Consider the following 121,896-nt stretch of genomic DNA (forward strand, 5'->3'; position numbering starts at 1 on the left):
CAGTGACGCCGGGCGCTGGGCGTCGCTGTGCTGATCGCTGGTGAAGCTGTCTGCTTGACAGCTCACCAGCGATCACATAGCGATTCACCAGCAATCCTGACAAGTTGATATCATTGTCAGGATCGCTGGTGAGTCGCTATGTGTGACACCAGCCTTAGGCCTCTTTCACACATCAGGTTTTCGGCGTCAGGCGCGATCCGGCGCTTTTGACTAAAACCGGATCCGGCGAAATGCAATGCCGGATCCGGTTTCCTCCCCATTGACTTGCATTAGAGCCGGATCGAGCCGGATGGCCATGCGTTTCATCCGATTTTCGCCGGATCCGGCATTGTGACGCGATCCGGCGTCTGGAAAAAACGGCTACTGTAACGTTTTTTGTCTCCGGCGAAAAAGCCGGACACGCCGGATTCGGCGTGTCCGGCTTTTTCATACAATGAAAGCCTATGAGCGCCGCAATGCGCCTGATCCGGCGGCCGGATCCGGTTTCTTTGGTCTGAGCATGCTCAGTAGCTCTGCCCACAGGACATATATAAAAGCAAGACAATGGGACCCTCAGCCACACCCAACATGCCACCCAAGCCAAGAACCAGGAGCAGGAGAAGGCAGCAGACATCTGCAGCAGCAGCACCATCAGCACCACCCCAAATGGAGCAGCATGCTGAACAACGGGAGGGGAGTCCAGCAGCAGATGAGAGACGGTAATTATCAAATCCCCCATTCCTCCAAACTAGGGCTATGGAATATCAAGATATTCATTGGCCCTTTGTTTCTCTTTATTCAACAGCCGCCCAATGGCAATGGCAGCAGCAGAAACACCACCCACAGCCATGGAGTCTGGCCATGAGGAAGACAGCACATCTTCTGGGAGCCCTCCCTCGCATCGTCAGCGTTTGACGTTAAGTTTTTATTTCCAAAATCCATCATCTCTGTAATATATGTGTATTCATTGCCTTTTATTTCAAAACAGGAATCACAAGATGAAGAGGAGCTCCCAGAAGAAGAAGGAAGGGGTGGACAGACACTTGGAGTGGGCTCACAATTGGTAAGTTTTTTGCATCAAACGCAGAAACACAACATCACACTACACACAACACATAGAAAACAATGTTCTGCAGACCACACACAGCAAACAAATGCCTACATCCAAAGACATAACATTTTTTGTTTTCTTCTCTAGTCTTCCCAATCTGGTGCTCGGCCAAGAGGTCCTCGCAGTGCCTCCCAGGGTCGTCAGCGACAGCAACGCGGCGGTCACCAGCGTTTAAGTATAAATATTTTTGCTTTGTTTTTTTTGCACTTTTTATTTCATTTCTTTTGTGGAGGCTAAATATGTTATTTTTGTCTTTTTCTTTAACAGCCTTCACAGCGTGCTCCCGACTCTGACGGTGAGGATGGAGGGATTGATGTGGACTGCCTCATCGATCTCGTCAGAGAAAGGGAGCCGCTCTGGAATATGGCTGACCGCCGCCACGCTGACCTGATCGTTACCCGACGACTCTGGGAGGAAATCTGTTCGCTCCTTGTGGACCGCTGGGAGGACCTCGAAGCTCGGGCCCAGATTAAAGAGCGTAAGTATATACAGTACCGGTTGCTTGATTTAAACCAGTGTTTCCCGAACTCCAGTCCTCGTGGTCCCCACGGATCATGTGTTCAGGATTTCTATTTACTTTGGAAATCCTGAAAACATGACCCCTGGGGACCATGAGGACTGGAGTTTGGGAAACACTGATGTTGTATACTAACCACTTTGTCCTTTCTCGTTTCAGGGGACAGAATTGTGAAGCGGTGGCGGTCTGTGAGGGATCATTTCAAGAAGGAGTTCAATAAAGAGATGCGGGCCCCGAGTGGATCTGGAGGACGCAGGAGCAAGTACAAGTACGCACGAGCCCTGTCGTTCCTCCGGGAGACAATGCTCACCAGAAGGTAAATATTACACACCACATGTGACAAAAAAATGTTTAGATGTAACTTTTTTTTTCAGCCAGGGCCATACCATGTCACTATTTTAATTGTTTTTTTTTCTCTTTATTCCACAGCACAGTGAGCAGCACTCGGGAGCCTGCACGATTGGACCCTTCTGAGGCGATCCCTGAGGAGACCGGCACTGAGGGACACTTCGACCGCCCCGGTACATCTGCACCTTCCCAGCCTTCCCACACATTCGACCCATCTGTCCCATCCACCAGCACAGGAGCATCGTGGCCGCCTACATTACATGAAGCTGCTGGTGAGGAGATCGCTTTCCCTTTACCCCACCCTTCTGCCCCTGCCACCTCTAGTACACCTGCGGGTACTGGGCGGCAGCGGCAGAGGGGTCAGGAAAAGACTTATGCGCCAGAGTTCTTGCATCTGAATGCATCTTTCCAGAACTGTCTAAAAGTCTTGTCAGAGCAAATCTCCGCAGGCTATCAGCAGATCAACTCCAGCATTCTGGAGGTGAAGACACTTCTGCAAACCATGCATTCAGAAGCAAGATCTTCGCCAAACCACACCTTTTTCAGGTCTGTTGTGGAGCGCATGGAAACGCTCTCTCCTGCCCAGCAGATGCATGTAATGCATTCATGCCACGCTGCTCTCCAGCAAGTTACCTCCCAACCTCCTCCTCCCACCACAGTAGTTCCTCCACCTGCACCCCCTCCAGCCACTTTCCATTCTCCCCCTCCTATTACATCTACACCCCCTCCAGCCACTTTCCATCCTCCCCCTCCTATTACATCTACACCCCCTCCAGCCACTTTCCATCCTCCCCCTCCTATTACATACCATCCACCTCCCCAGCACCAGCAACCTCCCCAGTACCAGCAACCTCCCCAGCACCAGCAACCTCCCCAGTACCAGCAACCTCCCCAGTACCAGCAACCTCCCCAGTACCAGCAACCTCCCCAGTACCTGCAAACTCCCCAGTACCAGCAACCTCCCCAGTACCAGACATCTCCCCACTTCCAGCAACCTGCCCCGTACCAGACATCTCCCCACTTCCAGCAACCTGCCCCGTACCAGACATCTCCCCACTTCCAGCAACCTGCCCCGTACCAAACTCCTTCCCCATACAACTTGCCATCAACATCATCTGCTCCTACAGTCCCTGCCCAACCCTCCACTCCACCACCCACCACCTCTTCTGCTTCCCACATGTCCACCCATTCTGTAGTTTTTTCCACACCTTCACCTCTAACTGTTCCTTCCCCACCACGATCCCAGTCCTCTCTCCACACTCCCAGTGTCGAAGTGTCCCGCAGCCCCTCCAGCAGTATTTCCACCACACACTACACAGATTTATAATGTGTGTATTTAAATAAAAATGACCAGTTTTATGGTTTCAAAGCTTTATTAAACAAGTTTATTAAAATTTTAAAAAAGTTTACTAAAAAAAAAACATTTTTTAATAAAAGTTAAATTATTTTACACTGGTTGTCTGTCATTTCTTTCTGCGGCGAAAAAGGTTAAATACAGGGTATTTAAAAGGTGAAATGGTATTCAAAACTAGGTATATAACTGTGGGTAAATTTTAGCTTTTTGCCACAGTTGTGTTCCTGGTTGTGTTTGAAGCAAAGTATTTCACCTAAAAAGTTGTGTTTATTGTTGGTGATTTCCTAACAATGTACACAACTTTTGTTAAAAGGTGAAATACTTTGCATGAAACACAACCAGGTACACACCTGTGGCCTAAAGCTAAAAATAGAGACCATGACAAGATAGCCAACTTTGGTTGGCAAAGGTATATACTGTTGGTACAGAAGGTACACAAGTTTGGTTAGGGCACAAATCTTTCACACTCTGTCATCCTGCCAGTGTACTCTGCCTTGAGGTGACATAAAGTATAGTGCAAAATTGTCCCTCATTACTGAAACCGTCACAGAACTTCTAGTGGTAATGTCATGGTAATCTTGCAAGGTGGTTTCTTCAGAGGTGTCCTCAATGGAAATGGGTTCCTTGCAGATAACAAAATTGTGGAGTACCACGCACGCTTTGATCACCTCGTCCACAGTTTCTGTCTTGAGGTTGATCGCAGTCAATAGGACCCGCCATTTGGCTGTCAGAATACCAAAGGTACATTCAACCATTCTTCTTGCTCTTGTGAGGCGGTAATTAAAAATGCGTTTTGGTCTTGTCAATCCTCTGCTAGAGTACGGTTTCAAAAGGTGTTCTGACAGCTGGAAGGCTTCATCCCCTACACAGACAAATGGCATAGGTGGACCAGATGTTTGCGGCAGCGGTCTAGGTGGTGGGAACTGGAAGGTGTTTCCATACAGTTTACGCCCCATGGCAGACAGTTTGAAAACTTGAGAGTCATTGGAGCGGCCATAGGCCCCAATATCAACCACAATAAATTTGTATTCCGCGTCAGCGATGGCCATGAGGACAATTGAAAAATATTTCTTGTAATTGAAATATTCCGATCCCGATCCAGCTGGCTTTACAATGTGGATATGTTTCCCGTCCACAGCGCCCAAGCAGTTGGGAAACTGACATATCTGTTGAAACTTGTCAGCAATTTCAATCCACCTCTCTGTTGTGGGCTCTGGTAAAAACTCTTCAGCTAAGGAGTCCCACAGTGCACGGCATGTGTACTTCACAATTTCAGATATGGTGGAAATCCCGAGTCTGTACTGGAAATGCAGTGACGAAAGGGATTCTCCAGTTGAAAGAAATCTGTGGGGAATTAAAAAACAATAAATTAGTTTTAAATCACAGCATTACATACCAAAACTGAGCTATAACACTTGGAGATACAAACTACCACCAACAAGATTGCAGTGAAAGTGTGCTCTGATGCGATCACATCCAATAAATGTGGCTTACCTTAAAGTCACCATCAGACGCTCTGCGGGTGAAACAGAGAAGTGGCAATAGGTGTCCGCTTTTCTTATGAGGTGTGCAATGCGCTCCACCAAGTAATCAAAATTCTCCATTTTCATCCTAACATATCCAAAAAATTTATCCGGGTTTCGTCGAAGGTCCATGCAGAGTGTAGAATAGACCCCACGCGTCATTCTCTTGGCTGTGATGGGGTGGATCCACAAAAGTCGTCTACGATGCCTGATGCTCTGCTGTCTTGCTCTCTCCTTCTCCAGAACAATCACCCTCAAACGATTCGCCTCCGCTATAAAATCCGCCAAATTCTTCAAAATATTTCCAATGACAACATCCATCTTCGCCAGTAACTTTCTCTTCTCTCCAACCTGCACTTTCTCCTCGACAACCTGTCAAAGAAGGGCTGTAGGAACACTCTATATATAGTTTTCCTGTAGCCAATCCCGTTCGGAAGGCCACAAGGGTCAATTTTAAAAACCGGATCCGGCGTAATCCGTCGAAAAACGGATAGAAAAACGGATGAACCGGATGAGACGGATCCGGTTTTGTCTGTCAAGAAAAAGACGGATCCGGCAGAAAACCGGATCCGTCACATCCGGTTTTACTAAACATTTGCCGGATCCGGCGTTCCGGCACGACGCCGGATCGCGCCTGACGCCGAAAACCTAATGTGTGAAAGTAGCCTTAAACACATGCTAAAAAGGAAGAAAGAAATGTTTATCAAATGGAAAAAGGGAGGCATATCTAAAGAAGATTATAATGCAGTCTGCAGAACCTGCAGGGCACAAATTAGATTACTAAAGCTGACAATGAATTAAGGCTTGCAAGAGATGTCAAAAGCAATAAAAAAGGATTTTGGGGATATGTCAAAAGTAAAAGAAAAGTCAAAGATGCTATAGGATTTTTAAAGGATGAAAATTATGAAATGGTAAGAAAGGATGTTGAGAAGTCCGAACTTTTAAATTCCTATTTTGCATCTGTTTCTCTCAGAAAGGAACTGTAATATCAACTGATATTCACTGTCCTATTAAAGGAACAGAAGAATCCAAGATATCGATAAACAGAAAGATAGTGAGGGAATACTTAGCTAACAAAAATAAATTCAAGTCTCCAGGTCCAGATGAATTACACCCCAGAGTACTGAAGGAGATACCAGAAGAAATTATTGAACCTCTAATCTTTGAAAATTCTTGGAGAACAGGAGAAGTCTCAGAAGGCTGGAGAAGAGTAAATGTTTTTCCTATCTTCAAAAAGGGGAAGAAGGTGGACCCAGGGAACTATAGGCCCGTGAGTCTGACTTCTATACCAGGAAAGATCTTTGAACAAATTATTAAACAACATGTATGTAAGTACCTGGATAAGAATTAAGTGATTAACAAGAGTCAGCATGGGTTTATAACAAATAAGTCATGTCAGACTAACTTAATTTCCTTCTTTGACAGAATCACTGACTGGGTGGATCAGGGAAATACTGTAGATATAGTATATCTTGACTTCAGCAAAGCACTTGACAAAGTATCTCACAATCCAAATTGAAAAAAATGAGTAAGTATGGAATGGACAAGGCAACTATTAGATGGATTCATAACTGGCTTAGTGATCGGACCCAAAGAGTGGTCATAAATGGCTGCACATCCAGTTGGAAGAATGTCTAAGGGCTTTGTCCTGGGCCCTGTATTGGTCAACATCTTTATCAATGATTTAGATGAAGGAATTGAGGGTAAACTGATTAAATTTGCTGATGACACAATGCTAGGAGGGATAGCTAATACTAGACAAGAGAGAGAGGATTCAAAAAGATATAAATAAACTGGAGCAGTGGGCAGCAACTAACAGGATGGTTTTTAACACAGACAAATGCAAAGTACTACATCTGGACAACAGCACATGTGAAAAAGACTTGGGTATACTAATAGATCACAGACTGAACATGAGTCAATAGTGTGATGCAGCAGCATAAAAGGCAAATAGAATTCTGGGATGTACAGTATTAACAGGAACATACTGTACAGTCTAGATCACGTAAAGTCATTATTGCCCTCTGCTCCTCTTTGGTCAGGCCTCATCTGGAATACTGTGTCCAGTTTTGGGCACCACATTTTAAAAAAAGACATCATCAAACTGGAGCAAGTTCAGAGAAGAGCAACCAGATTGGTGACCGGTCTGCAAACCATGTCTTATGAGGAACGGTTACAGGATTTGGGAATGTTTAGCTTGTAAAAAAGAAGACTGAGAGGAGAATTAATAGCTGTCTACAAATATCTAAAGGGCTGTCACATTGTAGAAGGATCATCTTTATTCTCATTTGCACAAGGAAAGACTAGAAGCAATGGGATGAAGCTGAGTGGGAGGAGATACAGATTAGATATTATAAAAAACTTTTTGATAGGGTGATCAATTAGTGGAACAGACTGCCACGAGAGGTGGTGAGTTCTTCAATGGAAGTCTTCAAACAGAGGCTGGACAGACATCTGTCTGGGATGATATAGTGTATCCTGCTTTGAGCAGGGAGTTGGACCAGATGACCCAGGAGGTCCCTTCCAAGTCTACCATTCTATGATTCAATGATTCTATGAAAGTAAGCAGAGGGAGAAGGGGATGATAAAATCTGCTTCATCTCTGTGTTTAATCACGAGTGGGACAATACGAGAGAAATCTTTATCCTTAGAGCTGTTCACATTTGTGACCCGAGGGGATTTATGGTCAGGGGCATCGATACTGTTCACACTGGGATAAGGGATGGCAATATCAAGCAGCTCCTGGCCCAGTGTGCGTTTATTTGGATTGTCACTTTGGGAACCATGAAACCGGATGCTTTGAACAAGTCCTTAAACTTTGCCCCTTTTTATAACAGGACTCATCCAGATATACCAAAAAATATATTGTCTTCCCCCTGCTTTAGTTTTTGGCACTTGACTGGGAGCTATGACTTCTGATTGTGTGCACTTGGGCGCTCCTGCCGAGTCACATGTGAGTGGTGCGGTGGTTGGGAGCGCATGCGCTGACACACTAAAGCCAGAGAGTATCCCAGTCACGAGATTCCCATGTGCCAGTTACCTGGGGTACAAAAGGTTCTGTGTGAGAGCACTATAGCACCTCCGCTTGAGAAAGCATGGCGTACTGAACAATCGAAACATACGTCGGGGTTGTTAAATGTCTGTGTGATTTGCCCAAACGTCTGTTCATTTAGGTAAGGTGATCCATCTTATATTGCCTTATATTATGTAATAACTTAGGCTACAATACATGTTTAACCTTTTCAGCGATTGATTATGTGAATATGCCTTTAAATACCATTGATCCACATATACTGAGACCCTTTATTAGTGTGGGGTATAACATTTAATTAGAGGCACTTTTTCACAATGGTTTATATCCATATGGCACATCTTACCTTTTTACTTAATGATGTATTCTAACAGATGTTAACTACAAGTACAGTATATACACTGCTGGGTATCTCTACTGCGTGTCCTTATTTTCACTTTCTACATGTTATGTTATTGTTTGTCCAATTGTGTCAATAAAATTTTGTATGTAATTTTTAAAAAACAAACATTCCTTCTCTTTTTTTGCAGTGCACATCTGTGTAACACCCAATCCAGTCCGCACCTGCCATTCCCATCATTGTAACACCCGATCCACTCCACACCTGCCAGTGCCCATCTATGTAACACCCGGTCCAGCCCTCACCTGCAAGGGCCCATCTGTCTAACAGCCGGTCCAATCCGCACCTGCCAGTGCTTTTCTGTTCCTCAGCCAGTCCCATCTGCACCCGTGGTTCCAGTGTCCCAACAGTGCCTGCCTGCATTATTCATCCCTCCTTTGGGCCATACCAACCTACCTGCTCAAGGGGGTCAGCTGTCACCCTCTCTAGGTCAGCCCTGGAGTAGCACCTGGTGCCACCTTCATGTCCCTTCTTGGGTCACGGTTTTCACCTGCTGTGGCTTACCCGAGGTCAGATTTGGTAGGACACCTAGTTACGCTCCTCCAGGCTTTCCAAGGGCTACTGCACAGTGGTTCCACAACCTTGTCCGTTACAGTCTCCATCTGCTGGGTCTCTTCTGTAGTGGAAGAGATAGGTGTCGGTCCCCATTATATTAGTTCTATTCTGGTGAAATTGATGCCACTTTGTCTGCCACTAATTTTTGGAAATGTGTAGACTCTTGGTTGGGTCTCCTTCATGTGTGTTGCCTGTAGCAGTAAGCTTCCGAGACCGACAGTCCTCCACCGCCTTTGAGTCAACTACCCGTGTTACTATCCTTAGATTTTTCTGTCAATAGTAAGCTACAAAACTGATATTTGTACCACCTGAGTGTGGCTGAGCATCAAAGTAGGTTGAGCTGTTGCATGTGATATCAGGGCTTCCAGCACAGAAGGCCCACACCAATTCCTCACCCACCTTGTCTTAATTTAAAGCTCAATTCAAAGCTGTAAATGGTGTACCAGACCCTGATACCTCATGCATGGCTGATTGCTGCCGTGTCATTCTAAATTTTGTACTGTGGGTGTATTGAGGCCACTTTCCTTGTGTCTTCCACTAATTTGATGTGTTTTGGCAGCTATTTGAAGGTGTTGTGTATGCGTTTGTTTTTGCCTCACATTTGTCAGGAACATTGCACTGTACTTGCTCACTGAGCCAGTGCGCATGTCCTGAGTATCAGGATCCTGTCAGCGCCGGCGTGCAGCCTCCGCTGAGCAGGGACTCACCCGCACTGTAGGGGTACCTGGGTCAGGTACAGCCAGAAAGTACCGATGCACAGGACCTGTGGATGCTGAAGTTTAGCAAGCAGACACGGGACCTACGGTCATGTGACTGCAAGGGGGCGGGGCTTAGCGTTCTGCTTAGTGAGATGGAAAGACATTATACAGAATTACTCAGAGTCAGGCAAAACGGGGTTCATGCACAGAGATAGCCGTAACGTACCAAGGATGAGACAGAGCGGATAGTCAGGGCCAAGCAGCAGTCAAAACCAAACAGACATAGAAGGTACCAAGCAGAATCCAAAGCAATATCCAGAGAACAGACCGAGTCATACACAGATTATCAAGCAACCAGAACACAGCAAAAACACACTCAGAGGTCACCACACTATGCTAAGGGCAAGAGTATAACTGACAGGGATGGGAGCGTCCTGAGGCTATAAGAAGCCTCTCCCAGAACCAGGGAGAGGACACAATCATAGCCCCAGGTGTGCAGGTAAGCCTGCACTGGGATCACAACCTTTAACCCTAGAAATGCCAGTCATCAGCACTGGTTCCAGACATTAACCCCACGTGTGCGAGTCAAACCCGCACTGAGATCATGACAGTACCCCCCTCTCAATGGGTGGGCCTCTGGACCCCCAGGCTTGCCCGGGTACTTAGCATGGAAAGCCCACACCAGGTGATCAGCATGCATCAACCGGGCCAGTACCCAGGACCTGTCTTCCGATCCATACCCCTTCCAATGAACCAGGTAATGTACTGACCGCCGTACTAACCTGGAATCTACGATATGACCAACCTCGTACTCCACCTGCCCCTCGACCAAAACAGGAGAAGCAGCAGACTCAGAGTCTCCCTGGACTGCTTCGAAAGGTTTCAGTAGAGATTTGTGGAAGACGTTAGGGATCTTGAAAGAGGGTGGAAGGCACAGCCTATACGCCACTGGATTGATTTTTTCCACAATCTTGTATGGGCCAATGAATTTGGGCCCCAACTTGGCTGAAGGAACCTTCAACTTAATGCTTCGAGTGGAGAGCCAAACCTTGTCTCCAACCTGAAACGTGGGCCCTAGTGTTCGTTTCCTGTCCGCGAAAAACTTATACCTGCCCTGAGACCTAGATATACTCCGCTGAACTTCTGCCCATGTATTCTGTAAACGCTGAACAGAGCCCTCAGCCCCGGGACACCCCGAGTCCAGATGAGAAAACTCACCAAAATGAGGGCTGAACCCATAATTGATCAAAAAATGAGTCATACGCGTGGATTGACTCACCCGACTATTGAAGGCAAATTCAGCCAATGGCAGGGCATCGCACCAGTCATTCTGTCTAGCAGAGGTTATACACCTGAGGATCTGTTCCAGGGACTGGTTAGTGCGCTCCGTCTGACCATTGCTCTCAGGATGGTATGCAGACGAAAAGGACAGAGACATCCCTAATTTTTTGCAGAAAGCACGCCAAAACTTAGCCACAAACTGCACACCACAATCAGACACCACATTCAGGGATACCCCATGCAACCGGATCACATGCTGCACAAGCAACCTGGACAACGTCTCAGCTGACGGTAGTGCGGACAGGGGTACAAAATGAGCCTGCTTAGAAAGCCAGTCCACCCCTACCCATACCACTGTATTACCCTTAGATGGAGGGAGATTGGTATCAAAATCCATAGATAAGTGAGTCCATGGTCTTTCAGGCACTGCCAAGGGCATCTGTTCCCCTGCCGGACGGCTATGAGAGCTTTTAGAACAAGCGCAGACCCCACAACCAGCAATGAATTTTTTTATGTCCGAACCAAGGGTACAGTAGGCCACCAAAAGATCCTAGCCACCACCAGACGTGTGGCTGAAATACCAGGGTGAGCACTCAGCTTGGATTCATGTAACTCCTGCAAGAGTTTCAGGCGAAGTTGCTCTGGGACAAACAACTTCCCCTCCGGCTTGGCCGCCGGGGCCCGCGACTGGGCCCCCTGAATCTCCCGTTCCAATTCAGATGAGACCTCTGCTATCACAACCCCAGAGTGAAGAATGGAGGACGGTGGCTCAGGGGGCGACACCGGCTGAAAACTGCGCGATAAGGCATCAGCCTTGACATTCTTAGACCCTGGACGAAATGTAATCGTAAACTGAAAATGGGAAAAAAAAGTGACCAATGGGCCTGTCTGGGCGTTAGTCTTTTAGCAGACTCAATGTATGACAAATTTTTGTGATCCGTGATCACCGTAACCGGGTGACTGGCCCTCTCCAAAAAGTGCCTCCATTCTTCAAACGCCAATTTGACCGCAAGAAGCTCTCTATTGCCTACGTTGTAATTTCTTTCCGCAGCAGAGAACTTCTTGGAAAAGAAAGCACATGGCCTGAGGTTGGTTAGAGTGGCAGGCCCTTGGGACAACACCGCCCCCACCCCCACCTCAGAGGCATCCACTTCCACGACGAATGGTTTGGACGGATCTGGCTGTACTAACACAGGAGCAGACATAAAGCTTCTTTTCAGGGTCGCAAAGGCCTCTTTTGCAAGCGAGGACCAGTTTCTCACATCCGCACCTTTACAAGTAAGATCTGTGAGTGGTTTGACCACCTGTGAAAACCCCCGAATAAATTTGCGGTAATAATTGGCGAACCCCAAGAAGCGCTGAAGACCCTTAAGGTCTCGGGGTTGCACCCAATCCGCAATGGCCTGCACCTTCTTGGGGTCCATGCGAAAACCCTCACAGGACACAATTAATCCCAAAAAAGACAATTCTTGAACAAAAAACACATATTTCTCCAATTTGGCATACAGATGATTTTCCCTCAGTCTTTGGAGAACGGTTCGTACATGATTCAGATGAGATAGACTGTCGTGTGAGTATATCAGAATATCGTCTAAGTAAATGACAACAACACGACCAATGAGATCCGAGAATACCACATTGATGAAATTCTGAAATATGGCTGGGGCATTGGTAAGACCAAACGGCATGACTAAATTTTCAAACAGTCCCTCGGTCGTGAGGAACGCGGTTTTCCATTCATCCCCCTCCCGGACCCTTATCAACTTATATGCCCCCCCGAAGATCCAGTTTGAAGAACAATTTTGCCCCTGAAAGTTGGTTGCACAAATTGGGAATTAACGGAAGGGGGTACGTATTTCGTACAGTAATCTTGTTCAGCTCAAGAAAATCGAGGCAGGGACATAAACCACCATCTTTTTTCTTAACAAAAAAAAGCCCTACCGCCAAAGGTGAGACTGAGGGACATATGTGTCCTTTGCAAAGACTCTCAGCAATGTAATCTTTCATGGCCAAGCGCTCAGGGCCAGATAAATTAAACAGACAGGCTTTAGGCAATGTAGCCCCTGGGACTAACTCGATAGCGCAGTCAAAGGATCTATGTGGCGGCAACGTCTCGGCCTCGCTTTCAGAGAACACATCTTCGAATTCTTTCAGGTACTCCGGAATACCATCCAGCTCGACAGATGACACAGATACAGATTTAACAGGTTCAACCAATAGTGCAGACTTATCACATAACATCGAATCATTAAACCCCCACTGAACAATCTCCCCCATTTTCCAGTTAATGACTGGGTTATGGCGTAACCAAGGCATGCCCAACACCAATCCTGCTGGTAGATTGTCCAGAACCAAACAACTTAATTTTTCCACATGGGTAGCGCCCACTTTGAGTGAAAACAAGTCAGACATAAAGAGAATTCCCTCTTTAGTGAGGGGGAGGAGTCAATGGCCACCACTTTGATCGGAACCTTAAGTCTAACTGTCCCTATCTTACAGCGTGTGACCAATTGGGAGTCAATGAGATTGATGGATTATCCGCAGTCCACGAAAGCTGTAGAGGGAAAACAACAATCATCCACTAACAGTTCCACATGAAGCAACACCTTAGAAAACGAGGAAAAGGGTACCTGAGGGTCTGAGTAGTCTCCCCGCTGACTACCCAGACCTAGTCGCTTCCCGTCGACTGGGTTGATGATGGACAATCAGGACACTCCCTTTTCCAATGTCCCGTTTTACCACAGTAGAAGCATAACTGCTTTTCTCTCCGGTGTTGTCTCTCCTTTTCCTTCAGGGAGAGAGCCCCTACGTCCATGGGTACAGAAACAGTCTCTTTTCCACTAGGGAACAATGGAGTCTCCGCCTGCATCACCCCCCTGGCCCGCAGCCTGCGGTCCATCCAGACGGCCTGGGTCATTGCGTCTGCTAGAGAGTTAGGTGGGGGATGTAATGCCAAGGCATCCTGTAACTGCTCGGACAAGCCTCTACGAAAGAGTCCTCGGAGTGCGGCATCGTCCCAAGAGACCTCTGCGGCCCAGCGGCGGAATTCTGTGCAAAACCACTCAGCCGAGTGTTTCCCCTGACAGACACTCATCACCATGTCCTCTGCCAATCGCACTCAGTCCGGCTCATCATATATGTGCCCGAGGGCCTCAAAAAACGCATTCACAGACACTCTCTCAGGGGCAGTGGGAGGAAGGGAGAAAGCCCAAGCTTGTTGGGACCCTCTTAACAGAGACATAATGACCCCTACCTTCTGACTTTCGTCCCCAGAGGAACGTGGCCTCAAACTAAAGAAGAGTTTGCACCCCTCCATGAAGACCCTGAACTCCTTTTTGTTCCAAGAAAAAAAATCAGGCAGTTTAACAGGTGGTTCTGGGGACACCAAAACAACATCACTCGCCTCAGCCCCCAGAGACCCAGCAGCTAGAGCTCCCCGCACTGTCTCAGAAACCTGCTGCTGAGAACGAGCCAGAGCTTGCTGCTTCAGAGATAAACCCTGAACATCTGACTCAGATTTTTCATTTGCTCAGCAAGAGATTGTGTGGGATCCATATTTCTCAGCAGAGAAAAAAAAAAAAAAACCCAAAAAACTTAATGGTCAGTTATAATGTCAGGAACACCGCACTGTACTTGCTCACTGAACCAGTGCACGTGTCCTGAGTGTCAGGATCCTGTCAGCGCCGGCGTGCAGCCTCTGCTGAGCAGGGACTCACCCGCACTGTAGGGGTACCGGGGTCAGGTACAGCCAGAAAGTACCGATGCACAGGACCTGTGGATGCTGAAGTTTAGCAAGCAGACACGGGACCTACGGTCATGTGACTGCAAGGGGGTGGGGCTTAGCGTCCTGCTAGTGAGATGAAAAGACACTATACAGAATTACTCAGAGTCAGGTAAAACGGGGTTCATACACAGAGATAGCTGTAACGTACCAAGGATGAGACAGAGCGGATAGTCAAGGCCAAGCAGCAGTCAAAACCAAACAGACATAGAAGGTACCAAGCAGAATCCAAAGCAATATCCAGAGAACAGATCGAGTCATACACAGATTATCAAGCAACCAGAACACAGCAAAAACACACTCAGGGGTCACCACACTATGCCAAGGGCAAGAGTATAACTGACAGGGATGGGAGCATCCTGAGGCTATAAGAAGCCTCTACCAGAACCAGGGAGAGGCCACAATCATAGCCCCAGGTGTGCAGGTAAGCCTGCACCGGGATCACAACCTTTAACCCCAGAAATGCCAGTCATCAGCACTGGTTCCAGACATTAACCTCACGTGTGCGAGTCAAACCCGCACTGAGATCATGACAACATTGTTCAATAGCATTCGGCTATGTTAGGCGAATATTCAACAAATAAATCGTCAAATATTGCAAAATCTGTGATCGTAATACGAACAAAACATTGAAATATTTGCTCATCTCTAATCAATAGTATTGTCACAAACATCGGAAAATACTAGTAAAATATATTGTGTAGTGGTAGTATTTATTTTCATAGTACTGGTACTAATATTGCACAACTTTACATACTATGGACTCTTTGACGTGATCTTTAAGGACTTTACAGTCCTCTCACAGTTTAGTTAGTTTATTTAGTTAAACCTATATTGCAGTTTGCATTGTGTGGATTGTGTAACATTTGTCATCAGAGTTCATTGACTATTCTCTGAACAGTCAGCGTTTTGTTTGCCTTCTGTCCCATTGATGATTGCCTAGAATTCACATGTCCAAAACCTCCTAAGCAGTATCCATTAGTGAAGGGAATCAGTGGCTGAAATGAGGCTCCTGGCCATTGTGCTCCTCTTTTCTTATTGTCTCCTTGCTTCTAGTAACCAGTCGAGTACTGATGAAGCAAATTGCGATGACCAAAACGTTTTTCAGGCAGCAGATGAAGTGCTGAAATCCTTCAATGATGCAAAAAAAGATGGGAACCAGTTTGTCCTGTACAGGATCACAGAGGCCAGGATGAAGGTAGGAGATGACATTGTTAGAAATGTATGAGCATCAATTCTAGAAAGGTGGAGCTGAGGCTGAATATATCATGTGTTTAATCCAAACTGGTAGAATCTGTATGAAGTATGTATTTATTCTTACATTTGCAAAGTTTCTCAGCAAATACTTAGTTTAATTCATTATCCATTACAGTATATGTAAAGCTCCCTTTTTAAAAATATGTAAAAATACAAGGGGATGCAGAAGTAGGTCTACGGTTTAATAATAGTTGAATTATAATTATGATATCAAGTGTTCATGGTTTCCTTTAACATACCCGACCAAGTCCATCTAGGTAAGGCCATTCAGCCGGGTCTCGTCTATGCATCCACTAAAATAAAAAATAATTTTCTAAAAAATAATATTCATAGACACAGCATGTTAATGCCTACATTTGCACCCCATGTAAATCACTGATAAATGATACAGCTGCGCTCCTGTGGACCATCAGCTTTTTGGGTTTTGAGATTGTGAGACATGAACATCTCTTTGTCCCTAAGAGACCAGACTCTTGCTTCATGGCTTACACATTTGAAAGAGATTCTTCTGGTAATGATTAGAAACCTGCAATGTCCTGCAACTTTTTAGAGCTACTGAGCTATTAGACATAACCCATACTATTTTCACTGGGATCACCCATTACACTGTTGAAACAGCTCTGAAATCTTTTCCAAAATCTGTTTGGGTTACATGTGTGTGTGTTATTGTAGATTTTGGTACAGATTTAACTTTGTTAGTTCAAATTCCAACGTCCCTGACCCTCTGTCCATGTACAGACGGTGAGATAAGGACCATGTGTGGGTCTTCTGGCCCAAACTGAACAACCTTATAGACTTATGAGGCTGTTGAGTTCAGATTGGGAGATCTGTGGCCCATCTATACATCATGGTCCATACAGAAAATTTGTCCGTGACCTACAGTTAGGCCGGGGTCACACTAACTGGCGAGAAATACGGTCCGTAGTTTACGGACGAACTACGGAGAAATGTTCCCTAAGCAGTGATCTGTATGTCATCCGATATCAATGTGGAGCTGCGTATTTTGCACATAAAACCATCCGTATGTAATCCATATGTAATCTGTATGGCGAGATTTTCGTGGCTCATACCCCCAAAATAGCCATGTCGTCCCCAACCTGGTTGGGACCAGCCTACAACACTGGGTGGGAACAAGTGGCCATATTGGTGAGGTTTGTTAGAGCCAGACATATGTGGCTGCTGTGGTCAAGGTTGGGTAGGGGGAGGAAGGGGGTGAGGTGTAGGCCCACGTGTAAAAGGATCCTCAGAGCCTGATTGCGCAAGCATGTGTGGGTGTGGTCTAAGGCGCATCAGATTCCTTGGGGAAAGCTGCCACCTCTCCAGAAATTCAAATACCTCATATGGGGTATTGGGGTATGTGCTTGCGTCAATCAGGATCTGAATAGATCCTCGAATACGTAGCCTCACTTCATGGGGAAGGGACCAAAGATAACGGGCCAGGCTGCGTGAGTACGCCTCCTCCCCATCATCATTATTCACTCGAGCAAGATAGTTGAGGACCCCTGTGTCCACATTTGTACGGTTATCTTGGGCAGGGATCTGGCGCCTTCTTCTACCTCGCCTGGATGGTACAGCAGGCTGAGGGGAGCCCTCAAGGTGGACAGTTGGGCTGCTGCTGATGTGGCCCTAATCATCCTGTATGGCGGGTGGTGCTGCAGCTGACAGTCCTGCTTGTGGCTGTGGTCCTGGTGGTGGGGTTTGTGGTGCAGGTCCAGGTCAAAGGGCAGGCGCAGGGCGAGCAGGAGATGAAACTTGGCCCATGATTCTTGGAGGGTGAGAAGATGGGCCAGCCACCTCTTCTCCTCCACCCACAGGATCTATGATGGGCTCTGTATCTGTCCCAGTTTCCCTTTCAGTAAGGTTAGACTGAAAAATTGGCTTGGGCCCTGTAAAGGATATGTGTAATGTGGTGTGAGTTTTCTACTTACGGTCTCAGATCCAGAATTGGAGCAAGGAAGTAGAGGCAATCATAGTATACATATTTTCGCTTGGTTTGGCCCACTTCTTGAACGCTGCTGGCGCTCCCGGCAATACTGGTCACGGATGCTGCACCAGCGTCTCATCAGATCTTTAACTGCAATGTGACAGAAAATATTCTACATTTCACATATTTGCAAAACAACATTTACAAAAAGTAGCATAGTCATGTGGTCTAGTAGGGTGTGATTTCTACCCAGGGTGGCATATATAATTGGAGCAACCAGGCCAAATACACAGGGTCACAATAGCTCAGGGGGCAAGTAACAACTCTAAAATTGGTTGCCTAGGCATTATGAGGAGCTTGTGGACAGGGACCAATTATGTCAGGGTAAAACAGTGGGTCAAATCCAAAACTACAGGCCTCAAGAGGCAAAAAGCCCAAGCACAGGAGGGGGGGCTACTTCCAAAATCCTTTTTTGATGTGAGGTAATTTTCAACCCTTTTTTTTGTTGAACTTACTCATTTGCTGCTGCTTCTCACGTGGCCGATCACCAAAATTGTGGAGCATCTGGCGACATATGCGCCTCCATGCCACCTCATTTCTTGACCGGTCGGCATAACGGGCATCACGTTGGTCCCATAATTCTGGGCGCTCCTGCACAAGAACAATCAGCATCTCCACATTCAGGTAAGGTGCCATGATGCTGTACTCCATGGAGGCGTTCTTCCGGGATGTCTGGAGCGCTTTTTGAGCTAATTAGCATGTCTAAGCTTCCTGATAATTGGTTGGTCCATTTTCTGTCACCTGCCAAAGTCGTGCGTATTTCTCGCAAGTCACTCGTGTGGTCCGTGTGTAATGCGTTGTTTTTGCGCATCCATAGACTTGCATTGGCGTATTGCGGGCGGAATACGCTGACAATCGCAGCATGCTGCGATTGGCACTGACCGTAAAATACGCTTGAGAACTATACGGCTGATGGGAGCTACCCCATAGAGAATCATTGGTCCGTGTGCAGTGCATGGTTTTTACGCCTCTCACTCGTCCGTATTTGTCTCTAGTGTGACCCCGGCCTTAAACTCTGTAGCACTTCCTCAATGGCTAGAGCAAAACCTACATCATGTGTATATTCCTCTGCAGATCTTGTGTTGTAATTCCACTTTGTGTGGAATTTGCGACCAAAATTTCACAACAAATATGCTTGAATCCAGCTGCAGAAGAATCATTATCCTGTGAACATAAAAGTTTACTTGCCTTTAGAAATATTTACATGTTGCACTCACTGGTTTAGGCAGGCAATATTTGCATTGGTTTAGGAAATCTGTGTAAAAGATAAGGGTCATGTATTCCATTCAATAACAGCAATATGTACATTACTTTTCTCATTTCCGGAGGTGTAACTTGAATTAACTAGAACTACTTAAAAATATGTAACCATCTATCCCATTAATGAGACTGGTGCCTTCTTATATTTTGGAGAGGTCTTTAGTTCCAGTTGGGCACCAGGCCTTGTGTGCAGACACAGAGCAGATAAAGATAAGATAATGGCAATTTTCATGGTTTTATGCATTATCGTGCTAAAAAGAAAGAAATCACTGTGTCAGTCTTATAGAACTTTGCCTTTCTTTTTGCATTATTTATTCTCTTTGTTTTGAATGAGGTAGGTGACATTGATAATGCAGAGGTTTATAACTACATACATAGTTAACATAGTTATTAAGGTTGAAGGAAGACTTTAAGGCTGGTTTCACACTTGCGTTTTTTTGCGCTTTTTTTAGCTCAAAAAACGCATGCGTTTTTTCCCCTATCTTTTACATGGGTGTGCATAGGTGCGCATACACATGCGTTTGAACGCATTTGTATGCGCATGCGTTTTTTGTAGTGTGCGCTCGGGCGCACAAAATGCATCCTGTTGCATTTTTTGTGAGTCCGACTTGCCCCAAAAAAATGCATGCACACGCAAAGCGTTTTTTACAGCAAAACACCCATTACAGTCTATGGGTGCGCATACGCGCACATTGTAATGTGCACGTATGCGCATAAAAAGCATGCTTTTTTTAAAAAAACGCACCAAAACCCGCAAAAAAACACACACAAACGCATGATGCGTCTTTTTCATGCGTTTGTGTGCGCAAAAAACGCACCGCAAAAAAACGCAAGTGTGAAAGTAGCCTAAGTCCATCTAGTTCAACCCATATCCTATCCTAACTTGCCCTAACATGTTGATCCAGAGGAAGGCAAAAAAAAACCCCATGTGACAAACAGTAAGCTTCACATTGGGGAAAAAAATTCCTTCCCGACTCCACATACGAAATTCTACTCTCTATGCCCCCTACAAGGTCATTAATAAATATGTTAAAAAGAAGCTGGCCCAATACTGACCCCTGTGGTACCCCACTGCTAACCGTGACCCAGTCCGAGTGTGCTCCATTAATAACCACCCTTTGTTTCCTATCCCTGAGCTAGAAGAGGTAATTTACATCTTACCGGTCCAATAGGTCATATTAGAGAAGTACAGCTAATATATGATTTAGGGAAATATCTAAAAGTTTATTTTACACTATGCCACTAAAATTAGAAAATTAAAAGGAGAATGGTTAGGCCAGGTTCATACTGCATTAATGCAGTCTGTTCAATGCATAGCGTTGATGGACTGTGTTAACGCTATAGCATAACGCGATTGCGTTATGCTATACCACTAACATAGATGCTCCATCTGCGCTAGCAGTGACGAACCCTCGGACGCCGCAGCACGCGTCCGAAGATCGGTCACAGAATGACGGCACATCGCTAGCGCATGCTGTTTATGGCATGCTAGTTAGCGATGCACTCGGTAATGGGAGTGAATGGCAGCGTTAATGGATTGCGTTACATCGCGTTATGCCGCTGTGTAACGCAATCCGTTAAACAGACTGCATAATGCAGTATGAACCCAGCCTAACAGTCTAATCTGGGTGCAAAACATTTGATCTGTTTTTTTTATTTTCTCAAAGTGTAATATACAGGAATATTTCATGATGTGCTTGCTGAAATATCATTTTTTTTTGCAATCTAGGAAGAAACTGGCAAATTGAATATTTTTATCAATTTCAAGATACAGGAAAGTGTGTGTCCAATAAAAAATGGCATATTTTGGCAAAGATGTGCTTTCAAAGTCATTGACACTGTAAGTTCAAATAAATCCAGTTTAAAAGCTTTAATATATTTATTATTTTGCAAAATATATGAGACTGTTTTAAATTAAAATAATGTATTAGATGCTGATTTAGCAGAAACAGATTTGGTATATGTCTGGTAGTGGATCCCGTCCCATTCATGTCAGTAATGCTGAGCTGAAATACTAGGCTAGGTCTATGGATAAAAGTGAAAAAGCTGGCTCTATTCTCTAGCCTTTTCTCTAAAATCTAATTTTTGGGGAAAAAAATGAGTTACTGCATCATTTCTCTCTTTCTAGGACTATGGTGAATGCTCAGCACATGTGTTAGTTAACACTGAATCAAAAGGTTGGGATATTATCAACCAAAATTGTTCTACTACAAAAGGTATGTATAATACAGTATGGATAATTGTGCATGATACAAAGACACTCATTTTTTAAAAGTAAGGTAATATTTGTTTTAGAGGATATTATCAATGAACTTGAGAGCTACAGTGGTGTACACTGATCAAATTACATAATGGTGTGCTGTAGTTAGTCTCTTTTCATGTTGGAGGTGTCACCAAGAACTATTGGGTCCATCATAAGCTGCAGTAGCAAGGGCAGACACAAATTAAATGTTCATAAAACATTACACAAAAAGGCTTTACATTTTTAAAGGGAATCTGTCAGTAGGATCAACCCTCCTAATTCGTTTATGTGGGCATGCAGGTGATAGGAAGCTGAATAAAGTGATACCTTAATATCTTCTGCGATCTTATTCCAGAGAAATCCACTTTTTAACTATATGTGAAAAAGATGTTAAAGACTAAAGGCCAGACACTGATCTGCTTGAAAATCTGCCTCCACAACTTATTTTAAATTAAAGGAGGAATTCCCCGTGTGAGACATATAACTAAAAGAGCAATAGAACTGAACCTTGTCTCATATTAAACACTTTAACCCCTTCTGACCCCCGATGTATCCATATGTTCAGGTCGCTAGGTACTTACCGACCTTGCATGTATGGATACGTCATGGCGAGTTTTCGCGCACTCCTCCTTTTATGTGAAACCATAAAACCATTTTGAAAAAAGGGCAATTTTATCAAATTATTTAGTGGAAAAAGATTTTCATGTGTGAAAAAATAGCGACCATTTTGGACAAAAAAGTTCATATGAGTTCATGAAAAAATATACAATTACAAATGTAACAGCGGTGAATTGGTCGGGAATAGTTTACCTAAGACATTGGCAGTGCATTGAGTTTGTAGGACATTGTTTGCTTTCCCACGTTAGTCAGTTCTTGAGTTGGCCACACATTGTGCAATTTCACAGCTTGGTCAGCCAATGTTTAATTTACACATTTTCACTAATTTACTTATACTGTACTAATCCGATCTGCCATTCTCAGGTGAAGAGACAAAGACATTATGGTTTAAATTTTGGGAAAAATCACAAAAATAAATGGGTTTCACATACTGTTGTACATGCTTTTTTCATTAAAAATGCAGCAAAGCCTGATACCTGTGTTTATTGCTGCATTTTTGCACTTACTCATTGTTTTGTATGGGTGAAAAAATGCTGGAAAAACATTGAAAGAAGTTACATGCTGCAGTTCTCAAAAACACAGCAGTTTTTGCAATTCAGCCAGGAAAAAAACAATATGTGTGCATGAGATATCTGAAATCTCATAGGTTTTGCTGGTACTGTAAATCTCAGCTTAAAATTAGCATAAACAAATCAACAAAAACACAATGTGTGAACACAGCCTAAGAAAGCATTTTCCTTCTAGTTTCACACTACTAGAATGAGAAATTTGACTTTTGACAATTTTGGCGTTAATAAAGGAACACAATTGACTACATATCAAGATTATATAAAGCTGGTACTATTTTCACTGGAATGATCCGAAACACAAATTAAATTAATTTTCATTCTATCTATTTAATGCTATAATTTAATCTCTCTTTTAATATACTTTATTTAAAAAGTCCCTTCCATTCCCTAAGTACATCATCTAACTGCTTTATTTTTTTTACTACTTCCTTTTTGAAGACACTTTGTTTAAGATGCAAGTGCATGCTGGGATACTCAACAAAGCATCATCAGGGGGCAGAAGTTGCGATCACAGCTGCAGTCTTTGCCCCTTCCCTGAAAGGAAGCATTTTCATTTATCTCCTGAAGGGGCTGAGCTAGTCCCTACTCTACTGAGCATGCATCAATAGTCAATTCTAACAGATGATTAGTAGATTCTTTCACTGTGCAATATGGACAGTGACAGTGCAGTTTCTCGCTGGTTCGGATCAGAAGTAAGGAGCCATTATAATAATAATAATAATAATCTTTATTTATATAGCGCCAACATATTCCGCAGCGCTTTACAGTTTAACAGTTTCAAAACACAAGTCATAAGTAACAACGTTAACAATACAATAATTGAAGCAAAATAAGACGAAATGAGACGACCCTGCTCGTGAGAGCTTACAATCTACAATGAGGTGGGGGAGATACAAAGTACAGGTGTGTATTTACAATTGTGTGTTTACAATGAAGGTCCAGCCATCTTGAGGGAGTGAAGGATGGATGGAGATAGTGAATGGGCTACACAAGCACACTTACACAGAGAATTACTTTGATCAGTGAACGTGATAGGCCGCTCTGAACAAGTGTGTTTTGAGGGAGCGCCTAAAACTATGCAAATTGTGGATAGTCCTGATTTCTTGGGGTAGAGCATTCCAGAGGATAGGAGAAGCACGGGAGAAGTCTTGGAGTCGGGAGTGGGAGGTACAGATTAGTGCAGAGGTTAGTCGAAAGTCGTTTGCAGAGCGCAGCGATCGGCTAGGACGATAGACAGAAATGAGGGAAGAAATGTAAGGGGGTGCCGCACTGTGGAGAGCTTTGTGGGTGAGAACAAGTACTTTGAATTGGATCTTATAATGAATGGGCAGCCAATGTAAGGACGGGCGAAGAGCGGACGCGTCCGAGTACCGATTAGCCAGATGGACGATCCTGGCCGCTGCATTAAGTAGAGCATTGCAGTAATCCAGGCGGGAGTGGATCAATGCAACAGTGAGGGTTTTTGTTGTTTCCATAGTGAGAAAAGGGCGGAGAAGAAGAATACCATGCGAGCAGAGACCAGCGTGACCCCACAAGTGATGCAATATATCACAAAATAGATTAGATTCTGGCATTAAATAGATAGGCATTTAGGCTGTCAATTAATTTGTGTTTCGGTTCACCCCTTTAACTTTGGGAGCCCACCCTTCAGCTACAAGCATATATTACATTACCCTCATTTCCAAAATGATCTATGATTCTACATAATAATAAACTGAGTAGTGTATTAAATAATTGAGATGCTACTTTTGTTTCTACATTATGAAAGAAATATATTGTGCCAGTCACTACTCACATATGTGTGGTGGTGGGCCCACTCCTGTCCACCAGGTGATTCACATGTTCCCTAGTGGGTGTTAGGCGTCAGGTTCCTGCAACTGCACAGCAGGAATCCAGAGCCTTGCATTCAGCGGTCTCCCATTCTCCACCAACTGCTCAGGAGACTGCACAGCAATCCCGGGCATGCCAGACGCCCTGCTCAGACCAGCTCTGTGGGTCTGGCTGTTGCTGCCACCTCTGGGCCAGCAATAGCAGCACAGGCTGCTCAGCAGCAAGCTACTTCAGAGGCTAAGTCCTCAACTCACGGTTCTGGGCATGCTCACGAGACGATCTCCCATTGGAGATCGGGAGTCACATGCTCAGGTCCTTCTCGTGATCTGACTGGTCCATCTCAGGGATCTGGAAGCTTCCGGAAGGTCCCGGCTATAAAAGGTTCGCATGGCCGCTCGGCCATGCTCTAGTATAGACTCTACTTGCTACATGTGTGAATGATGATGGATGCATGAACCTGTGAATGACTCATTAAGACTCCCCTCCCTCTGATATTACGTGTGTGAATAGGGACTTAGTCATAGAGTCAGCACCAATCAGTGGCACGCTACAGGCCACAGGGCATATCATCACCTAACTAGCGTCCGACAGTGCGCCCCTCCTGGGTACTGTCGCATAGCGGCTGTGTCAGTAGCTACGCTGCAGTCTGCAGCACCTGTGGGCGTCCGCGGTAGCGATGCCGCACGCACGGTAGGTCTAGACGGACTCTGTCCCTCTGCCTTGGGCCCAGCTCCTGTGACCATATACCGTGCGTGCATTTCTCTGAGACCTATGAGTCCAACAGGCTCAGTACTTATGTTTATGTCTAAGGCATCTCTGTGAAGCTAACAGAATACACACAGTGCACACTGGGTGACGTTCAACCCGTGTGCGATATACCGCCATATTGTGCGTCTGCCATTATATAGCAGCAGTTTAACACCTCTGCACAGTGGACCCCGGGCGGCAAACACACTTTCTATTATTTTATATTTAGTGCGTTCTGCCGTCCCTAACAGTGGGCCATTACAAGCCTGACTAAATAACTAAATGACACAATACACTAAAAATGTTGAGAAGTCTATACTTACCCAAATTATAGTGATAATGCAGCAAATGGCACAAATTCACAGCATATTTTGCATCTTCTTTGACTAACGTGGAAAAATGAGTTTTAGTGAGTAAGCAAAGGATTGCTAAATCTTAACACAAAGTGTATTGAAAAAAATTAAATATCAACACTAAAAAAAGACAACCAACTCTTCACTCCTTTCCAAATTAAAATCTTTGAAGAAATAAAAAACAACAATGAATCATTTGTATAACCGCAATCATAAATATCCATGCAATAAAATCAGCTTATTACATAAATGTAAGTGAACGACCTAAAGATAAATAATGTAACTAAGAACTGCTGTTTCTCATGTCCCTTCAAAGATAATGTCCCTCGCTCCCTCGCTGCTGGGCTATATATACCATGTGGGGCTGCTGTGCTGTATATGCCATGTGGGGCTGGGCTCTATTATATATACCATGTGGGGCTGGGCTGTATACTATGCGGCTGTGTTATATACCATGAGGGGTACATTTTACATTATATTCTATGGGGGAGGCTGTGTTATATAGTATGGGGAGCTGCATTATATTCTATGGGGAGGTGGGCTGTATTATATTCTATTTGGGGCTACATTATATTCTATGGGGGGCTGTATTATATTTATTATATTCTATGGGTGGGGTGATTGCATCATACTCTGAGGGGGCTACATTATACTATAGGAGGAGGCTACATTGTATTCTATGGGGGGCTGCATTATATTCTGTGGGGGGTGATTATATTGTATGGGGGCTTCATTATACTTTATGAGGGGGCTACATTATATTCTATGAGGGCTGCATTATACTATAAGAGGAGGGCTACATTGTATTCTATGGAGGAGGGGCTACATTATATTCTGTGGGGGGCTGCAATATGCTCTATGAGGGGGCTGCCATATATTCTATGGAGGGGCTGCATTATACTATATGAGGGGGGTTGCATTATATTCTATGGGGGGTTACATTATATTGGGGGTTACATATATAAATAATGTAAGAACTGCTGTTTCTCATGTCCCTTCAAAGATAATGACATCCTTGCCCTTCAAAAATGATGACCTCAAAAAAATGAAAAGGTATACATTTCCGTGCTCAATGGGAAATCTGATGATCATAGAAACCAACTGTCTTACATCCAGGGCCAGCATTAGGGGCAGGCAGACCAGGCAGCTGCTTACGGCCCCCGCTCCCCCAGGGGCCCCCAGCTAGTGTCATATCCTGCTGCCACTATGGGGCCCCTGTGAGGCAGGGGGGCCTGCCTTCCCCCGCCGATGACTCCCCCCGCCGCCACCGCAGCAATGATGGAGGAGAGAGGAGCTGACGCTCCCTCGCCCATCATTCCCTGCTCTGCTTCTGACACACAGTGGGTGCGCGATGACGTCATCGCTCACTCACTATGTATCAGGCATAGCAGGAGACAGGAGCCGGGAGCAGCTCTGGCACGAGGAGAAGGTGAGAAGTGTTTTTTTTTAACTATATCGTGTGTGCTGGACTGTGGGGCCTCTCTCGGGGGTGGTATGCTATGTGCGCTGGGCTATATATACCATGTGGGGCTGCTGGGCTGTATATACCATGTGGGGCTGCTGGGCTGCATATACCATGTGTGGCTGCTGGGCTGCATATACCATGTGGGGATGCTGGGCTGTATATACCATGTGGGGCTGCTGGGCCGTATATACCATGTGGGGCTGCTGGGCTATATATACCATGTGGGGCTGCTGGGCTGTATATACCATGTGGGGCTGCTGGGCTGTATATACCATGTGGGGCTGCTGGGCTGTATATACCATGTGGGGCTGCTGGGCTGTATATACCATGTGGGGCTGCTGGGCTGTATATACCATGTGGGGCTGCTGGGCTGTATATACCATGTGGGGCTGCTGGGCTATATATACCATGTGGGGCTGCTGGGCTATATATACCATGTGGGGCTGCTGTGCTGTATATGCCATGTGGGGCTGGGCTATATTATATATACCATGTGGGGCTGGGCTGTATACTATGCGGCTGTGTTATATACCATGAGGGGTACATTTTACATTATATTCTATGGGGGAGGCTGTGTTATATAGTATGGGGAGCTGCATTATATTCTATGGGGAGGTGGGCTGTATTATATTCTATTTGGGGCTACATTATATTCTATGGGGGGCTGTATTATATTTATTATATTCTATGGGTGGGGTGATTGCATCATACTCTGAGGGGGCTACATTATACTATAGGAGGAGGCTACATTGTATTCTATGGGGGGCTGCATTATATTCTGTGGGGGGTGATTATATTGTATGGGGGCTTCATTATACTTTATGAGGGGGCTACATTATATTCTATGAGGGCTGCATTATGCTATAAGAGGAGGGCTACATTGTATTCTATGGAGGAGGGGCTACATTATATTCTGTGGGGGGCTGCAATATGCTCTATGAGGGGGCTGCCATATATTCTATGGAGGGGCTGCATTATACTATATGAGGGGGGTTGCATTATATTCGATGGGGGGTTACATTATATTCTTTGGAGTGGCTGCATTATACTCTGTGGGGTAGTTGCATTATGCTCTAAGGGGTGGCTGCATTATACTATAAGAGGGGGGCTGCATTATATTCTATGGGGGGTTACATTATATTGTATGGCGAGGCTGCTTTATACTCTATGGGGTGGCTGCATTATACTGTATGTGGGCTGCATTATACTGTATCGAGGACTATGGGGAATACATTATATGAAGAACTATGGGGTGCATTATACTATGGGAAGTGAATTGTATTACATGGATGACTATGGCGGTGCATTATACTATATGGAGCACTATGAGGTGTGTATTATACTATATGGAGGACTGGGAAGTGTATTTTAATATATGGAGGACTATGGGGAGTGTATTATACTATATGGAGGACTATGGGGCACATTATATTATATGGAGGACTATAGGGAGTGTATTATACAATATGGAGGACTTTGGGGTGTAAACTGTAGATGTGGTGCTGATAACATGATACTGTATAGGGACAGATTGATCCATTAGTGATTGTTCTGTCCCCATCATTCTTTCTCAGACGGTGGAAAGAGGCCGGGAAACAGGTGTTGAGCGACTTCAATATTGTCTCACACTCATTTAGCGACCTGAACTCAGCGCATGTAAATACAACCAAAATGCTTCTGTGTGATGTGCAATATGTCAGCATTTGGGGTCCCATTTTAAACTTTGCCTAGGGCCCCACTTTGCCTAAAAACGGCCCTGCTTACCTCTGACCACTTCTTCCTCCAACAGAAGAAAATGGAAATGTACAGTAGTAATGCAAAACATATTGAACGCAGTTGTGGAGCGCCCACCAGGGCCATGGGGGTAAACGGTACCGGGCCGATTCTTAAGGGGATGTGTTACGGCAGCAGTGACCCGGTCCGTAGCCCTGGGCATTCAATGAAAATATTGAAAAAAAGGGGAAATAATAGTTTATAAGGGATAATTCGTGACGCCACCTGTGGTACTCAGCAAATAAGGTGTTAACTGACGCTGCAACTTCAGTCCGCTGGGGCCGTTGTTGATGCGGCAAAGTTGGTTCAGCTCTCCACAGGCAGAGCTGGGCCCCAGGGCAGGTGTAGTGATATGATTTAAGATGGTGGTAGTGATGGTAGTGCAGTGACTTCCTCTTCCTTGCTTCTGTCGTTCTGTCGCGGCTCCGGTGCAGGCGTAATTCTCTGCCCTGTTGAGGGCAGAGCAAAGTACTGAAGTGCGCAGGCATCAGAAAGGTCAGCGAGGCCCAGCGTCTGCGCACTGCAGTACTTTACTCTGCCCTCAACAGGGCAAATCACTATTTGAGGTATTATAAGGGTTAATACACATTCTGGTGTTTCATATGTATTTCTTTTCTCTTTTTTTCATATACAGTTGGGAAAAAAGTATTTAGTCAGCCACCAATTGTGAAAGTTCTCCCACTTAAAAAGATGAGAGAGGCCTGTAATTGACATCATAGGTAGACCGCAACTATGAGAGTTAACATGAGAACTCAAATCCAGAAAATCACCTTCTCTGATTTGGCAAGATTTATTTTGCAAATTATGGTGGAAAATAAGTATTTGGTCACCTAAAAAGATGCAAGATTTCTGGCTCTCACAGACCTGTAACTTCTTTAACCCTAGAACACATACCTGGGGCCACGCAGGCCTGCCAGGTTACTTGTTTTCTATTTTCTGTAAAAGTACTTTAGTTAGAATTTTGAAAATCTAGGTAATCCTCAGGTATATAGTTGTTAGTAATTTCCAGTTATTCATATATTTTTATGTTACAGACATTTCGGTATAACAACCTTTTTTTGGGACTACCCCATATTCACGCACCTGGGGCCTTTTAGGCCTGCACTAGGTTTACATGTGATACTCAGTCTTTTTGTCTAGAAAAAAGAGGGGGAGAAGCCAGCGCTGCTTGTGGTCAGAACGTAATACATAAAGTGTGAAAACACACATAGGTTTCTATCTGTATTCAAAAATGAGACATTTAGCAAAAAATTGATCAATTGTTTGAGCTACCCCGCCACGTCAAGGCAGTCTCGTATGGGGAGTCCTACTCTACGTTTTTTATGTTCGCTGTGCCATTACGGCCTCCTAAATGTATAAAAGCAAGACCTCATTACATGCACACTGTACCTCAAGCATTTCAGAATCGCTCCTATGGCACCAGAGAGGACAAGCGCAGGTAAAGATTAGCCAGGTCCATGCAGACATTTCAGGTCCAACCTCCACACCGCCTGACCAGCACCACAGATAAAGGACGATCCAGGCCCAGATACAGGTGCGTAATCAAATAAAGCCTAGGGCAGGGCAGGGCTGCCGTTTAATGTGAACAGCAGCCTAGATCAATCACTAAGAAAACAGAAAGAATGGCGTACCTGACCCAGCGCGCACGGCTACAGTGGTGGTCAGCCACAAAACCAATATCAAGAAAAAAGAGGGGGAGAAGCCAGCGCTGATTGTGGTCAGAACGTAATACATAAAGTGTGAAAACACACATAGGTTTCTATCTGTATTCAAAAATGAGACATTTAGCAAAAAATTGATCAATTGTTTGAGCTACCCCGCCACGTCAAGGCAGTCTCATATGGGGAGTCCTACTCTATGTTTTTTATGTTCGCTGTGCCATTACGGCCTCCTAAATGTATAAAAGCAAGACCTGTGTTTGCTGGTCAGGCAGTGTGTGGAGGTCAAACCTGAGATGTCTGTGTTCAGACCTGGTTGGCCTTCATCTGCACCTGCTCCATCTGGCTGCACGGGAGTGATGCAGATATGCATCAGGTATGGATTGCATTTGATATGGTCTTGCTTTTAAAACATTTAGGAGGCCGCAATGGCACAGTGAATTAATAAAAATGTAGAGTAGGACCCCCCATATGAGATTGCCTTGGCGTGGCGGGGTGGCTCAATATATTGATCAATATTTTGCTAAATGTCTCATTTTGAATGCAGTAAGATATGTGCATATGCACCTCATGTTATGCGTTCTGACCACTGGCAGTGCTGGCTCTTCTCTCTTTTTATTGCAAATTGGTTTTGTGGCTGACCACCACTGTTGCCGTGCACGCTGGGTCATGTTCGCCATCTTTTCTGTGTTTATTGTGATTGATCTAGGCTGCTGTGCACACTCACGGCAGCCCCGCCCTGCCCCAGGCTTTATTTATTTTTGCATCCATGTCTGAGCCTGCATTGCCCTTCATCTGTGTTTGCTGGTCAGGCAGTGTGTGGAGGTCAAACCTGAGATGTCTGTGTTCAGACCTGGTTGGCCTTCATCTGCAACTGCTCCATCTGGCTGCACGGGAGTGATGCAGATATGCATCAGGTATGGATTGCATTTGATATGGTCTTGCTTTTAAAACATTTAGGAGGCCGCAATGGCACAGTGAATAAATAAAAATGTAGAGTAGGACCCCCCATGTGAGATTGCCTTGGCGTGGCGGGGTGGCTCAATATATTGATCAATATTTTGCTAAATGTCTCATTTTGAATGCAGTAAGATATGTGCATATGCACCTCATGTTATGCGTTCTGACCACTGGCAGTGCTGGCTCTTCTCTCTTTTTATTGCAAATTGGTTTTGTGGCTGACCACCACTGTTGCCGTGCACGCTGGGTCATGTTCGCCATCTTTTCTGTGTTTATTGTGATTGATCTAGGCTGCTGTGCACACTCACGGCAGCCCCGCCCTGCCCCAGGCTTTATTTATTTTTGAATCCATGTCTGAGCCTGCATTGCCCTTCATCTGTGTTTGCTGTTCAGGCAGTGTGTGGAGGTCAAACCTGAGATGTCTGTGTTCAGACCTGGTTGGCCTTCATCTGCACCTGCTCCATCTGGCTGCACGAGAGTGATGCAGATATGCATCAGGTATGGATTGCATTTGATATGGTCTTGCTTTTAAAACATTTAGGAGGCCGCAATGGCACAGTGAATAAATAAAAATGTAGAGTAGGACCCCCCATATGAGATTGCCTTGGCGTAGCGGGGTGGCTCAATATATTGATCAATATTTTGCTAAATGTCTCATTTTGAATGCAGTAAGATATGTGCATATGCACCTCATGTTATGCGTTCTGACCACTGGCAGTGCTGGCTCTTCTCTCTTTTTATCGCAAATCAGTCTTTTTGTCTGTATTGTTGCTGGGGAAGAACTTTTATGACTCTGCTATTGCTGGGAAGAGTGTGGGTTCTGCATGACAACATGGTCATGTGATCTTGGAAGGGAGGCTCCCTCACAAAGTCATGTGTCTCTGACCTCATCGCAGGTCTTTTTGTCCTAATTGCTGGAGAGACTTTGGAGGAAGAAGTCAGCTTTCTTTTGTCTGGAAATAGAAACTTTCTGAGCTCCAAAACCAGAGGCTTCTACTGCACTACAAGAAAGTGATCTGTTGGAGGTAAGAGGAGGGGGGCTGCACTTTACCTGCTTTATATCGCTTGGTGTGCTGGGACCCTAACAAAGAGTCTTATCACATACTGTTTACAGTGCACAAGCCTGATTGTAATCTTTTTTTTAATTCTTTTTAGTTTACTGACATCTAAAATTACAATGGCACAGTCTACTTCCAGGGGATTGACTGACCATGAAATCGAGGTGATTGTTTTCAATAGTGATGAAGAAAGTGAAATTTCTTTGTCTGATGAAGAGTACATGCCACCAGCTAATGTATCAACTTCATCGTCCAGCGATTCTTCAGATGATGAAGAAGTAGTGGATCCAGCAGAACGTTCAAATAGAACATCTAAAACGAATGTTTTTTGGAACAGTACTGCTGCGGCTCCTGCACGCACCCCATCACATAACATTATTAAAGTTGCTCAAGGAGCTGTCGGAATTCCCCAATTCATGTCCAAAAGAGATGTTTTCTGTAAATTTGTTTTGGATGATATTGCAGATGAGGTAGTTTTGTGTACTAACGTAGAAGGAAAACGTATCGCGTCAGGAAGAAAAAAAACATGGAAAAATATAAAGAGGAACTATATGCTTATATTGGCCTTACTCTTCTGGCAGGGTCGACAAAATCATACGATGTTCCAATCAGAGAGTTATTTCAGAACCCATTTGCAGATCCACACTACAAAGCTACTATGTCCATTCATAGTTATGAACTTTTGATGCCTACTATGATGGAGAGAAGCAGCATGATATGCTTATCAAGGCAAACTACAGAGGCAATGATCCGATGTGGAATACGCTTTCTGGAACATCCAGAGCAAAGAGAAAAAAAAAGAAAGCGCTGCTATATTTGTCCAGCAAAGAAGGAAAGAAAATCGGAGCGTTTCTGTTCTACTTGCGGACAAAATGTATGCAAGGAACATTCAGCCAAAAAAATAATATGCGAGAATTGTCGGGGGAATATGTAAAGTTACAAATAAATATTCCTGCACCAAGTTTGCTACAACCAAAAAATGTTTTCATAAAAAAATTGTATATAGAATGCCTATATTGGCGTGCCCGTTTACTTACTTTTTTGTTGTTTTATGCACATAATTCTGTTTTGAAATATACACATCTTAGGCTGTGTTCCCAGTAGCGCTGGGGTTCGCCAGAAGGGGATCCATAATGGATCTGACCTCCTGGTAACTCCAGCTAAGGCTGCCGGAATGGCGGGATTCCGCCAGCCTTAGCTGGGGTCACCAGGAGGTCAGATCCATTACGGATCACCTCCTGGCGGACCCCAGCGCTAGTGGGAATGCATCCTTACTTTGCAATTGTAAATTAAATTTTGAAAAGTATTTTTATTTGAGTTATTCCGTGTTATTTGCACACAGGCCTAAAAGGCCCCAGGTGCGTGAATATGGGGTAGTCCCAAAAAAAGGTTGTTATACCGAAATGCCTATAACATAAAAATATATGAACAACTGGAAATTACTAACAACTATATACCTGAGGAATACCTAGAGTTTCAAAATTCTAACTAAAGTAATTTTACAGAAAATAGAAAACAAGTAACCTGGCAGGCCTGCGAGGCCCCAGGTATGCATCCGCCAGCCTTAGCTGGGGTCACCAGGAGGTCAGATCCATTACGGAATCCCGTCCTGGCGGACCCCAGGGCTAGTGGGAATGCATCCTTACTTTGCAATAAACTTTGTTTATAATTGTAAACAGGCCTAAAAGGCCCCAGGTGCGTGAATGTGTAGATTTCTATGGGTATGCGTTCTAGGGTTAAGAGGCTCCTCTGTCCTCCACTTATTACCTGTAATAATGGCACCTGTTTGAACTTGTTATCAGTATAAAAGATACCTGTCCGCAACCTCAAACAGTCACACTGCAAACTCCACTATGGGGAAGACCAAAGAGCTGTCAAAGGACACCAGAAACAATATTGTAACCCTGCACCAGGCTGGGAAGACTGAAACTGCAATAGGCAAGCAGCTTGGTGTGAGGAAATCAACTGTGGGTGCAATAATGATCGCATAATAGATATAATCAAAAGACAAATTAGTACTTTCATCTGCCAGACATTTTTCCAAGGGTCAGTGGTTCCTACAAATGTTTGTACACATGATCATTGTCTTATCAGCTGGTGTAAAATAACTCTAAGGGTACGTTACACTACACAACGCACCAGCGATCCCGACAACGATACGACCTGGTAAGGATCGCTGGTGCGTCGCTAAATGTCGCTAGTAAGCTGTCAAACAGACAGATCTATTCAACGACGCAGCAACAATCCGGCGATCCATATAACAACCTCGGCCTTTGTTGGGACCTTGTCACACAGCAGCTACTCTGACGACTCCCGCCTGCGTCCCTGAGTTCTGAGTCGCCAACTAGGTCGCTCGTCGGCGTCAAACACAAAAATGCATGCTGGCCAGTGGGACACCAGCAATCAAAAATGGCCCAGTTCATTCGAGCACGATCAGCGATATCACAGCGGGGGCCCGGTGGCCGCAATGTGTCACATGTAGCGAGATCACTGGCGAGGTCACTGTTGCATCACAAAACCTGTGACGTATCAGCGATCTCGCTAACGATCTCGCTATGTGAGACGGTGCCTTTAGACAAGACATTATTTTTACAGGCTTGGTTATTTAGGATATGGAAAGCAGCAATATTTCATCATTGAGTTTTGCAGGATTTCATACCAACATAAATTGCAATTATTGCCACGTGTTCAATATACTGTATTCTGACTGTATTTGCTTTTTTTTCAGAGGAAAGCACACAAGCCCCAGTCCAACCAGGTGAATATGCTTTTCATCCTCTATAACTATTTTGTTTGCAAAATATATTTCTAAGCTTGGTTTTAAGATATACAATATATTATACAGTGCATCACTGTGGGAAGTAAAGCATATCAGTTTCAAGATTATAAATCAATAAGGGGTGTCTAAATTAATAGAGCTTGCCAACCATAAGTCATCAGTGATTCAAATATATATACTGTATATATATATATATATATATATATATATATATATATATATATATATATATATATATATATAAAAAGAAAGGCTTGCCATATCCGAAACGTCGCCACGCCACTAGGCTATTAAACAGTTCACACCACTACTATTTTGGTGCTGCTTTTTCTTTTTTTTTGCTATTATCTAAGGACATTGAGGTGGCTGGAGGAGCGTGCACTGCTCTAAGGTATTTTGTGCTGTTCCTATTTTTTATGAGTTTGAAGGGAGCATACTCAACCATTTATGAATGAAATACAACCTTTATTAGAACTTAGCTAAAAACAAGACAACCACACAGAAAACCAACAATTAACCGTGTCACCTATGTTGGCCCTACACTGGGGCCCTGATAGCAACTACCAACCAGCGGAGATTGGCACCCTACACACAGTCGAGATTGGCACCCCCGCTCCACGATGGCTGACCCTGTTGCTCCTAAATAGCCCTGGACTGGTGCAGCACACAGTCACCCATTTAACCAGGAAAGGAGTGTAAAGGTGTCGCCGATATGGGTAGGTTAGGCAACAATAGAAAAAGTGCAAACAAGGGGCTGTAAACACAAGACATACCTGACTATACTGTTCCCTGTGACTGAAAACCTTCCTGTCAGCGGAGGTTGGCACCCTACTGGTCAGCAGAATGGCGCCCCCGCTCCACGACGGCTATCCCTAAAGTCCCTAATATGACTGATAAATCAAATAAGGATAGCAAAAACTAGATAGCCAGAAGGTACATTTTAACCCATTAGTCCAATATTGGCCCATATGAGAAAAATATATATATAATTCATGTTGATAACAATAAAAGGGTACTCAAGGTTAGTAGTTGATGAAGTGAAACCTCAACGCGTTTCTCCTATTCGGATCATCAGGAGGTAGATATCAGATGCTGTGTGAAAGCTGACCAAAATACCCCATATAAATAACCTAGCAGTCAAAAAAACAACCAATAGATGTTAACCACTCCTCCATATTACAGTGGGGCTAGGCATAGGTAGAAACATACAAATGGCCGTGCCCTTATACTCTATAAACTGCAAGCGGGCTTTGTGACATAGATGGATCAGCCCCTGATGGGTGGATGCAACTGTCAGTCACAATTGTAACCGATGGGTTAACAGACTGCTGGGCGGTGGTGGTTAGTGTGCATTCCACATGGAGCGCAAATGAGCTCACAGCTGTTATCAAATGCTGCCAGGAAGCAATGAGACTGAATGCGCTTCCTGTTCCACACATAAGGGCACAGGTCAGCAATGTACTGCGCATGTCAGGCATAAGGCAGGCTGCCGCTATAACCGCGCATGCCCCGGGTGTCTCCCGGGCAACAAGTAGCCACACACTCCACCCACAGCTGATAACTGTGGGCGCTATTACCGCACATGCCCGGAGCGTCTCCCGGGCAACAGGAAGCCACACATTCAACCCACCGCTGATAACTGTGGGCGCTATTACCGCGCATGCCCGGAGCGTCACCTGGGCAACAGGAAGCCACATACTCCGCCCACCGCTGATGACTGTGGGCGCATGCTCAGATGACTCCTTTCTATCACACCCGCCCTAGATGTCTCAACAAACATAAATAAATACCCCCAAGGTGTCTCTAGGGTAACAGGACGCGCCACCCGCTACACCAATCAATGATGGATAGGGCGCACATCCAAGAAACTCCTAACTGTTACATCTGCCCGAAGTGTCACTACATATATTATTGCCGCCATCCGCTGCACATACTCAGGCATATTAATGATGGCAAACGCAATGCCCAGAGTATCCCTGCATGTGTTATTACCACCATCCACTTATACATTCTCAGGGAATATTCTTGATGGAAAGCGCACATTATTCTGAGGGTGGACGCTGCCATTCTCATAATATAGACACTATATAGCAACGGACATTGTCAGTATTATTATATGTTAGAAATACATATAAGGGGGACAATAAATCTAAGTAATAAAGGGGAAAGGTCAAAAAAGTACAATAAAGAGATAAATAGATAACGAAATATACAAATATATCCATGAAATTAATTCCATATTTTTGATCACTCACAATAATTTGTGAATCCCCAAAAGAAAGGGTAAAAAATGTATCGTTTGGCAAGAAACTAAGGCCCTATCAACCACTGAGACCTTATAAAAAGCACGCATAAGACAGACTTTCATTTAGGCCCTTTGGCCCTATGGATTCCAGCCTGTGGATCCACATGCATGCTCTTTGTAATAATAATCTGTCAAAATTTCCACCTCTAGGGTTCTTTTTAACCACCTCGATGACAGAGAAACAAATCTCCTCCAGATTACCTTTGTGCATCTCATTCAGATGTTTTGCCAGAGGAGTGTCACAATCGTGCCTAATATCACCAATATGCTCACCCACTCTGCGCCGGAATTCCCTTGTGGTTTTACCCACATAGTCCTTCGGGCAACTACATGTTAAAAATAAATAATCTTTATTTTTTATATAGCGCTAAGATATTCCGCAGCGCTTCACAGTTTGCACACATTTTTCATCACTGTAAATTCCCTATCCGTATGTCTTTGGAGTGTGGGAGGAAACCGGAGTGCCCGGAGGAAACCCACACAAACACAGGGAGAACATACAAACTCCTTGCAGATGTTGTCCTTGGTGGGATACGAACCCAGGACTTCAGCACTGCAAGGCTGCAGCGCTAACCACTGAGCCACCGTGCTGCCCATCTATTAGACCCGAGGCCTTACAGTTAGAGAAATCTCTCTGATGGAATGTCCTACCATTTGAAGAACTTGTGATCGATTTGCATTGTTTCATATATTTACAGTTCACACAGTTTCCACATTTAAAAAAAACACAAGTTTTACGGTCTAGCCAAGTACCTGCTGGATTGGTTCTTCTGCAAAAACTATGTACCAAGTTATCCTTGATAGAATGCCCCTTTCTAAATGTTATCATGGGGCGCGGGCCTACAATCTCACTCAAGTCGGGATCTGATGTTAGAATATCCCAATGCTTGTTTAGAATCCCCCTAACTCTTTTATTCTGGCAATCAAAAGTGCCAATAATTCTGGTCACATCCAATATTTTCTCAGAACTCTTGGGTTTAGTTTGTAACATCTTGAATTGAGGCAAAATTATATGATTGTTCAATGATAGACCTAGGGTAACCCTTTTCCAAGAATCTCCTCTTCATATCTGCTGATTGATATTTAAAAGCCTCCATGTCTGAGCAATTTCTTCTTAATCTTAAGAACTGGCCTTTTGGGATACCACGTTTAAGTGCATCTGGTTGATGGCTATCCCAGCGTAGTAAACTATTTGTGCTGGTTGGCTTACAATATATTTGAGATCTCAAAAAGCCATCCTCCTCTTTCTGAATCAGAACATCAAGAAATGGCAAGGTGGTCTTACCTAATTCCTAGGTGAATTTCATACCAATTGTATTGTCATTTAATTCCTTGATGAACTCTAAGAAACCACATTCTGTCCCCTGCCAGATAATAAAAACATCATCAATGAATCTATACCATGTCCCAATATGTTCTTGCCACCATTTGGGTCCATCAGGGAAGATCAAGGTTTCCTCCCACCAGCCCAGGAACAACCCAGCATAAGTAGGCGCACAGGGACTGCCCATAGCGGTGCCCCTGAGCTGGTGGAAGTACTTCCTGTCAAATAAAAAGAAATTCTTGGTCAGGGTAAACCGTAATAATTCCAGCACAAATTCACTATGGGCCTTACATTGTATTGCTCTTGATTTTAAAAAGTATCCAATCGCCTCGAGGCCTAATTCATGTGATATATTACTATACAATGCCTCAACATCTATTGAAGCCAACATGGAGTTCTCCATCATCTGAATTCCCTCAAGCTTCAATAGGAGATCCGAGGTACCCCTAATGTATGACGGTAAAGCCAAAACAAAGGGACGGAGTATCCGATCAATATATACCCCACAATTTTGAGTAAGGGAGTCTGACCCCGAAACGATTGGACGTCCTTTAAGGGGGTAGAGTCCCTTATGCACCTTTGGTAAGGTGTAAAAGGTAGCAATCAGGGGTTGAGACGGGTATAGAAATTCAAACTCATTTTTAAATATTAAATTAGCTGTCTTTGCTGTTTCCAATATCTCTTTCAAATCACCCTTATATTTCATAGAGGGATCAGAATATAGAATTTCATATGTTTCCACATGAGTTAAAATGGAATTACACATTTTAATGTAATCCAGTTCAGCCATGATCACAAGGTTGCCACCCTTGTCTGAGGGTTTGATGATCAGCTCATTCCGATCCGTAAGTCTACTTAGTGCCTCCTGTTCACTAGCTGTGAGATTGGAGTTAGACACATTAGATGGTATTTTCCTTAAATCTTTTCCACCAGCCTAAGAAATATCTCCAAGACTTTACACGTGCTGCGCCAATTCTTTGGAATGCACTTCCCAGGTCAATACGATTAGTCCCCAATCCCCACAATTTTAAGCGTGCCCTGAAAACGCATTTATTCAGACTGGCCTATCCCTCAACACATTAACCTAATCTATCCCTATGTGGCACAGCCAAAAGTTTTACCAGAACCAGGTTCCCTGCATCATGTTCCCACATGCTTTATGCATCCATTAGCCCTCTGTGTCTGTACTGTTACACACTTAACATTATGGCTGGTCCATACAATCAGGGCAACTGTTACCACCCACCTTTCGTGTCTACCTCTTTCCTCATAGACTGTAAGCTTGCGAACAGGGCCCTCATTCCTCTTGGTATTTGCTATAATCTATGTGATTGTTATGCTGTAATGTCTATTGTCTGTGCAAATCCCCTCTGAAATGTAAAGTGCTGCGGAATATGTCGGCGCTATCGAAATAAAATGCATTATTATTATTATTATTATATCAATACTAGAGATATCAGACTGTGGAGTCATCTTAGTGCTAATATTTCTCAGATTTGTAAAAGGGCCACAGCCTTCCCTGGTGTCATTTTCTGCCAAAAGGCCTACTAACGCTCTGTACCCTTCAAGTTCATCCTTTTGTAACCCCAGACGTTCACATTCAATTTGATCATTACGTGCAAAAAACTTTTTCCATTTCAGTTTACGACAAAAGAGATTAATATGTTTTGTCCAATTAAAACAATCAAATCTGTTGGTGGGGACATAATTTAGGCCCTTTCTCAAAACACTATAATCCTCCCCGGTGAGGATGCAGTTAGATAGATTTATAATCTGGCCCTGGTTCACATTTATTTGGGTCTCAGATAATAGCCCGTTTTGGCATTCCTCTCTAAAAAAGAGGAAGAGGCAGTTGATGGAAAATTGTTTACCACATTGGAGCAGGGGCGCCAATCTCGGCTGTGTGTAGGGTGCCAACCTCCGCTGGTAGGTAGTAGGTATATTTAACGGGTCCCGTTGAAGCGCAAGTGCGTGAAACGGCCGTCGTCCACTCTCTGTACGTTCCTCCCGTGCCAATGCCTTTTAATCAATATAGAATTTTCACGACAGAACGGTGAGTGCCATCATTTTTTTTCTCTTTTGTACATAATAATCATATATATATATATATATATCAGCAGGGGATTATCACTACCCAGACTAGCTGTCCACCCGCTAGCATTGATTAGCAGATTTCTGTCAATATACAATGTACACAGAAAGCTGCTATTCAGAGGTGTAGGTAACATTAGCTTTGTGAGCTCTGCTGCATGCTACATCTTGAAACTATTTGTATCACAACTGCTAAACCCAGTAATCTAAGTGATATATCCTTGGAATCAGGGTCTCTTTTCCTTCTTCATGCTGCTCTTAGATGAGAAGTATTTGAGAATATGCGTCGGGTGTGTTTGGTGGGTGAGCCTTCTTATCCTGGGCTGCCATTATGTATATCACTGTACTGTACCTTCGATGGTCATTATGTAGGGGGTATGATATATTACGTTTGTTTATGCCTCTGCCTTTCTCTTTCGTCCCGGTGCCGTATCTTATTAGTGTATGTACGTATATTTGTAATATATGAAGGCACTGCTACACAACTTAGTGTATTACTACTCTTGTATCATGGTACTGCTACACTGTTATGTGTATTACCATGTCCTACTGAATGTAAATATGTATAATGTTTTGCTTTTGTAATGCTGCTATGTATAGTGTACAGGGTAAGTGTAGTGTTCAGGTTTGGCCACTAGATGGGGGTATTATAGCGTACAGAGCTTTCAGCTAGTGTATAGTATAGTAGGAGTAGGAAAACCAGTTAGTTAATAGTTAATTAGGAGGGGCATGCTGCAGGGTAAGCAGGAGCTTTTCCTGATCTGTAGTCAGTTCAGGCCAGAGTGCCCTTCTGTGAGCACGGGCCTAAGGGCCCAGGGTTAATACCCAATTCGCTTGTGTGAGCTGATGTGCTCAGAAATAATGTGGCAGCTCTGTAATATTCAAGCTAGGAGCTCAGTCTTCCACAGCACCAGGGCAGCAATGGGCAGTACAACAGGAATTCTCAGTTGACTAGGAACAAAGACTTGAGACAGCAGTGACAACATGGGGACACAGGTGGCTCCAGAATGTGGCAATTTATCACTTGGGCAGATGCCCTCAGATCCGGGGCAAAACGGCTGAGGGAACTTCCAAAAACAGTGAGTTTGAACCAGGAGGATGCTCTGTCATTGCAAGGGACAGTAGAGAAGGGCAGGTCACTCGCCATGTGGCAAATGACTCCGGGAGCTGATGATCTTATGTCTGGGGTGAAACAGACAGGTGAATGTCTTCCCATGGCAGAGCTGAACAGGGAGGATGATGAGGGCTTGTCTGGGATGGTCCGACCTGGGTACATGCTGTACAATGGTGAGAGCAGTGCAGAGAAAGAAAAGGAACAATGCAGTGTGAAACCTGTTGTTAATGTTGTGAAGACTATGGATGTGTTGTGTAGAGAGCCCAGTAAAGGTGTTCTTGTTAAAGTTGAAATGGGCTGTGTCTCAGTTAATGCAAATCTGCCTGAAGAGGGTCCCCTGAGGTATAGGGAAGATCCTGAAGGAGACTGACCTGAAGACACAGCCATGCTGACTAGTGGACATTATTTTCCTGTGAGGGGAGGTCAGTACATTAATGCCCAGGTGTCCTCGTCCATGACTACGGTCCTGGCCGAAACAATTATGTTTTTCATATGTTGTACATTTTGTTGTACCATCTTGTCTGGATATATTTAACCATTCCTTACTTTTTTCTACATTGTGCCTCGGTATTATCTCTTTACCTTTTTAGGAGTGTTTTCCCTTGTTTTTTAGCTCACCCACCAACATTTGTCATTTATGTCTACTGTGTTGGAATATTCATCATTTTGTGTTTTTTTAACTAATTTTGTAGCAAAAGTTATCAATTTTACTTCTCATTATTTTTCTGTCCTGCACCTTATTATTATTATTTGTCTCTGCTCTCAGATAAGGTAGCATAGATCTGTACTCTGTATTTGGAGTACGGATTTCCCAGCTGGATTTTTCATAGTGTAAGCTCAGTCTCTTTATATACAGTATAGCAGTCACAGTGAGAGGAGCGCAGGCACTGGGACTACACAGCGCACTCACTGTGACTGCAGCATGCTCTTCTCTATAAAACACACTATATAGTATACGCTCTTGTCATTGGGTCCATAGACAGCCTGTGGGTTTACCATAAAAGTGTGGTGCCCCTGAGGCTCAGTCGCCACAGAGGTACTGCACCTTCTCTTAAGGTGTAGTGCCCTACCGCCTAGGTAAGTTGGGAACTCCTTTCCACACTCCACACCTGCATCCCACACACAGGATAGTTCAGCACTGATCACATTGCGGCTCATGCTTAGAGGGTAGCAGAGCACCTCTGGTGATTCCTTGCTTCGTAACACACGATGTGCTGGGAGGTGGGTGGAGTTGAGATCCATATAAAAGAGGGGGAAGGTTTAGAATTGCAGGTCAGTCTGACAGAAGGCCAGTCGAGTAGGAAGTCACTCAGACAGGAGTGGGGATCCCTGGAAGAGGGATGGAGGAAGGAGTGCTGCAGCTGCCTCAGTGACCTGAGCCAGCTAGCACCGGAAAGTAACAGAAGGAGAAAGACGTAGAACTGCAACCTAAGCTTCCATAAGAGAGAGAAGGAATATCGCGGAACGAAGGCGTAGGAGAACAGAGAGAAGTTCTGGGTAGGAAGAGGAACCCTGCCTGTAGGTTCTCAGCGCAAGGCCGGGGCCCGGTCCCCAAGGTTGTATGGACACTTATGGTTCTGCAGCAGACACCGGTGGAGTAGTTGGCTGTAAATGCACTACTCCCATCCAAGACTTGGGACACAACAGCAACACGGATAGAGAGCCGGGATCCAGGAGGTCCCTGATCAGGCTACAGCTGTCTGTCATACAAGTGAGGTTCTAGGAACATCTGACAGGAGGGACTTCAGAGTAAGCACGGTACTGGAGTTCTTCACACTAAAAGGCGCAATAGAGGAGTCATTCAGGAAAGGCACATGTTGGCGGAGTGTTGGAGAGGAGAACCCTGACTTGCCCGGGAGATTGATTGAGTCTCTACCCCGGAGGACATGGCACGGAGGCAGGCACCAGTGGGTACCACGAACTATGAGTAAAGCTTTGAAACTGCAAGCCCTGGTGTCCTCCATTCATTCGCCGCTAACATCTTCAGCACCGCTACATCTGGATACCAGCATCTATACCATTCTGCGCCTCTCCTCATCCATTGCACCTACACTGCCCTGGGACTACAGCTCCACCTGTGGGGAGCTACACCATCTTTGCTGCACCACACCATCAGTCTCAGTGGATCTGTATGCAGCGTTGGCTCAACATCTTACTTGCCAAACACCACGGGTGGCGTCACAAACTATCCATATAAACTTTACTACTAACATTACCGCCATTGATATTGGGCACCCAGGGCCACGGACCGGGTCACAGCTGCCGCAACACATCCCCCTGACACAGGCCCGGTACCGGGTACCCCGCTGCCCTGGGTGTGAGGGGTGACCCAATTTTGGCGTCACGCACAGGATAAAGAGACCCGATGCCATCGGGTTCTGTGCGCCTGAAATTTGTGAGACTTTGTGTGCTTTTGAAAATGTGCAGAAGACCTGATTTAATAGACTGTAAAATGGACATTAGAAATGGCTGCTGGCGCGGAGAAGAAGGGCGTGAAGAGATGGGAGGTCCTCGGAAAAGACCGTGAAGAGTATTCAGCTTTCCCTGCCTGAATTACTATGTGACAGCGACATGGCCCACCCCCCGAAGGGTTCGTATACTGGCTTGGAATGGAGGCGCTGGAAGAAGACGCTGCACCCGGAAGGAGGGGCAGAATAAGCCAGTGGCGGGAAAGGGGCCAAGGCAGGAAGAAGAACGACAGAACGCCATTTTGGAGAGTGAGGGAAGGAGGCCTGCGGAGCGCGGGGAAACGGATCTCCCTGGCGCCATGGCTGACGGCTCCAACCCAAACTCCAGAATGAACCGCCAGCAACTGGAAGCCGAAATTGCTGAATTGACAGCCAGTCTGCAGCTGAGGAAGGATGCCTTAGAGAAGCTGAAACGACAGCACGCCCCGGCGGGGCCTACACCAGCGGTACCCTCTCCATCAGTACCTGCCGCCACCACACCGGACTGTCCCCGGGCAGCGCTGATCTTTACTTCTACCCTGACTGTCCGGCTAGGTGCCGCCTGCCCAAAGGAGTTACCGGAGGACCCGGGAGTGGAAGCAGAGCTCCCGCCCGGACCTGACGTGGCTGCGCAGGTCCCCGCAGAGACCCCTGCGGATCCGGAGCCACCATCCGCTCCATCAAATCCTGCACCGGAGCAGAGGCCGCACCGCCCGGAAGCCCCAGGTTTGTCGGATGTTCCTCCACCTGGGGAGGCCCTGGGGTGTACCACAGTTGCAGCGGCTGGCCAGGACGTCCTGGATCTGGTCTGGGACCGGGATGCCAGTGCCGTGGGTGAGGGCAGGTCCCGGGAAGAGTGGGAGGAAGAAGAGAGTTGGGCAGGATGTCGGGCCACCATCCGACAGCTGGCAGCGGAATACCGGGAGAGAGAGCAGAGAAAGAAGGCTGTGCTGGGCCCGGATCTGACCCAGAAGGAGAGGGCCCGGACTGGGCTTCATGGTCCCCAGGATGCAGCTGGATGGGGGCAGGTGCTGAATGTAAACCGAGAGAAGGAGTTCGGATTTATTGCGGACCCCAAAAGAATCATCAACCTGTTCTTTAACCGGCAGGAAGTGGAGTCCCATTTGAGGAGGGGGCATCCTGATAGAGACCTGCAGCCTGGGGAGTATGTGACCTTCACCCAGCATGAGGGACTCCGAGGGTGGTACGCCCTGAATATCCACCGTATTCCGGAGGAGTTTATTGAAAGGTACAAGCCAAAGAGACCTGTTGCTGCCCCTCCACCCACCGTTGCCACTCAGACTGCTCAGGTACCCGATCCTAGGAATTAGGCTGCTCTTGCATCACCTCCAGTTCAGCAGCCCAAACCAAAGATCCCTGGCTTGACACCGTGGGAAGAGGAGTACTTAAGGATTGCCAACGACTACTTTGAATCTGGTGACAGTTCCAGTTCTTCCAGAACCCCAGGAGGGGATCAACACTAAAAATTCAAATCTCGTTACCCAGGAGGGTTTGTTTGCACCAGTTGTGCCTTGTTTTTGCTATCATGTTTTTCTGGTAGCACTTTTGTTGCCCTGTTTTTGATTGGCAGCGTTGTTTCTGATTGGAACTGAGGAGATCATGGACGCTGTATGATCCAAAACTTTTATTGTAAATAGTTTGCACCTCTTTAGGTGCCCTTTCTTGGTTTTACATATAAAGACACTTTGCGAAGATAATGTTTTTGCATGGACACTTTTCGAAGATGATGTCTACCTCAAAGGACACTGCAAGAAATCCTGGCTGGGAGCAGTGTCCAGCACCTTACAAGAATAATTGTTGAATGTTTTACTGTGAAGTATTTGATAATGTGTTTTATAAGAATAGTGATAACAGAGAAATGGCTTTTATAGGAACAATTAGGAATGTCTGATCTAGAGATAAGTGATGTGAATAAAGAATTGAAAGTAGACAGGTGACGGACCAGGTACTTGCAGTCAGCGTCTTGCGTCTAGAAGAGACAGTGAAAGTAGAGAAACAAATGTGTACTAGAGAAGAAAAATGTGTTACAGAGAATAGCACATTGACTTGAGAATTGCACTTAGAATTAAAAATTTTAGGTAGGATTTAAGATAGAATTGATTGTAACGTTCAAGATGAGTGCCTCCTATACTAGGAAGATTAGTATAAGAAAAGTTTGCTATGCATTACAAAATTTTTGTATGTTTCTTTGCTGTTTACTTTGTTATCGTGCAGCCCGCGGATGTGCTGTGTTTAACGGGGGGGTATGTGGCGCCCCTGAGGCTCAGTCGCCACAGAGGTACTGCACCTTCTCCTAAAGTGTAGTGCCCCACCGCCTAGGTAAGTTGGGAACTCCTTTCCACACTCCACACCTGCATCCCACACACAGGATAGTTCAGCACTGATCACATTGCGACTCATGCTTAGAGGGTAGCAGAGCACCTCTGGTGATTCCTTGCTTCGTAACACACGATGTGCTGGGAGGTGGGTGGAGTTGAGATCCATATAAAAGAGGGGGAAAGTTTAGAATTGCAGGTCAGTCTGACAGAAGGTCAGTCGAGTAGGAAGTCACTCAGACAGGAGTGGGGATCTCTGGAAGAGTGATGGAGGAAGGAGTGCTGCAGCTGCCTCAGTGACCTGAGCCAGCTAGCATGGGAAAGGAACAGAAGGAGAAAGATGTAGAACTGCAACCTAAGCTTCAATAAGAGAGAGAAGGAATAGCGTGGAACGAAGGAGTAGGAGAACAGAGAGGAGTTGTGGGTTGGAAGAGGAACCCTGCCTGTAGGTTCTCAGCGCAAGGCTGGGGCCCGGTCCCTGAGGTTGTATGGACACTTATTGTTCTGCAGCAGACACCGGTGGAGTAGTTGGCTGTAAATGCACTACTCCCATCCAAGACTTGGGACACAACAGTAACACGGATAGAGAGCCGGGATCCAGGAGGTCCCTGATCAGGCTACAGCTGTCTGTCATACAAGTGAGTTTCTAGGAACATCTGACAGGAGGGACTTCAGAGTAAGCACGGTACTGGAGTTCTTCACACTAAAAGGCGCAATAGAGGAGTCGTTCAGGAAAGGCACATGTTGGCGGAGTGTTGGAGAGGAGAACCCTGACTTGCCCGGGAGGTTGATTGAGTCTCTACCCCGGAGGACATGGCACGGAGGCAGGCACCAGTGGGTACCACAAACTGTGAGTAAAGCTTTGAAACTGCAAGCCCTGGTGTCCTTCACTCATTCGCCGCTAACATCTTCAGCACCGCTACATCTGGGTACCAGCATCTATACCATTCTGCGCCTCTCCTCATCCATTGCACCTACACTGCCCTGGGACTACAGCTCCACCTGTGGGGAGCTACACCATCTTTGCTGCACCACACCATCAGTCTCAGTGGATCTGTATGCAGCGTTGGCTCAACATCTTACTTGCCAAACACCACGGGTGACGTCACAAACTATCCATATAAACTTTACTACTAACATCACGGCCATTGATATTGGGCGCCCAGGGCCACGGACCGGGTCACAGCTGCCGCGACACATCCCCCTGACACCGGCCCGGTACCGGGTACCCCGCTGCCCTGGGTGTGAGGGGCGACCCAAAAGCGCTACAGGATCCTCTCTACTGCACAACTCTCTCAGTGACTGTATAGCCTACCTGAAAACAAAAAGAATCTGTTGGAGGAGAGTCAAGGGGCCCATGTGCACATCAAATTGTCAGCCGGTCGCACCGGGTGCTGCAAGTTCAGACTATTTTTATCTAGTGTGTATGTTGGATTTTACTTTTATGCAGACAGCATTCGATTTGAAATTGTAGATGAGCACATTCTTAATTAAATAGGTATTGTTAATTCTAATATAATTGTCTTATTCATAGAATAGGACATAAATATCTGATAACTAAAGGTCTCACCTCCAGGATCCACACTTGAATTAAAGTGAACCTGACAGCTGATACGTGCTGATAATCTATAGGCATCATGTGTCAGACACTGGCTGTATGATCTCAGCTAGTATGTTTGACTCTGAAGCTCCACCACATTTCAGAGAAAAATATAATTTAAAGGCAGCTCTGGCGAGTGGCGACTAGTCGGATCGGCTGGTCCTTGGTGGCTTCTCCGCACCTGCTGCCTTGGAGTGACAGGTCACTTCCTATACCGATACATAGGGAGAGAACTGTCACTCCAAGGCTGCGGGTGGATAGATGCCATCGTGGACTTGTCTCCAGTGTGGTTCAGTCCTTGACAGGTCTTAAAGTATATCTTTCTCTGAAACACCGCAGCATTTCAGAGTTAAACATACTTGGCTATGATCATGCAGATAATGCCTGATATATGCTGTACGTGGATCGGGCAGCATGTGTCAACTGTCAGGTCCACTTTAAGAGTATGACTTATATTCACTGAGCACAATCAAGGCAAAGAATGATTGGACTTACCTCTGTGTTATGCAGCATCCTTGCTTGTCTCTTTTCATAACTCCCATAAAAACAGAATAGAGAGAGACATATATTTGTGCTCCCTCCATTATTTTTTTCACTTGTGAATATGCTGTAAATGTACTTGAACAGAGTACCGTTTCAGGTTAAATTTATGTACAATACTAAACGGGGCTTTATTGTGGAATTATAAAGTGGATTTTTGGCATGTTTGTGTTACATTGGCGATAAATGTCATATAGGACATTGCATGGCATTTAGTAGGGGGTCGCCACAAAACACTAACGTGTACATAACTCTTTAACGCTGTTAATTATAGGGTAATGTCAAGAACATTGATGTGTAGAAGAGAAGGGGTAGCGCCGACGCCTAGATCTTATAATTATTTTATATATTTTCAATATTTCTAGTTGTGGAGCCGATTGTGCAGGCTGTCCAATACCACCGGCTGGGAAGCTATCGTGTCATAGACACCAACAGTGAGATACTGTTACCAATCATGCAGTCGGCAATTGAAAAAGTGAACAGAGAGGTGAACCACCAATTCCACTTTGGTCTTGAAAATCTGACAAAGGCGGAGCAACAGGTCAGAAAAAACTTTTCCACTAGGCATTGTATTTACAAGAACCAGAGGCGTAGTTAGGGGATCAGTTCAGGAGAAGTGAAACACATATCAAAGTATCTATGTTTATAATTACGGTGGCTCAACCTAATCATAATGGGGTAAAGTGGAACCTCAGCAAATAACCATGCTGCTACTGAACAACTTTTCCAAAGATCACAACTGATATTACCACCATACAGTGGGAAATATCAGTCCTGCAGAACATATTAATAAATTACCGTATATTAAATATTAAGTTAGGGGTGACATTCTTTCTAATGGAATTGTTAACTGTTCCCATCTTGCCATCTGGCTCAGAATGAGAACTTCTTCCAGACATGACTCGTCTGCAAAGTTTATAATAAAGTAATAATGCCTCCAGTATACCCCTTTGATAGTTACAATACACTGAGTGCCCCTATAATTATTTATTTATTTTACTCATTTATATAGCACCATTAATTCCACAGCGCTTTACAAACATTATTGGCACTGTCCCCATTGGGGCTCACGATCTAGAATCCCTATCAGTATGTCTTTGAAATGTGAGAGGAAACCCATGCAAACACAGGGAGAACATACAAACTCCTTGCAGATGTTGCCCTTGGTGGCTGCAGTGCTTACCACTGAGCCACCATGCTGCCCATATAATGTAATAATGCTTCTTAATTGCCCTCTTAACATTTAATAATGACTCCTGACTCCCCAACACATACAGTAATAGTGTTCCCTGATACCCACGACACAAAATAATAATGGCCTTTGAGTCCCCCCAACATAATGTCCCCTGAGTTCGATACCCCTACACACAGCATGATCTTCCACAGAAAGAATGATCCATCCCACACAGCATGATCCCTTCTCATATAGATTAATCCCCCACACATGGCACGATCCCTCACACACAGCATAATCTCCCACACACAACATGATCTCCCACACACAGCATGATACCCCACTCACGGCACAATCCCCCACATACAGCATGATACCTCACACATAACATGATCTCCCACACACAGCACGATCCCTCACATACAGCATGATACCTCACACATATCTTGATCTCCCACACACTGCATGATACCCCACTCGCGGCACAATCCCCCACATACAGCATGATACCTCACACATAACATGATCTCCCACACACAGCATGATACCCCACTCACGGCACAATCCCCCACATACAGCATGATACCTCACACATAACATGATCTCACACACACAGCATGATCCCTCACACACAGCATAATACCCCACACAGAATATGATGCCCCACTCACGACACAATCCCCCACATACAGCATGATACCTCACACATATCATGATCTCCCACACACTGCACGATCCCCCACATACAGCATGATACCTCACACATATCTTGATCTCCCACACACTGCATGATACCCCACTCGCGGCACAATCCCCCACATACAGCATGATACCTCACACATAACATGATCTCCCACACACAGCATGATACCCCACTCACGGCACAATCCCCCACATACAACATGATACCTCACACATATCATGATCTCCCACACACAGAACGATCCCCCACATACAGCATGATACCTCACACATATCATGATCTCCCACACACTGCATGATGCCCCACTCGCGGCACAATCCCCCACATACAGCATGATACCTCACACATAACATGATCTCCCACACACAGCAGCATGATACCCCACTCACGGCACAATCCCCCACATACAGCATGATACCTCACACATATCATGATCTCCCACACACAGAACGATCCCCCACATACAGCATGATACCTCACACATAGCATGATCTCCCACCCACTGCATGATACCCCACTCACGGCACAATCCCCCACATACAACATGATACCTCACACATATCATGATCTCCCACCCACTGCATGATACCCCACTCACGGCACAATCCCCCACATACAACATGATACCTCACACATATCATGATCTCCCACCCACTGCATGATACCCCACTCACGGCACAATCCCCCACATACAACATGATACCTCACACATATCATGATCTCCCACCCACTGCATGATACCCCACTCACGGCACAATCCCCCACATACAACATGATACCTCACACATAACATGATCTCTCACACACAGCATGATACCCCACTCACGGCACAATCCCCCACATACAGCATGATACCTCACACATATCATGATCTCCCACACACAGCATGATACCCCACTCACGGCACAATCCCCCACATACAGCATGATACCTCACACATAACATGATCTCCCACACACAGCACGATCCCTCACACACAGCATAATACCCCACACAGAATATGATGCCCCGCACTACCCTATTGATTGAAACAAATTTACATAATACTTCCAACATCATCAGTGCAGAATTATTCCTACACCTAATATCTACATTACTCCCATTATTGCAATCATTATGATGTAAGAGAATTATTTCAAGTGTAGTAAAGGGTTAGGGTTCATTCAGATGTTAGTGATTTTTCATCAGTATTTGTATGCCAAAGCCAGGAGTGTCTCCAAAACACAGAACAGGTGTCAGTCTTTCAATTAGCCCGGGGTCACACTCGCGAGAAACTCACACAAGTCTCATGTCTCAATTCCCGGCACTGCCGCCGGCACTCGGACCGGAGCGCTCAGCTGCATAGAAATACATGTAGCCACACACTCCGGTCCCGAGTGCCGGCGGCAGTGACTGATATTGATGCGAGACTCATGCGAGTTTCTCGCAAGTGTGACCCCAGTCTTATATTCTCTATAGATTCCACACCTGGTTTTAGCATACAAACACTGATGAAAAATTACTGACGTCTGAATGAACCCTTATTCCCATCTTCAGAAATGAGTAATGTGTTTGCAAATACCGTGTATTGACGTTCGAGATTCGTCTGAGTTACCCGCATGTGTGATCCAGGCCTAATGAAAAGGTTTTGCTCATTGCATTGAAGACTTTTACACATCACTGTAAAGTTAAAAGGATAAAATCTACACTTGTGTATCATCGATTTATACATAGAGCATTACTTTAAAGTAAATCTTTCATCAGGCTTTTGCTACCTAATCTGAACGCATCATGATGTAGAGGCAGAGACCCTGATTCCATCAATGTATCTCCTACCTGGCTGCTTTGTGGAGTTTTCATAAAATCAGTATTTTATCAGCAGGAGATTATCACTAGATAACTACTTAGCCTGCTATCTGATAGTCAAGCCACACCCCCATCACTGATTGGCAGTTTTCTGCTTATGCACAGAATTCACATAAAGCTGTCAATCAGTGGTGTGGGCGGGGTGTAATGCAGGGCTCAGTGTTCAGAGAACTGCTAGAGCTGCAGAAGATTAAATAGTTTTTAATCAAAATTGCAGCAAGCTGGCCAGTAAGTGGCACATCCCTGAATTTATGGTCTCTGCCCCTACATCATGCTGCTTTCAGATAGGGTACCAAAAACCTGGTGACAAATTCCCTTTAAAGCACTCCTACATATGAACATTGTCATCTAGCTATAGGATATGTAATAACTTACTAATTGCTGAGTGCCCAACTACAATATGTTGATTGAGGAGCAGAACCTATCATTTCAATGCTCATCCCTCCATTTAGATACAGAACTCACTGTAATATTCTGATATCCAAATGACAGTAATTTTTAATATACTTTTTTTGTACTATTTTTACGTACAATATTTTATGTGATTAGGTTGTAAGTGGATGGAACTACAAACTGGAGTATGCAATCAGGCAAACTAATTGCTCTAAAAGTTTATTTCCTAAATGGATTCCAGAAGAATGTTCCATAGACATAAATGGGGTAAGTGGTTAATTGAACTGTTCTAAATGTGTTGACGTCTACCCATCTCTGTTTTCGACCACATGCACACATTCGGTATTTAGTGGGTTTTCTTACATCAGTATTTGTAAGCCAAAACCAGGAGTGGGTGATAATACAGAAGTGGTGATGGGTTTCTATTATACTTTTCCTCTGATTGTTCCTCTCCTGGTTTTCGCTTAGTAAGGTAAAATACAATCATTGCTCTAGTATAAGGCGATATCAGAAGTAATGAACTCCAGTCCCAATTTATGATTATTAATAAGCGCGGGAGGATGATGTGAATGCGAATACATGATGTTACCGCTCATGCTATTGTAGTTTTCTTATGGCAGCACTTATCATATACCGAGGATGTCAGCACATTAGATTGTTGGCTGTACATGTCATTGAAAATAAATATATGCTTTTTCCTCATGTAAATGCCAATATTCTCCTCAATGTGGCGTTGTTTGTTTTGCCCTTGGATCTCTACGTTCCTGAGATATAGCCCCCTCCTCCCTCTATGTAAATCTAGTCTCTTTAGCTAAGTGGGTGGGCTTCTTAACTCTTCTCTATAGGTGGCTTAATGAGTAACATGCCCAGGTGACTAACAAGAGCACATTTATATACAGGAAAGAAAGGGACATATCTCAGGCATAGAGAGGCACAAAAATAAAAAAAATTAACAATGACAGTTTCAGTAGAAACCAATTTAAAAAGAAAAATTTGAGTTAAGAGACAGATCCACTTTAAGGCTATGCCTCCATGTTGAGCGTTTGGTGAGTTTTTGATGCTGTTGAATTTCTGCACCAATTATTTAAATGAGTGTGCGTTTTTTTATCATGCATTTTATCACATTTTTTAAAATAAAGCTGATTTGTTCTTGATACTTCCTGGTATTTGGCTTTGACAAAGCGTTATTGATATACTTAGGTGCAGATTGCATGCATTTCTGAAACGCACTAAAAACGCAGTTATCTGCGGATTTTCCGCATCTAATGCAACTCTAGAGGGAAAATCCGCACAGAAAACTCAGCGTACCTCCAAGACAAATTGACATGTTGCAGATTTGAAATCCGCACCGTAGATCAGTTGACGGTGAGTAAAAAAAAAAGCACCATGGGCAGGAGACTTCTATAATTCCGACACTGCATTTATGATGCAGCAACTATACACAATGTCAAAAATGCGCCAAAAGCTCATCGTGGGAACGTAGCCTTCATCATTCATTTCATTATCTCCCACAATCTATGGTCATCTTTAATCTATGTGCACACGTTGCGTTTTTTTAAGCATTTCTGCCGCTTTTTTGCAGCCACGGAAACGCTTAAAAAACGCATCCCCATGCAATCCTATGGGATTCCGCAGTTGCTGTGTCAATGCTGAGGATTTTACCGCTGCGGAATCACATAGCAGTAAAATCCGCAGCATGTCCATCATTTCTGCGGAATCGCGGCGATTCCGCCTCCATAGGATTGCATTGAAACGCTAACTATACACATGTGGCTATCCCCACCATGCGTAAAGTGAGCGCTTTATGTGCGGATGGTACCCAGGGTCTGGAGGAGAGGAGACTCACCTCCATGCCCTGGGTACCATATTCCTGTAAAAAATAGCAATAAAATAAAAAATAGGGATATACTGTACTTACCCTCTGTCGGCCCCCGGAGTCCTCCCGCCTCTCAGCCACGCTGCCAGCATCTTCCATTCCCAGGGATGCCTTGCGACAATGACCCCTGAGGTCATTCGCGTAATGCATCCCTGGGAACGGAAGATGCTGGCAGCGTGGCTGAGAGGCGGGAGGATTCCGGGGGCCGACAGAAGGTAAGTATATCCCTATTTTTTTAATTATTTTTAACATTCTATCTTTTACTATTGCTGCTGCATAGGCAGCAAGCTAAAAACGCTTGTGTTTTGCGGGAAAACGCATGCAAATTCCGCATGCGCTTTACCCGCGGCAGGGAGTTGCGGAAATGCTGCGGACATTTCCGCAGCATTTCTGAAACGTGGGCACTTAGCCTTAGGGTGCATAATTTCAGTTTTCCTTATTTTGTCATTCTATTTACAGCAAAATGGCCACTGTCTCACCAATATGTTTGTGACACCAAATGAAGAAATCAAGGATATATATTTGACTTGCCAGTCAAGCACAGGTAAGATTAGGCAGAGGACAGAGGACTATTACCCCCATATGGCTGCCTACAATTGCTGAAATATAATATCAGGATAATAAAATACATTAGGAGCGCTTGTTTTGCACATTGAAATCCTGAAGGAGAATCATCCATCCCATCTCCCAATGTCGTTCACCATTAAACTTAAATTGCATTTCTTTGTTATAGTCATGATGAGGTCTCCAGCCTAAAGTTACCCAAATCCCCTCAAAAGTCTCCTGTGCAGTAGCCTCCAGTGTACCGAAATGGACGGACCAAATCTTATATCCCATCTTTTTCCACTTTTTCACAAGAAAAATGTATCTTTGTAGTAGATAGAAAAATATTAAATGTTGAGAATTCCCAGTGGTTGATACCGTTTAATGGCTAACTGAAAAGATGGTAATAAATAACAGCATTAGAAACTACTCAGGTCTCTTCATCAGACATAGTATAACACAAAATCTGAAGAGTCACATATTTATACCAAACCGGACACAGGAATAATGCAATAGTAAGATTAGTGATGTGAAGCAAAACCATCAATATGGGAGAAATAGCTGGGGCAGTAAACATATTGTTACCTTTATATCCACTATTCGTTGCCTGAAGCCAGAGAAATCCATCCTTTTTGCAACATTCAAATAGGCATTAAGTGCTTTGTCATGCTAAGAGCACTTAAAGGGAATTTGTCACCAGACTTTAACCCCCCTAAATTATTTATATGCACATGTAGCGCTTTCAAAGGCAAGTCCAGCAAGACCTTTGTTTCACAAGCCCGTTCCTGGGCATTGACTGGGCAACGATGTACAACCAGAAAACAGGCAATCATGACCCTTGGCACCCTTGGATATATAGAGTGGCTGGGCAGCTCATGCACACTAAAATAGTGAAGCAAGTACCCTTAGATGGGCATCTTAGGCTACTTTCACACATCAGGTTTTCGGCGTCAGGCGCGATCCGGCGTCGTGCCAGAGCGCCGGATCCGGCAAATATTTCGTAAAACCGGATGTGACGGATCCGTTTTTCTGCCGGATCCATCTTGTTCTTCACAGACAAAACCGGATCCGTCTCATCCGGTTCATCCGGTTTTTGTTCCGTTTTTCGACGGATTACGCCGGATCCGGTTTTTAAAATTGACCCTTGTGGCCTTCTGAACGGGATTGGCTACTGAAAAACTATATATAGCGTGTTCCTACAGCCCTTCTTTGACAGGTTGGAGAGGAGAAAGTGCAGGTTGGAGAGAAGAGCAAGTGACTGGCGAAGATGGTTGTTGTCATTGGAAATATTTTGAAGAATTTGGCGGATTTTACAGCGGAGGCGAATCGTTTGAGGGTGATTGTTCTGGAGAAGGAGAGAGCGAGACAGCAGCGCATCAGGCATCGTAGACGACGTTTGTGGATCCACCCCATCACAGCCAAGAGAATGACGCGTGGGGTCTATTCTACACTCTGCATGGACCTTAGACGAAACCCGGAGAAATTTTTTGGATATGTTAGGATGAAAATGGAGAATTTTGATTACTTGGTGTAGCGCATTGCACACCTCATATGAAAAGCGGACACCTATTGCCGCTTCTCCGTTTCACCCGCAGAGCGTCTGATGGTGACTTTAAGGTAAAGCCACATTTATTGGATGTGCTCGCATCAGAGCACACTTTCACTGCAATCTTGTTGGAGGTAGTTTGTATCTCCAAGTGTTATAGCTGAGTTTTGGTATGTAATGCTGTGATTTTAAACTAATTGATTGTTTTTTAATTCCCCACAGATTTCTTGCAACTGGAGAATCCCTTTCGTCACTGCATTTCCAGTACAGACTCGGGATTTCCACCATATCTGGAATAGTGAAGTACACATGCCGTGCACTGTGGGACTCCTTAGCTGAAGAGTTTTTACCAGAGCCCACAACAGAGAGGTGGATTGAAATTTCAGAAAAGTTTCAACAGATATGTCAGTTTCCCAACTGCTTGGGCGCTGTGGACGGGAAACATATCCGCATTTTAAAGCCAGCCGGATCGGGATCGGAATATTTCAATTACAAGAAAATTTTTCCATTGTCCTCATGGCCATCGCTGACGCGGAATACAAATTTATTGCTGTTGATATTGGGGCCTATGGCCGCTCCAATGACTCTCAAGTTTTCAAACTGTCTGCCATGGGGCGTAAACTGTATGGAAACACCTTCCAGTTCCCACCCCCTAGACCGCTGCCGCAAACATCTGGTCCACCTATGCCATTTGTCTGTGTAGGGGATGAAGCCTTCCAGCTGTCAGAACACCTTTTGAAACCGTACTCTAGCAGAGGATTGTCAAGAACAAAACGCATTTTAAATTACCGCCTCACAAGAGCAAGAAGAATGGTTGAATGTACCTTTGGTATTCTGACAGCCAAATGGCGGGTCCTATTGACTGCGATCAACCTCAAGACAGAAACTGTGGACGAGGTGATCAAAGCTTGCGTGGTACTCCACAATTTTGTTATCTGCAAGGAACCCATTTCCATTGAGGACACCTCTGAAGAAACCACCTTGCAAAATTACCATGACATTACCACTAGAAGTTCTGTGACGGTTTCAGTAATGAGGGACAATTTTGCACTATACTTTATGTCACCTCAAGGCAGAGTACACTGGCAGGATGACAGAGTGTGAAAGATTTGTGCCCTTAACCAAACTTGTGTACCAACAGTATATACCTTTGCCAACCAAAGTTGGCTATCTTGTCATGGTCTTACTATTTTTACCTTTAGGCCACAGGTGTGTACCTGGTTGTGTTTTATGCAAAGTATTTCACCTTTTAACAAAAGTTGTGTACATTGTTAGGAAATCACCAACAATAAACACAACTTTTTAGGTGAAATACTTTGCTTCCAACACAACCAGGAACACAACTGTGGCAAAAAGGTAAAATTTACCCACAGTTATATACCAGGTTTTGAATACCTTTTGACCTTTGAAATTATTTAACCTTTTTTTGTAAACATATTTCGCCGCAGAAAGAAATGAGAGACAACCATTGTAAAAGTAATTTAACTTTTATTTGAAATTTTTTTTTTTTTTTGTAAAATGTTTTTAAAGTTAGTTAAAAAAACTTTTTGAATAAATGTTTGAAAACAAACAAATGGGCATTTTTATTAAAAAAAAACATTACAACTCGGTGTAGTGTGGGGTGGAAATACTGCTGGAGGGGCTGCGGGACACTTCGACACTGGGAGTGTGGAGAGAGGACTGGGATCGTGGTGGGGATGGAACAGTTAGAGGTGAAGGTGTGGAAAAAGCTACAGAATGGGTGGACATGTGGGAGGCAGAAGAGGTGGTGGGCGGTGGAGTGGAGGGTTGGGCAGGGACTGTAGGAGCAGATGATGTTGATGGCAAGTTGTATGGGGAAGGAGTTTGGTACGGGGAAGGAGTTTGGTACGGGGCAGGTTGCTGGAAGTGGGGAGATGTCTGGTACTGGGGAGGTTGCTGGTACTGGGGAGGTTGCTGGTACTGGGGAGGTTGCTGGTACTGGGGAGGTGGCTGGTGCCGGGGAGGTGGATGGTATGTAATAGGAGGGGGAGGATGGAAAGTAGCTGGAGGGGGTGCAGGTGGAGGAACTACTGTGGTGGGAGGAGGAGGTTGGGAGGTAACTTGCTGGAGAGCACCGTGGCATGAATGCATTACATGCATCTGCTGGGTAGGAGAGAGCGTTTCCATGCGCTCCACAACAGACCTGAAAAAGGTGTGGTTTGGCGAAGATCTTGCTTCTGAATGCATGGTTTGCAGAAGTGTCTTCACCTCCAGAATGCTGGAGTTGATCTGCTGAAAGCCTGCGGAGATTTGCTCTGACAAGACTTTTAGACAGTTCTGAAAAGATGCATTCAGATGCAAGAACTCTGGCGCATAAGTCTTTTCCTGACCCCTCTGCCGCTGCCGCCCAGTACCCGCAGGTGTACTAGAGGTGGCAGGGGCAGAAGGGTGGGGTAAAGGGAAAGCGATCTCCTCACCAGCAGCTTCATGTAATGTAGGCGGCCACGATGCTCCTGTGCTGGTGGATGGGACAGATGGGTCGAATGTGTGGGAAGGCTGGGAAGGTGCAGATGTACCGGGGCGGTCGAAGTGTCCCTCGGTGCCGGTCTCCTCAGGGATCGCCTCAGAAGGGTCCAACCGTGCAGGCTCCCGAGTGCTGCTCACCGTGCTGTGGAATAAAGAGAAAAAAAAACAATTAAAATAGTGACATGGTATGGCCCTGGCTGAAAAAAAAAAGTTATATCTAAACATTTTTTTGTCACATGTGGTGTGTAATATTTACCTTCTGGTGACCATTGTATCCCGGAGGAACGACAGGGCTCGTGCGTACTTGTACTTGCTCCTGCGTCCTCCAGATCCACTCGGGGCCCGCATCTCTTTATTGAACTCCTTCTTGAAACGATCCCTCACAGACCGCCACCGCTTCACAATTCTGTCCCCTGAAACGAGAAAGGACAAAGTGGTTAGTATACAACATCAGTGTTTCCCAAACTCCAGTCCTCATGGTCCACAGGGGTCATGTTTTCAGGATTTCCAAAGTAAATAGAAATCCTGAACACATGATCCGTGGGGACCACGAGGACTGGAGTTCGGGAAACACTGGTTTAAATCAAGCAACCGGTACTGTATATACTTACTCTCTTTAATCTGGGCCCGAGCATCGTGGTCCTCCCAGCGGTCCACAAGGAGCGAACAGATTTCCTCCCAGAGTCGTCGGGTAACAATAAGGTCAGCATGGCGGCGGTCAGCCATATTCCAGAGCGGCTCCCTTTCTCTGACGAGATCGATGAGGTGGTCCACATCGATTCCTCCATCCTCACCGTCAGAGTCGGGAGCACGCTGTGAAGGCTGTTAAAGAAAAAGACAAAAATAACATAATTAGCCTCCACAAAAGAAATGAAATAAAAAGTGCAAAAAAACGAAGCAAAAATATTTATACTTACACGCTGGTGACCGCCGCGTTGCTGTCGCCGACGACCCTGGGAGGCACTGCGAGGACCTCTTGGCCGAGCACCAGATTGGGAAGACTAGAGAAGAAAACAAAAAATGTTATGTCTTTGGATGTAGGCATTTGTTTGCTGTGTGTGGTCTGCAGAACATTGTTTTCTATGTGTTGTGTGTAGTGTGATGTTGTGTTTCTGTGTTTGATGCAAAAATCTTACCAATTGTGAGCCCACTCCAAGTGTCTGTCCACCCCTTCCTTCTTCTTCTGGGAGCTCCTCTTCATCTTGTGATTCCTGTTTTGAAATAAAAGGCAATGAATAGACATATATTACAGAGATGATGGATTTTGGAAATAAAAACTTACCGTCAAACGCTGACGATGCGAGGGAGGGCTCCCAGAAGAAGATGTGCTGTCTTCCTGCTGGCCAGACTCCATGGCTGTGGGTGGTGTTGCTGCTGCCAGTGCTGCCATTGCTGCTGCTGCTGCTGCATCTCTTGGGTGGCTGTTGAATAAAGAGAAACAAAGGGGAAATGAATATCTTGATATTCCATGGCCCTAGTTTGGAGGAATGGGGGATTTGATAATTACCGTCTCTCATCTGCTGCTGGACTCCCCTCCCGTTGTTCAGCATGCTGCTCCATTTGGGGTGGTGGTGGTGGTGCTGATGGTGCTGCTGCAGATGTCGCCTGCCTTCTCCTGCACCTGGTTCTTGTCTTGGGTGGCATGTTGGGTGTGGCTGAGGGTCCCACTGTCTTGCTTTTATATATGTGTCTTGTGGGCAGAGCTACTGAGCATGCTCAGACCAAAAAAACGGATCCGGCCACCGGATCCGGCTGTCGGCGGATCAGGCGCATTGCGGCGCTCATAGGCTTTCATTGTGTGAAAAAGCCGGACACGCCGGATCCGGCGTGTCCAGCTTTTTCGCCGGAGACAAAAAACGTTACAGTAGCCGTTTTTTCCAGACGCCGGATCGCGACACATTGCCGGATCCGGCGAAAACCGGATGAAACGCATGGCCATCCGGCTCGATCCGGCTCTAATGCAAGTCAATGGTGGGGAAACCGGATCCGGCATTGCATTTCGCCGGATCCGGTTTTTGTCAAAAGCGCCGGATCGCGCCTGACGGCGAAAACCTGATGTGTGAAAGAGGCCTTAGTGTAAAGAAGAGAGTACAGCGGTGATCTACACGTGCACTAAATTTCCTGGCTGGCACTTTGGCCGGGCGTTGATTTTGCTGTCAGATTTCCTTTAAAGGTGTGCTTAGTTTTTTAGTATAAATTATTTTTGTACATGAGGTGACATCAGAAAATAGCAGCATGTTCAATAAAGTAAGGTGTGCAACATTTACTATGTTGGCATCTTTTAATGTAGTAATAATTAGGTAATATTTTTTATTTCAAGTTTTTTTTTTTTTGTGAATTTTAGTGCCTGTCATATTTCAGATTAGCTATTAATTTTCCCCTAATGTTCAGCAAAACCTTGTTATAACTAAGAGACTTTGGCCCTGATTCATCAAGACCAGCAATCTTCACACCAGTATAATCATATCTAGGGATGGGCAGGAGGGGCATGTGACCCAGGCGCAGCCGACAAAAAGGGCACTATCGGGTCACCTAATGCAGCGATTTGAGGCGTTTCCCTGGCTGCGGTGTCTCGCCCGGAGCGGGGTACTCAGGTCGCCGGGCAGCATTAGATTCAGGAGGTCACGGAGGTGGCTGTCGTTCCTGGTGCCTGTGCTCCAGGGGCAGTGAAATGGGGGTTGAAAAATAAAGTAAAAATAATAGAAATTTGAAAAAAGAGTATGTGACGCCAGTTGGAGTGTTCGACTGTAGGATAGCCGGCACTGCAGATGATCCCTGGGGGCTAGATGGTGATTGCAGTGCAGATATTTAACCCCCTCCAACTAGGGCTGACTGACCCCCAGAGATTGTGATGGAAGTGGATGGTTCAGAGTAATAAGGCAGGAGACAAGGAAAGTCACTTTATCATTTACTGAAGTTCAGATGCAGTTCAGAGGAGGAATTACAACCCTCACCAGGTTTACAGTCTGCTCTGCACGATGGGACTTATCCTTCTCTCTGCTAAAACTCAGTGTAAACTTCCTGCTGTACTAATCCCTTCAGGGACCAAGGCTCCTGGAGTCTGAAACTTCCAGTATAGCCACTTACTCACTGTGTTTCTCCCCCCGGCAACTTGCAGCTTGGATCCTGTGTGAAGCACAAGTTTCTTCTGATCCTCGGTTGCTGTAGTCTTCCTGGGAGAAGACACTCTGCTGTTGGTTGTATGAACCTCACAGTTTCTCAGCTTGCCATCCAGCTCTAAAAGCATAGATGTCCTAGGGGCTGAAGCCCTGATTCTCCTCAGCCTTGTTTCTGGGGAGAGCGCATGTCACTGCTCCCTGAATAATCTCCATCTTGTCACACCGTCTTCTTCACAGAACAACAACTCGACTCCTCCCCCTCCCAGTTAGACACAGGGTGCCACATTGGCATTTTGTCTCAAAGACTGGGAGTCGACCCGTACTCTGAGACGTTAGTAGAATTGAATCCGAGTAAGTGTGACGTTAGCACAGTGATCAGGTCATGTGATCAGGCTGCTGATGTTATTTGCGGTCACGCACACAAGATTGGTGGTAAGTTCACCAGTGGAGCTGAAGACACTGAAGATTTAGAGAAACAAGGGGTGGGGAAGATTTAGTGAAATGGAAGGGTGGGGAAGATATACTGAAATGGGAGAGACTGGGAAGATTTAGTGAAATGGGGTTGGTAAAATTTAGTGAAACGGGGTGGGGAAAATTTAGTGTAACAGGGGATGTGACAAAACAGTTTGGGGAGAGGGAGAAATTTGAGGACACAGAATTAGTAGCAAGGGAGAGATGGGGTATGTATGAGGAAACAGTATGAGGGGGATGGGTGCAGACACAGTATGGTGAATGGGGGGATGAGTGTGGACACATAGTGAGGAATGAGGGAGAATGTAAGAGAATCCTCATCCCTCCTCAGCTCTGCCCACTTTGTCAGAGATATGTGAAAATGGAGTGAGAACACTAAAAGTTGCTAATTTTTAGTGCCGCTTCAATTTGTGCCAAAACTTTGTTACTTTTCCAAAATTCTGGTGTTTAATGATTTGGTGAATCTGGCAATATATTTATGAGCATGCTGAACAATGAATTAATTGTTTTACTATCCATTATTTTTTTCTTTTTAGGATTTTGTCTTACCTGTCCTGAGCAAGTGGAGAAAAATGATACTGAGCTGTTGAATTTGCTACAACAATTCATTGAGGAATATAATTCAAAGAGTAACCACGCAAACCTTTATAAATTTCAGGAGGTTCAGAAAGCCTCAAGAAAAGTGGTAAAGTATTTCTGTATAATTGGTAAAAAAAAACATTGCCCAGTACAAATAAGTCTAGGTTCACACCATCATCACAGTCAGCAATTGGTATTTATGCTGGGAAATTATCCAAATATATATGTCTAATATGCCTACAAATACATTAGTCTGGTGTATGTGAAAAGGCTTTCCAAGAAAACCCTTTTTGCACCCCTCCAAACCCCATTTCACACTCCATCGACAGGGCAACTGAGATCATTTTCCAGAGGTTTCCTAGGTGTTTACAACTGTGAAACAAAAGAATGCAAATATAGTAGTCAGTATTATATTTTCAAAACTTTTTCGTTGGTCCCACCAACTATAACGAAGGAGGGTAGGTTCACACAAATGTATAAAAAAATCATTCAGTGCTTCATCCAGAAAAATTAGACAATTTTTTTTCTCACTTGTCATCCATGTACTGTCTGTGTGCAATTCGTTTTTTTACAGCAGCAGCTATTGATCACTTACAAGACCATTTACAGTTTCTTATGTTACACAATTGCAATGTGCTCTTTATGGTATCTGATTTTTTTTTTTGGCGAACCACAAATGAAGTTATGTGCAATAAAGAGAAATGACACAGGGAAAAAGTATTGAAGATGTTTTCTAAAATGTATTTAATAGTTTGTACAAAAGCCTTCGCTGGTGATGACAGCTTCAAGACGCCTCCTGTATGGAGAGACTAGTTGCATGCATTGCTCAGATGTGATTTTGTCCCATTTTTCACACACAAACACTCTTCAAATCATGAAGGTTCTGTGGGCTCCTTCTATGAACTCTGAGCTTTAGTTTCTTACATAAATTTTCTATTGGATTCAGGTCAAGTGATTGGCTGGGACATTCTAGCAGCTTTATTCTCTTTCTCTGAAACCAATTGAGAATTTATTTGGCTGTGTGTTTGGGATCAATTTCATATTTCATGTTTGCATGCTATAGTGCTACAGACTGCTGCTTTATCTGTTGGTTTGTTTGGGATCATTGTCTTGCAGAAATGTCTTCCCTTGTTTTATCTTCATCATCCTGGTAGATGTCCCAGTACATTTATCCATTCATCCTTCCTTCAACTACTGTATATGAAGTTTTACAGTGACGTATGCAGAAAAACAGCTCCACACCATGATGTTCCAATTTCTAAAATTCACTGTTGGTATGGTATCTTTTTGGGGGGTGATATGCAGTGCCTTTTGGCCTCCAAACATGGTGTGTATTATGGCATCCAAGGAGTTCAATTTAATTTTGGTCTCATTTGGCAGACAGTATTCTCCCAGTATTTTGCAGGCTTGTCTAAATGTTGTTGAGCGAACTTTAAACATACTTTTTGTTCAGCAATGGAGTCTTGCGTTGTGAGTGTGCATACAGGCCATGGAAGTTGAGTGCATCATTTAAAGTTTTCTTTGAAACCACTGTACCTCCTGATTCCAGGTCTTTCTGTAAGCCCTCCACAGGTGGTGCTTTGCTCTTCGACAAATAATATATTAATTCCTTTCAAGCCTCTGTCTGAAATCTTGCAGGGGGGACCTAGTCGTATGCTATTAGCCACACTCCATGCAAAATATAAAATGATAAGCCAGCACCGTGTCCCCCATTAACTATAATATCTGTTGTCCAACAAATACTATTACCATATATACTCGAGTATAAGCCAAGGCTCCTAATTTTGCGACAGAAAACTTGGTAAGCTTATTGACTCGAGTATAAGCCGGGTATGCATTGTCTCCTCATCCCTGTCCTGCTATGTGTGGCTCCCCCTCATCCCGTCCTGCTCTGTGTGGCTCCCCCTGTTGTATACATGGCTCCCCCCGGTCCCCTCGCTGTATGCATGGCTTCCCCGGTCTCCCGACCCATCTTGAATGCATGTCTGGGCTCCCCCATCCCATCCTTGTATGCATGGCTCCGCTCCGCTCCCCCCCATCCTCCTCACCCTCCTCGCGTCATCACTGCATGTCCCTGCATCTCCGTTGTCCCGGCGCGGCAGCTCTTCCTGTGCTCAGCGGTCATGTGGTACTGCTCATTAAGGTAATGAATATGCGCTTCACGCCTATGGGAGTGGAGACGCGTGCATATTCATTACCTTAATGAGCGGTACCACATGACCGCTCAACACAGGAAGAGCTGCCGCACCGGGACAACGTGGTTTTTGATGCAATTGGATATGGAGTTACAGTATGTGTAGTTAAGAGGTGAAGAGTTCGCCGCTACATATTACGCAAAATGAGTCTGGATTTTTTTTATATGAATATCCCGCCGGTGTTCACTTAGTTCTCCATTACCGAGCAGCAGTTTATCATCTCTGCACAGTGGACCCCAGGCTGCGATCGCACCTTATTCCATCTTTATTATTTGGTGCGTTCCGCAAGCCCGTAACATCATGCACATGTTGCCTATTCTTTCGTTGCAGATTTGCAGCAGACTCAAATCTTCAGCAGGTGAATTCTTGTAGGTTTTCACCCTTAACAATAAATGGGGAAAATATTCCAAAAAATGCAAATCAAAAAAATTTTATGCAGCGTTTTTTCCTGGAAATACATCAGGATTTTCAGAAGAGTTTTCTGCTGCAATTCCTGAACACGTGCAAAATTCCTTAATCCCTCTGATGTGTCCTCCCCCTTACAATTCATTTTAAATATCTGCATACTGTCCCCCCCCCCACCCAATTCAGATTCAGAGTGACAGGTCACATTGCCCTCATTATAACCAGTCCTGCAAGGGTCCTTCTCCGCATCTGGGCTCCGGTGGCTTTTATGGACTCGATGATTACACATATTTGCATTTTTTTATTATCTTTAATTTTAATGAGGGAAAAGGGAGGTGATTCAAACTTTTATGTTTTATTTATTTATTTTCATACTTTTTAAAACTTTTTAAACTTTTCACTGTACTTATTAGTCCCCTTGGGGGAATTGAACCTGCAATCATCTGATTGCTTGTACTATACAAATAAATACCACAATATTGCTGCATATTGTAAAAAATCATGGTCTGCTTTGAAAATCAGCCAAACGCTGCAGTCACACACAACGTAAAAAAATACGGTCCATTTTACACGGACAAGGATCTCAAAAGTGTTCCCTGAACAGTGATCCTTATGTCATCCGTGTGCAATGCGAGGATGCGATTTTCTCACATGTAAGCATCCATGTGACATCTGTATGGCATCCGTTTGGCATCCGTATGTTGAGATTTTCTCGCCGGCTTGCAAAATGGACATATAATGGATCCATGGGATCAAATATTCATGTCAGTAATGTGTGTGTGTGTTTTTTTTACCCTTTCACACTAGTGGATTAATAATGGATAGTTGTCTTATTGACACCTCTCCATTATTAACCAGGCTTTATGTCACCTTACAATAGCAACGTTACATTAACCCCTTATTACCCCAAATGCCACCACTACACGGCAGTGGGATGAGAGAGGCTAAGTGCCGAAATAGGCACATCTTACAGATGTGTCTTTTCTGGGATGCCTGGGGGCAGATTTTTTTTTAGCCGGGGGGGACCCAATAACCATGGTCCCTTTCTAGGCTATTAATATCTGCCCTCAGTCACTGGCTTTCCCTCTCTGGTGGAGAAAATTGCGCTGGAGCTCACGTCAGTTTTTTCCGTGAATTAATCCTTTAATACCTACAGCTCCAAAATTTTACACACACACACACACACACACACACACACTACTAACATTATTACTGAGGGACATACGTATATAAATCTAATGGATATGCAATGGTTTAATGTTTGCAAATCATGTCTCATATCCTGTCGGGTTCTGTTATGATTTTACAGATGCCGACAATTGAATTATCACCTATCCTACAATCTATATCTCTATGAAATATAAATAAATAAATAAATATATATATATATATATATATATGCATGTGTCAATGACATATACATATCTATATATATATTCATTCCAAAAAAAGGCAGCACTCCATATAATTGTGGCTGAAAATAGGATTTTCTGCCAGGGGCCGTGCACCCGAAGCTAAGTACTGTGCTGTTTCCTTTTTTATATATATATACTATGTGTATACATGTATTCCATCTATTCCATTTTAACCTAAAGGATACCGGTGCGTATTTCTCGCAAGTCACACACATGATTATTGTGTAATCCATTTTTTTCTCGCACCTATAGACTTGCATTGGCGAGTCTCGGGCGTAATACAGTGGAAATCGCAGTATGCTGCGATTTACCGACACGTATAATACGGGCGAGAAAAAAACGGATGATGGGAGCTGCCCCATAGATTAACATTGGTCCGAGGGTTATGCGATTTTTTTATCGCATAGCACTCGTACGTATTTCTCTTTAGTGTGACTCCAGCCATAGGCATAGGCTCCGTGAGGTCTTCAACAGACCCTCGGCTGTTATAGCAACCCTGTGGCAAAGCAGGTACACAGGATGCAGTGACGAGTCGTGAGACTGAGTATACTTTTGAAAATAACTTTTATAAATGAATGCCACTAGGGCTTTACTAAGCAACCAGAAAAAATAACAATAAATGTCCACGCAGGGACTCAAAACAACCAAACACTATTAAAGGGAGTACGACTACCCCGGCAGAGGCCGGCTACTATAAGGCCGCGGTATGGCCGACTACGGGTCCTTAGTGTCTATATTGCCACTTATCCATTCTGTCGTCCCTCGGCGTCTCTGAAGAAGATACTTTGGTGTTGTAGTTGCTGGGCCCAGTTGTTGAGGATCTGGCGTTGTGTTCGGGTGCTCCGGCACCCAGGGGAGTAGGGGCACAACAGGCCCTGAAGGGGTCCTTTGAGGTGGCGACCCCCTATGAAGAACAGCGGGGTCACGCTTCGTCACGGGTTTTAAGGAGACTCCAGTCCCCCCAAACAGGGTTGTGTCGCAGTTTCCAGGGATGGCGGTTTACAGGCCATGTGCACGGCCTGGGGCTATGCACTAAGTCTCTCTGCTAGCGAGGAGCAGGCCACAACTGCCGACGGCAGAGGGGGAATGGCAGCTGTGGGCGGTGATGAACAGGCCGCAGCTGCGGGCTGCACCTGGGTGGCAGCGTCCACGGGAGGCTGCAGTAGGCCGCAACTGCGGGCTGAAGTCGAGCAGTGGTCACCGTGAGAGGCAGCGGACAGCGCGTGACAGGCTGGAGTACAGTGGCAACGGCCGCAGATGTCCGTGGGTAGGCCACGACTCCGGACTGGAGTGAGGCGGTAGTCTCTGGTCGGTAATCCCGGCATCTCCTAATGACAGGCCACTGTAAATGTGCCCTAAGCTGCTGGCTTCCTCTCCCTTCAGTGTCCATTGCTCCGGCTTTCTCAAACTCACACAGTCTCCTGCTCTGTCTCTGCCGTGCTGCCAACTGACTCCCCTGCACGTTTCCTGTCCCTTTTATACTCGCCCCTGCCCTTGCTGTTCTGTCACTCTCAGCCGTCCACCTCCCTCTTTCGCTCCCCGGGTACAGTTCTCTTAGGAACCTAGATGGCAGTCCCCTTGGTTATGGCCCGGACACTCTGCGGGGGCCCTCCTCCCCACACTCCCCCACCTTGTATGCTCGCCAGTCCTCGGGCGAGGGCTTTAGTATGTTGGGGTTGGTCTGTGGAGATGTCAGCTTTTGTTGCCATATGAACTGGTCCTGTTCGTATCGTACAGGGGGTTTGCCAGCTGTTGACCACTCGGAGTGGTCGACTAGGGTGGAGTCTTCCGGGGTGGTGGACGGTGGTGGGCTAGCTGGTTCGGGCAGGTTAATTGGAACAGTTGAATAGTCATTGAGTGGAAAGCCCATGGATTTCGGGGAAAAGTCTTCTTCATCGTGCGGGTCCCAGGCCACTGGCAACGGTTCAGAGACCTGGGGGGTAGGCTCAGGTTGTACCGGGTCGGTGGAAGTACATGGATGTAACATATTACGGTGCACAATGGGAGTAGGCAGTGTTCTGTCTTTCTCGGGTTGTATTTCGTATACAGGCCCTTCAGGGTTTATGCGGTGTAGAACTCAGTAGGGGCTTCCTTCCCAGCGTGGCTCTAATGTTCTGGGGGCGTTAGTCTAGTACGAGTACTCGGTCTCCGATTTTGAGGTTGGGCAGTGGAGGTAGGTTCTTTCCTGGGTGTTCTAAGTCTTGGAGCTTGGTATGAACAATTCGGTGGAGAGTTTGCAGCCGGTGTCGATGATTTCGTACTCAGGACGATACTCCGGTCCAGGGCTGGGGCTCCTCTGGGTCCAACTCTATCTCCGTGATCCCTTTGCCGTCTAGTCCGAATAGTAGGGAGTAAGGAGTATAGCTGGTAATCCGGTGCACCCGGTTTTTGTAGACCCATACTAGTTCAGAGACATATTCGGGCGAGCGGGCCTTCATATCACTCTCCAAAGTATGCAACATTTGAATTAGTGTACAATTAAATCGTTCGCAGGCCCCGTTTCCCAGCGGGTGGTATGGCGTGGTTCGGGATTTGTAAAGACGGTGTAGTTCCTCCATGACTTTTCCCAAAAAGCATGCTCCTTGGTCGGAATGTATACGTTGATGGCAGCCGTACACTTGTATAAAGTTTCTACAAATTGCGGCGAACTTAGTGAAATGGTCTGCCATGACGAGACAGTGTTCATATCCCTGGAAGGGACCAATGGTCAAGTAGTCCACCGTCAAAAGCTCGAGGGGCGCTGAGGTCACTATTGTCTGCACCGGGGCTCGCTGTGTTGGCGGTTTGGCTAACTCGCATAGGCGGCAGGCCCGGCAAGTCTCTTCCACAACAGCATGTAAGCGTGGATGGTAAATTATCTGCTGCAACCATTGGGAGGTCTTTTGAGTTCCGAAGTGAACCCCTTTTTCGTGGTCTTCCCGAGCCAATTCATTGAGTTGAGCTCCCGGCGTAACTACCTGCCAATTCGTCATAGATGTAGTCCGTGATGTCATTTTACGGTACAATAGTCCTTTTCTGAAAGCCAGTCTCACCCATTGTCGTAACATCAGCAACATGTCCTGAGTCAAAGTCTGTCTTTGGGAATCAGTGGGCAGTTTGCCAGCAGCTACCCACTTTCGGAGAAGTCCAATTTCTTCGTCTTCCTGCTGCTGTTGAATCCATTTGTCACGGGATTGTTCCAGCATGCCCCTTAGAGTTCCCAAGGGGGATACGTTCTGGGTGGTAGCCGTGAACACGGCGGTGGTGAGGGCCAACGGTATCTCTTCCTCTTCCAATTTGTCATCTCGATTCTTTCCTGGAGTTTTATGTCGGATCCTTGAGAGGGCGTCAGCGTGTACATTTTCGGCCCCTCTTTTGTAGATGATTTTGTAGTTGAATTTAGCCATCCGGGCCACCCATCTTTGTTCCACAGCTCCCAGTTTGGCGTTCTCCAAATGGGCCAGCGGATTATTGTCGGTCCGCACCACCACCTCGGAGCCCGCCAGGTACTCTGCGAACCGCTCCGTCATGGCCCACAACACTGCGAGGAGCTCGTGCTTAAAGGAGCTGTAGTTGTCAGGGTTGCGCTCGGAATCATCGAGTGATCGGCTTCCGTACTCAAACACTCTCTCGCGGCCATCGTGAACTTGTGACAACACAGCCCCTAGCCCGGACCAGCACGATGGGAGCCGCCCAGGGACTTTGGCTTTCTCGGATGACTCCCTTTCGTAGCATTTGAGCCAGTAGAGTTTTCACCTCTTGGTAGAGCTGTGGAGGGATCTGCCGATATTGTTCGCAGATGGGGGCCGCTCCTGCCGTGGGAATTTCATGAGTGATGGCGGTGGTGCATCCAAAATCTTCCTCGTGACTAGCAAATACCTCGTGATACTGTCCAAGCAGTGTTTTTATCTGGGAAAGTTGAGCTGAAGTCAGACCGGAGAGCTCGGCCCGCATTTGTTCCAGGATGTTTTGACTCCTCTCCTGGGTTGAGATCTCCGCAGCCTGTATAGTCCGGATAGTCACTGCCCACGGGTCCTCGAGTTGTACACTCAATTGGACCGCAGGGGCCAGCAGCACTTCTTCCAAAGGCCTGACTAGCTAGGCCAGTACAATCCGGGGCTTCAGGATGATGTCTTGGTCTTCAATGTTGACGCAGCGCACCAGGACAGTCCCCTTCTGCACTGTGGTCAAGGAGCGGGCCAACAGTATGCCAGGAGGCAAGTGTTCCGAGTAGCATGGCTCCACCTGCATTTCTACGCCCTCTAATGGTATCGAGGCTCATATTGGCAGAGCCATCACCGTCTGTCCAGGGGGCAGTACAAGCAGGGGAGCCATCAGCGCAATGACCTTACCCAGAGCTTCGCCCTCCTGGCAGTCCTGGTGCACTCGCGCTCCCCGCACCAACTGCTGAAATACCTGTCCTTGGGCCATGCGGGAACCCCACTGCTTCAGGGTCTCGTGCATTGTATCAATGAGGAGCAGATTGCCAAACTCCCGCAGTATGTTCATGCCTAGGGTGACTGGATGCTGCTTATTGGTTTCCCCTTGAGTCAGAACCACTCCTCTGCGACAGAGGGATTTTCCACACAGTGTCACCTGCACCCACACCACTCCGGCAACAGGGAACGGTAGTTGATTGGAGGCTACCAGTTTGATCATGGGCCCCCATTGGGGTCTCGCTGCCTCGGGGAAATTCTGCTGGAAATAAGTTGCATCACCGGACGGCCCGGCCCTTGACTTCTGCCCATACCACCGGACACTTTGCGACCAAATCTTCGGGACTTCCACCACCCCTGATTGTGCTTTCTGGCTCCGAGCGGCGTCTCCCCAGCCCGGAGCCCTTTAGTTTAATGGCCGCCGAGGTGGGTATTTCTCATGCTGCGGACACTCTTGGGCGAAGTGGCCCAGTTCCCCACACTCATAGCACCGGGTCTATGAGGCCCAGCCACCCCGGTTAGCACGGGGCCCCCAGGGGCCGGGATTGAAATTAGACTGTCCAGTCCCAGAATCAGTGCGTCCTTTCACTTCAGCCAGCTCGCCCTTGATGTTCTTCAACTACTGTTTAATCTCCTCTACCCATTTAGGCTCGACTGCATTCACGGAAGCCTCCACACTCCGGAACTTCCCCACGGGCCTGACTCCCCACCTCTACAAAATCCATACCTGGGTTTACTCTGACCTGCTCCCGTAATGCCTGCTTTATTAACGGATCCCGCAGACCAGTCACCAACAAGTCGTGTAGTGTAATGTCAATAGGTCGTACCCCTATGCCGTCCTTCCGTTCAATGGCTGTGTGCAACTCTTGGAGGACATTCATATATTGGGTGATGGTCTCCCCCTCCCCCTGCATACGACTGAACAACCGGGTCCTTAACTCCCCCACGTTGGTCGGGTCCCCATGAGTCTGTTCTAAAATCTGCAAAACTCTACCAAAGGTGTTGCGGAGTCCCGGGGGCCTCAACATTACTGAATGGAGCTGGGCAGAGCGAATGCGGGGGCTTTTCCGGATGCACCCGATGACTCCCGACCTGGAAGCTGAAGTAGCCCTCATGACATTAGACGGGGAGGCTCGGGGAGCCGGAAAACCTAGGCAGGTTGCTCAGCATAGCCCCCAACGAGATGCTGGAACGAGGGCCCCCGTTATCTGTTGAGTTCGCGGCCCTGCCCTGGTCTGGGGTGCTGTTGTCTGCGCTCGGGGACTGCATCCTGCCGACTACGCCAAATGTGGTAAAGCAGGTACACAGGATGCAGTGACGAGTCGCGAGACTGAGTATACTTTTGAAAATAACTTTTATAAATGAATGCCACTAGGGCTTTACTAAGCAACCAGAAAAAATAACAATAAATGTCCACGCAGGGACTCAAAACAGCCAAACACTTTTAAAGGGAGTATGACTACCCAGAGGCCGGCTACTATAAGGCCATGGTATGACCGACTACGGGTCCTTAGTGTCTATATTGCCACTTATCCATTCTGTTGTCCCTCGGCGTCTCTGAAGAAGATACTTTGGTGTCGTAGTTGATCGGCCCAGTTGTTGAGGATCTGGCGTTGTCTTCGGGTGCTCCCAGAGGAGTAGGGGCAAACAGGCCCTGAAGAGGTCCTTGGAGGTGGTGACCCCCTATGAAGAACAGCGGGGTCACGCTTAGTCATGGGTTTTAAGGAGACTCCAGTCCCCCCAAACGGTTGTGTCGCAGTTTCCAGGGATGGCGGTTTACAGGCCACGTGCACGGCTTGGGGCTATGCACTAAGTCTCTCTGCTAGCGAGGAGCAGGCCCCAACTGCCGACTGCAGAGGGGGAATGGTAGCTGTGGGTGGTGATGAACAGGCCGGGCAGCAGCGTACACGGGAGGCCGCGGTAGGCCACAACCTCGGGCTGAAGTCGAGCGGTAGTCACCGCGAGAGGCAGTGGACAGTGCGTGACAGGCTTGAGTACAGCGGCAACCGCCGCGGATGTCCGTGGGTACGCCGCGACTCCGGACTGGAGTGAAGCGGTGGTCTCTGGTCGGTAATCCTGGTGTCTCCTAATGACAGGCCACTGTAAATGTCCTCTAAGCTGCTGGCTTCCTCTCCCTTCAGTGTCCGTTGCTTCGGCTTTCTCAAACTCACACAGTCTCCTGCTCTGTCTCTGCCGTGCTGCCAACTGACTCCCCTGCGCGTTTCCTGTCCCTTTTATACTCGCCCCTCCCCTTGCTGTTCTGTCACTCTCAGCCGTCCACCTCCCTCTTTCGCTCTCAGGGTACAGTTCCCTTAGGAACCTAGATGGCGGTCCCCTTGGTTCCGGCCCGGACACTCTGCGGGGCCCCTTCTCCTTACAACCCATCGCCTCTCGATTGCGTCACTGGGGTGCCGAAGGGTGCATAAAATGTTGTGTATCCCTTCGGTCAAGCTTTTAATGCCGCTGTCAAAAGTTGACACCACTCAACCTGTGGCTATTAGAAGCAGGTCTTGGATGTGTATCATAGCAATTATCTGCCTGGTGTGGGGTGTGTTCACCTCATGAGCAATCTCCATACATCCGCTATTAATCTGCGCTGTACATGTATGGCAGATTTTATTAAGGTTAAGAGGCGCATGCCTTGTAATGAATCTGGTGCTTCTTTTAATGGCCGAGTATGACAGCCAAAAATCTAATCCAGTCAGTTACTGGCATACATTTCTGTCCTACTTTATGCCACTTTTGTGACACAAATTATGATAAACTTGTTAAGCGCACTTGGCTGCGCCAAGCTCTGCCCGCTTTACAAAAAGTTGGTAAAACTGTCCAAAAGCTGAAAACACCAAAAGTTGCAATGTTTTTCAACAACTTCAAGTTGTGGAACTATTTTGCAACATTTCAGGGAAATTTTACACCAGAGCTGTTGGATGTATCAGAGCCAGAGTTTTTATTAATTGTGACATACTATATGTTGGCATCTAGGATAGATTAAGAACATGTTCAGAAACTGCATTTTCCCACTCATTTTTTCTGTCAAAAAAGTGCAGCATTTCAATATCAGTAAAGTGAATGATAATTCAGAAATCTTATGCACATTATGCAATTTATTTTTTCCATGCAAGTTTGAACCATCAGAATATTTTTTTGAATCTGCAGCATGTTTATTCTTTCAGTGTATTTGCAACGGTTTTCACCCATTCAAATAATTGGGGGAAAAATCCTTTCCAAAATGCAAGCAAAAGCAAGTAAAAAAGTGTGTATTTTATGCTGCTTTTTCCTGCCAACACATTGTTTTTCCTGTAGAAAAATGTGATGCAAATACTCAACATGTGCACATACAGTAATACAAGCTGTGTGTCAAGTGACAAGATAATAAATAACATAATAAAAAACAGCAGAATAAGGCAGTTTACCAATACCAGGTCACAAAACTAATGCACAGTGGTGTATCTAGGTTTTCCAGCACCCAGGAAAAGAATTCTATTTGTCGCCCCTCCCACAATACTGTCTCCTCACAATATTCTCCTCAATAATCTCCTCACACGTTTCCACCTCCCTCCTCGCACAGTCACTTCTCACATCCCGCCTGCTAACCATACTATCTCCTCATTTTCATCCCCTCTCCATGCTGCCTCCTCACACATCCCTTGACTCCCCATACTGTGTCTGCACATATCCCATCACCCTCGCTCCTTATACTGTGTCTGCACAAATCCCACCAACTCGCTCCCCATACTGTGTACACACCAATCCCGCACTAGCCATACTGTGCACCCATCCCCCTCATACATTCCTTCCCTTTGCTCCTCATACTGTGTCCACACTCACACCCCCACTCATGATACTGTGTCCTCACTCATCCACTACTCATCATGTTATGTCTGCACTTATTCCCCATGCTGCTTCCTCAAACATTCCCCCATCTACCCCACTTGCTCCACATGCTGGGTCTTCAAATTTATCCCACTCCCCATATTGTGTCTGCACCTGCCCTTCCTTGCTCCCTAAACTTGTGTCCTCAAATTTCCCCCTCCCGGTTACACTAAATCTCCCCACACTAAATCTCTCCCAAACATTAAATGCCTCCACCCCCACATTAAACCACCCCCATTACACTAAGGTGAATGACGTCAGCAGCATGTTCACATGACTTGATCATGCTGCTGAGGTTGCTCTGACCTGGTGGTGAGAGCTTCATTTGTACTCGCGTTTGAAATACGTGAGTAAGGTTGTTCACGGGGAGCCGGCGTACTACACCTTCTGTGAGCTGACTGTCATTTTGACAGCTGGCTCAGAGAACAGCAGACTACCTGGTGTGGCACATAATGTAGCTGGCAGGGAGACACTTCAGAGTGCCACATTAGGTGGCACGATAGTGCCCCCCCGCCTAGATACGCCTGGAAGCAACACAGGTGCAAAAAACTGATGAAGCAACCACTCACAAACCTACCATTTCATGGAATGCATGTGTTACGATTCCTGGAGTGGACCCACTGGATCGCAGTTGTGGCGCCCCTGAGGTTCAGTCACCACAGAGGTACTGCACCTCCTCCTGAGGTGTGGTACCCCACCATTCAGGTAGGGTGGAGACACCTGACCACACTCCAACACCTGCATCCCACACAACATAGTAGTGTAGCAAAGCACCTTTGGTGGCTCCCTGCTTGGAACACGAAGAGTGCTGGGAGGTGGGTGGAGCTTAGTTGCACAAGAGAGCGGGAGATTATTAGGACGAGGTCAGTCTGTGAGAGAAGATCCCCTGAGTGGGATGGATTGAGGGAGGTGCTGCAGCGGACCTCGGTGGCCTGGGTCTGCTGGCACGCGAAAGAGATATTTAGAAAGCCTTGTTCTCCAAAGGAGGGATAGTTTTGTGTGGAATGTGGGGAGAAGAGGAGGGCTAGGGATTGGGGTTAGAGCAGGGCTCTTCCTCAGGTTCTGGGCGCATGGCCGGGTCCGGTCCCCGAGGTTGTGTGGATACTAATGGTCCTGCGGCGGACACCGGAGGAATAGAAGTTGTCACCACTTTATTCCCACACAAGACTTGGTTGGAACAACAGCAACGAGAGTGAGCCGGGACTTAGTAGCAAGGAGTCCCCGAAGCAGACTACAGCTGTCTGCCATACAAGTAGAGTTCTAAGAACATCTGAAAGGAGGAACTCCAGTGTAACTCAGTGCTGTGAGTACTTCAGATGGGCGCTGGAAGGGAGACGTTCAGAAAGGGCACATACGTTGGCGGAGTGTTGGAACGGAGTACTTCATCTTGCCTGGAGGTTGACTGAGCTCCTGACCTGGAGGACACAGCATGGATGCGGGCACCTGTATGCACAACACTGTGAGTAAAGCTTTGGAACTACATGCCCTGGTGTCCTCCGCTTATTCCTGCACCGAACCACTCAGCGCTGCTACATCTCTGTGCTTAACACTGCACCATTATGCTCTCCTCACTAGCTCTCCATCTACACTGCCCTGGGACTACAGCCCTGCCTGTGGAGGGCTACACCATCATTGCTGCATCACACCATCTGTCCCAGAGGATCTGTCTGCAGCGTAGGCTTAACATCTTCATTGCTGAACACCACAGGTGGCGTCACGAATCATTCACTTATAAACTTTAATCATCATCATCCAGACACTCAACATTCCCCTTTTGCAATGGATGCCCAGGGCCACGTACCGGGTCACAGCTACCGTGACATCTCCCATTGAACTCCACGGGCCCGGTACCGAGTACCCTGCTGCCCTGGGAGGGCGAGCCATTTTTGGTGTCACGAACAGGATGACGAAGCCAGGTGCCACCGGGTTCTGTGTGCCGAAGATTTATTGGACTTAATTGCTGAGAATGTGCAAAATAACCAAAATTATAGACTGTAAAATGGACTCTCAAAATGGCCGCCGGCACGGTGAAGAAGGGCGTGACAACATGGGTGGTCCTAAGAAAAGAGCGCAAACTGTCCTGAGCCTCCCCTGCCTAAACTTCTATGCTACAGCAACAGGGCCCACCCCCAGAGGGGTTCGTATACTGACCTGGTATGGAGGAGTAGGAAGAAGACGCCGCACCCAGAAGGAGGAGCGAGGCCCTGTGGCAGGAAAGGAGCCCAGGAAGGAGAGAGAACACCAGGACGCCATATTGGAAGAAGCACGGAGGCCTGAAGAGCGCAAGGAGGTTGAGCTGAACTTCCCCGGCCCAATAGCTGAAGGCTGCGACCCTGCTTCCACAATGGACCGCCAGCAGCTGGAGGACGAAATTGCCCGGCTGACCCACTGCCTGCGGCTAAAACAAGAGGCTCTCTGGACCCTGAACCTGCAGCACACCCAGGCAGGGCCTACACCAATGGTACCTTCACCACCAGTACCCACTGTCGATGCACTGGTTCTCCCTCAGGCAGCATTTGTGGAACCTGCGACCGCTGCGATGCCATCAGCAGCGCCTGTTACCATCTCTCCACTGCAACCACCGCTGAGCGCTGCCTGCTAGGAGGAGTTACCGGAGGGCCCGGGAGCTGAACAGGAAGAAGCTGGACTCCTGTCTGGACCTAGCGCGGCTGCGCAGGTCCCACCGGAGGCCCTTGCGGACCCGGAGAAATCATCTGCTCCACCACCGTCTCCCGCCTCTGACCAGGCAGCTCCAGTCACCACCGCTCCCACCGGCTGCCGCCCGATGCCTGCACCGGAGCCGACACAACACCGCCAGGATGCTCCAGGTATGACCGCCGCCCCTGCAGTTGGGAAGGCCTCAGGGTGCTCGACTGCTGCAGCGTCCGGGCAGGTCGTGTTGGACTTGGTCTGAGACAGGGATTCTAGTCCCTGGGGGGAACACCTGAACCCCTAGCAGTAGTGCCCTTGTCCACAGTGGGTAGAGGCCAGGCCCAAGAGGTGGAGGAGGAAGAAGAGTCCTATTGCCAGCAGACAACTCCGCCAGCTGGCAGCCGAGCAGAGGGAACGGGAACAGCGGAGACTGGCAGTGCAGGGCCCTGACATGGACCGTAAAGAAAGGGTCCGTGCCGGTCACTATGGTCCCCGGGACTCAGCAGGATGGGGTCAGGTCCTTAATGTCAACCAGGAACGGGGGTTTGGCTTTATCTCTGACCCCCAGAGGATCTCTGACCTCCTCTTCAGCCGGAGGGATGTAGAGTCCCACCTCCGGAGGGGACACCCCGCTCGTGACTTGCAACCGGGAGAATGTCACCTTTACCCGGCATGAGGGGCTACGTGGCAGGTATGCCCTGAATGTGCGCCGCATACCGGAGGACTTCATCGCGGCCTACAAGAGGGAAAATGCCTATGTTCCCCCAGCAGGAATACCTCCTACAGTGGTAATTGTACCCGCCAAGGCTAAGCAAGCCACCTCAACTCCAGTACAACACCCACTGGTACATGTTACCACCCCTGCTGTACCTCAGGCAGCAGCTCCATCAGCTACCACCTCATCCTTTGTACAACAACCAACAGGAAGAGGAAAATCTGAAGTTCTCCCCTGGAAGCAGCTAAAGAAATCAGCTTCCACCAACCCAAGAGGAGACCCCCAATAAAGAACATGCCCAAACCTAAGTAACTGTTACCCGGGAGAGTATTGGCACCGTTGTGCCTTCTTGTTTATCATGTTTACCTGATGGTAGTATCTAGGTATTTGACTAGGAATGAATATTTTGCAGAATTCAGACTAAATGGTAGTACTTTAATAAAGATGTGAAATTTAAATAAAGATTTGAATGCAGGTGACGAACCAGGCATCAGCGGTTGTCACTCATAGTCTATCAGAGACAGTGAAAATGTGAAAGACAAAAAGAAGAAAAATGTGTTGATGATAACACTTGAACTGGTAGTGAGTAGTGTTGAGCATTCCGATACTGCAAATATCGGGTATCGGCCGATATTCGCTGTATCAGAATTCCGATACCGAGTACCGATATTTTTTCAATATCGGATATCGGAATCGGAAGTTCCCATAATGCAATGAGCCACTGTTGTGGCTCTGATTGGCTGCCGAAATGACGTCATCATGATGCGCGGTCTGTGCGCATCATGATGCACCGTCAGTTCGGGCCTTCCTGGGGGTCTGTCCTGACTGCCCGGGGGTCTGTACCGGCCTGCCGGGGGTCTGTGCCGACTGCCCGGGGGTCTGTGCGGACTGCCAGGGGTCTGTACCGGCCTGCCGGGGGGCTGTGCCGGCCTGCCGGTGGTCTGTGCTGACTGTCCGGGGTTCTGTGCCGACTGCCCGGGGGTCTGTGCCGACTGCCGGGGGTCTGTACCGGCCTGCCGGGGGGCTGTGCCGGCCTGCCGGTGGTCTGTGCCGACTGTCCGGGGGTCTGTGCAGGCTGCGGGGGTCTGTGCAGGCATCGTCCGATGGGACTACAAGTCCCATCGGGCAATGCCTGCTACCATGACGGTGATTGACACATTAGCCAATGATGGGACAGTAGTAGTCCCATCATCCGGCTAATGTGTTGAGTGTAAAAAAAACCCATACTACATACATACTACATGCTACATACATGCTACATACATACTACATATATACTACATGCATGCAACATGCATACTACATATATACTACATGCATGCAACATACATACATACTACATATATACCACATATATACTACATGCATGCAACATACATACAACATATATACTACATGCATGCAACATGCATACTACATATATACCACACATATACTACATGCATGCAACATACATATATACTACATGCAACATGCATACTACATATATACCACATGCATGCAACATGCATACTACATATATACCACATATATACTACATGCATACTACATATGTACCACATGCATACAACATACATATATACAACATATATATTACATGCAACATACATACTACATATATACTACATATATACTACATGCATGCAACATACATACTACATACATACTACATATATACTACATGCATACTACATATATACCACATGCATGCAACATACATATATACAACATATATACTATATGCATGCAACATGCATACTACATATATACCACATATATACTACATGCATGCATGCAACATACATACTACATATATACCACATGCATGCAACATGCATACTACATATATACCACATATATACTACATGCATGCAACATACATGCATACAACATATATACCACATGCATGCAACATGCATACTACATATATACCACATATATACTACATGCATACTACATATGTACCACATGCATACAACATACATATATACAACATATATACTACATGCAACATACATACTACATATATACTACATATATACTACATGCATGCAACATACATACTACATACATACTACATATATATTACATGCATACTACATATATACCACATGCATGCAACATACATATATACAACATATATACTATATGCATGCAACATGATACTACATATATACCACATATATACTACATGCATGCAACATACATACATACTACATATATACCACATGCATGCAACATGCATACTACATATATACCACATATATACTACATGCATGCAACATACATGCATACAACATATATACCACATGCATGCAACATGCACACTACATATATACCACATATATACTACATGCATACTACATATGTACCACATGCATACAACATACATATATACAACATATATACTACATGCAACATACATACTACATGTATACTACATATATACTACATGCATGCAACATACATACTACATACATACTACATATATACTACATGCATACTACATATATACCACATGCATGCAACATACATATATACAACATATATACTATATACATGCAACATACATACTACATATGTACCACATATATACTACATGCATGCAACATACATACATACTACATATATACCACATGCATGCAACATGCATACTACATATATACCACATATATACTACATGCATGCAACATACATGCATACAACATATATACCACATGCATGCAACATGCATACTACATATATACCACATATATACTACATGCATGCAACATACATACATACTATATATATACCACATGCATGCAACATGCATACTACATATATACCACATATATACTACATGCATGCAACATATATACTACATGCAACATGCATACTACATATATACAACATATATACTACATGCATGCAACATGCATACTACATATATACCACATATATACTACATGAAACATACATATACACAACATATATACTACATGCAACATACATACTACATATATACTACATGCATGCAACATACATATATACTACATATATACTATATATCCTCAGGTTGGGGCCGGTTTTCAGGCCTCCCAGACTTGACAAAAGGTGCCTGGGGGATTATGACACTACAGGGGGTCATCAAGAGTCATAGATAAAAGTCAGGCTGCAGACATACAAGGCATCAAGATTAACACTATGCAAATCAGTGAAATAGCAATATACACAAAATGATATCCATATAGCATATCACACCATCACAACCTCTCCCCCCTCATAATAAGTGAGCACGCTATGAGGTCTACACAGACCTCTGGCCTGCTCACTATAGTCCACATTGCTCAATCGCTTACAGTTCCTTGTACAGTGGCAGGGGTTGCAATAATTATAAGCACTTGATGTCCTTCCATAAATTCCCGGGTCCTGGCGTTACGGTCATACCAGGTTTCTTGACTGGACTGTGCCATTTGCTGTTGATCATTAGCCACTAGCTGGGCGAGACGATCTCTGAACTCTAGAACGTAGAGAATGATGGGCATTCCAATGTCTGCGATATCTCCCTCCAATTGTTCTTTCAGAAGAGTGAGAGGCCCACGGACCTTCTGGCCAAACAGATTGCTCCTCAGTGTGGTCCGAATGTTGTGGTGCTTGAAGGGCCTGTATCGGGTGACTGCTCCCACAAAATGACACTGTAACTCCCCAATGTCGTTCCCAAGGAGGATATCTGCAGGAAGTCCTCCCATAACTCCAATCCAGCACAGTTTTTCTCCAAAACCATTATCCAAACGCACCAAAGCTCGCTGTATATATTTGTGGACACCCCCCGCCAAGACAATGGGAATTCCTGCACCCTGGTGAATTGCCTCTGGTTGAACCACACGGGTGTCAGCGATAGTCAGAAATGCCCCCGTGTCTCTAAATCCTGACACTTTGTATCCATCAATTAAGACATCCTGCAGGTGGCGTTGCCGTTGCTCTGGGTAGCCAAAGGACAGAGGCCGAAGTCCGTACACTCCAGGAGGAGTATCTATGGTGCCGTGGTCGGTGGTCCACTCTGGTTGGGATGGTGGTAGCTCTTTCTCAGGCGGGATGGAGTGTACCAGATGCACTGGACGAGGTGGGGCTGCGCGGGGCTCCCTCCGAATCCTTGAGGGACATCCAAACTGCAAATGTCCAGGTTGCCCACACACATAACATCTCCTCTCTGTGATACCCCCAGGTCGTGGTCGGAACTGTTGGGGCCCAGGATTGGGAGGCATGATAGTCAGCGGCTTGCGACTAGGTGGAAGGGCAGATATAATCTGAGGGGGACGGGGCGTGGGAGCAGGCCGTGATTCATTGTCCCGAAGCCTCCTCCATTGCGGTTGGATAGTAAGGACTTCATCGGCCAGGGCTGCAGCTCTATCCACGGTACACGGCGTGCGCTCCCGGACCCATTCCCGTACCTCTGCAGGGCACTTGGCAAGAAATTGTTCTATAAGGAACGCCTGTATAACATCTTCCACAGTAAAGGCGTTTTCTGCTTCCAGCCATCTCCGACATGCCTCGGACATCTTATGTGCATACATCCTAAACCACCCCCCCCGGGGTGCATGGGAGGTCTCGGAACTTGGCCCTATATGAGTCTGGGGTGATAGCATGGTAATCCAGGATAGTCCGCTTTACAATGTGGTAATCCCGATTCCGCAGTGCATCAATGGTTCGGTAAGCCTCCGCCAAGCTTCCGTTCAGGAGCCCCACTAACAAACGCATCCAGCTAGAGTGGGGCACCTCCATCACAGCACACTGCTGCTCAAAGTCTTTGAAGAACCCCTCCACATCTCCAGAAGCCTCATCAAATGGCTTAAACTCTGTCCGGGTGATCCGTACAGGCTCCCGGATTGTTGGGGTTACACTCCACATGGCGTTACTCCCTTTTTCAAGCTCCATTGCTTCCTGTCTCTGTTGTGCCCAGCGGGCAGCCTCCTCCTTGTACTCCTGAGAGACGCCGGGGCCCAGAACCGCCATCTCTTCTTCATACCACACCAACCACTGGCTTTTCTGGATGGGGATCCCTGTCTCCAGTGCTCGTCCTTCAGACATCTGGGAGGAGGTGGCCGGGCTAGCGCCTACCAGTAGATCGATTAAGGCCTCTTTAGTCAGTCCCTGGTAGTTCAGGCCCAGGTCTCTGGCTCTCTCCTATAAACTGCATACAGTCCAATTTCTGTACTCACTCTGTGGGTGGTTCTCCATTGGGTGACGCTCTGTTGATCCCACTGCTGCCTCCAGTTGTCACGGGGTCCTTCTCTGGTATCACACAATCAACAGAGCAAGAGGAGAGTGAACAATTCCAAGACATTTATTTAGGCAAAAATATGAAAGGTCCATATTCAGTCCACCCCACAAAGGATAGATAGTCCAGAATCTGAATGCAGTTCAGTAACAGTATAACATGTCCAGGGAGATGAGAGTCCAAAATCCAGCTGACAGTGATAACATGTTCCATATATTCTTCTTTCTCTCTGAAGTCCTGTCTTCACACCATGCTCTGCACACAGCAACTGACTTGCCCAGCCCCTATCCTCCCCAGCCCCCCTCATTATGTCCAGGGAGAGTCAAAACAGGTTGGGGCCGGTTTTCAGGCCTCCCAGACTTGACAAAAGGTGCCTGGGGGATTATGACACTACAGGGGGTCATCAAGAGTCATAGATAAAAGTCAGGCTGCAGACATACAAGGCATCAAGATTAACACTATGCAAATCAGTGAAATAGCAATATACACAAAATGATATCCATATAGCATATCACACCATCACAACCGGTGAGACAGAGCTTTTAGATCGTCATTTTTTCCTTCCTGCTCTGTGGATTTTTTTTTTTTTATCCCTGCTGGGATTGACGACGAGTGCTGCAGTCTGCCTTTACCAGAGTTGTGCCTGTAGTTGTGCAACTCGTCCAGGTGAGCCTGTCCATCATTTGGCTCCACTATGTCAGTCTGAGTCATGGGCGTGCCTCTGTTTCTTTTCTTGCTATGGTGCTCGATGGGAACTGCTATGTCTGATTGGTGAGGACGTAGTGCAGAAGTGGAGTTTTTCCCAAAGTGGGTAGTTGGACTGTGGAAGGTTTGCAGTATGGAATTGGAGCTGGGGGAGGGGCCTGGGCAGAGTCTCAAGGGGGCCCTAAAATGTTGCCACTAGAGGGTCCTGAAATTCCCGGTGGCAGCCCTCAACATGCATGAGTTATTGATCGAAATTTTGGTCAAAATACTCAAGCACGCAATCCACGATAAGGATCCCTATTGTCTGGTGAGTCCCTATACTAAAATTAAAAGCAAAACACAGCAAAGAACAAAAAATGTCAAGAAACATAGCAGACAAAAGGCAGTGTTATTTACCAACACAGGTCACACAGCTAATGCTTGTCATTTGCCAAGCACACTTGGTCTCGCCATGTCCCATCCAAGCTCTGCCCACTTTCCAAAAAATTGGTTGAACTGTCCAAAAGTTGAAAACCCCAAAAGCTGCAATATTTTTTAAGATCTTCAAGATGTGCAAAACCTTTCCAATATTTCCAGCAGTTTTTTTTTTACACGAGAAAACTGTTTGAGCCAGAGAGTCTTTATTAATTTTGACATATGATGATATCTAGGGTAGCAACATGATCAAGAACTTTTTTGCCGCAAATTTTCAAATACTGCTTGTGGTTTCAAAGTGTTTTTTCATATCTGCAACATGTTATTTATTTCAGCGTAGATGCAGCATTTTTCACCCTTTCAAAAAAATGGGGGAAAAGGCACTTCAATAATGTTCTCCAAAACATGCGTAGTTTACGCAACGTTTTTCCTGCCAACACTGCTTTTTGCTGCAGAAAAATCTGTGCACATGCACTAACATAAGCTATATGTCAATAGAAAAGACAATATATTCACTTGTGAGTATTGTACTGTGGATATAAACTGCAAAAATGTATTAATAAGAATAAAGATGGGCAACATACTGCATCATTTTTGGTCAATTACTCTGGCATTCATATTTTATTCCTATATTATTTCTCTAGTTTCAAAATGGCCATCAATACAATGTGGACTTTGGAATCCAGGAGACCAATTGTTCAAAAGTAGACGATCTTGAAGAGAAATGTGACAACAAAGAACAGGGTGTAAGTGTAACAATTATAATTGACATTAAAACAAAAACAAATAAACATGAATTAAAGGGTCACTTGCATCTCAGCCGCTCATGACAAAAGGCCCCATCACACACAGCGAGATCGCTAGCAAGATCGCTGATTTTGTGACGCATCAGCAATCTCTCCAGCGATACCACTGTCTGTGACAGAGATCAGTGACCGCTCCCCCTGCCGGGTATCGCTGATCATGCACGATCGTCCTGGGCCATTTTTTGATCGTTGGTCTCCCGCTGGCCAGCACGCATCGTGTGGCAGCGAGAGACCAGCGCTCAGCGACGTAAACATTGGGTAACTAAGAGCCGCGTGGCTCTTGGATACCCGCTGTTTACTCTAGATACCAGCGTTGGATACCAGCGTGCACGCTGGTATCTAGGGTAAACAGCGGGTATCCAAGAGCCACACGGCTCTTAGTTACCCGCTGTTTACATTGGAAACCAGCTTGCTCGCTGGTCCTGATCGCTGGAGGGACTGTCTATGTGTCAGCTCACCAGCGATCAGCCTAACTATGTCCCAGTGATCCCATCCATGTCGGATCGTTGGTGGGATCGCTGGGACATCGTTATTTGTAACGGCGGCCTTAAGCTTCCTGTGATACTGTATTCCATAATGACCAGAAATGTACTTTTCTTTTCTTGCCTTGTTTTATCATTTATCATTTTCTACAGGTAAAACATTTTAGAGTAGAAAAAAGTAGATTCAGCTCACCCTTACATTGATGTCCACACCGCACATGAATGGTTTTGTCCGAGCAAGGAAGCGTCTCTGCCTGACGTTGAATACTTGTAGAAAAAAGAAGGTATCCAGCTCAGGAAATAAAATCCAAAATCTTTATTGAAACAAATTTAAAAATAAGCTGCTTGATAACCAGTATATACTGAAGGAAGGAAGGACTCGACGCGTTTCGATCACGTGTAGTGCTCTTAGCACTACACGTGTTCGAAACGCGTCCAGTCGTTCAGGACATTCCTTCCTTCAGTATATACTGGTTATCAAGCAGCTTATTTTTTAAAACATTTTAGAACCTGAAGCTATTTCTCCACCAAATAAAAAAAATAAACTTTAACCCCATAACCTGAGATATACAATATATGCAATGGTATGGCATGCGTACCACAGTGCTGGCTTTTTATTTGTATTTTGATACCAGCGTTATACAGCTGTGCAACATCTGACATTCTAGTTGCAGTATTTTCAATGGGGTCTTGAGGAAGCGCATCCCTACTCAGTCTTTGCTTACTTAGGTCTTCATTCAATGGCAGGATGACCTCTGAAATAAGAGTAGAGAAGTGGCCATCAGGCTTTGCAGGCAGCCCATCAGATGGTTTATGTACATCAAGCCATCAATAGTGCCAGTAAGGGAACTTTAAGAATATGTTAAAAAATATCTATGTGGCCATGCTTTGTACCAATATGTAAATGGCCTGCCATGTATCTCAAAGGTGATTCCAGTCCAGGGAAATTCTCCATTTCTCTCTAAACCCAGCCTAATTCCATGTCCCTTAATGTATGCTTGTACCCGACATATGAACAAGATTTAGACGTGGACTAGAGTGTTGGGACCCAACGGTGAAGCTGTTAACTACGGCAAAGAGAACAGTATTAGACGGAATTAAGAGAATAAAGCTGAAGCACTTGCTTGGACTGGCACTGCACACTTGACAGCTCATTTACTGTGGATTTTTTGAAAATTCCTAAATTGATCTGTGACAACACATGTCTAAAATACCCAATCTGGCAATGTCAATAGTTTACATGGCATAAAACATCTAGCAGGCTATGAATGTTTAATCAGTGGGGCCCTGACATTTGGCATGACTGCACAATGAAGGGACCTCATGCAACCCATTCAGTTTGCATAATCAACATGCAGATCAGCCAGAGTGCAAGGTCAACTCTCCATCAACCAAACATTAACAGCCTACACTAAATCCATTAGTCTGTGTGCACACATTGCATTTTTGCTGTGTTTTCTTCAGTGCAGATTTGTCACAAAACCTGCAGGTTGAATAAGAATCTTGAAGTGTCATGTACCACTTATTTATGACTTCCAGCTTTGGTGCATATTTAAATCTGCAGGATGTCAATTCTTTCAGCGTTTTTGCTGCAGATTTCACCCATACTAATGAGTGAGGGGAAATCTGCACCAAAAAGACATGTTTTTGCAGCTATGTTTTTCCTGCCAAGAGATGCAGAAATAGTGCAGAAATTTCTAAACCAAATAGTCAATGTGTGCACATACCCTTAAAAAGGACTTTTCACCAGTTTTGAGCATATTAAAGAAACGCTCGCATTAACTTTTTTTCTAATGTAAATGTTAGGGCAGGGTACACTCACATATCACTGTCTTCTCCGGCATAATGCGTTGTTCCGCTACTATTCGGAGTCGGAGATTCTCCAGATCACATTGCGCTTCAAGTGTGAGCCGGAAGTCTCTTTTAACCATGTAAGCCTATGGTGCCTCGTTCTGACGCACCATAGGTTTACACTGTAAAAGCCACTTCTAGGTCACACAGAGCACAGTGTGATCCAGAGGAGTACGAATTTCCATCATGTGACTCTGAAAAGGAGCAGAACAGTGGTGGATACCAGAGAAGACAGAGATAGGTTATTATATTAATAGACTGACAATATACTAACATTTACACAGGTTTAGGAAGCAAAAAGTTAATGGAAGTGCTTCCTTAAACTAGCTAGTTTTAATTTTTTTATTTTCCCTCTCCATTGCAGAGATACTAGCTTGTAAAGTTTACTTCATAATTTATATTATAGTTCAACTAGGTGTCAAGATTTGTCTGGGTCATGTACTTCTTCCCCTGCATGAGGTTGACCAAGTGCTCTCAGCTCACAGTCTACCTTCACACTACCTGCCTTGAAATGAGATCTGGAAGTGTTTGTAATTATACATTACTCAGCTCTGCTATTTATTTACACAATACAGTAGCTGCAGAGATCAGTGTGGAGATAAGGGCATGTTTTTTTCGCCTCTGAATAATGCTGCCTGCTTGTGATTGGTCAACCTCATGCAAGAGAAGTAGTAAACGCCTCCAGAGACAAATCTCTCATAACACCTAGTTGTAGCCTAAACTGTATGAACTAAAATCTCCACCTCAGAGTGGGAAATTAAAAAATAACAACTAGAAAAATAATAACTGTTAGGCCGGGGTCACACTGGCGAGGAATACGGACGAGTGAGAGGCGTTAAAAGCACGCATTACACACGCACAAATGATTCTCTATGGGGCAGCTCCCATCAGCCGTATATTTCTCATCTGTATCCTACGGTCCGTGCCAATCGCAGCATGCTGCGATTGTCAGCGTACTATGCCCGTAGTACGCCAATGCAAGTCTATGGGTGCGCTAAAAATATGCATTACACACGGACCAGATGTGTGACTTGCGAGAAATATGCACCCAGTGTCCTTTGGAAAAGCCGGCAATTCAGTGCGCGATACAGTAAAATCACACTGACAGGTTTTATAACACAAACGAAAGAATAGATATAGACACATGGAATACATATATATATATATATATATATACAGTGGGGAAAAAAAGTATTTAGTCAGTCAGCAATAGTGCAAGTTCCACCACTTAAAAAGATGAGAGGCGTCTGTAATTTACATCATAGGTAGACCTCAACTATGGGAGACAAAATGAGAAAAAAAAATCAAGAAAATCACATTGTCTGTTTTTTTTTTCATTTTATTTGCATATTATGGTGGAAAATAAGTATTTGGTCAGAAACAAAATTTCATCTCAATACTTTGTGATATATCCTTTGTTGGCAATGACAGAGGTCAAACGTTTTCTGTAAGTCTTCACAAGGTTGCCACACACTGTTGTTGGTATGTTGGCCCATTCCTCCATGCAGATCTCCTCTAGAGCAGTGATGTTTTTGGCTTTTCGCTTGGCAACACGGACTTTCAACTCCCTCCAAAGATTTTCTATAGGGTTGAGATCTGGAGACTGGCTAGGCCACTCCAGGACCTTGAAATGCTTCTTACGAAGCCACTCCTTCGTTGCCCTGGCGGTGTGCCTTGGATCATTGTCATGTTGAAAGACCCAGCCACGTTTCATCTTCAATGCCCTTGCTGATGGAAGGAGGTTTACACTCAAAATCTCACGATACATGGCCCCATTCATTCTTTCATGTACCCGGATCAGTCGTCCTGGCCCCTTTGCAGAGAAACATCCCCAAAGCATGATGTTTCCACCACCATGCTTTACAGTAGGTATGGTGTTTGATGGATGCAACTCAGTATTCTTTTTCCTCCAAACACGACAAGTTGTGTTTCTACCAAACAGTTCCAGTTTGGTTTCATCAGACCATAGGACATTCTCCCAAAACTCCTCTGGATCATCCAAATGCTCTCTAGCAAACTTCAGATGGGCCCGGACATGTACAGGCTTAAGCAGTGGGACACGTCTGGCACTGCAGGATCTGAGTCCATGGTGGCGTAGTGTGTTACTTATGGTAGGCCTTGTTACATTGGTCCCAGCTCTCTGCAGTTTATTCACTAGGTCCCCCCGCGTGGTTCTGGGATTTTTGCTCACCGTTCTTGTGATCATTCTGACCCCACGGGGTGGGATTTTGCGTGGAGCACCAGATCGAGGGAGATTATCAGTGGTCATGTATGTTTTCCATTTTCTAATTATTGCTCCCACAGTTGATTTCTTCACTCCAAGCTGGTTGGCTATTGCAAATTCAGTCTTCCCAGCCTGGTGCAGGGCTACAATTTTGTTTCTGGTGTCCTTTGACAGCTCTTTGGTCTTCACCATAGTGGAGTTTGGAGTCAGACTGTTTGAGGGTGTGCACAGGTGTCTTTTTATACTGATAACAAGTTTAAACAGGTGCCATTACTACAGGTAATGAGTGGAGGAAAGAGGAGACTCTTAAAGAAGAAGTTACAGGTCTGTGAGAGCCAGAAATCTTGATTGCTGGTTCTGACCAAATACTTATTTTCCACCATAATATGCAAATAAAATGAAAAAAAAAACAGACAATGTGATTTTCTGGATTTTTTTTTCTCAGTTTGTCTCCCATAGTTGAGGTCTACCTATGATGTAAATTACAGACGCCTCTCATCTTTTTAAGTGGTGGAACTTGCACTATTGCTGACTGACTAAATACTTTTTTTCCCCACTGTATATATATATTTATATTTCACAGAGTTCTTCATAGCAGAATAGCCGCTAATTCAATTGCCGGCTTTTGTGAAATCATTCCCCAACCCGACATGAAATGACACATGGTTAACATACAGTAAACCATTTCATTTCATGTTTTTTTTTGTATGTCTTTCATTAGTAATTAGATTAGGATTGATGTGTACAATCTGGAGGGTGTAGACATGAAATGAAATGGTTTACTGTATGTAAACCATGTGTCATTTCATGTCGGGTTGGGGAATGATTTCACAAAAGCCGGCAATTGAATTAGCGGCTATTTTGCTATGAAGAACTCTGTGAAATATATATATATATGTGTCTCAATGACATGTGTGTGTATATATATATATTTATATATATATATATATATATGTATTCTATGTGTCTATATCTATTCTTTCTTTTGTGTTATAAAACCTGTCATAGGGCTCCATTATATGTCCATTTTGCAAGCCGGCGAGAAAATCTCAACATACGGATGGCATACGGATTACATACGGATGCTTACATGCACAAAATACGCGAGCACACCTTGCTTACGGATGACATACGGAGCACTATTAAGTGGTCATTCATCCGTATTACGCCTGTAAACTACGGACCGTATTTTGCGTCGGTTAGTGTGACCCCGGCCTTATACTCAGCTCTGTAGCTACTATTTCATGATGTGGCTGTAAGATAACAAGCAGGAACACGAGATGCAGTGTCGGGACACAGGCAGAGCAAGGGTTAACAGGTTTATTTACAGGGGAATGTACTCCACGCAGGGAGTGAGGGATTGTAGGGTGATGATAAGGAATGGGGGCAGAACTGGGAGAGTGACAGGGTAGGTCAGGGACCAACGAAAGTTCAGTAATAAAGAGGTGAAACTATTCAGTCTGTAGTCTTCTTGGGTTGCAGCTCCTTAGGGCTCCAACGGTGGCACCGACAACAGTGGTACATAATGTCTCGGTGAGGTCTTTAACAGGCGGGGATCCAACAGTGGCACCAACAACAGCGGCACGTGACGTCTCAGCGAAGTCTCTGGGAGGCAGGAAGATTTCCCGTGCTCAAATGTATCTAGCACAGTACTGAGTCTACTGTGGGGAACCGCCAGAACGGGACTTCGCGCCGCGGTGTACACAAGTTCTTGATAGCGAGGCTCTGTTCTAGCCATCTGTCTCTCTCTGTGGGTCGCACTCACAGTGCAGTCTCTGCCTTCACTAGGGTCACCTCCTAGTGTGGAGGGGAGCTGGGAGCTGACAGTCGGTCATCCACAAATGGTGGACCTGTATGCAGGGGTCTGTCAAGTATGCGGTCACCCTTGGGCAGAGCGTGTGCAGTACTCACTATCATGCTGGGTACGGCACTCGGCTTAGCTCTGCTCTGCTGGCACGGCTCCGCTCCGTTGGCTCGCTCCACTCTGCAGGCGACGGGGGCTCCTTCTATACAGCCCATCACCAAACCGGTACTTCTGGTGGGGGAAGCAGAGAGCGCTGTTCTCTGCTCCACGCGCTGCTCTCTGCACTGTCCTTCTCACTGCTCTGCGCCGGCGCCAAACTGACCTTTTTGGCGCACTTCTCCCTTTTATCCCCCTGTGGCAGCTCGTGCTTTCCCGGCTCACCTGGGTGAGCAGGAAGCTCCATCTCTCTCCTCCTTCCCTCCTTCTGCAGGGGAAGGTCCGCCTCTCTCAGGCTTTCCCCTGGAAACAGAGGATGCAGCCTTTTTAGTTCCAAACCTGCATGCAGGTACCTCTGGTCTGGTCAACCGCCTTACATGGCTACTTTAACATGCCCAAACTGGTCAAATGTCTTAAAATCATCTTAACAATCTGAAAGACTATTTCAAAACCAAAATGATGTTTCTTTAACAGATCACATATCACTGAAGCAAAGTATATCCATTACTTGTTTTTTAGTTTTACATCATGTTGTAGATCGCTGGATTTCTGTGCATATGTAAACTACTCCAAAGTGACCCCTTTTTCCATCTCAACCACAGTTGGAGCGCCCTCACTCACCAGGGCCGTGGGGTACTCGGTACTGGGCCGGTTGATCTTCTCAACTGGGGGTTGTCACGGCAGCAGTGACCAGGTCCGTGGCCCTGGGGCTCCATTACAAAAGGGGTTGTTTCAGTGTGCTTATGGTGGTGAAAGTTTATAAGTGATTCGTGACGCCACCTGTGGTGTTCGGCAATAGAGATGTAAGCCGACGCTGCAGACAGATCCTCTGGGACAGATGGTGTGGTGCAGCAGTGATGTTATAGCCCTCCATAGACAGGGCTGTAGTCCCAGGGCAGTGTAGGTGAAGTGACACTTGGATGGTGCAGTGTCAGGCGCATGGGATGTGGCAGTGCCGGGCAGGTTGGCGCAAGAATAACTGGAGGACACCAGGGCATGTAGTTCCAAAGCTTTACTCACAGTCTGATGCAGGTACAGGTGCCCGCATCCGTGCCGTGTCCTCCGGGTCAGGAGCTCAGCCAACTGCCAGGCAAGATGAAGTACTCCTTTCCAACACTCCGCCAACATATGAGCCTTTTCTGAACATCTCCTCTTATAGCGCCTTTGAATGAAGTACTCCTAGTACTGAGTTACACTGGAGTTCCTCCTGTCAGATGTTCCTATGAACACTACTTGTACGGCAGACAGCTGTAGCCTGCTTCGGGGACTCCTTGCTACTAAGTCCCGGCTCACTAATATGTTGCTGTTGTGCCCCTAAGTCTTGTGTGGGAATAAAGTGGTCACTACTTCTATTCCTCCGGTGTCTGCTGCAGGACCAGTAGTGTCCATACAACCTCAGGAACCGGACCCCGGCCTTGCGCTTAGAACTTGAAAAGGGTTGTCCTCTAACCCTGGTCCTTGTTCTCTTATTCTCCTCACGTTCCGTGCTAATCCATCTTCCCAATGGAGAATCAAGCTTCCTTTCTCTATCTCTTTCCTGTGCCAGCAGACCCAGATCACTGTGGCCTGCTGCAGCACTTCCTTCTTCCATCCCTCTCCCGGAGATCTTCTCTTTCTCACACTCTGTCCTTCTACATCCTCACTCATTCACTGAATGAAAGACTGACTGACTGACTCAACTCTTCCCGCTCTTTTGTGTGAACTAAACTCCACTCACCTCCCAGCACGTTTCGTATTCCAAGCAGGGAGCCACCAAGGGGTGCCATGCTACACTCCAAGCAGGGAGCCGCCGAAGGTGCTTTGCTACACTACTTTGTGGTGTGGAGTGCAGGTGTTGAAGTGTGGTCAGGTGTCTCCACCTTACCTGGATGGTGGGGTACCACACCTCAGGAGGAGGTGCAGTACCTCTGTGGTGACTGAACCCTCAGGGGCGCCACATACACCCCGTTAAACACAGAATGTCCGCAGGCTGCAAGAAAACAAAAGTTGACAAATACAGGAACATACAAAATTTTTGTAATGCTAATAAACAGTTCTTATCTAATCTCAATATGAGAGGCGCTGTCTCTTGAACGTTGCAGAACACGTTAACATACTACCAATAATTTAAAGTGCTATTTCAAGCATTATCACCAACACATTTCTTCATCACTTCTTTCACATTTTCTACTTTCTTTTATTAACCTTAAGTGACAACCGTAGATACCTGGTTCGCCACCTGCATTTTTCAAATCTTCATCTTTATTCACATCTCTTTATTAAAACATTCTATGAACTAGATTCTTTATAAAAGCTATTCTCTATTAATACTGTCATAAGACACACTATAAAATACTTCACAATAATTCTTGTAAGTGCTGGACACCGCTCCCAGCTGGGATTTCTTGCAGTGTCCTTAGGATGGAGCCAGGCTCCAAGGTTGAGGTAGTTCTTATTTATAAAAGACCTATGTAAAACCAAGAAAGGGCACCTAAGGAGGTGCAAACTATTTACATACACAGTTCCGGATCACTCAGTGTTCATGATCTCCACAGTTCAATTATGAAAAATATGCTGCCAACGCAACTAGGCAAAAACTTGTAAAACCAAAGTGAACATGATAACAAAAAGAAGGCACGATGGAAGGTTTCTTTATTGGGGGTCCCCTCCTGGGGTACTGGAAGCTGGTTTTCTTGGCTGCTGCTTCCATAGAAGAATTTTTTGACATCCTCTTCCTGCAGACGGATTCACATAGGACGAGGTGGTGACAGCTGGGAGGATTGCTGCCTGAGGTTCCTTGGCAGGAGTGATCACCACTGCAGGGGGTATTCCTGCTGGGGGTACATACGCCTTCTCCTTTTTATAGACCGCAATAAATTCCTCAGGGATGCGGCGGATGTTCATGGCATACCATCCTCTTAACACCTCATGCCGGGTGAAGGTCACATACTCCCCTGGTTGCAGATCTCTAGCAGGGTGTCCCTTCCTCAGGTGTTACTCGACATCCCTCCTGCTGAAGAACAAGTCACTGATCCTCTTCGGGTCTGCAATGAACCCGAATCCTCTCTCCTGATTTACATTGAGGACCTGTCCCCACCCAGCTGAGTCCCGGGGACCGTAGTGACCAGCACGGACCTTCTCCTTCCGGTCCAGATCAGGGCCTAGCAACGCTAGTCTCCTCTACTCCCTCTCCCTCTATTCCGCCGCCAGCTTGCGGAGGGTCTGTTGGTAGTAAGGTTCTCCCTCCTCCCGGGACCTGCTTTTACCCACTACGGATAAGGGTACCACCGCTAGGGGTTCAGGCGTTCCCCCCCCAGGGATCAGACTCCCGGTCCCATACAAGGTCCAGCACGACCTGTCCTGACGCTGCCACTGGCATACACCCCAGGGCCCTCCCAGGTGCAGGGACAGCAGACGTACCTGGGGCCTCCTGGCAGTGTTCTGGCTCCGGTGCAGGCTTGAGGCGGTGGGCAGCTGCGGGGATGTCCACAGGGGTAGTCTGTCCGGATGTCGGCGGTGGTGGAGCAGATGGCGGCTCCGGGTCAGCAGGAGTCTTCAGTGGGACCTGCGCGGCCGCGTCAGGTCCAGGCGGGAGCACTGCCTCAGCTCCCAGGCCCTCCGGTGGCTCTTCCGGACAGGCAGCGACCAACTGTACTGACAGCGTAGAGATGTAAACGGGCGCTGCCCGAGAAAAGTCCGGTGCGGCGGTGGTGGGTACCGCCGGTGAGGACGCCAGTCATACTTGAAAGCAGATGGACAAATCAGTATCTGAAGGTGCCAATGAACCTCAGCTCTCTCACAACCACCTCATACACCACGTTTGGCTAACAGATATCTCTTGAAATTCGCTTATACACATAAATGATTGGCTGATGTGTTTTCACTGAATAAAATAGAGTATCTAATGGGAGAACAAAAGGGCATTTGATATCAAACTTTATCTCCCAAGACATAACCCATCTGGAAAAAGTTGAGAGACCCCATACACATTATATTGTAGGCTGGTTCCACTAAATAGCCAGCTTTAATATAATGTGTTTAGGGGTCTTTACACTGAAAATAAGTTAATGTAATCATCATGGTTTATCTCTATCTTTCATTAAAGTTTTTGGTTTCTCATCTGAGAGCAGCATGATGTAGGGGCAGAGACCCTAATTCCAGGGATGTGTCACTTACTGGTCTGCACAAGGTCATTTTGATAGAATTACTGTATTATATGCTGAAGATCTACCAGTTTTCGGAATGTTAAGCCCTGTATAACCCCATCGCCACCACTGATTGACAGAAAGTTGCTAATTACTAGTCATCTGGTGATAATCTCCTGGATATAAAACACTGTTTTTATTGAACCTGCAACAAGCAGCCCAGTGAGTGATGGTGTTGCAATCAGGGTCTCTGCCCCTACTTCATGCCTCACTAAAATTACATATCAAAAAACTGCTAACATATTCCCTTTCAATATATGCAAATCGTGGTGGACCAGGTCTTGAGACTTCCACTGATCACTCAAAAGACCTCTTACACAGCTCAGGAGGCAAGAACACACATCTCCTGCCTGAGAGAACTCAAAGAGAGGACTATAGAAAGTCACAAGCTTTCTACTGGAACCAAACTCTGTGTGAGCTCTAAGGTAGAAGCTGTCCACTCCTACCACTGAGATGTGCACACGCTGCGGTTTTTGCTGCGGTTCCGCTGCGGTTTTGGCCGCAGCAGAACTGCAGCAGTTCAGAAATGGCCGGAGTGAGCCTCCCAACCCCCTGGAGGAGGCGTGGGCGGAGGCCAACATGACGGGGGGGTTGGAAGGTAGTGAGGGAAGGGTTAAAGGGGAGGGGGAGCTAGGGGGTATTAAAGGCAGGGTCTGGGGGTAGCCCGCCCTCTGTTCCTGTACCCAGCTCCTGAAGCAGTTCCACAGAACTTACCGGATGGCTGGAGTGGACCGGGTCCTGGACAGACTGCGGGCGGCAGCGGCGGGGCGTCCTCCTGGGTGGCTGGAGGCGCAGGTGGCTGGACTCCTGCAGGAAGCGCCGGCGCGGGCCGAGGTGAGGGAGTGGAGGACCCGGCGGGCGTGGCCTCCTGAGCGGCTGTCCCATGATGCTGCGCCGCAGGCCTCTCGTCGCCGTCGGAGCCCCTCCCGGGACCCTCCAGGCCGCGCGACGCTGCCTTCCCCATCCAGGGGAGTGCGGCCTGGGAGGAATCCATGCAGGCGGGGAGGCCCTGCGGCGGTGTCCGGACCTTCGCCCCGGGCCGGAAAGGGGGCGGGGCCGGCGCGCGCCCGACAGCATGCAGCACCAGGAACTTCGGGGGGCCACGGCGGGTGTCGACGTGCCGCGCGGCCTGTCCCAGCCAGCGTTTCGGTCGCCGGCGGTGAGGCGTTGGGGGGGACCCGATCGGTGTGGGGGGCGCTGCTGCGGGGTCCCGGCAGCGGCGCTGGCTCCTGACCCCCCGAGGATGTGCCACAGCCCTGCGGTTGCAGGGGGTCCGGAGTGCAGCCCGGCCGAGTCGCGGCCGGCTGCCAGAAGACAGGAGAGGAGGACGATGTCGGGCTCCCAGTCGGCGTTGGGGGCCCTGGGCGCCCAGGTGCCCTGTGATGGCCTGGCTGAAGTGACTCTCGTGGGGGGGGCCGGGAGCCTCTATTTACGGAGGTACCGCGGCCTGTTTCTGGCGGGGGGTCCTGGTCTTCTACCCCGGCTCAGGCTGCGGGGGTGTCCGGGCAGCAACGGCGAGGCGGTGAGTTCGGCCTCGAGAGGCGTGCGGTCCACGAGACGTCAGGGGATCCAGGATTTCCGGCTGGAGGGTACACAGCCCCCTCGCAGCCTGGTGAGTATGCGTCCATGTCCCCTGTTTGTCACCCCCTATTGTCTTCATCAGTGGTGGCGGGGGGGCTCATTAGCAGAACCTAGGGGCGGTGGGTTCGAGGCTGGGTTGAGCAGTTCAGGTTCGGCTGGGGGAGTAGGTGGTATGCTGGCGGATGTGTGTAGCTTGCTTTTGCGTTTGGAGCAGGGTTTTGTGGGGTCGTCACCGGTGGCTGCGTGGGTTGGGCCACAGGGTGGCGGGTTGGCGGGTCAGGGTGCGAATGCGTCAGGCCCTTGCGTCAGTATGCCGGTGTCGGTGTCGGTGCAAACCGAAAAGGAAAAGGAGTGTCGTGTGCATTTGGATGATCGTGCGCATGGCGAGGTGTATGTGTGTTTTGAGGGTTCGTTGGGGGCCCATTTGAAAAAGGAGGTGAAAGAGCGGATTTGGAAGGATGAATACGTGGAAATATTTTCGCTATTGCCTCTGGAAAAGTTTAATTTGGACAAAAGTAAGAAAGAGGATAGCAAAAAGGAAGAGGAGGAAAAGCGGAGGTGGCGCTTGATTCCTCAGACATTTGTAAATTGGCAGCAGGCGTTTGCTATCTTGGTGAGTGTTATTGGGGAACAGGCCCCTGATAATTGCTCCACATTATTTTGTTATTTGGATGCTATCAGGGAGGCTTATAGAGTTTACGGCGGTCAGGCGTGGCTGCGGTATGACGAGCAGTTTCGTCAGAGGAAAGCTGTGCGTCCGGCTATCCGCTGGGACCAAAAAGACATTGGCTTGTGGATGCGTGTGATAGCGCAAAATAAGTCTGGGAGTTCCTTTCTTGGGGGGGCTGGAAGCACCAGCCAGAATAGCGGCACTGCCGGCTCAACGGGTGGTGGGGGTCAAGGGCAGTCGGGGACGCACAAGGCGGGGGTTTGCTGGCAGTTTAATGACGGCCAGTGCAAGTTTGGGGCCAACTGTAAATTTTAAACACCTCTGCTCCAACTGCAACGGTACTTCACATGGGGCATCAAAGTGTTTTAAAAAAGGGAAGTCCAAATCCGGCGGGGGTAATTCGCAAGGGGGAGACTCCAGTGAATCTGGAAAGGATGGTCCCTTATCTAAGTAGATACCCTGATAGGGTAGGTGCGGGGTTGTTGTATTCCGGTTTTCAGGAGGGTTTTCGGATTCCGGATCCTCCGTTTGAAATTCCGTTAGTTTTGAGAAATTTGCGCTCTGCTTTGGAGCATCCGTCAGTTGTTTCGGAAAAGATCCGAAAAGAAGTTTCGTTGGGTCGCATGGCGGGCCCTTTTGAGTCTCCTCCTTTTCCGAATTTGGTCGTTTCCCCGTTGGGGGTGGTTCCGAAGAAGGAGCCCAATAAGTTTCGGCTCATTCGGCATTTGTCTTACCCACTGGGGAGGTCGGTTAACGACGGTATTGATCCGGAGATTTGTTCAGTGGTATACTCTTCATTTGATGAAGCGGCGAGTTGGGTCCGGCAGAGTGGTCGCGGGGCCCTGATGGCTAAGACTGATGTTGAATCAGCTTTTCGTTTGCTTCCGGTTCACCCAGACAGCGTGCGGTTGTTGGGCTGTTTCTGGGAAGGCAGGTTTTTTGTAGATAGGTGTTTACCTATGGGTTGTTCTTTGTCTTGTGCGTATTTTGAGGCTTTTAGTTCTTTTCTTGAGTGGGTCGTGTGCGACGCTTCTGGTTGCGATTCAATAGTTCATTATTTGGACGATTTCTTGTGCATTGGCCCAGCAGATTCTTCACGTTGTCTTAGGATTTTGAAAGCGATGGAATGGGTGGCGGACCGGTTCGGGGTTCCGCTGGCGCCCAGAAAAACTGAGGGCCCCAGTACGTGTTTGCGTTTTCTGGGGATTGTCATCGATACTGTTGAATGGGAATTTCGGTTGCCGGAGGACAAGCTTGATGATTTGAGTTCTGAGGTGGTTCGCGCAGGTCGGTTGCGGAAGATATCGTTGCGGGACCTTCAGTCGCTGTTGGGAAAGCTTAACTTCGCTTGTCGGGTGATGCCGATGGGTCGAGTTTTTTCACGTAGGCTGGCTAGCGCTACTTCGGGGGTTTGGGCTCCCCATCATTTTGTGAGGTTGTCGGCAGAGCTCAGGGCCGATTTGGTGGTTTGGGAGTCCTTTTTGGAGAAGTATAACGGTCGTTCGTTGGTGATGGCCGATGTGGTCTGCAACGATGCTTTGGATTTGTTTACAGATGCGGCGGGCGGATTCGGTTTTGGTGCCTATTTCGGTGGGCAATGGTGTGCCGGTCAGTGGCCTGCTGCTTGGGTTTCGGCGGGGTTGGTGCGTAACATCACGTTGTTGGAAATTTTTCCGATTCTGGTGGCTGTTCATTTGTGGGGTCAGGAGTTTCGGAATCGGCGCGTTCGTTTCAATTGTGACAACATGGGTGTTGTGTGCGCGATCAACGGTCTTACTGCATCGTCCCCTCCAGTGGTCAGGGTTTTGCAGAAGTTGGTGCTGGTATGTTTATCTTTGAATGCGCATGTGACGGCGACACACGTGCCTGGGGTGAAGAATGAGATAGCTGACTCTCTTTCTCGCTTGCAGTGGGATCGTTTTCGTTCCTTGGCCCCGGAGGCGGAGTTCGAGGGTCTGATTTGTCCGGAGGAATTGTGGAGGGTGGCTTACGAGCCGCTGAGTCATTGATCGTCTCATCTTTGGCACCAAAAACCTGGGAGGCCTACCGGAATGTGTGGCGTGCGTGGGAAGAGGTCGTTACGGCTGGCTCCATCAGTGGGGCCAGGCTTGAACAGGAGGGTCTGTTGTTGTCATGGTTGGGGCAGGGCGCAAACGAAGGTTGGTCTCGGGCAAAGGTGACACGCTTGTTGGCCGGACTGTCTTTCGGTTTTCGATTACGTGGGTACAGGGATTTGACAAAAACGTTTTTGGTAAGACAGGCGGCGAAAGGTTTTCACCGCTTTCGGGGGGGGGGTGATTTAAGGCGGCCCGTGTCGTTTAATATGCTTGAGCAATTGGGACTGGTTTTGGGATCGGTTTGCGCTGATGGTTATGAGGTTGCGTTGTTTCGTCTGGTTTTTTCCTTTGCGTTCTTTGGGGCGCTGCGGATTGGGGAACTCGTGTCTCACAATAAAGAGTCTGTGGGTGGGTTGTTAGCCAGGGATGTGATTTTGACCGCTCAGGGCGTCGAATTTTGGCTGCGGAGGTCAAAAACGGACCAGTCTGGGAATGGCCGTCGAGTTGCGTTGGGGGATGTCTCTGGTTCCAGGATGTGCCCGGTTCACTGTTTGGCTAGATTTTGGGACCTTTGTCCCAGTCTGGGTGGATCTTTGTTGTGTCATGCAGATGGCGGGAGTCTGTCTCGGTATCAGTTTGTTGTGGTGTTCAAGAAGTCAATTCGGCTTTTGGGGCTGGATGATTCTAGGTTTGCTTCGCATTCTTTTCGGATTGGTGCGGCGACTGAGGCAGCTGAGCACGGTTTGGGTCCCTCTTTTATTCAGCGTATCGGAGGTTGGAGGTCGAGTCGTTATCGTAGTTATGTTCGGCCTTAAGGCATGTTGGAGGTGTGTCCGGTTGGTATTGTTCAAGGGGTGGATTTGATATTGCAAGAGTTGGTGAGTTTCTTTGCGATATGTTTCTGTGAGTGTTGTTTTGTGTTTCAGGTATGGGTCCGCTGCTGGTCTGGATATTTGGTCACTCCTTTGTTTACTGGGGAGCGGTGAGAGCTGATGTCAGGACTGACAGCAGACAGTTGGGAATTTCCAGATCGGTGGCTGTGGTGCGGTGGATCGGTTTTCGGGGCCTGGCGTGGCGTCGGGTGTTGCCGGAAATTCGAGAGTGCGTTCGTTTGGACCGGGCACCAGACGTTCTCATTCTTCATGCTGGGGGTAATGATCTGGCTGTCCGTCCCTTCCGGGAGTTGATCAGGGACATTAAGCAAGATTGCTTGCGGTTGTGGGTGACTTATCGGGAAGTCACGATTGTGTGGTCGGAGATTGTGCCACGCAGGCGTTGGCGGTCCATGAGATCGTTGGAGAAGGTCAATCGGGCCAGGATCAAGGTTAATAGAGCAGTGTCCGCTTTTATAGTTAAAAACGGGGGAGTTGCCGTGCGACATTTCGATTTGGAGAAGGGTGAGGGCGATTACTGGTTGGCGGACGGTATTCACTTGAATGCAGTGGGTTCCGATATTTGGGCCCTTGCCCTTCAGGAGGGTATAGAGAAGGCTGTCGCTTGGCGGGTTGTGGGGGACTCGGGTCATTGAGGTGTTCAAATGCCCCTCGTTGTGGCGGTTTTGGGGGAGGGGGAGTCCTTGAAGTCGGTGGAAATTGGTTTGGGAGACTCTCTGGGTAGGGTCTCCTTCATTTAAAGGTATGGTGGTCGTGATCTGGTGAAAGGTGGATGGGGAGTTTTCCGTCGGAAGAGGGCGGATCCCCAAGGAGTTTGTGGACAACATCTACTGGTGTGCTGGTGCTCCCGAGCATGTGGGGTAACGGCTGGGAGCAAATGTTCGGGGGTTGTCCTCGATATTTGGTTATTTCACCACGATCTTGTGGCTTCAAGGACTTCTCCTTCCAGGGGTTAATTTCATTGTACTCATGTTGTTTATGATACAGTGTTTATTGTTTGTGTATTGTTATAATAAAAGGCTGCTGTGGCCATAAAATTCCAAAAGAAATATTGGTGTCCGTGTATTAGTGGGCGCCGAGGTGGGGGTGGTCATTTTATGGTCACGGTGGGGTTTTGGGGGTAAGTCAAGATACTTGATATCCCTGTGCGAGGTAAATACTTGACAATACCAACGTCAAGAAATGGCCGGAGTGAGCCTCCCAACCCCCTGGAGGAGGTGTGGGCGGAGGCCAACATGACGGGGGGTTGGAAGGTAGTGAGGGAAGGGTTAAAGGGGAGGGGGAGCTAGGGGGTATTAAAGGCAGGGTCTGGGGGTAGCCCGCCCTCTGTTCCTGTACCCAGCTCCTGAAGCAGTCCCACCCTCCCTCCCTTTTTTATGTTGGGTTGGTAGTACGTGATTCTATTTTGGGTCATGGCGGTTTTGGGGGAGGGGGAGTCCTTGAAGTCGGTGGAAATTGGTTTGGGAGACTCTCTGGGTAGGGTCTCCTTCATTTAAAGGTATGGTGGTCGTGATCTGGTGAAAGGTGGATGGGGAGTTTTCCGTCGGAAGAGGGCGGATCCCCAAGGAGTTTGTGGACAACATCTACTGGTGTGCTGGTGCTCCCGAGCCTGTGGGGTAACGGCTGGGAGCAAATGGTCGGGGGTTGTCCACGATATTTGGTTATTTCACCACGATCTTGTGGCTTCAAGGACTTCTCCTTCCAGGGGTTAATTTCATTGTACTCATGTTGTTTATGATACAATGTTTATTGTTTGTGTATTGTTATAATAAAAGGCTGCTGTGGCCATAAAATTCCAAAAGAAATATTGGTGTCCGTGTATTAGTGGGCGCCGAGGTGGGGGTGGTCATTTTATGGTCACGGTGGGGTTTTGGGGGTAAGTCAAGATACTTGATATCCCTGTGCGAGGTAAATACTTGACAATACCAACGTCATGCAGACAGTGTACAGTAGCATGTTATCCTATGGGATTTACAATTTTCTGTGCACATGCTGCGGATTTTTAACTGCGGAAAAGCTGCGGTTTTGAATCCGCAGAAAGAAATGACATGTCAATTCTTTTCTGCGGATTCTGCTGTGGTTTACCATCTCCTCCATTGTAGAGGTGATAAACCGCAGGGAAAACCGCAGGCCAATCCGCATGTAAAACCGCAGGTCATTTTACCTGTGGTTTTACCTGCAGTTCCGCAGATAAAAAATCCGCAGACCAATCCGCAGTGTGTGCACATAGCCTAAGAGGTCTTTAGAGCGATTGTTTGAGGTCTCAGAGATCCACAACCCACTATATTTTATATATTGCCAGCCCCTTGCCCCTTTCCCCCACCCCAGCAAAGGGCCATATAAAAAAATAACCAAAAGTTAAGGTGTTTTTTATTATGTATGTTTGATGTATCCTAACCTTATTTTTCTTTCTCTGTGTCTTTTTTATATTAGAATAACCTGGTTTGTCAAGCCAATATCAATGTTGCAAATGAAACAGTGAACATTCAACCAGACTACATCTGTAATATACCTGATCGGGTAATCTGAAGTTCTTTTTATATATGCATTCAATTTGCGCGTGTACAACAGATGATCAAAAAAAATTCACAGGACCTTGGCTCAATGACATGTCAGTAGTCCGCTTGTCTGCGAACCTTCTTCTGGGTGCCTCTTCTGATTAGAAGGCCAGGCATAACGTCACACTTGCATTGTGCTGCATAAATGAAGCAAAAGCAGGTCTAATCAAAAGAGGAGCCGAGATTCCAGCAGGTAGGATGAGGTTTGCAGGGCTCTAGTCTGGCTGCATACGACTATCAATGTGCCCTCTGGAACAGGTTCCTATTCATCTTTTTCATCATCTCTAATGTGCACCATAGGTGCAAATATTATTTTTCTACATAGTTAAAGCGAACCTGTCATCAGGATTTTGCTAAGTAAACTACAGACATTGTCATGTTGCTGCTGTTATACTGATTAAGATGATTCCCAGGGTGAAGAAATCCATCTTATGGTTGTTGTGTAATCAGTGTTAGAAGTTTGCAGTTAATTAGATGCTCATGCTCCACGGGGCTGAATTGTAGGTAGAGTCTTACAGTTGTGGCCAAAAGTATTGACACCCCTGCAATTCTGCCAGATAATACTCAGTTTCTTCCTGAAAATGATTGCAAACGCAAATTTTTTGGTATTATTATCTTCACTTAATTTGTCTTAAATGAAAAAACACAAAAGAGAATGAAGCAAAAAGCAAAACATAGATCATTTCACAAAAAACTCCAAAAATGGGCCAGACAAAAGTATTGGCACCCTCAGCCTAATACTTGGTTGCACAACCTTTAGCCAATATAACTGCGACCAACCGCTTCCGGTAACCATCAATGAGTTTCTTACAATGCTCTGCTGGAATTTTAGACCATTCTTCTTTGGCAAACTGCTCCAGGTCCCTGATATTTGAAGGGTGCCTTCTCCAAACTGCCATTTTAGATCTCTCCACAGGTGTTCTATGGGATTCAGGTCTGGACTCATTGCTGACCACCTTAGAAGTCTCCAGTGCTTTCTCTCAAACCATTTTCTAGTGCTTTTTGAAGTGTGTTTTGGGTCTTTGTCCTGCTGGAAGACCCATGACCTCTGAGGGAGACCCAGCTTTCTCACACTGGGCCCTACATTATGCTGCAAAATTTGTTGGTAGTCTTCAGACTTCATAATGCCATGCACACAGTCAAGCAGTCCAGTGCCAGAGGCAGCAAAGCAACCCCAAAACATCAGGGAACCTCCGCCATGTTTGACTTTAGGGACCGTGTTCTTTTCTTTGAATGCCTCTTTTTTTCTCCTGTAAACTCTATGTTGATGCCTTTGCCCAAAAAGCTCTACTTTTGTCTCATCTGACCAGAGAACATTCTTCCAAAACGTTTTAGGCTTTTTCAGGTAAGTTTTGGCAAACTCCAGCCTGGCTTTTTTATGTCTTGGGGTAAGAAGTGGGGTCTTCCTGGGTCTCCTACCATACAGACCCTTTTCATTCCGACGCCGACAGATAGTACGGGTTGACACTGTTGTACCCTCGGACTGCAGGGCAGCTTGAACTTGTTTGTGTCATAGTCGAGGTTCTTTATCCAACATCCGCACAATCTTGTGTTGAAATCTCTTGTCAATTTTTCTTTTCCGTCCACATCTAGGGAGGTTAGCCACAGTGCCATGGGCTTTAAACTTCGTGATGACACTGCGCACGGTAGACACAGGAACATTCAGGTCTTTGGAGATGGACTTGTAGCCTTGAGATTGCTCATGCTTCCTCACAATTTGGTTTCTCAAGCCCTCTGACAGTTCTTTGGTCTTCTTTCTTTTCTCCATGCTCAATGTGGTACACACAAGGACACAGAACAGAGGATGAGTCAACTTTAATCCATGTCAACTGGCTGCAAGTGTGATTTAGTTATTGCCAACACCTGTTAGGTGCCACAGGTAAGTTACAGGTGCTGTTAATTACACAAATTAGAGAAGCATCACATGATTTTTCGAACAGTGCCATTACTTTTGTCCACCCTCTTTTTTATGTTTGGTGTGGAATTATATCCAATTTGGCTTTAGGACAATTCTTTTTGTTTTTTTTTAATTTAAGACAAATTAAATGAAGATATAGTAATAATACCAAAGAATTTGTGTTTGCAGTCATTTTCAGAAACTGAGTATTATCTGACAGAATTGCAGGGGTGTCAATACTTTTGGCTACAACTGTATCTGCTCTAGTATGTCTCTATGATGAGGAACATATTAGTGCTTTGGGGCGGCTTGTGGGCAGGTCTTTCCTTGATTTCTCTGGCTTAGGCCAGGGTCACACTGGCAGGAAACTCGCACGAGTCTCGCATCTCAACACCTGGGCACGGCTGCAGCACTTGGACCGAAGCGCTCAGCTGCATAGAAATACATGCAGCCGCACACTCCGGTCCCGGGTGCCAGCGGCAGTGCCAACACAATAAAGACCTTTCTTTAAACTCACCTACGCCGCTGTCCGATCCATTGGGCATCGTTGGTCTTGGTCGGCTGTTTCCTCTCTTCTTGAGATTGCCATCCTCTTTCTTCATGTGGATGATGCGTCTTATGTCATCCACACAGTGTCCTCCATTGCGCACCTGCTCAGGTGTTCTTCTTTCTGCCCTGCTGAGAGCAGAGCAAAGTATTGTAGTATGCATGTGCCAGCACATTTTGTCTTTTGCCTGCCCAAATGCATTACAATATTTTGCTTTGGCCTTGGCAGGGTAAAGAGAAAAACTCCTGCACGAGAGCTCAATGGAAGACACTGTGTGGATGACGTAGGACATATATATATGTGACAAAATGACTGGTAAAATGCTGTAGGGAAGATATGCTTCACTGTGGTTAATGGCGTCTGTGATATAAAACCCAGATATTTTCCTCCAGCACACTAAAGCTGGAGTCACACATAGCGACTTACCAGCGATCCCGACAACGATATCAATGTGTCAGGATCGCTGGTAAGTCGCTATGTGATCGCTGATGAGCTGTCACACAGTGGGGTGAGAAGATACAGCTAATTTGTATAATGGGCTGAGTTTTATGTGGATATCCATAGAGAGGGTGGGAGGATGTTCAGCTTATTTCCATCCAGGGTGTGGTCTGGAGCTTAAACAGCTGGCCTCTAGAGGAAGTAGGGGTTCAGTGTCTGGAGGGGAACACTCCAGAGAAGTGTTTGTGGTTTGCTGATACCTGAAAAGTGGGTCTTGCTAATCCCAAGTGGGCTGATCCCTACTAATACAAGGACTGTGTTTAGTGCTACCATTTTGTTTTAATTTCCTGTTTTGCCCAGAGGGTCATGTTTACTTTGTGCTTCACCTTGGTTTATGCCACATCTAATAAACCAAGGACATTCCTAAAGCAACAGTGTTCCCGTATCTACCTCCATATACAGCCAAGTGAGCCGATCTACCACTATATATATGTATATGGGTCGCCCTCCCAGGGCTGTGGGGTACTCGGTATCGGGCCGGTATCGGTGGGATGTGTCACAGCAGCGGTGACCCGGACCATGGCCCTGGGCACCCAAGTAATAGGAAGATGTGAATGGTGGGATGTAGTTAGATGAATAGTTTGTGACGCCACCTGTGGTGCTCGGCAAGGGAGGTGTTAAGCCGACGCTGCATGCAGATCCGCTGGGACTGATGGTATGGTGCAGCAAAGATGTAAAAGCTCCCCACAAGTGAAGCTATAGTCCCAGGGCAGTGTAGATGTGGTTGGCACGGGGATGTAACGGTGCCGGAAAGGTAGGAAGCAGACAAGACACAGCGGGGTGCAATTTCTGTACCTTTACTTGATAACTGCAGTCCAGGTCCTGATTACAGATGGTATTGGAGCAGGCTAGCCTGGAAACAATTCAGGGATTCTCTCTCAGCAGATGGGTTGTGCAGTCTCCTTACTAGCGCTTATTCGAATGAAGTACTCCCAGCACTGAGTTACACTGGAGTTCCTCCGGACAGATGTTCTCAAGAACCTCACTTGCATGGCAGACAGCTGTAGCCTATCTTGAGGACTCCTCTCTCCTAAGTCCCGGCTCACTATCCAAGCTGCTGTTGTGCCCTCAAGTCTTGGATGGGAGTAGGGCAATTACAGCCTCCTACTCCTCTGGTGTCTGTTGCAGGACCGTTAGTATCCATACAACCGTGGAGACCAGGCTCCAGTTCATGCACTCTCTCCAGAGATGAGCTCGTCCTCTGCGCTCTATCTCAGCGCTCCTTCCACATGTCTGCACACTTCACTCTCCGCAGACTAACTAACTAGCCACCCCTTCCTCTTGGCCCTCAGAGAGCACTCCTCCCCTTAATCCTGGTTCAGAGTTCCCCCTGCTGGCCTGGATAGATTGACTGCGAGAGAGACCCATCATTGCCTCCAAGCCTGGCATTACCCTCCCCTGGAGGAAGGCAAAGCCACTGTGGTGACCATACCCCTGGGGGCGCCACATATATATATATATATATATATACTAGCTGAAAAGCCTGGCGCTGTCCGGGCATAGTAACTAACTGTGGTTAGTTACAACAAATTATAATTATCCTCCATCCCATAGTCCCATGCCCATATACCCATCATACATATCCACCATCCCATAGGCCCGTGCCCATATACCCATCATACATATCCTCCATCCCATAGTGCCAAGGTGCCTTGAGAAAGAGGCGAAACGCGTGTCGGTGGCGGCGCTGCTTGTTGTCCTGGTGGAGTTTAATATGGGTAAGCACTATTGCATGGGATAGTGGGATTTTTTTCAGGATGCGCACCTGTTAGGATCTCTCTTTACCTTTTTATCCCTTAAGTATGGCCCATATCCATCATAAGCACTAAGCACTTTATATTGTAATCTGTAGGACTAATAAGCAGCGGACATTATCTGATCCTTCAATTTTGTCATATATGTATGTAATTTGTTAGTACTATATGTTTAATAAATCTTGTCATTTTTTTATGATATTGGACTCGTACTCCATTTCTTCCTGTGTAACTTGTTCTGCACATGCGGCAGTCAGACAGTGTTGTTATATGTCGGTGTCTGGTGCTCACTATCCGTTTTCAGTGATAGTGCAAGTAGACTGCAGCATAGAACAATGCTGTCTGTCTCCCTCATATGAGCATGCTGATTTGCTCTCTGAACAGCGTTATAAGCGCTGCTCCCAGTAGGCTAAGAGTTCTCCCTGTTGTCCTCATGCATAACCCATTTACTACAGAAAACCTTTCTGCATACTTCACCAGAGCTACATCATTAACAGCCTGTAATACACAAATGATGCCATTTTGAAAATGAATTGTTTTTGAAAACTGTATTGATTTTCCAAGATCTTTTTCACAGAATTAATTTATTATCATGGTAAAACCCCGGTAAGGTTCATGCTGGTAAGAGATACTACAGTGGGGAAAAAAAGTATTTAGTCAGGCACCAATTGTGCAAGTTCTCCCACTTAAAAAGATGAGAGAGGGCTGTAATTGACATCATAGGTAGACCACAACTATGAGAGTCAAAATGAGAAAACAAATCCAGAAAATCACCTTGTCTGATTTGGCAAGATTTATTTTGCAAATTTTGGTGGAAAATAAGTATTTGGCCATTAACAAAAGTTCATCTCAATATTTTGTGATATATCCTTTGTTGGCAATAACAGAGGTCAAAGTTTTCTGTAAGTCTTCACAAGGTTGGCACACACTTTTGGTGGTATGTTGACCCATTCCGCCATGCAGATTTCCTCTAGAGCAGTGATGTTTTGGGCCTATCACTAGATAACACAGATTTTCAAATCCCGCTAAAGGTTTTCTATGGGGTGGAGATCTGGAGACTGGCTAGGCCACTCCAGGACCTTCATATGCTTCTTACAAAGCCAATCCTTCATTGCACAGGTCGTGTGCTGAAAGACCCATCCACGTTTCATCTTCAATGCCCTTGCTGATGGAAGGAGGTTTGCATTCAAAATCTCACGATACATGGCCCCATTCATTCTTTCATGTACACGGATCAGTCGTCCTGGTCCCTTTGCAGAGAAACAGCCCCAAAGCATGATGCTGCCATCCCCATGCTTCACAGTAGGTATGGCTTTCTTTGGATCCAACTCAGCATTCTGTCTCCTCCAAATACGACGAGTTTTGTTTCTACCAAACAGTTCTACTTTGGTTTCATCAGACCATATGACATTCTCCCAATACTCTTCAGGATAATCCAAATGCTCTCTAACAAACTTCACATGGGCCCGGAGATGTACTGGCTTAAGCAGGGGGACACGTATGGCACTGCAGGATCTGAGTCTCTGGCGGCGTAGTGTGTTACTGATGGTAGCCTTTGTTACGGTGGTCCCAGCTCTATGCAGGTATTTCACTAGGTCCCTCCGTGTGGTTCTGGGATTTTTGCTCACCGTTCTTGTGATCATTTTGACCACACGGGGTGAGATCTTACGTGGAGCCCCAGATCGAGGTGGTCTTGTATGCCTTCCATTTTCTTATTATTGCTCCCACAGTTGATTTCATCACACCAAGCTGCTTGCTTATTGCAGATTCAGTCTTTCCAGCCTGGTGCAGGGCTACAATTTTGTTTCTGGTGTCCTTCGACAGCTCTTTGGTCTTCACCATAGTGGAGTTTGGAGTGTGACTGTTTGAAGTTGTGGACAGGTGTCTTTTATACTGATAACAAGTTCAAGCAGGTGCCATTACTAGAGGTAATGAGTGGAGGACAGAGGAGCATCTTAAAGAAAAGAAGAAGTTAGAGGTCTGTGAGAGCCAGAAATTTTGCATGTTTTTAGGTGACCAAACACTTATTTTCCTCCCATAATTTGAAAAATAAATCTTGCCAAATCAGACAAGGTGATTTTCTGGATTTGTTTTCTCATTTTAACTCTCATAGTTGTGGTCTATCTATGATGTCAATTACAGGCCTCTCTCATCTTTTTAAATGGGAGGGCTTGCACAATTGGTGGCTAACTAAATCCTTTTTTCCTCACTGTATATATGCACAAAAATAACAAAGTTTCCAAAATTATTAATGCAGTCCGGGAACTGAAAGAACCTGATTTATCCTATAATGATGTCGAAATTTGTGTTTTATTTTGGGTTTTTTTTGTTTCCACAGAAACGTTTAGCTATAAAAGGTTTATCACCTCTTCGCAGGGTGACATTTCTTCCTGGATTACAAAAAAGAGCATCTCGTTCAACTGAAAAAATAAAACGCAAAGGGAATGAACCAGATCACAAAGAGCAGAAACATGGGAAAAAAGAAAATAAAGATAAAAGAGATAAAAAAGATAAAAAAGACAAAGGACATAAAAAACATAATGGCAAACATGATCATTCATCTGAAGAATCTACAGAAGACAGAAGAAATAAGCCACAAGTCCTACCTAGACCTACACAGAAAGCAATTCCTCAAGTTCCAGACATATACACCAATGTGCTTGTGAAAACAACCGAAAAAGCTAACCCAACAAGTGAGACTAAGGATCATGATCCGACATTGACACAGACTCCTACACCATTCATACCAAACATTTCACACCCTTTACCACTTACACCAGCAGTTCCACAAGATGGGATTTACCCAAATATCCATGAGACAGTTATATTAGATTTTCCATCATTAGACCTTGAAGATGTCCCAAAGTGTCCTGGAAAGCTCTGGCAGCCATTACTGCCTATTCTCCAAATTGTCACTGATAAACCATTTATTATTGAAGGTCTTGCATTTCATGATGATGATCTACTTCTTCCAGAAATTGAAAAACAATTACCAAGTCTAGATGTAGGTGGGGTGTTCACTGATGACGACCTAGATTTCTAGAGTTAAAAAATAAAACAATAAAATCTATTTCTGTATATAAGCTCAGTTAAAAATTAACATAATAAAGGTTAAAAAAGATGAAATTGTGTACCTCTTTTGAGCCCTTGTGTTCTTTTATACCCTATACTAATAAATAGCATAACTAATAGCACAAACTCCATTTTTGGGAACCCCCAAAAATGTGACACATACAGTATATACACAAACTCAAAAACGCTGCTGTGTTAAAATGGACTAAGGCTAAGTTATCACAATGAGTTTTTGACATTGCCTATTTACAGTTCCATCAAAGTAGATGGGATTTATAGAAATCTAATGCACATTGTGCTAGTTTTTACATAGTGTAAACTGACCTACAGTTTTTGAAATCCTCAGCATGCCAATTTCTCTTGCAGGTAAGCTGCACTGAGTTTTATGTACAAACTAGACGGAGGCCCGATGCTATCGCATCGGGTGGGCGGTAATGTCATGATGGGGGCAGGCTTTGCAGTGTTGAGAATCTCTCCCCCCATGTGCTCACCCACCTATCCACTCTCTCTTTCCCCATGTGCTGACTTCTCCCCTCTGTGCTCTCTTCTTTCACCTGTCTACCCCATGTGCTATCCCCCTTGACTGCTGTCTGTCTCCTTCCTGGGCTGTGTTCTCCCTTCATGTGCTGTCCCTTTTGAGCGGTCTACCCCCTGTGCTCTGTTTCTCTCACCCCTGTGTCTGACCGTGTACAGAACATACCACATCTCCTGGGAAGGGGAGGAAGCAAAAGACAATACTGACATTACAGCAGGAGATCGCAGAGGATTCATTTTGTGAGGTAAAATATTGTTTAAAAGCAGTCAGTGAAATATTTTACCTCACAAAATGAATCCTCTGTGATCCCCTGCTGTAATGTCAGTATTGTCTTTTGCTTCCTCCTTCCCAGGAGCTGTGGTATGCTCCGTACATGGTCAGACACAGATAATTTTTAAAATGAACTTCCGTTCATGGGAAAACCCCTTTAATGTGACTGGATTCCTCTGCCTGTAGCCATGTCGTGCATCTGCTGCCGGGATCAACCAAATGATTCACTGCGCCTGCGCGGAATTAGTACAGGCGCAGTTCGACGGTGTTCCGCTGGTGGTACCACGCAAGAGGCTGCCTGAGTTTGTGAGTGTGGTGCGTACGGCGTATAGAGTGTGTGTGTGGTGCGTATGGCGTATAGAGTGTGTGTGTGTGGTGCGTATGGCGTATAGAGTGTGTGTGTGTGTGTGGTGCGTACGACGTATAGAGTGTGTGTGGTGCGTATGGTGTATAGAGTGTGTGTGGTGCGTATGGCATACAGAGTGCGTGTGGTGCGATGGTGTTCCACTGGTGGTACCGTGCAATAGGTTGGTACCAGCAGCAGTTTCCATATTGAGACACCCATCACTTGGGTGTCCCAATATGGCGGTCGGTGAACTTCCTCCGCTTGGAATTCTGGGATACGGTGACATCTGGACAGAACAGGAAATGAAAACATTACAAGGCAATTATATAAATAGATAAGCAAGGCATATATGTTTGTATTGCATTTCCACTGCGGAAACGCTCTAAAACACATGTAATCCACTTATGCCTGTATCAATAAAGTTTTATCTAAATCGAATACCGTGAAGTATAAAAAATAAAACAGCATTATTTACATGATGAGATACTAAAAAAAAAAAAAAAACAACGCAATGCCAAAAATTAGGTACAAACTACATGCTGGGATATGCATCAGCAGTGAAACATGCAGGCGCAGAGACTCGAACATATTACTCAAGCACGCCCAAGATACGCGGATAACACCCGAGTATGCTCTGATAACACAATATCTGAGCACGCTCGCTCATCAGTAATATAAACCCATGAAAAAAAATGCAACTTAACCCCTTTACCCCCAAGAAGCCTGTTTGCATCTTCATGACCATGCCAAATTTTACAAAACTGACCTGTGTCACTTTATGCACAATTCTGGAATGCGTCAACAGATCCCACTGCTTCTGAGACTGTTTTAGGTGATACATTGTGCTTCATGATAGTGGTAAACTATCTTCAATATGATGTTTATTTGTGAAAAAAAACAGAAATTTGATGACATTTTTGCAATTTTAAAAATTTTCATTTTTATGCCCTTAAACTAGAGTTAGGTCACAAAAAATAGCTAACATTTCTTACATGTCTATTTTACATCAGCACAGTTTTTGAAACACATTTATTTTTTTTATTAGGAAGTTATAACAATTAAAAGTTGACCAGTGGTTTCCAATTTTTCCAGCAAAATTTACAAAACCATTGTTTTTACGGATTAGGGACCATATTACATTTGAAGTGACTTTGAGGGGCCTATATGACAAAAAATACTGAAAAAAGTGACACCATTTTAAAAACTTTACCCCTCAAGGTTCTCAAAATCACATTCAAGAAGTTTATTAACTCTTCAGGTGCTTCACAGTAATTTTTGGAAAGTGGAAGAAAAAATGAACATTTAACTTTTTTTTCGCAAAAATGTTAATTTAGACCCAAAATTTTTAATTTAAGCCAAAAAAATTGTTGTGCAATTTCTCCTGAGCATACGGATACCCCTAATGTGGAGGAAAACCACTGTTTGGGCACATGACAGGGCTCGAAAAGGAAGGAACACCATTTGACTTTTTGAATGCAAAATTGGCTGTAATAATTAGCGGATGCCAGGTTGGAGAACTTCTAATATGCCTAAAAAGTGGAAATCCCCTCATAAGTGACATCATTTTGTAAACTAGACCCTTCAGGGAACTTCTCTAGATGTGTGGTGAACATTTTGAACTCCCAGCTGCTTCACAGAAGTTTATAGCTTTGAGCCATGAACATTAAAAAAATCACATTTTCCCCAAAAAATGACTTTTTAGCCCCAAATTTTGCATATTCACAAGGGTAACAGGAGAAATTGAACCATACAATTTGCTCTGCAATTTCTGCTGAGTACAATGATACCCAATATGTGGACTACTGTTTGGACACACAGCAGGGATTGGAAGGGAAAGAGTGCCATTTGACTTTTTGAATGCAAAATTTGCTGGAATAATTAGCGGATGCCATGTCGTGTAAGGAGAACCCCTGATGTGGAAACCACACACAAGTGACACCATTTTAGAAACTAGACCCCTTGAGGAACTTATCTAAATGTCACATTTTTCCCACAAGAATGTTCTTTTAGCATCACATTTTGCATTTTCACAAGGGTAACAGGAGAAAATGGACCCTAAATTTTGTTGTGTAATTTCTCCTGAGTATGCTGATGCTCCAAATATGGGGGGAAAATACTGTTTGGGTGCACAGCAGTCCTGAGAAAGGAAGGAGTGACATTTTTTAACTCAGACTTTGATGGAACAGTTTGCGGGTGTCATGTCGAGTTTAGAGATTACCTGATGTGCCTAAACAGTGTAAACTCCCCACAAGTGACCCTATTTTGGAAACTAGACCCCTCAATGAATGCATCTAGATATGTGGTGAGCACCTCAAACCCACAGGTGCTTCACGGAAGTTTATAACGTTGAGCCATGAAAATAAAAAAAATCACATTTTTCAGATAAAAATGTTATTTTAACCTTAAATTTTTTTATTTTCCTGTGGGTAACAGGAAAAACCGGACCACAAAATTTGTTGTGCAATTTCTCCCAAGTACACAAATCCCTCAAATGTGGTTGAAAACTTTGAGGTACAATGCAAAGGTCAGAAGGGAAGAAGCACCATATTGGAGTTCAGATTTTTTTTTGACTGGTTTGAGGGTGGCATGTTACATTGGTAGATTCCCTGAGGGGCAAAAGAAGCAGAACCCCCCATAAGTGACCCCATTTTGCAAACTACATTTCTCAATTAATTCATTTAGGGGTGCAGTGATCACATTGACACCACAAGTATGTCACAGAATTTTATACCACTGGGTAGTGAAGAAAAAATAATTACACTTTTTCCACCAAAACTTAGTTTTACTTTTTCATAAGGGTAAATGGGCAAAAATGGCACCAATATTTGTCCCACAATTTCTGCTGAATGTAGAAATAAACAATATGTGGCTGTACAGAGCTGCTTAGCCATACTGCAAGACTCGGGAGGGACGGAGTGTTGTTTGCCTTCTGGTGTGCAGATTTTCCTAGAATAGTTTGTGGACTCCATATACAGAGCTCCTAAGTGCTAGAAGAGCAAAATACCCCTTCAAGTGGCCCCATTTTGGAAATTATACCCCTTTGGGAATTTAACTACAAGTATAGTGATGATTTTGACTCCATGGATGTTTTTCTGAGCAAGTAGCAGTGGATGTTGCTGAGTGAAAACTGCAAACTGCCATTGTAGTGACCATTGTAGTGACCAGTATGTTGTAGTGACCAGTGTGTTCCAGACAGGTTCAGATACCGGTTCAGTTCAGCTTCAGTCTGGGCTGCTCTTTATTCAATCAGATGCTGTCACGAGGGAATGTCACCATATCCCTCTCCAACACAGCCTCATACACTCTTCATTCCTGCAGGCTCTACCCAAGATGGCCACGCTTCATATTCCTGTCTTTCACTTTGATAAAACCCAACCTTTCACATCTTACAGTCATATCACAGTCTCTTAACCATGTTTAGAAACAGTGACATCTTGTGCCCAGTTAACATTAACTATAAAGAAACAAATCTATTGATGACAAGTTTAAAGGTTCAGGAGTGAGTACAATTACATTTATCTTTAATTAGCTGAAGAGCCCGGCGCTGCCCGGGCATAGTAACTAACTACGGTTACAGTTAGTTAGTGTGCAAAGCTGAGTGTATAGCCCCACCCACACCACATAGCCACATTCACTATTATATCTCATATCATCCCGTCAGCCAGAGCTACCGGACTACTACCCCTAATATCCCATACCGTCCCGTCAGCCAGAGCCACCGGAGTACTAATATCCCACATCATCCCATCAGCCACAGCCACCGGACTACTACCCCTAATATCCCACATCATCCCGTCACAGCCGCCAGACTACTACCCCTAATATCCCACATAGTCCCATGAGCCAGAGCCACCGGACAACTACCCCTAATATCCCACATCATCCAGTCACAGCCGCTGGACTACTACCCCTAATATCCCACATCATCCCGTCAGCCATAGCCACCGGACAACTACCACAAATATCCCACATCGTTATATATATAAAGCTGAGTATAGAGCCCCGCCCACTCCGCATAGCCACATTCACTATAATATCTCACATTATCCCGTCAGCCAGAGCTACCGGACTACTATCCCTAATATCCCACATCGTCCCATCAACGCCAGTAAAAGTAGAATAGTGAAATTGCACAGAAACATGGTTCACTAAGATCCCAGGTCAACTTGTAATTTGTCTGGCTGAATTGCTCATGGATGTACAGCATCTGTATGCAGTATAGTATCATATTTAATGGGTTGTTATGGGAAAAGCATTACATGTTATATGGGTATATTCAGGTGAATTATGGGGAAAGTAGCACTTTAAAAAAACTCACAGCATCAGAGCACAGTAACACATCAATAATGCATAAAAGTGTCTGTGAGAAAATATTAAATCCACATGACATTTAATATGTGCACTTTCCTACATTTATGTGTGTCACTTAATGATACTTCACAGGAGGGGGGATTCATTTCTGTCATGTATTCACTGCTCCTTTCTGGGGGACAGACGATGGCTGGATCTTATGTTTCGGGGGATGCTAGATTTCTCCCACCATGTCAGTGTCTGCTGAGGTGTTGTCAAGTGGGAAAACTTGCGCATAGCAACCAATCACAGCTCAGCTACTTTTAACCAGCTCTGGTGAAATGAGAGATGCTTAGTGATTGGTTGCAAGGAAAATTGTTGCTCATAGCAACTGTGGGGATGAGTGAACCTCCAAGGGTGGACCCGCTGGACCGTGATAACGAACCTCCCCCGGGCGAGCAGACCAGGTGGACCGCCCCCTATACAGGGAGCATTAGGGGCAGGCCCGAGAGAGACTATCACCATGGCAGCTGGTACCTGAAGATGGAACAAGAGACCTCAGCGAAGGACAAGGCAGACTGGTGGTAGACAGACAAAGCTGCGACACGGGAACATGGAGAGGGTGGAGACACAGGCAGGGAGACACGGCTGGGACACAGGAACACGGACAGATGGTCATCACTGTCAGGAAGACATGGCTGGAACACAAGTACGGGAATACGGGCAGGATACGGAGACACTGAAGAGCAGGCACTAGGAGAAAGCACACGGAGGGCGTGAGGGCACAGACAAGGCGACAGGGCTAGCAATAGAGAAGGCAAGGAGCGACAGAGGACGTGGGGCCAGAATCACTTGTAAAGCACAAATGATGGTAAGGCACAGCCCGGAGGAAGAGGCGGCCTGATAAGCAGAGTGCGCAGAGGACTTCCGGGTCAGGAACCTCCAAGCCATGGAGCAGGCTGGGGAGGAGGCTGGGCTGACAGGCGTGGTTGCCTAGCAACGGGGTGCGCGTGTGCCACTGAACTGAGTACGCGCGCGCCCCCGATGGATGACAGGAGCAGGAGCCAGGGCGGGCGCGCGCCGGGACGCCGAGAGCCAGTGAGTACAGCGGGGCTCGGGGGAGGCGGCGCGATGGACGCAGGCAGTGGCAGAGAGGCAGGAGCAGGGGGTGGCGGCGGCAGAGAGACAAGAGCTGAAGGCGGCCGCGGCGGTGGCATGACAGCAACCAATCCCAGCTCAGCTTCTTTTGAACAGCTCTGGTAAAATGAAAGATGCTTCGTGATTGGTTGGTGATACACACACACACACACATACATTCACTTTTATATGTAGATATTATTATTTATTTATATATCACCATTGATTCCATGGTGCTGTACATGAGAAGGGGTTACATACAAATTACTTACAGTAAACAAACTAACAATAACAGACTCATACAGAGGTGAGAGGACCCTGCCCTTGCGGGCTTACTTTGCAAAACACTAAGCGCCTGATGCACCAAAGCTTTCACACCAGAATTCTGCTGTAATCTTTGAAAAGTTGTAAGGGGATGAATTACTGAGAAAACACATACAGTAATGCCTAAACCCATTGTCTGCAAGTTAACATCACTATGTGCTGGCCAAAGATGATAAGGAAGGAAAGAGGAGAGAAAATTACATTAGTATGGAACTGAAGAGCAAAGTACTTATCCCACAAGGCAAGAGAATAGAGGAGATGCCAGGTCATGTGTCAGCTGTGACCCTGTTAATAATTATAAAAGGCTCAGGAGGGCTGAGAAGGAAAGGAGTTGGCACTTGAACCTCTTGCAAGACGTACTATAAAAGTAGGGACAGGGAACAACGGCGGCCAGCGTGCCGAGTATGCCGAGTAAGACAATAATCTGGTATTTGTAGTATTGTCTACCCCCCCTCCCATTAGTGCCTGTGTGACTTTCTGTATTGCCTAGAGAGTGACAACAGTGATGGGCATGGTAGTGATTGTGACGCCCTTTTGGCTAGGCTATTAAAACTAAGACCTCACTGAGGATAACAGTTGTTTAATGGTAATAATAGAATGATACTCCCTCGACTTGGTCTTCTCTCGGCTTTGTGCAGTGGATGATTTTGCAAACTCCCCTCTCCCGCTCTCTGACCACAATCTTCTTTCATTCTCTATAAAGAACTGCCAGGCTGTTCAAGTCACCCCCACTGTCCATACTTATAGAAACATACAGGCCATTAACATCCAGAAACTTATGAAGAACTTGCAGTCTTCATTGGCCCCTATCTCCTCCCTCTCATGTCCTGATTCTGCACTGAAGCATTACAATGAAAAACTTCAAAATGCCCTGGATGAATTTGCACCCCCTATAAATAGAACACCACAACACAGATGGCGACAACCCTGGCACACCCTGCAAACACGTTTCCTGCAGTGGTGCTCCAGGTGCGCCGAACGTCTGTGGAGAAAATCCAATCTACACGAAGATTTCATCCATTATAAGTTTATGCTTAGAACATACAACACTGCCCTTCACCTCTCCAAACAAACCTATTTCAACACCCTCATCACCTCACTGTCCAATAACCCGAAACGTCTCTTTGACACTTTTCATTCTCTACTCAACCCAAGAGTACAGGCCCCAACCACGGAGCTCCAAGCTGACGAACTGGCCAATTACTTCAAAGAAAAAATTGACCAGATTCGACAGGAAATTATCTCCCAATCACTTCATACCATGCACTGTCCTCCCTCCCCCACTGCATCTAGCTCAATCTCTGATTTTGAACCAGTCACAGAGGAAGTAAGCAGGCTCCCTGCATCTTCTCGCCCAACCACTTGCATCAGTGACCCATTTCCGTCACATCTCCTCCAGCCCCTTTCCCCTGCTGTTGCCCCTCACCTAACTAAAATATTTAACCTCTCTCTCTCTTCTGGTATCTTTCCCTCCTCATTTAAGCATGCCATCATACATCCACTACTTAAAAAACCATCCCTCAACCAAAACTGTGCCGCTAACTATTAGACCTGTCTTTAATCTTCCCTTCATCTCTAAACTCCTGGAACGCCTGGTCCACTCCCGTCTTATCCGCTATCTCTCTGATAACTCTCTTCTCGACCCTCTCCAATCTGGTTTCCGCTCCTTACACTCTACTGAAACTGCCCTCACTAAAGTCTCTAATGATCTACTAACAGCTAAATCAAATGGTCATTACTCCATGCTAATTCTCTTGGATCTCTCTGCAGCATTCGACACTGTGGATCATCAGCTCCTCCTCACTATGCTCCATTCCATTGGCCTCAAGGACACCGTTCTCTCCTGGCTCTCCTCCTATCTCTCTGACCGCTCCTTTACTGTATCTTTTGCCGGTTCCTCCTCCTCTCACCTTCCCCTTACTGTTGGGGTTCCTCAAGGATCGGTACTAGGCCCCCTCCTCTTCTCCTTGTACAGTGTCCCTATTGGTCAAACAATCAGTAGATTTGCTTTCCAGTACCATCTCTATGCTGATGACACCCAATTATATGCTTCTTCTCCTGACATCACGCCAGCCTTTCTAGAAAACACCAGCGATTGTCTAAACGCTGTGTCTAACATCATGTCCTCACTATATCTGAAACTGAACCTGTCAAAGACTGAACTCCTTGTGTTTCCTCCCTCTAATAATGTACCTATACCCGACATTGCCATTTCTGTGTGTGGCTCCACTATTACTCCCCAGCAACATGCCCGCTGTCTTGGGGTCATACTTGATTCCGAGCTTTC

At 46.0% G+C, this 121,896-nt stretch overlaps 1 protein-coding gene across 2 annotated transcripts; it reads left to right on the top strand.

Annotated features, from left to right (window-relative positions):
• Positions 1–15,505: 15,505 nt before the first annotated feature.
• On the top strand, positions 15,506–112,761 carry LOC141092521 (T-kininogen 1-like). 2 transcript variants are annotated; one of them, XM_073578741.1, is made up of 11 exons: positions 15,508–15,776; positions 20,809–20,919; positions 21,208–21,295; positions 35,081–35,110; positions 49,254–49,429; positions 53,160–53,270; positions 55,339–55,423; positions 63,582–63,730; positions 86,318–86,419; positions 104,815–104,901; positions 111,974–112,761. In XM_073578741.1, exons 1-11 carry the CDS (start codon positions 15,582–15,584, stop codon positions 112,676–112,678), a joined length of 1,839 nt encoding a protein of 612 aa, XP_073434842.1. In that variant the 5' UTR covers positions 15,508–15,581; the 3' UTR covers positions 112,679–112,761. The 2 variants fall into 2 exon arrangements, with proteins under 2 accessions (XP_073434843.1, XP_073434842.1); XM_073578742.1 differs by lacking the exon at positions 104,815–104,901 and having other exon boundaries at positions 15,506–15,776.
• Positions 112,762–121,896: the final 9,135 nt, after the last annotated feature.

Source organism: Dendrobates tinctorius, unplaced genomic scaffold (assembly GCF_039654945.1).
Source record: "Dendrobates tinctorius isolate UK_male_01 unplaced genomic scaffold, ASM3965494v1 ptg000060l, whole genome shotgun sequence".
Lineage (NCBI taxonomy): Eukaryota > Metazoa > Chordata > Amphibia > Anura > Dendrobatidae > Dendrobates > Dendrobates tinctorius.

What these genes read in the sequence shown, in the direction of transcription:
- LOC141092521 (XM_073578741.1), top strand. Translation starts at nt 15,582, where the DNA reads ATGAGGCTCCTGGCCATTGTGCTCCTCTTTTCTTATTGTCTCCTTGCT. An exon ending in GACTTGCCAGTCAAGCACAG is followed by an intron (nt 55,424 to 63,581) that starts GTAAGATTAGGC and finishes TTTTCTTTTTAG; the next exon opens with GATTTTGTCTTACCTGTCCT. An exon ending in TCTGTAATATACCTGATCGG is followed by an intron (nt 104,902 to 111,973) that starts GTAATCTGAAGT and finishes TTGTTTCCACAG; the next exon opens with AAACGTTTAGCTATAAAAGG.